Source organism: Monodelphis domestica, chromosome 6 (assembly GCF_027887165.1).
Source record: "Monodelphis domestica isolate mMonDom1 chromosome 6, mMonDom1.pri, whole genome shotgun sequence".
Lineage (NCBI taxonomy): Eukaryota > Metazoa > Chordata > Mammalia > Didelphimorphia > Didelphidae > Monodelphis > Monodelphis domestica.
Window position 1 is genome coordinate 284,679,910 of NC_077232.1, and position 144,179 is coordinate 284,824,088.

General features: G+C 34.9%; 1 protein-coding gene, 1 long non-coding RNA gene and 2 pseudogenes across 2 annotated transcripts; 1 reads left to right on the plus strand and 3 right to left on the minus strand.

Annotated features, from left to right (window-relative positions):
- Positions 1–9,521: 9,521 nt before the first annotated feature.
- On the minus strand, positions 9,522–17,303 carry LOC130455242 (heat shock cognate 71 kDa protein-like). The gene is made up of 2 exons (XM_056803828.1): positions 17,233–17,303; positions 9,522–9,996 (listed from the first exon to the last, which is right to left on the minus strand). The coding sequence occupies exons 1-2, from the start codon at positions 17,301–17,303 to the stop codon at positions 9,537–9,539; spliced, it is 531 nt and encodes a 176-aa protein (XP_056659806.1). The 3' UTR covers positions 9,522–9,536.
- A 6,167-nt stretch (positions 17,304–23,470) lies between these two features.
- LOC103097257 (uncharacterized) lies at positions 23,471–87,759 on the minus strand. The gene is made up of 3 exons (XR_008913031.1): positions 87,346–87,759; positions 87,143–87,245; positions 23,471–23,571 (listed from the first exon to the last, which is right to left on the minus strand). It is a non-coding gene; the product is annotated as an uncharacterized LOC103097257 (long non-coding RNA).
- Positions 87,760–115,658: 27,899 nt separating this feature from the next.
- Positions 115,659–116,508, minus strand: LOC107649221 (beta-galactosidase-like; annotated as a pseudogene).
- A 14-nt stretch (positions 116,509–116,522) lies between these two features.
- On the plus strand, positions 116,523–121,703 carry LOC130455243 (beta-galactosidase-like; annotated as a pseudogene).
- Positions 121,704–144,179: the final 22,476 nt, after the last annotated feature.

Here is a 144,179-nt window from a genome sequence, read left to right on the forward strand (position 1 = left end):
AGGATCTTTTTAAAGATTTTTTTGGGGGAAGCTCATTTATTCAGTTTATTATGTTACTTTTCCCGTCATATTTAAGTTGGACTCTCTTCCTACTTTGGAGAAGAAATCACTGTCCCAAGCTTTTTCTTGTGGGGTTTGGGTTTTGCTTATGACTTTCAGGAGCCTCAGAGTGTAACTTCTTGGCTTGAACTGGAGGGGTGCCTCACTGCAGGCTTGTATAGTTTACTGTAGAGAGCCTTCATACCCTTGTTGTATGACAGTCACAGAGCAGCCTTCTCTGAGGCACCCACTCAGCTCCCTCTGTGTGACTTCCCCCACTAACTACCCTTACTAATGGAATTGTTATGATTATTTTTCTCTCACCAATATAGGAGAACTAATATAAGAGCAAATACTTACAGGGTTAATACACATATGTCCCACTTCAATCCCCCAGTTTATTTAAACTAACCCTAAAAAGATTACATTCACAGAATTTAAACCTAGAGATCGTTACCCATTACCCCCTCCTTTCTCTCTTAGCAGAGGCACATACAGAGACCCCACACCCATCTGTTGATCAAACACATAGGCAAATCAATCACTCCTCTGAAGCACAAGCTACTGACATACTTCATTGGTTCGGTATGTTTATGATAACCAGGCAACATTGCTAAGGTGCTTTGATGGAATGCAAGAAAAATATAACATGGAAATTGAGGAAATTCCTGATTTCAGTCTGTCTTAAATTGCCCTCTAACCCTGTACCTAGCTGCGAAATGTTTTGTTACTCATCTCCTAAGTAATTGTGGTTGATTGTGAAAGCTGATCAAAAGCAAAAATGATTCTCCTAGCTGGTCATGTCACAGGTCAGGGGAAATTAACCTCCAGATCTCCCTATCTATATGAATCATTTCCATCATGAATATTTCTATTGTAGCAACATGGTAAATGATCACAGAATGTTGATTAAGTGATTTGTTAATGTGTAGCACATACAATTATCTGTAGAAGATCATGCATGTTGAAAAATGATTGTGTGCCAGAAAGGCATGTATTCACTGAAGCTATATAATAAACACAAATTCTGTGCCAAGGCAGAACAACCATGTGATGCCTAAGCATAGGTCTGAGCACTCAATTGCCTTTTACCTCTTCATTGTTTGCCTGGCCACTGCACCTAGACAGAGGGACCCTCGGCTTTGAGAGATCACAGGCTCAACTCTCAAAAGTTTATTTAGTGTGGGGCCTCATATGCTGGTTTGCAGAATAAAGGACCTTATTATTTGCTTGCAAGATGAGGGACCTTGCTTCTGGCTTGCCCTAAAAGTCGTACTTCGCTGATGTCCTCCCCTAAGGGTAGGACCTCTCTACTGGATTTCCCTGGAAGTTTTGGACTCACTGACAGGTTGTGCAAGGTAAAAAGCCTGCTACTATGGGGCTGGGGGCTTCCTGTTGACTTCCCTTGGAGGTGTGATTCTCCTGGTAGTCTGTGTAGGATTCAGAGGCCTTGGGTCTTCCCCAATTTGGATCCTATTTACCTTAGTTCAGGCTGCTCATGCCTGAGCTTCACTCCCACACCACAGAAGCAAGTCTTCTACTGATTCTCTGAGCTGTTCTGGGTAGGAGAACTACCTCACTATCCAAAATTCAGCAAATTTTATTTTAAAATGGTTGGAAGGGGTATTTCAGAGAGATCAAGGAAGTTACTTCCTCACTCTGTAATCTAGAGCAACATTTTTCTCCACTCTCTTTCAAAATCTGTTCAAATTCATGTATGTTGTTTCTATGATATTAATCATCTCATCCTCTGCCATCCTTTTCTTTTGATTTCCATCATTCCCAACAGTGGGGTCTTTTCCAGTGAGTCATGACTTTTCATTATGTGCCCAAAGTACTTAAGCCATAATTTCAGTATTTGACCTTCCAATGATGAATCTGAATTAATTTAAGTATTCACTGAGACAATGTGAGAATGAAACTTTTAAAAAGATAATGGATAATATGTTTTCTTGTGTTTGGAGGAAATGGTAGAAAAGGACTTTTAATCAGTTGATCAACAAGTAATTTCTTAAGTATCCATTTAAGTATAAAAATACAAAGAAAAAAATTCCTACACTCAAAAAATGTTCTAATGACTGAGATGGTAACTTTGTATAAAAATATATACACTAAATATAAAGTTAATAAATGCGAAGACATACAAAAGACTTCAATACAAGTTGTCTAAGGACATTTGAGATGAAAGTTTAAAAGGAAGAGGAAGTTTTGAGAACAAAGATTTCATGTTCATGAAGAAAGTGATACGTGAAATTCATCTTAAAAAGATTTACACTCTGAAGTTGAAATTGGGAGTTGAAAGTTGAAGTTGAAGTTGAAAGAGGAAGTATACAGCAGTTATAAGGGAGAGTCAATGAAAAGATTTCGAATATACAGTGTCATGGGTCAGAAAAAGAAAGAAGGTAAGCTTAACCGAATCATAAAATGAGGTAGTGGGAGCAATAACTAATGAGACTTAAACATTTGGGTCTAGGCTGCATAGAACTTTCAAAACTAATTAGTTAATATTTGATCCTATAGGCAATCAGAATCCACTTGATTTGATTGAGAAGGGGAGATATATGATCTATTCTATCAGATCTATTCTTAGGGAAACTACTTAGAAAGGACTGGAATGGTGAGATATGAAACTAAGACACCAAATAAAAATTTTTACAAAGGATTTGGATAGAAGTAATAAAGGACTGTAGAGAAGTAATCATATATGAGAGATTTTGTGATGATACATCAAGAAACAGCAAGATTTGGCAATTATTTGGGTCTAGAGAGAATGAGTCCAGAATAATGCTGAACTTACAGATTTGAGACACTTGAAGAATGATGATACTTTCTAAAGATGATTTTAAGTAAAATGTGAATTGTAATTATAAAATTTATAAATAAAAACAATTCCTCTTTCAATAACATACAGCTTTACTAATTTAAATTCACCATGCCTCAGTTTCCTTGGTTGTAAAATTAAGGAGTCAGACTAGATGGAAAATTTCAGTTATAATTTCTATGAATTAGATTTGTTTTGGTGGTATTCCAAATAGGAAATATTCTGATTATACCTTCCAAAAGTTAATTGGGATCACATAGAAGTATTCAATCCAATAGAACCATTTTTTCACCAATAAATTGACAGTCTTAACTAAAGATAATTATGAATAAATAGCAAAATTAAGTGGTTTAAATGAGATTCTTTATAACTTTATGCTTTCTAATAAAAATATACACAATGGCCAGGACAAAGAAAAGTAGAAGCCAGAGACATGGATAAGTCAAACTGGATCTTGTTTTTGGGGGGGGGGGTTTGGTTGTTGACTGTATATTATTTTGATGAACAGTTTTATTTCTACAATTTTTGATAGTACCTTGAGTGTTTTATCAGTTTATTACATAAAATGTATAGTTGGGTAGATATTCTCATATATCATTGGAAATTGCCACTATCCATTTATATTGAATCCATACTAGTGATTTTAATTAACTGAAATCATCTATCTGATATTAGTTTCTCAGCTTAACTCTCATTTCAATCTCCATAAATTATTTCTCAGTTATATATGGAAATGGCTCCTGTGCCAGCTTTCTGGAACCCCAGTAGCCAGAAGACTATAAAGGTATTCAGCAAACCAACTTTACCTAACTCAAAAGATTGATCAAGTTTGGTTTTTTATGTTAATTTAATCTGAAAAATGAATGAAATTTTCAACTACACTGAGTCAACTAATTTCAGTGGGTATCACTTTCAAAGGAAATTATATTTTTTCTGCATGAAATATATTTGTAAGTGATATTTAATTATTTTCAGAAAAGTGAAATTTATATAATTCTATTTAAGATTTTTAAGATATTGAGACTATGTCCATATTTTTCCAGATAAAGAACTAATATATTATTATTTATAATAAAACGTTTCTTAATGTAACTCCCCTTATACATATGCATGCATGTGGGTGTGTGTATACATGGTGTCCAAAAAGCCTTAGTATAATTTTAAGTTTCCATGGCTTAAAACTACACTGAGACTTTGGGGACACATATGTATATGTTTACACATTTGTGGATATATATATATATATATATATATATATGTACACTTAGAAATTATACATGTGTACATATATGTACTCAAATATATATTTCTATATATGCCTATGTACATACATATACATATATAGTGATTTTCACCAAATTTATTGGATACATTTTTCTCTGACTAAAACTTTCTACAGAACAAACTTTAAAATAGTATCTTAGGATTCCAGACTAGAATCATAGGATTATAATCATAAGATTCCAAGAGTAGGTAGAATCATTCCATTATATTAACATATTCTATTAAGTTAGAATTAAGTTAATCCTATGATTGAGTATTTATTGTTGCAGCCAGAAATTAACCTTTTAGATATTAGTAAAAATTTAAATGCAAACAATATCCCTTCTCCAAGAAATTCCTGTCCCTCCAAAAACCTACAATAATTACAACTAATGCTATATAGTACTTTTAAGATTTGCAAAGCACTTTATATATATTGCTTTGTATGATACTTATAACCACCCTGTGAAAAAGATGCTTTAATTATCTCTATTTTACAGATGAAAAAAAAGAATTCTGAGAAAGTTAACGCTTTGACCAGGATCACCCATCTGATAAGTACATGGCAGAATTAGACCTCATATCTTCTTGATTCCTTTGTTCTATCCAAAGTGCTGCCTAGCCACATCAAAAGAAGGGGGTAAAGCAAATAATTGTTTATTAAAATTTGGTAATTTAGTATATGTAATCATCAATTTTTGAAATGCTGCTTTACCAACAGATTAAAAAAAAAAAGTCTGTTATTGTCTATCTTCAAAGGTTGATTTAATCCAGTTAGGGAGAGAATTCTTACTAGTCCTTGCCGGAAACATTACAGTAATTGACCTGATTTTCATTTGCCTTTTTTTAACATTAAGGTCACCTACCCTTCATGTGAATCTCCTATGTTCCAGACAATACGTGGTCAACACATGCTAGTTGCCTGCTTGACTTTAGCTATTATATTTGTAATATTTACATTTTTTACATTTTACATTACATTACATGTAAGATTTACATTTCTTATCTTGAGCTGTTTATCTGACAAGCTGAAAGAATACACTGAGCTAATTTACAGCACATGGGTGAGCACTGAAATTATTTAATACAACCTAATGTTCTTTCCAAATGGTTCAGTATTTCCCTGAAGTGCACCTGTTTCCTTGGTCAGCAATATTTAAAATACTATTTGGGAATAAAGCGCTCATTCATGTGATGAAAATTAACTCCTTAAGAACACCAGGGAACTAATGGTAAATTGTTTCTTCTCTAGTACTAATGCTTAGCAAATTACTAATTAATGATTTCTTAGGGAACACTGCACAACAAAGCTGTATTTTTGTAAATTCCATGAGAAGGCATTGAATGTTCTATCTATATCTATCTATCTATCTATCTATCTATCTATCCATCTATCCATCTATCTACCTATCCATCTATCTCTATCTACCTATCCATCCATCCATCCATCCATCCATCAATCTATCTATCTATCTATCTATCTATCTATCTATCTATCTATCTCCCTTCAAGCTTGTCATTAGTCTTTATGGATGTCAGAATCTTCTTTCCACTCTTACCCTCTTTTCCATCCTTGTCGATTTCTAAAATTCTGGGAAAGACTTCTAGGACCCTATAATAACTCCAGATGATTGTGAATGATGATGATGGATGGAATATATCATATGAAAGATAATAAGATTCTAATTATGGAGCTTGACACCCTAGAACTCTTCAAGCCAATCAAAACTTCTTATTTTTTTAGATTAGATATACTGAGGGCCAAGGGTGGTTGGTTCAGTGTTTTTTCCAAAGTCACATAGGTAGAAGTGATTAGATGCAACATTTGAACCCAGGTAAGCTGACATTCAAGCCAAAACTCAAAACTCTTCCCCCTATGCTGCATGGGCATTTTTCACCCTAGCCTCAGAAGCCACATATTCACATTTTTTAATATTCCATTTAATAATTATGTTAATTAGTCAGATGTTTATAAAGGAATGAAGATCATTTTTTTAAGGCTACTAAGATAATACTATTTAATCTTATTGGTTTAAGACAGATAATACCTTTTTAAACTCTTTATTACTACTAAGATTTTAGGAATTTAGCAAAAGATTTGTTCTACAATGTTTATTTGAATACATAAATATTTCTAAAGAATTACACTTATTTTGCAATGCCTGTGACACTATTTGTTAGGCAATAAAAGTAAATGAGGAGTAGAGAAAGAAAAGAGAGGAAGAGAATATAGGAAGGAAAGAGATAGGAGGGAAGGGAAAAAAGAGAAAAATATTAATAGTGATATTAATAGGCCTATAACTGCTACTTATCAAAAAAGAATACTATTTTATTCAATTAGTATTTATAAAACCACATGTATTAACATAATATTTATGTATATGACCATTTATAGATTAGGACTTAAAGTTTAAAATTAGGTAAAATTTTATCAGTAACATAATTACTTGATATTGATAAGAAAACCCATATTTCCACAAAGTAAACAAAAGTACTCTGATTACATAACTATTTTAAATAAAAATTTAGAGACTACAAAATGAAAATATTATTTTTCCAATAATTATCAAAGAACAATGAGCACTAGAACAAATGGAATATTTGTGTAATTTGCCATGTTGCTTTCATTTAGATAAATAGATGGGCAATCTTGAAGTTTTTATTTTGTGATATGTGATATAAATGTTTTAATGGGTGTTCATTTGAGGACAACCATATTCACTTTATCAAAAAAATAGAATGAACATTTTGCTTAGAATTTTTTAAAAACTATAACCTCAATTTATAATTTAACTGAACTCATTTTTTGATGCTCCTGGCTATTTGAAATTCTATGATAATTTAAAGAGAATTTACATGAGCTTTTGAGAGCTGAAAAGCAATAATAATTTTAATCTACTATGGAATGTCTATAATATATAGTAGGCATTTATTGTGAAATGAGATTATTAAGGCATTTTGCCTAATTGAGAGAGTAATGAAGGTATTAAGAGAGGATAACTCCTCTCTCTCTCTCTCTGTCACTCACTCTCTCTCTCTTCTCATCCCTTTCTCTCTCCCTCTCACTCTCTTATCACTCACCAATACATTTTCGTTTTTCTGAGGTGGTGACTGACCTGTTTTTGAAAGGACAAAGTTAGAAAATGAGGTTCCTTTTTGGGGGTTTATCTTGAAATTGGTTTGTTCATCTCAGTGTGATACCTGCTCAGCTTTGACAATCAACAACTATCTTAGGAAAGCATCTTAGAAGAGAACATTGCCTTCTCTGGTTGTCTTACTTATTATCTGACAGTAGTCTCACAGAATCTCTTTTTTAAAGAGTTCCTTAAACTATAATAAGAATAAAAGGCAAGAGTAGGAAACAACTTCCCTAATGTTTTGGTAATAAAATTCTTATGTTGCAAAGAAAGATCTCTTCTATTAGGTCACAAATGATATACAGATAACCCTGATAGCATTTGAAGCACTGACTAAAACCTTTTCTGCAGGATTAGATTTGAATCATTGTTGCATATTATTATCTAAAGATTCTTCCCATCTCTGTCACCAATACCTGCATTTTTCTTCTTTAGATTCAAATAATTCCTTTGCTCAGGAAATATCAATTTAATAGGTCCCATTAAACACAAGCAATTTTTGTATAAAATCTGTTTTTCATTAAATAAATTGTATGTATACTTGTCTTGATAGACCATGTGATGTGGTGGGTAAGATCACAAACACAAGTTAAGAATGCTTGAGTTCAAGTCCAGCCTTTGAACCCCTGCACTGTCATAAGCTGCTAAGTGTCCCAGTGAACTAAAGAATAGATTACTATTTTAAGTCAAAGAACTAGCATTAATCTGTATTTATAGAGATGATTCTTATACCAGTGAAATAAAGAAAAGAGGGGAATTTTATCCTCTCAGTGCCACAAGAGTCCTTAAATTGATCCCTACATCGAGGGAGGGGACTATACTTTTTTATGTATACATTTTATATTTAGCATAATTATCTGTACAAAAGCTGTTCAACTTATTTCATTTTGCCAAACATTGAACTAGATGTTATGGCTACAAAGAAAAAAAATGCACATGAATCCTTGCCCTCAAGAGGTTTGCATTCTTCTGGGAGGATACACAGTATATGAAAGTAAGTTTATTAGAAATATGTTACAATAAGACAAGAGATTATTGAATGAATTATGAAAGTGACTAAATTATGTTTGTCACTATTTTATGAACCTCAAATATGTTTTTATGACTGAACTGATTACAAGATTCTTACTATAAAGGTGTTATATTGTTAAAGGTATTGATAGGACAAAAATAAGAAAAAATGAAAAGAAAATCATTTATTCTTCAGTCTCAGAAGTTTGCCTTTCTCTCTCATTTAGTCTTTTTCTAACCTGTTACCTTTAGCAAGTTCATTCACTCTCTTGAAATCCTTTACCTTCCTTGATGCCTTATTCTATACATTCCCAATATGGCAGTCAGAAAATAGTACTACAACTCTATTCTGATGCAGTACAATGATCATCTTCCTAATCATGGACACAAAGGCTAATATTGCATTAGTATTTGTTTGGGTTCTTTCATTTCTTTTGCATTTAAAAATAATTTAATGAACATTTCTTAAGCAGCTATTTGGTCTTGGGGCTGAGTCTTTATGTAAACTAGAGATTCTATGAGGGTTAGGTAAGAATGAACTGAAAAGAGAGTAGATTGTGCCAAACCACTGATATAAAGTTGAAATATTAAATTGGAATATAGAAAACATAGAAAAGGGTAATGTGAGGTGAATCAAGAAAATCATCTGCTAGTAATAATTTACACTAGAAGTCATAGGAAATTATTATAGATTACTGAGCATCAGAATGACATAATTTAGAAATATTATGTAATGGAATGGGGACAAAGAGATAAAGAAGAGGACTAGCAAGATGCTGTGGAGATTGTTATGGAGACTTAGGAGAGGCGAAGTCAGGATGGTTGAGTAGAGGCACAGAAAGTTCAAAGGTCTCTGAGAATCCTCTTAACCGATCTTAAAATAATACTTTAAAACAAATTCTGTACCCCAAAGAGATAGTAAGTGAAAAGACTTGTACAAAAATATTTTAGCTGTGCTTTTTGTGGTAGCAAAAAAAAAATTGGAAAATGAGGGGATGCCGTTCAATTGGGGAATGGCTGAACAAATTGTGGTATATGTTGGTGATGGAATACTATAGTGCTCAAAGGAATAATAAAGTGGAGGAATTCCATGGAGACTGGAACAACCTCCAGGAAGTGATGCAGAGTGAAAGGAGCAGAACCAGGAGAACATTGTATACAGAGACTGATATACTGTGGTACAATCAAACATAATGAGCTTCTCTACAAATTTGAGTCCTTCAATTTTTGGAAATCTGGGTGGAATGCTTTTTCTTCTGGCACATTTAGTCAACCTCTTCAATGGTAGGTCCAGAAGAGGTACCTCCAGATGGGGTTGCTCCACCTCCTGGGAACCCACCAGGCATGCCCCCTGTCATGCCTCCTGCACTTGGGTACAGCTTGGTGATGATGGGGTTGCAGACTTTTTCCAATTCTTTCTGCTGATGCTCAAATTCCTCCTTTTCAGCACTCTGGTTCTTATCCAGCCAGTTGAATATTTCCTTGCATTTGTCAAGGATCTTCTGTTTGTCATCATCACCAATTTTGCCTTGCAGTTTCTCATCCTCAACAGTTGCCTTCATGTTGAAAGCATAAGACTCAAGAGAATTCTTGGAAGACACCTTATCTCTCTGCTTCTCATCTTCAGCCTTGTACTTTTCAGCCTCCTGGACCATGCGCTCAATGTCTTCTTTGCTCAGATGACCTTTGTCATTGGTGATGGTGATCTTGTTCAATTCAGAGGAACTTGTGAGAAAGAATGCTGTCCACATCAAGAGAAAGAACCATGGAAATGGAAATGCATTAGAAAAATATATGTATAAATCATGTAATGTGATAGGGGTATGATTGGGATTTTGATGTTAAAGGATCAAGCCAATGTAGCTATGAAAAACACGGAAACATGTTTTGAACAATGAGATATGTATAATCCAGTGGAATTGCTTATCAGCTCTGGGAAGGGGAAAGGAAGAGGGGAGGGGGGAAATCATGAATCATGGAACCATGGAAAAATATTTTTAAAAAAAGGGAAAAATAAAATAAAATAAATGCTGGAGTGACAGAAGCATCAGGGGATGTGGTAAAGTAATTTTGTTTGCAGAAAATAGTTGGAAAGGTAGGCAGAAAGAACCTGTTTCACTCAACTGAGAGAAGTGCAGTCAGCAGCAAGGCTTCATCAATGAGCCAACAAGACTCCAAATCTCACTAATACCACTCAAGGTTGTGAAGGTAGGTCCAAGTCATCATTGGGACCCCAAGATCATTCCTAGGCCAGTACCAGAGCACCCCAATACCCACACCTTGAAGTTACAAGTACAAGCATAAGTCCATAGTGAGATCCACAAGCCCCAGGGAAGGGTAGCCCACAACATTGTATCTGGCTGACAGAAGTCAAGGGGAAGGCCAGAGCCCCTGTCCAAAGCTGCAGTGAGATCCCAAGTCCCAGCACAGGGAAGTCCACAGTGTACTTGGCTTTTATAACCCCAGAGTTAGGCCTAGAGGCCCTGCTCAAGCATGAGGTGAACACTTAAGCCCTAGTACAATGCAGTTCACAGTGCTGAATCCTGCAAGCCATCAGCAGGCAGGGGGAGAGACAATCAGCAGTGAGAGGTGCTTATTCATCTCTAAAAAGGATGATTTGAATCTTATAATTTTAGATTTGTATGTTGAAAAATGTTAATTAAATGTAATTAGGAAAATAAAATAATTTTTAAAATAAATAAATGAAAAGAGAATTGCCAATTGAATTAATAGTAGCTGAAAAAGAGGGAAGAGCCAGATTTCATACTGAGGATGCAAAGAGGGATAACTGAAAGAAATGTAACACCTTCACTGAAAATAAAGTCATGAAAAATAAAGAATTGTAGATTAATTTAGGCTTAGAAAGAGAATTATTTCCATTTCAGACATGTTGATTTCAAAATGAGAACAGACTCATCAGATAGAAATATTTAGTAAGAGATACCCTAGATAAGCATAGAATGGAGATGTTTATTCCAAACTCTGTACACCCCTAGAAGAAAGAAATTCGTGATTGAGAAGTCCCAGACTACAGGATTTACTGAAAAAAAAAAAACTATGGTGCATAAATGGAATTAAACATTAATGTTCAACAAGAGGAGAATTTTAGGAATGAGTAGAAAATTAGAAAGATGTGCATGTACTGTTACAGAATAAGTTGAAAACAATGCAGCAATATACAAAACTGCTATATCACTTTAAGTAAAAAAAATCTCTTAAAGAAAGTCAAATAACAAGCAATGGGAAAATAAAAGTTGGAATTTTAGAAGACATTAGGAAACATACCTCTATCCTCACAGCAGAGATATGGAAAAATACTCAGATAAAAAACTGTATTGTATACATTATCAAGAAAGTCTCTGTGTTTTTCTATATTGTGACAGTTAAAAGAGTGGTTGCCATAAACTGTGACCATGAAAATATGGTTTCAAGACAGTGTCGTGAGTTAAATCAAAAATAAGTGGTCGCCATGGGAAAATTTCCAAATATGAAATAATCCAAGTCAGTTGGGTTTTATGGAGATTTTAATTAATATAAATGAAGGAATTAAAGAAAGGGAGAGAGAGAGAGGCAGAATAAATAGTAGGAAAGGGCCTAGGCCTTAGCTTTAAGAGAGACTAGTCAGTCCTTAATCACTCACCACAAGATTTTGTCCCAGGAAAAAATTCTAGTGTTCAGAGAGACCCTCCAGTTCAGCTCCTGAGCTCAACTAAGTTCAGCCACCGAGAGACTCCAATTCAGATTCCTAAGCTGAACTATTCTGAACTCTTTTGAACTGGTTCAGACAGCTCCTTTTTAAAGAGAATTTTCTCCTATGTCACCTGCCCTAAATTTTCACATCTACCAATCACAGTAGATGTTTTCCAAAGGACTGACCATTCTTAATTCACATCTTGTTATCACCTTCTTAATTCACATCTTGTTATCACCTTCTCTGGGTAGACTAAAACTTCTGAGTATTTCACACCTCTTTACTAAGGTTGTCCCTTGCAAGTTGCCTGACCTTTTAGTGATTAATTTGACCTTCATAGGTACTTAACACCCTTTTGTATTATGTCTAAAAATAGACCTAGTTTAAGGGCTTTTGGCCTCACTAAAAGTATGAGTTAAGTACCTTCATTGTTCACTAAGGAGGTTTACAACTTTATCTTCCCCTAAAGTATGCCTAAGTATGGGTGGAGTAATTTTAAAGTTCCCAATATATTCCTGATCAAGTACCTCCACTGTTTAAATGGGAATAGCCTTAACCAAATGTTTTAAGGTAGAGTTTGAGCAGTTTTAAGATTCACAATATGAAATGCAAGGATTCCATATGAAAGGCAGAGCATGTGTGAGAAATGGAGTTGATGTAAAGAGAAAATGAACAAACAGAATTTATTTTTAAAAAGAGATCAAAGAAGTGAGTGGCAGATGAAGAGGAAACAAGTGTGGGATAACTCTAAGTGTTTGAATGTAAAAGGGAGAAAATACAGCTTAATGGAAAGTGAGGAATATGTTGAGATTGTTGCTTGTTTTTGTTGCCATTGTTGTTTTCCTATTTTAAAAGTGTTAGAGGCATGGTACCATTAGTATAAGTTCCAAAGAAAGATCCAGTTTGTGAGAAGAATAAAAATTAGGACAAAGAAGGAAATGATTAAGTTTTGAAAACTCCTGTAAGGGATGGAAGTGTGTGGGAAGGAGAAGAGGATAAGATATGCTATAATAAAGGAATTGTCCAAAGCAAAATAGAGTGTAAGATATTGATCTAAACCTCATTTTTGCCATACTGTTTTTTTAAATTTTTCCAGGAGATTTTGTCAAATATAAAGCTGTGATCTTTGAGTTTATCAAAAACTATATTGTTGAAGTATTTTATTTTACTTCTTTGAGCTCTTCCAAGAACTTTATTCAGGCATTTGACCAATTCACATTTTCTTTGAGACTTTAGATATTTTAGTTTTGACTGTTGTCTTCTAATGAGTTTGTATTTTGATCCTCCCTGTCACCACAATAACTTTAGATAGTCATGTTCTTTTTCTATTGTATTATTTGCTCATGTTTCTAGTCTATTTCTTGATTTTTATCTTCATGTTAAAGTTTGGATCTTTTTCAGGTTAGATGGAACATTGTCCCATGCTTCTTTTGTTTTTAATGCAGCTTTTTTCAGAGTTAGGGATCCATAAATTTTCAGTTGTTTCATGGTAGTATGATCTAAGGAAAGGCATATTTACAACTCTCCTGGCCCAGGTTCTGACATATGAGCTAACAGAAGCTCTCAGGAACTGTGACCAAGATCCCTGCTCCTCTTAAGCCACAACCTCTTTTGTACTTGTGCTATTTCTCACTCTGGAACTGCAGTCCAGGATTGAAACCCAGAACAATGTATGGCCAAAACAAAAGAGTCCTGTACCCAGTGGTGCAATGGGACCCCTATAATCTCCTTCTGCCTTCTGACCAGTTATTCCAATCTCTTAACATATATAGTATAAGAACACAAGGAACCTCTGTGTATGATTCAGTTGTGCTCAGAGCTTGCTTCTGTCTCTCTGAGGAGCAGTCCGCTACTTACTTGCCAGTGTATGCTCCACTCTCTTCTTGGTAGGATGAACTTTCTAGGTTGCATTAGACAGGATACTTGTTTCACCTCAACATTTTCTGTCTTCTGCTATTCCAGAATTCATTTAGAAGCATTATTTTACTATTGTTTGAAGGGAAATGTGAAAGATCTCAAGCAAGATTCTGTCTCTTCTCCCCCATTTTGGTTCCACCAACCAGAAGTTGCAGTTCTCTAAAGAAAGTTACTTCCTTGAAAGAAAGCATTGTTTCATTTTTGTATTTTTATTATTTCATTTTATCACTGAACCCAACTCTGGCACTGAATAGCCCATGACAAAAAATTTAATATTTTTTGATAATTGTTTGGTCATAAAAGTCTTCCTGTATATATATGAATTTCTAAACCATCATTTCTAATGGCACATCATTATCTCTAATTGATGAATAACTATTTCTTTCCAAATATTTCTTTTTTTGGTTTCATGTAGGTTGCATTCATTTGTGTGTGTTTTGTGTGTGTGTGTGTGTGTGTGTGTGTGTGTGTGTGTGTATGCATGAGGGAGAGAATGAAAGAGAGAAAGAGAGTCTATAACTACTTTGTTTATAAAATATTTTGAGATATCTGGGAATTTCCTTTTTGCCATTCATATCCTAGGAACAGTAAAATTATTGGATCAAATAGTTATAGATTAAAAATATACTAAGACTTCAGGGACACCCTGCATAATATTGCAGTGAAATCTATACCAAAATTCAAAATCATTATTCAGAAGGATTTGGGAAATTCACAACTCTATCACCAATTAATTTATAAGCCTGCTTTTTCATAGCCTTTCCAACATTACTCTTGACTTTTGATAATTTGTGCTCAGATGAAACCTCAGAATTGTCTCCTTTTGTGTTTCCTTACTAGTAGTGATTTGAAGGGTTTTTTTTTTCTTTCATATTTTTATAGTTTGCCATGCTTCTTGCATGGCATTACTATCAAGGAAATGCACATAATAAAAAGAGTCCTAAATCCATAATGGGAAAACTTGGGTTCTAATCCTTCCCCAGAAGCTTAGTACCTGTTTCAGACTGAGCAAGTCCTTCATCTGTAAAATGAGTGGGCTAGACTATCTGATATAGGAGATCCTTTCTAGTTCTATGAAATATTCCTGAGACTTTAGCTGTTGGGGCCCTGTTGTTTTGATTGGTGATTGACTCAGTCTCCTAGTACATCCATGCTTCACTCAACCACCATTCATTTTCTCACTAAGCTCCATGATGTTGCATCTCCATCACCACCCCCTTTTCCAAGTTTAGAGCTATCAGAGTTATTTTTATTTGCATTTTTCATTAATAATGATTTGGAACATTTTTATATGATTAAAGATAGTTTTAATTTCTTCATCTGAGAATTGCCTGTTCATGTTGTTCGACCATTTGCCAAATGGGGAATGGTTTGTATTCTTATAAATTTGGCTCAGAAGGGCAGTGAATTCTAACAAAAAGAGATGCTGAAAAATATTTTCTATCAGAAAGGAATAAGATAAGTAGTTAAATATTCTCTTGTCTTTATTACATAATCTTTTATTAAAGACAATTAATATATTTATATATATTTCTCTTCCTTTTTCTTACGTGGATATATTGATAAATATCTTATAGAAGTTGTCTTGTAAATATAATTTTGAAATACCTATGAAACAATCTTAATATGGAATATGGTTCAGCATCTAAATGTTTCAACAGTGGGAAATTATGTGTGGTTCCTATATGAGTCAATGTACTCACCACCATTCCTTCTGTGGTCACTGAGAGGAATATTGTAATCAAGGATGTTTTGAGTGCACATCACCCATTTCAAGGAGGACATTACGTGTCTAGATTTGAATTGAAGATCTCCTCCATTGCCTTTCCCAAATGTGACTGCTACTATAAAGCAGCAGCAGTATTTCAAACTACATATGACTTCAAATCTCAAAGAGGTTTGCCATTATTCCTGCAAAAGTGATTTTTAGGTACTATGGGATAGAAAGGCATATATGAATACAAGAAACTATTTCACCTCAATGTCTAAACACCTCAGAAAACAGAGCTGCTTTTATTTAATATAGATATTTTAATTTATTCTATAAACTCCTTGTTTGTATAATTTGCTCCTTCATGTGTTAACAAATGGCGAGTCATTATTCTGTGCATGATTCATATATATGACTTGCATTTTACATACAAACCAAGTATAATTACAATTGTCCATGAATATAAAATACAGGCAAAAAAAATCCTCTTTGGAACAAATTTTTTTTTGCTCTAACCTTCTTCATTTACCAAATTGAGCTAGATAATTTCCCAAAACTCTATTTCATATTATAGGCATGGCCTTAAGGATATAATTTTTGTAGGAAGATTCGTTACCAAAATTATGATGTATTATTTTAGAGAAGTACAAATCAATATTTTGTTTTATATCTAAAATATTTACTTAATATTAATGTGAGTTTACTAAAGATAACTCAAATTTCCTTGTTTTATATACTGTTATCAATCTCCCCAAAGTAATTTGCTAAATTTACAAAGCATTGAAACTAGGTGAAGTTGTGCAAAGAATATAATTTTATTAGTTTGCTCTCAAGAAAAATGGGTAAATTTCTATTAACAAATATCTTCCCAAACACTTAAAAAAACATATATTTAAGAATTTATAGGGCCAGATATAAAACCAAATTGATGTTTTTGAAGAAATAAAAGAAATCACTGTATTAATCATTGGACAATACAATCAAGTTTATATTTCATTCTAGTTTATCATGTTTTCATGTTTTATATCAGTATGAAGGTCAGGGTATATGTGGGGTCTGACTGAGAATATTGGGTGTGGGGCAGTTATAAATATGCTTTTTAAAAGGAATTATTCTATAATTATTTTGTGGATTATAAAATAGGAAAAGGGCTAGGCAAAAGAAAAGTCCTAAATGTATTATAAAGGAAATGATACAAAAAGGAGACACCTATACTATAGTAGAAATCAGAGTTAATAGAGGAAAACTATGAGTGTTTCACTGGTACCCACACAATGTTGAAATATATAATGGATGAGTACGGTTGTGAAGGGTTCTCCTTATGAACAATGTTGACAGAAACCTTTCAGGGTAAGATTATTGGCAGAGATGGATTATAATCAAGATAATTAAAAGGTTAGGTTACTGATGGGAAAATGGAAAGTCTAATAATCTATGGAACCTAAATATTCAAGGCTTTTCTTCAGAAAATAAGAGTTAGGAGGGTAAGAAGGTAGTGTAACAAATGCCTTTTAGTTTTCAAAGAAGATCAATGACATCATGACGTCTTCCATGGTGTGTATTAGATTTTAGTGAGGTGATTTGAATTTAAGTGAGGCAGCATGACAAAAAGTCATCAGACTCACTCTCTTTTTATACTCACTGAAGTCCAGTGTCCAGCAAAAAACGAAGTTGATCAGATTTGGTCTGGAATGCAGTAGATGCTCTTGGCATCCATCTTCAACCTCTCTCCAAGCTCCAAGCATTCCACAGCACTTGGTCATCCACCTTCATGGCCTAAAAATAAAGGTTTGTATCTTCTCTTTCTACTGTGGGAAGTGTTCACATGTTTGAGGGTGACATCCCCCCAATTCATTGCTTGGGTTGAGGCCAATCAGTTATCTTCAAACTGGTTTAGACCATCTGCCAATGGTTTTATTTTGGCATGGCTGTTGTAAATGGTAGATGTAAATGGAGGCACATGTGAGAATTGAGTGACAGAAACCAGAGATTAATGAGCATCCCTGAAAAGTCTTCATCAGGCCCTCACGATAGAGGTTGTTGCCCTCCTTGACTACCCAATAACCCCCCAAAGTTGAAGGTGAGGTTCTTCTCTGTCACTCTTCATCTCAAAGTATTGCCACCACAAGAACGTTCATGGGGCATGCTCTCCTGGTTCACTTTCTTAGGTCTAAAGTGACTTGATATTATATAGATAATCTGTAGAGTGTGACCAGATTTCCTCAGCCAACTCACTTTTTTCTACACTTAGTCAAATGTCTTGGATTAATGGATGGAGACATATTCTAACCATGGCATTATATCTCTTACTTTAAATTGGATAGAGTAATTGATCTAACAGTTCTTTGCCCTGCTCTCAATCTCCTACACACACACACACACACACACACACACACACACACACACATTTGTACTAGGTAACTAGTTAGTACAATATTAAAATACTTCATCTGAAGTGTAAATCTTGAAATCTCTCAGACTTGTGAATGTTAAAAATTTCCCCATCAGGGAATTATTAATTGGAACAAATTCCCTACTGAAAAACATTCCCCATTTTGATGTGAGAACTTGCCAGGATCAGAAATGGGAGGACCTCTACTCCAACCTTACTTAAGACTGCTTTAGGGAAAAAAAAAACTCCTTGCTAAACAAAGAAAGTACTTGGATCCATGCTTATGGTGAGGCAAGGAGTTCTTTGAGCCAGGCCTTTTTTTAGAATTGATACAATGGGATGCTAGGTACCTAAAAGGGTCAGGCAAGTTTTCTCTTGATGAGATTAGTTGACTCAGCTGTGTTTTCTCTCCTTCAGACTTACTGAGGATCTTGGTCGACACAGCAGCATTTTCACTGATTCAGACTTACTGAGGAGATTGGTCGACTTAGCAGGAATTCAGATGGGCAGTCCTTTGGAAAGCGTCTACAGTGATTGGTAGATGTAGGGACTTAGGGGAGGTGACATGGTAGAAAAACCCCTGTATAAGAAAAAGCAGAATCTCTTGAGGATATATCCTTTTGGAGGAATTCCTTTTGGAGGATCTCTGATAAGGACTGCTTGGGAAGAATCTCTTGAGAGAGGCTCTGGAGAAGGGAAGCTCTTGGAGGACAATCTCTAAGGAGGTCTCCCTGGAGCTCCTCTAAGGGGACTCTGTCCCTCTGGAGGCTCTGGAGAGAGGCCCTTTGGAACAGTCTCTGGCTGGAAGGCTCTCTGGTGAAGTCAGCTGAGATGGAGCTGGCCTGGTGTCACTAGAATCCTTGTTTAGTCAGAGCTTGTGGTGAGTGTTAAAAAAAACTGACTGATTTCTCTCTCTCTCTTTTTTTTTTAACCCTTACCTTCCCTCTTGGAGTCAATACTGTGTATTGGCTCCAAGGCAGAAGAGTGGTAAGGGCTAGGCAATGGGGGTCAAGTGACGTGCCCAGGGTCACACAACTGGGAAGTGTCTGAGGTCAGATTTGAACCTAGGACCTCCCGTCTCTAGGCCTAGCTCTCAACACACTGAGCTACCCAGCTGCCCCCTGATTTCTCTCTTAAGACTCAGGTCTAGGCCATATTGGCTTGAGGCCCTTCATACTTATTCCTTTCTTACTCTCTCTCTCTCTTTCTTTGATTACTCATTGTATTGTTAATTAAAATCTCTATAAAACCCAATTGACTTGGGTATTTGAATAATTGGGAATATTTCCCTGGCGACCACCTTATATTTGATTTAAAAACCAAGACACTGTAGTGAAACATATTTCTGCGGTCAAATTTACTCACCCTCTCTTATATCTATCACAATTTATATCTTCCACTATTTTAATCACTACAGTTTAAGACCTCAACCATTTTAAATCTCACAAAAGTCAGGCAGACTTCAGTTCAAATCTTGCCTCACACATATATTAGTTGTGGGATCCTGGGAATATAATTTATAATTTAACTTCTGTCTACCTCGGGTTCCTCATCTATAAAATGGGAATAATACTGGCATCTACTTCCCAGGGTTGTTGTGAGTTTCTAGTGAAATATTTTAATGCTTTGTAAAACTTAAATTACTATATAAATGTGAGCAACTTGCAACTTGTAAAGCACTGAATAGCCCAATATTTTGATGTTTAAAAACAAGTTTCTCAATATTCAAAACACGAGTGATTGCCATCAGAGTAATTTACTCAAGACTAGAAGAATAATGTCATAGTGGAATCTGTGTGAAAGCACAGGTCCTCCAGTGAGTGATATTTCCAGAGGACTAAATAGGATGGTGGGGAAGTAAAAAAGAGATCATTGTAAATGCACCATGACTTCTCTCAGGGCAAAGCTCCAAGGAAACTATGCATCTTTTGACAAGAGGAGGCTTCCTAAGAATCTCTATACTCAGAGATAGGGAGTAATGATGAATAAAGGCTAAAACTCAGACTGAAACTTACTAACATACTTTTTTTTGAGAACTATGAGCCTGAAACCATGGTAACTTCCTTGGGAACACTCTACATTCCATATAAAATTGTTCACTTTGAGAGCACAATGATAAAGTGGGGAATGACATGTCCCAGTTGTGTTTCCTCATTATTACAACTCCAAAAGTTCAGTAATAAGAAATATATTCTGATGACACATGGAATTCCTTGTTGGTTATTAAAAAAGTCACAGCCAAAATTAGAAACCAACAATTTATAAATTCTTTTTGTGTTTATATTTTCATTCTCAAAAGCAAAGTATTAAGTGTGACTTAGATATATGAAATGAACATTGTTATTCACCAATCAACCAAGTATTTTTCCATTAATGATGATGATGATAGTATTTGTCTAGCATTTTAAAAGCTCACAAGGCATTTTATAAATATTTTAATTCTAGCCTAACAGCAACCCTGGGAAGTAGGTGCAATTATTTCCATTTTACGTTTGGCATAATTACAAATGACAGATTAAACAGTTTACCTAGAATCACAAATATAATAAATATCTAAGACAGCATTTGAATTCAAGTCTTTCTAAGAGTCCATCACATTTATTTAAATGAATAATAGTTTTACAATAATTATAACTATAAAATCAGAAATATATTCCTATGGAAAACAATTGGATTCTGCACTTTTTGAACAATATTTGTAACTTCACTACTACTGAAAAATCCCTAATGAGGATATTCCTTCTACTAGTGTCTCACCACATGTGCTCAGAAACTTAAAGTTTCGTGGAGTTACAAGGGCTAAGTGACTTGCTCATGATTATATGACTTGTATGTAATAGAGGTGGAACTTGAATCCAAGTGTTTCTGCTTCCAACACTGCCTTTCTAATACTATATCACACTATCTCTCTGTAAATAAATTATACTTTAAAATTCAAGAATTTTTTTAAAAAAACCCAATATTTTTAAAGCAACATTCCAGGCATATTGCCTGTTTTTGTAACAGCTTTAGTTTATAAATGAGAAGCAAAGCCAGCACTATCTCTCAAAATGTAAGGGTAGTTATCATCAGTCCTATGTACAAAGTCCTCACTCTTCTCACTTAGAAATATCAACATCCATTCATTGTTTGAAGTGGATCACTTATATCTTCCCTCAGAGCTGGGAGCTCTACATTCCCAGAAATAGACCAATATCATATGGTTATATTCAAACCCTCTCACAGGTACTTTCATTGATTGGAAGTAAATTCCCCTACTTCACTGCCCTAGTTTTTCATTGCCTATCCCAATGCTTTTTTCTTTTTTTTTTCTCTTTATGCAACTAACTACTCACAAAGTAATCCATCTGTAAAATATATGATATTTATACAGCTAGTCACTCCTAAGAATAGCATTTTAAGTTATTAGATATAGTCATTTGCTTAACAAAAAAAGACAAAAGAAAAAATCATAGATGATGATATATTATTATTAAAGCCCATGAATAGTTATCTATCACAATCTACATATAAACCTGGATCACACTGTCCTTCAGTATCTATTGTGAAGAATGGCTAAATACTTATAGGAACCTTGAAAGAAAGCCTCAGAGAGTAAATCCATATGTACCAATGAAACTACTTCTCTGCCCAATGCTTGGCTCTTGATCTTTTAAGCTAAGCAGATCCTCTTCTCTTTTCCATTGAACATAAAATTACAACCACATTCAAATCCAGTTTCCTAATCAGCAAAAAGGGCATGATAATACCTACTTCATAATGTTCTTATGAGGACAAAATTAATTAATGTAATTAAAAATGTTCAAACCTTAAAGCTCCTTATTGCTTACAATTATTATTTCCAATTCTATTATATTTGTAAATGTTGGTTTGAAACTATTTCATCCTGTTTTATCAGATACCTCAATGTGCTTCAACAAACCAAAGATTTTAGATTAAGCATAAAAAGTCTTAGAAAGTCAGTGAATGAACTGAAATGACAGCAAACGTAAAAAATCTATTCCATTAGGATGAATCTGGTCAAGCCTTGGAGGATATTTATTAATTATCAATTTAGTTAAGAAGGAAAAGGAATTCCAGGAAGTGGTGTCAGTTGCTTTCTATGACACCTCTGAGGAACAGAGTTGAAGTTAGTTGTAGCAGAGAAGGGATATTTTCAGCACATCTATTGACAAATCAGAGCAAAAGCATTAGTCTAGAAGAAACCTAAAGAAAAGGTAGATTCATTCCCTGACTTCCTTTTTTCAGTATCTGTCTATCCACAAATATCTAGGATTTCATTACCCAAATATTTTTGTGAACTGTTTATTTTTTCTTCAACTATAAAAAGGTAGTTGAACAGAGTCAAATCTTTGGCAAAATTTAAGAATTTTCCTAATTGGGTGCACAGTACAACTTTGAATGAACTCAAAATTTTTCATCTAAAATAAATCCCCTACAACTGTAGAGGAGAAAACCACATGTACCTTATATGTCATCCCACTGACTTTCAAGGCTTAAAATAGAAAAGGAGTGTACAAGGTATCATGTATTTATTCCACAGTACAAATTCCATCTAAAATCTATTACTTCAGACATCTTATAGAAGTAGTACATTTCAAAACAGAATTATTTTCCTACAATTTTTATGGATCAAAATATTTTTCTATTTCTTGGTCAATATCATATGTAATTTGACATTTAACAATATAAGTATCAATTTATATAATAATATTTTTCCACCCTTATAATCACTAAATTTCTTCCAATGAAAAGAGACAGTATGCTTTACACCATGGAAAAAAGTCAGTATAAAAAAAAATTGAAGCTGAAGCTTATCAAATAGTCAATGGTAAGATACATGGTTGACATGAGAAGCTGCAACCCATCACAAAGAGGAATTATGAAGGTGAAGTAGTGTCTTGGATGTCATCAGAGAAATAAATGACCAGGAAAAATAGTTAGGCTAGGAATATAGTGAGAGATAACTGATGAACAGCTCATATATTTCACTGATATTCAGTTGACATCTTAAGGTTGATATATGTGTGAGTATAGATAAGAATTACTCAGGAAAGGAATGTATGACTGGGTTGTGGTTTGAAATGCTGGAGGTAGTATAAAAATAGATGAAATTAAAGAATAATGAAGAATATTATAGCATTGGAGAGAAACAATGAATCTGATTTTTTAAATAGTTACAAAATTTCTAGAGATAGTGTCCTATAAAAGATTAATGAAGCCAAGATGCTATTTGATTCTGTTTTAAGATTCTATCTGATTAAACTTTATTTTTAATTTTTGAATTCATTTGGTTATTTCTCTGTTTGCTTTTTTGTTTGATTATTTTAGTACAGCAGGCAACCCAGCTATTGGATTGACATGAACATGGTAAACATTGGATGAGGAGCAACCAGAACCTCTAAATTATCAAACTGGAAAGACATATCATACATTATCTCTGTGATCCTAAAATATAGAATGCAATTAAATGAATTCTTTACTCACCTGCCTCTATACACATATACCATCTCTCAATCCTAGAATACATTGATCTCCATTTCTGCCATGTGTAGGTCTTCTCTTTCTTCAAAATTCATCAGGTGTTATCTGTGTGTCACCATAAAGAGACTTACTTCCCAAATGTTTTCCCTCCTTATTACTTGTAGAAACCTATCTATACTGACCTAAAGTAGTAAAACCTTAGAACACAAATATCAACAGTGATAATTCATTATCTTGCTAAACAGTCTTTTATTCCTTGAATATTAATCATTAGCTAAAGGTTTTTAACAATTATTAACTGTGATATTTCACAAAAAAAGAATCTCATGACTGGATGTGACAAGAATTTCCTCTAAAAGTATTCATGGCAAGCATTTGTTAAGGCTCTACCCAAAGATCACCTGTGATTGTGAACTTTCCAGGTAATCCATTCTAATTTTAGATACATTTATGTGGTATATTTCAGTAAAATAAGACTTGAGTGACAAAAATTAATTTTACTTGACAAGATGAAGAAGCCAATGGACTATAAAATCTATAGCCTTGCATTTGTAAACATTATTTTTAGATTAAAATGATTTCAAGTTGAAATTAAGGGAATTAAATTAAATTCAATTATTGATGGCAACTTTACTCTGGCTCAAAGTCCATTATTATTTGTGGGGAAATGAAACTAGTTTTATACACTATATCTTATCTTGGTCCCTATTACTTAAAATGAAGTTTCACTTTTTTATTCTAGTTCTCGAGAAACTAATTTAATAAATTAATAATATCCTTTAAGTAAAATAGTATAGTAAAGCTGGATAAGGTTTCAATTCTTAAGACAAGGATTTGTCGAAATTTTCTCTTTGTTCAGCATTGTTAGGTGATATGGAGATAGAATAATTTTATATTTAAATGCTTTACAAAATAAAATCTAACAGGTACTTTCCTTTTCTTCAAGAATATTCACAGAGACTTCCAGTCAAGATGGCGGCTTAGAGAAAGCTAAAGTTCAGACCTCCAGAAACCCTTCCTTACCGATCTCAAATTGAATGCTCCTAGGGCACCAAAATTCAAAACAAACAACAGAATAGACCACGGGAAACCTCCTCCTCATGGACCTGGACCTGGATCAAAAGGTACGGCCCCCCAAAAGCCAGAACCTGAGATCACTCGGATCTAAGGTGTAGGAAGAAGGAAGGTCCCAGGACCTATCCCCCCCAACCCAGAGCCCTGAATCTGAGGCAGCAGCAGGAACCTCAGAGCAGGCAAAAGGGCCCCAGGGCCGGCTATTCTGAAGGCCTCACCCTGAAAACAACCTGACCCAGACGTGGGGGCACCCAACACAGACAGCAGGGAAAGAGAGAGAGATGGGAGGGAGCCTGTAGCCCCCTGGCTGGATACTTTCATCTGAGTCTCAAGGAAGGTCCTTGCCTCAGGGCAGAATCACTCCAACCCAGGTGAAGTTAATCCAATCACCAGCCCTCTGAGCTCCAGGAAGTCACGGCCCCTCCCCCTCAGAGTGCAACCTGGGCTGACCAATAAAAGCAGTGAAACACCTTGTGGAGAGTGCCAAGTCAGGCTCAGAGTGTAGAAGTAAGGCAACAGAGAAGCATCTGGAGGGAACTGAGGAGAGCATTAACACCAAAACACCTAAACACCAGCAATTCCTGGCTTCCTGGGGAAGACAGACAATTTGCCTGGGGCTAAAGCCACTGAACACCAGACAGATCAAAGAGGAGCCAGCCCCCCTCAATCAGATAAAGATGGCAAACAGCACAGAAAAGCCTCAAAACAACAAGAAAAACAGGAAGAAGGACACATTTTATGGAGCAAAAATAAAAAATACAGAGATAGAAGAGGAAACACAAGCAAATGCTCCAAAACCTTCCAAAGGAAACGGAAACTCTCCACAAAATCAGGAAGAATTTGAATCAGGAATGATCAAAAAGATGGAAGCCTTGTGGCAGGAAAAGTGGAAATTAATGCAAAAGAATTTCACTCAACTACAAAACTGGTTTGACCAAACTGAAAAGGAAAACCAGGCTTTAAAGTTCAGAATTAGGCAACTGGAAGACAATGAGCAAGAATCAATAAAGCAAAGCCAAAAGATGAAAAAATTAGAAGATAACTTAAAATATCTCACTGACAAGGTGACAGACTTGGAAAATAGAGGAAGAAGAGATAATTTAAGGATAATTGGACTTCCAGAAAAGCCAGAAATAAACAGCAAACTCGACATCATAATACAAGGTATAATCAAAGAAAATTGCCCAGAGAGTCTAGAACAAGGGGGCAATACAGCCACTGACAGAGCTCACAGAACACACTCTACACTAAATCCCCAAAAGACAACTCCCAGGAATGTAATTACCAAATTCCAAAGCTTTCAAACAAAAGAAAAAAAATCCTACAAGAAGCCAGAAAAAGACAATTTAGATATAAAGGAATGAGAATCAGGGACACACAAGACCTTGCAAGTTCCACTCTGAATGATCGTAAGGCATGGAACATGAAGTTCAGAAAGGCAAGAGAGTTGTGTCTTCAAACAAGAATCAGCTATCCAGCAAAACTGACTATATACTTCTAAGGGAAAGTATGGGCATTCAACAAAATAGAAGATTTCCAAATTTTGCAAAGAAAAGACCAGAGCTCTGTGCAAAGTTCGATATCTAAAAACAAAGAGCATGGAATACCTGAAAAGGTAAATATGAAGGAAAGGGAAAAGGAGAAAATTGTTATCTTTTCTTTTATTCAAACTCTCATCTACAAGGACTACATTTATATCAATCTATATATATTAACATATAGAAAATGTAATATGTAAATAGGGGGAAAAGAAAAATCAAATAGAATAACCATTCTCAAAAAAAGATTCACACGGGAAGGGGAGGGGAAGAAAATTCCTATAAGAAGGAGAGGAAGAGAGTTTTTAATTAAACCTTACCCTCAGGGAAATCATCTCTGAGAGGGAAATTTCCATTGGGATCCATTGGGATCTTGAATTCTATCTTACCCAACAAGGGCAGGGAGAAGAGAAAACCAAGGGGGGTAGGAGGGGGAGGGAACACAAAAAGGGTGGGAAGGAGAGGAGGGAGGGGGGAATCTAAAAAGGAGGGCCTAGAAAGGGAAACATATCAAGGGAGGGGACAAGGGGGACTGATTTAAAGTAAACTACTGGATTAAAAGGTTAGAGCTAAAGAAGAAAGGTTAGAATTAGGGAAGGATATCAAAATGCCAAGTGACAATTATAACTTTGAAAGTGACTGGGATGAACTCACCCATAAAAAGTAGACGAATAGCAGAATGGGTTAGAATCTAAAACCCTATCATATGTTGTCTTCAAGAAACACACATGAGGTGGGTAGACAACCACAAGGTCAGAATTTAAAGGATGGAGTAAGACCTTCTGGGCCTCAACCGATAGAAAGAAGGCAGGAGTTGCAATCATGATATCTGATAAAGCCAAAGCAAAAATAGACCTGATTAAAAGGGATAGGAGAGGTAATTATATTTTGTTAAAAGGGACTTTAGATAATGAGGAAATATCACTAATCAACATGTATGCACCAAATAATATAGCACCCAAATTTCTAATGGAGAAACTAGGAGAATTGAAGGAAGAAATAGACAATAAAACCATACTAGTGGGAGACTTGAACCAACCATTATCAAATTTAGATAAATCAAATCAAAAAATAAATAAGAAAGAGGTAAAAGAAGTGAATGAAATCTTGGAAAAATTAGAGTTAATAGACATATGGAGAAAAATAAATAGGGACAAAAAGGAATACACCTTCTTCTCAGCACCACATGGCACATTCACAAAGATTGACCATACACTAGGTCACAGAAATATGGCATACAAATGCAGAAAAGCAGAAATAATGAATGCAGCCTTCTCAGATTACAAGGCAATAAAAATTATGATCAGTAACAGTACGTGGAAAACCAAATCAAAAATTAATTGGAAATTAAATAATATGATACTCCAAAATCGTTTAGTTAGAGAAGAAATCACAGAAACAATTAACAATTTCATCGAGGAAAAGGAAAATGGTGAGACATCCTTTCAAACTTTTTGGGATGCAGCCAAAGTAGTAATCATATGCCTTAGGGCATATATTAACAAATTAGGGAGGACAGAGATCAATGAATTGGAAATGCAACTAAAAAAACTCGAAAGTGAACAAATTAAAAACCCTAACAGAAAACCAAACTAGAGATCCTAAAAATTAAGGGAGAAATCAATAAAATAGAATGTGATAGAACTATTGATTTAATAAATAAGACTAGAAGCTGATACTTTGAAAAAACAAACAAAATAGACAAAGTCCTGGTCAATCTAATTAAAAAATGGAAAGAAGAAAAGCAAATTAACAGCATCAAAGACAAAAAGGGGGACATCACCTCTGAGGAACAGGAAATTAAGGCAATCATTAAAAATTACTTTGCCCAATTATATGGCAATAAATACACCAATTTAGGAGAAATGGATGAATATATACAAAAATACAAACTGCCTAGACTAACAGAAGAGGAAATAGAATTCTTAAATAATCCCATATCAGAAATTGAAATCCAACAAGCCATCAACGAACTTCCTAAGAAAAAATCCCCAGGGCCTAATGGATTCACCTGTGAATTCTATCAAACATTCAGAGAACAGTTAACCCCAATACTATACAAACTATTTGACATAATAAGCAAAGAGGGAGTTCTACCAAACTCCTTTTACGACACAAACATGGTACTGATTCCAAAACCAGGCAGGTCAAAAACAGAGAAAGAAAACTATAGACCAATCTCCCTAATGAATATAGATGCAAAAATCTTAAATAGGATACTAGCAAAAAGACTCCAGCAAGTGATCAGAAGGGTCATCCACGATGATCCAGTAGGATTTATACCAGGGATGCAGGGCTGGTTCAATATTAGGAAAACCATTCACATAATCGACCATATCAACAAGCAAACCAACAAAAATCAAATGATTATTTCAATAGACCCAGAAAAAGCCTTTGATAAAATACAACATCCATTCCTATTGAAAACACTAGAAAGCATAGGAATAGGATGGTTGTTTCTAAAAATAATAAACAGTATATATTTAAAACCATCAGCTAATATCATTTGCATTGGGGATAAACTAGATGCATTCCCAATAAGATCAGGAGTGAAACAAGGATGCTCATTATCACCTCTATTATTTGACATTGTACTAGAAACACTAACAGTAGCAATTAGAGAAGAAAAAGAAATTGAAGGCATCAAAATAGGCAAGGAGGAGACTAAGCTATCGCTCTTTGCAGATGACATGATGGTCTACTTAAAGAATCCTAGAGATTCAACCAAAAAGCTATTTGAAATAATCAACAACTTTAGCAAAGTTGCAGGATACAAAATAAACCCGCATAAGTCATCAGCATTTCTATACATCTCCAACCCAGCTCAGCAGCAAAAACTAGAAAGAGAAATCTCATTCAGAATCACCTTAGACAAAATAAAATACCTAGGAATCTATCTGTCGAGACAAACACAGGAACTATATGAACACAACTACAAAACACTCTCCACACAACTAAAACTAGACTTGAGCAATTGGAAAAACATTAACTGCTCATGGGTTGGACGAGCCAATATAGTAAAAATGACCATCCTACCCAAACTTATCTATCTATTTAGTGCCATACCCATGGAACTCCCAAAAAAATTTATTTACTGATTTAGAAAAAACCATAACAAAGTTCATTTGGAATAACAAAGGATCAAGGATTTCCAGGGAAATAATGAAAAAAAAAACACAAATGAGGGGGGGCTTGCAGTCCCTGACCTCAAACTATATTACAAAGCAGCAGTCATCAAAACAATTTGGTACTGGCTAAGAGACAGAAAGGAGGATCAGTGGAATAGACTGGGGGAAAGCGACCTCAGCAAGACAGTTTACGATAAACCCAAGGATCCCAGCTTTTGAGACAAAAATCCACTTTTCGATAAAAACTCCTGGGAAAATTGGAAGACAGTGTGGGAGAGACTAGGAATTGATCAACACCTCACACCCTACACCAAGATAAATTCAAAATGGGTGAATGACTTAAACATAAAGAAGGAAACCATAAGTAAATTGGGTAAACACAGAATAGTATACATGTCAGACCTTTGGGAGGGGAAAGACTTTAAAACCAAGCAAAACAGAAAGAATCACAAAATGTAAAATAAATAATTTCGACTACATCGAATTAAAAAGCTTTTGTACAAACAAAACCAGTGTAACTAAAATCAGAAGGGAAGCAAGAAATTGGGAAATAATTTTCATAGAAACCTCTGACAAAGGTTTAATTAATCAAATCTATAACGAGCTAAATCAATTGTTCAAAAAATCAAGCCATTCTCCAATTGATAAATGGGCAAAGGACATGGATAGGCAGTTTTTAGATAAAGAAATCAAAACTATTAATAAGCACATGAAGAAGTGTTCTAAATCTCTTATAATCAGAGAGAAGCAAATCAAAACAACTCTGAGGTATCACCTCACACCTAGCAGATTGGCTAACACGACAGCAGAGGAAAGCAGTGAATGCTGGAGGGGATGTGGCAAAATAGGGACATTAATTCATTGCTGGTGGAGTTGTGAATTGATCCAGCCATTCTGGAGGGCAATTTGGAACTCTGCCCAAAGGGTGATAAAAGACTGTCTGCCCTTTGATCCAGCCATAGCACTGCTGGGTTTATACCCCAAAGTGATAATGGGGAAAAAGACTTGTACAAGAATATTCATAGCTGCGCTCTTTGTGGTGGCTAAAAATTGGAAAACAAGGGGATGCCCATCAATTGGGGAATGGCTGAACACATTGTGGTATATGTTGGTGATGGAATACTATTGTGCTAAAAGGAATAATAAAGTGGAGGAATTCCAGGGAGACTGGAACGACCTCCAGGAATTGATGCAGAGTGAGAGGAGCAGAACCAGGAGAACATTGTACACAGAGACTAATACACTATGGTATAATCAAACGTAATGGACTTCTCCATTAGTGGCAGTGTAATGTCCCTGAACAATCTGCAGGGATCCAGGAGAAAAACACTATCCATAAACAGTGCACAAACTGTGGGAGTAGAAACACTGAGGAAAAGGAACTGCCTGACTACAGCTGTTGAAGGGACATGACAGAGGAGAGACTCTAATTGAACACTCTAATTCAAATACTAACAACATGGCAATGGGTTCGAATCAAGAACACATGTGATACCCAGTAGAATCACGTGTCGGCTATGGGCGGAGGGGGGAGGAAAAGAAAATGATCTTTGTCTCTAATGAATAATGCTTGGAAATGATCTAATAAAATATTATTTAAAAAAAGAATATTCACACTTCAGCATTGCACTGCTTCTACTTTTTATTTTTTATTTTATTTAATTTTTCATTTAGAATAATTTTCCAGTTACATGATTCATGATTCCCACCACACACCCACCCATACTCCTTCCTCCTGATTTTGACAAGCAGTTCCACTGGGTTATACATATCATTGTTCAAAACCTATTTTCATATTATTCATATCTGTAGTTGGTTGTTTGGTAGTAGTCTCTCGGTAACCAAGGATGACAATTGTCTTTGTGCGTTTTCGTCTATGGTATATAGGTGAGCGTGCACAAAGACACTTGTGCGTGAAGGAGATTTAAATGGAAAAGTCGATGCACAGAGACAGTCCCACTCTCTCGGCGTTGGAAGCCTGGGTCCAGTGGCATGAAAAGTCGTTACACCCGGAGACTTCCTCAGCTGCATTGGATGTCCGTGTTGTCCTTTGTGCTCCAACACGCCCTAAGCACTCCACAGTGCCTTGCTGCGGCGCCCTCTCAGCCGTTGAACCTTCTTATTGGTTTCTTCCGTCTGCTCAGCCGAAGCAGCCTTCACATGCTGGGTGAGCAAAGCCCTGGTTCATCGGGGGTCGACAACGACCCGATGGCTACCCTCACAACGTTTAGCCGGCCTGTCAAAGCCGTTTCCCAGGGTGTGGCCGCTGCCACATGCTAGCAGCTACTGGGAGCCACAAGTGAGAGCTGGGTGTCCGGTGGGGGTCAGAGGCTGGAGAGCTGCCCTAAGAGGGTACGACAAGCCCTCCATACCAGAGATACTACCCCTCCCTGACCACCCCATACACCCCATCTGTAGTAGTGTGATCCTTTAATATTAAAACCCCAGTCATATCCCTATCACATTATGTGTTTGATCACATATTTTTCTAATGCATTTCTAATTCCACAGTTCTTTCTCTGGATTTAGATAGTGTTCTTTCTCACAAGTTCCTCTGAATTGTCCTGGGTCATTTTGCAATGCTGCTAATAGAGAAGTCCATTACATTCAATTGTGCCATAATGTATTAGTTTTTGTGTACAAGGTTATCCTGGTTCTGCTCCTTTCACTCTGCACCAATTCCACGATGTCTTTCCAGCTCATTTGGAATTCCTCCATTTCATCATTCCTTTCAGCACAATAGTATTCCATCACCAACAGATACCACAATTTTTTCAGCCATTTCCTAATTGAAGGGTATCCCCTCATTTTCCAATTTTTTGCTACCACAGTATGGCTATGAATATTTTCTTACAGGTATTTTTCCTTACTATCTCTTTGGGGTACAAACTCAGCAATGGTATGGCTGGGTCAAAAGGTAGGCATTGTTTTAAAGCCCTTTGTGCATAGTTCCAAACTGGGCTCCAGAACAGTTAGACCAATTTGAACTCCACCATCAGTATCTGTCCCAATTTTGCCATGTCCTCTCCAACATTTATCAATTTCTTTTGCTGCCATATTGACCAGTCTGCTAGGTATAAGGTAGTAACTCAGAGTTCTTTTAGTTTGCATTTTTCTAATCAGGAGAGATTTATAACAGTTTTTCATATGTTTATTGATAGTTTTGACTTCATTGTGTGAAAACTGTCTATTCATGACCATTTGCCAATTGAGGAATGGCTTGATTTTTTGTAAATTTCACTTAGTTCCTCATATATTTTGAAAGTTAAACATTTTTTCAGAGTTGTTATAAAAATGTTCTCCTAGTTTGTTGCTTTCCTTCTAATTTTGGTAACATTAGTTTTGTTTATACAAAATCTTTTTAATTTTATATAGACAAAAACACTCATTTTACATTTTGTAATGTTCTATATCTCCTGCTTGGTCTTAAATTCTTTTCTTTCCCACAGATCTGACAGGTATACTATTCTATGTTCACCTAATTTATTTATGATTTCATTCTTTATATTTTCATATACCCATTTTGAATTTATCTTGGTATAGGACATAAGATGCTGCTCTAAACCTAATTTTTCCCATATTGTTTTCCAATTTCCCCAGCAGTTTTTTTTTCAAATAGTGAGTTCTTGTCCCAAAAGCTGGGGTCTTTGGTTTTATTGAACACTAGCTTACTGAGGCTATTTACTTTAATAGAATCAATAGAATAACAACTTATTCTATTGATCCACCTTTCTGTCTCTTAGCCAGTGCCATATTGTTTTGATGACCACTGCTTTATACTATAGCTTGAGATCTGGTGCTGCTAGGCCCCCATCCTTCACATTTTTTTCAGTGTTTCCCTTGATGTTCTTGATCTTTTGTTCTTCCAGATGAACTTTGTTATTTTTTTTCTAATTCTATAAAAAAGACTTTTGGCAGTTTGATATGTATAGCTCTGAATAAGTAGATTAATTTGGGTAGGATTATAATTTTTATGATATTAACTCATCCTACCCATGAGCAATTAATGTTCTTTCCAATTGTTTAGATCTAGTTTTAATTGTGTGAAAAGTGTTTTGTAGTTCTGTTCATATAATTCCCATGTTTGTCTTGGCAGATAGATTCCTAAATATTTTATATTGTCTACAGTGATTTTATTTTATTTTATTTTATTTTATTTTATTTTATTTTATTTTATTTTATTTTTAAACCCTTACCTTCCATCTTAGAATCAATACTGGTTATTGGTTCTAAGGCAGAAGAGTGGTAAGGGCTAGGCAATGGAGGTTAAGTGACTTGCCCAGGGTAACAGCTAGAGTATCTAAGGCCAGAATTAAACTCAGAACCTCCCATCTCTGGGCCTGACTCTCAATCCACTGAGCTACCCAGCTTTCCCCCACAGTGATTTTAAAAGGATTTTCTCTTTCTAACTACTGCTGCTAAGTGGTGTGGAAATACATAAAAATACTGATGATTTATGTGAGTTTTTCTTGTACCTGCTGATGTTAATTAATTCTATTGATCCTATAGTGAATTTTCTGGGTTTTTTTTTAACTATACCTTCATATCACCTGCAAGAAGAAATAGCTTAGTTTCCTCATTGCCTATTTTAATCCCTTCAATTTCTTTTTCTTCTCTAATTGCTATCATTAGAGTTTCTAGAACAATATTAAATAATAGAGGTGATAATGGGCATCCTTACATCATTCCTGATCTCATTGGTAAGTCATCTAACTAGTGCCCATTGTAGATGATATTTGCTGATGGTTTTAAATATATGCTATTCATTATTTTGAGGAATTGCCCTTCCATTCCTATACTTTCTAGTGTTTTCAATAGTAATAGATGTATTTTATCAAAGGCTTTTACTGCATCTATTGAGATAATCATGTGATTTCCATTGGTTTTGTTTTTGATATGGTCAATTATATGGATGGTTTTCCTAATGTTAAATCATCCTTCCATTCCTGGTTTAAATCCCACCTGGTTATAATGAGTAATCCTCATGATCACTTGCTGGAGCCTTTTTGCTAGTAATCTATTTAAGATTTTAGCATCTTTGTTCATTAAGGAGATTGGTTTGTAGTTTTCTTTCTCTGTTTTTGGTCTGCCTGGCTTTCAAATCAATGCTATATTTGGGTCACAAAAGGAGTTTGGTAAAACTTTTTTTACTTATTTGTCAAATAGTTTGTATAATATTGGGATTAGTTGTTCTTTAAATGTTTGATATAATTAAATTTTTATAAATATTCATCCATTTCACCTAGATTGTCATATTTATTACCATATAATTGAGCAAAGCAGTTCTTAATAATTTAATTTTCTCTTCATTAGACTTGAGATCACCCTATTCATCACTGATACTGTTAATTTGATCCTATTCTTTCTTTTTTATTATATTAACTTGTACTTTGTCAATTTTATTTGTTTTTTTTTTCAAAGTACTAAAGTCTTTTTTATTAGTTCAATAGTTCTTTACTTTCAATTTGATTAATTTTTTCCTTAATTTTTTAGAATTTCCAATTTAGTTTTAATCTGGGGATTTTTAATTTGTTCTTTTTTTAAAAAAATTTTAAGTCGCAAGCCCAAGCCCATTTCATTGATCTCTTCCCTCTAGATTTTAATGGCATTGGCACTCAGTGATATAAATTTTCCCATGTATTGATTTGGATGTATCCCATAGGTTTTGGTATTGATGTATCCTCATTGTCATTCTCTTTAATGAAATATATAATTGAAGGATTAGATTATTTAGTTCCCAATTAACTTTACATTTGACTTTCCATGGACCCTTGTTAATGATAATTTTTGTCACATTTTGATCTCAAAAAGTATCACTTATTATTTCTGCTTTTCTGCATGTTTGTCATATTTCTATGCCTTAGTACATGGTCAATCTTTGTATATGTACCATGTACTGTTGAGAAGAAGGTATATTCCTTTTTATCTCTGTTAAATTCTCTCCAGATATCTATTAACTCTAATTTTTATTACATTTAATTTACTTCCCTTACTTTTTTTCTTATTTATTTTTGGTTCAATTTATCTAATTCTGAAAGGGGAAAGATGAAATCCCCAACTAGTATGGTCTTAATATATATTTCCTCCTTGAGTTCCTTCGGTTTTTCCTTTAGAAATCTAGATGCCATACGATTGGGTGCATAAATGTTAAGTATTGATATTATATCATTGTTTATAGTACTTTTTAACGTAATGTTTCTTCCTTATCTCTGTTAATCAGATCAATTTCTACTTTGGTTTTGTCTGATATAATGATTGCTATTACTGATTTTTTTTTTTACTTTAGATAATGCGTAATAAATTCTGCTCCAGTCTTTAACCTTGAATCAGTGTATGTTACCCTGCCTTAAATGTGTTTCTTTTAAACAAAATATAGTAGGGTTTTGGTTTTTAATCCATTTTGCTGTTCACTTCTGTTTAATGGGTATTCATTGCATTTACTTTTAGTGTTATGATTATTAATTGTGTCTTTTCATCCATAGTGTTATCCTCTTTAGATCTTGCTCTATTCCATTTCACTCTTTTTCTCCTCATCAGTATTTTGTTGGGTTTTTTTTATCCCTCCAATTCCCCTTCCTTTCACTTACCCCACCTTCCCTTGTCTTCTTCCCCTTCTTCTTCTTTGTAGGATGATAGAATTCTATACCCCATTGAGTACACTTTTTTCCCCTCTCTGAGACAATTACAATGAAAGTTTAAGCATTGCCCATCACCACCCTTACCCTTCCCTCTCTGTATTGATTTTTCTTGCCTCTTTATGTTATATAATTTACCTCATTCTATATTTCCCTTCCCTTTTCTCTCAGTGCAACCCTTTCTTTCAACCCTTGATTAATTTTTTACATGTCATTCACAAGCATACATATGTAACCATGAAAATGTGTTTTGCCAAGACTGAATTGCCCAAACTGTAAAGGTTTCAGCCAAACTGTAAAGATAAATTTTAGTGTCTTGATTTAAAATCTAAAATTAAGTGGTCACCATGGGAAAATTCCCAAATATGAAAATACCTAAGTCAGATGGGTTTTATGGAGATTTTAATTAATACAAATGAAGGAATTAAGGGAATGAGAGAGAGAGAGAGAGAGAGAGAGAGAGAGAGAGAGAGAGAGAGAGAGACAGAGAGAGAGAGAGAGAGAGAGAGAGAGAGAGAGAGAGAGAGAGAGAGAGAGAGAGAGAGAGAGAGAGAGAAAGAGAGAATAGTAGAAAGGGCCTAGGCCAAATGGCCTAGGCCTGAGCCTAAGGGAGAGAGAGTCAGTCTTTATCACTCACCACAAGATCATCTCAAGCAAGCTCTAGTCCTCCACTGAACTGAACTCCAACTAGTCTGACTCCAACTAGACTCAATTTTGAACTCCCCTTCCTTTTAAAGAAATTTTCTCTTGTGTCACCTCCCTAAATTTTCACATCTACCAATCACAGTAGACACTTTTCCCCAGGATTGCCCATTCTTCGTTCACATCTTCTTATATTCTCACCTTCTCTGGTTAGATAAAATCTACCGAGTACTTCACACCTCTGTTGTTAAGCTTGACTTTTGTAAGTTGCTTGACCTTTTAATGATTAATTTAACCTTTATAGGTACTGAGCATCTTTTTGATTTAGATCAAAAAATAAACCTAGCTTAAGGTTTTAGCTTCACTATAAGTATGAGTTAGGGAATTTTCATTGTTCAATCAGGAGTTTTCAACTTTATCTTCCCCTAAGGCACTGTCTCAGTAGTGTGGAGTAATTTTAAAAGTACTCAATACATTCCTGACCAAGTACCTCCATTGTTAAAAATGAGGAATAGCTTAATCAAATCTTCCAAAGTAGAGTCTGAGCAGTTTTAAGATTCATACATATCATATCTTACATAAATATCTTTCCATATTATCACATTTACATATACATCATAGTATCATATATCTTCATATACATTGTATTATCATAATCAGTTTGCTTCTCCACCCTCTGAGTAAATTCCTTGTATCTTATCTGTTACTAAGAGTAATTTTTGAATATTACAGATATCCTCTTTCCATTTAAGCATATAAACATTTTTATTATAATGAGTTATTTAAATTTTCTCTTTCTTATTTGCCTTTCTGGGATTCTCTTGTGTCTCATGGTTGGACTTCAAATTTTATGTTTAGATCTGGCTTATTCCTCAGGAATCCTTGGAAATCTTCTATCTCATTGAATGACCATTCTTCTCCCTGAAAGAATATTCTCAGTTTTACTGGGTTGTAAACCCAAATCTTTCGTCTTCCTGAATATCATATTCCATGCCTTATGATCCTTTAATGTAGAGGCCATGCTGGGTGATGCCTATTGTTGCTTCATGGTATTTGAATGGTTTCTTTCTGGTGTTTGAAGTATTTTTTCCTGGACTTTATGGCTCTTGAATTTAGCTATTACATTCCTCAAAATTGTCAGTTGAGGATTTCTTTCTGGAGGAGATCTGTGAAATCTTTTGATTTTAATTTTATTTTCTTGTTCAAGGATCTCTGGGCAGTTGTTTTTGAAGACTTCTTGTAATATGATATCCAAGGTTTTTTCATCATACTGGCTTTCAGGTAGTCCAATAATTCTTTAATTATATCTCCTGGATCTATTTTTGAGGTCAGTTGTTTTTTCAATAATATATTTCATGTTTTCCTTTGTTTTATTATTCCTTGATTTATCATGAAATCTTTAGCTTCTAGATGATCAATTCTGATTTTTAAGGTCTGGTTTTCCTCAGGAAATTTATTATTCTCCTATTTTAATTGGCCCATTTCTTCTTGTATTACTTTAATTTCTTCTTGTATTACTTTCTTTTCTTCTTGCATCACTTTCATTTCTCATCCCCACTTTTCCTCTACCTCTCTTAGTTGGTTGTTTGAAGTCTTTTTTGAGCTCTTCTAGACTCTCTGTTCATTTCATATTTTTCTTTTCGACTTTTCCTGTGTTTCCTTTGCTTTCACTGTCCACTTGTGTGTCTGTACCTTGTTCTTTGTCTCCATAATAAGTCTTTAGCGTTAGATGCTTTTTTGGTTGTTTGCTCATTTTTCCTTCTTAATTACAAGTAGCCTCTGTTTTCTGGGAAGTTGGAGTACCCTCTTAAATTCCAGTCCTTTCTTGATGCTATTTCTGGTTTATTTTCAGGATTTTTTCTAGTTTACCAGATGGTCTGAGGGCTGAGAGCTCTGATAGTCCCCTCCCAGTGCTCATTCAATTGACTCTTGAGCTGCTAATAGCTTAAAAAACCAAGCTTGGGTTTAAGCTTTTGAATATCACTCTGCACTTGATCAGATCAGGTGCTGATCAAATTCTAGCCCTAGGCTTAGGATGATTTTTTTTTACTTCAAGGTATTCTTTTTTTTAACATTATTTTATTTGACCTCAAGGTATTCTTGATTTAATCAGTCACACTCATACTTACCCTGCCATGGAGTTCTGCCTTTAATTTTGGGTAAAGAGACCTTGGGGAAGCTCCACCTGAGAACTGTGTCCTCACTCCAAACTATGAATTATGTCCTCATCCCAAACCCAGACTGACATTCCTGCCTTTGCTCTGGGCCCACATGGTTCAGCCCCCTTCAGCCAAAATTGCCCTGGTCTTGGACTCTGTACTCATTCAAACAACAGGTTTGAAATTTCAAGAGGTATGAATTGACTTGAGTCACTACTTTCCCTGAAGAGAATCTCAGAGTCTGCCTGCTAGGCAGGGCTTAAGCTTGGAACCAGTGAGAGCAGATGCATGGGGTTGGGGAATATGGTTTGCTCTTCACTTGCTTCTATGCCTCCTGCTATGTTTTCTCTTATCTCACCCCAGTTCCCCAGATGGTCTCTGCCTACATTTTGGGTATCTCATCTTTGGAGGGTTATTTCACTCTGTCTCTCTTTTGATTCCTTCACTTCTGTATTTATTCTGTGACGATATTTTACTCTTGGTCAGGGAGGATTTGGGTGGTGAAACTGTGCTGCTCTCTAGTTATTTCTCCATCTTGGCTTCACTCCTGGAAGTCTCTCCTTCTACTTTTTGATAGAACTTTTCTCAGACGAAAAAAGTTTCTCTATATAGCTCAACCTCTAGAGAAATTCTCATTATATTAAATGCAACCTCATTGGTGGCAGTCTGCTGCTTTATGGCGTAACTAAATTTAGTTAAAGCATAGCAATGCAATCTCCTTCGTCTACCTTGGCATCCCAGTTTGTTGCTGCCTTCATAGTGAACACAAACTATATTCTTTGGCTAATGGAAAACATTATTCTGTCAGGATACATGATAGCTTGGTAATTTTCTTTATAGGAGCACCCAACCAATACTTAAAATATGACATAAGTGATTTAAGGTATGTTGAGTCAGATTTTCCAAGCACATGTATGGAAATCAGATTCCTTTAGAAAAAAAGTGACTTAAGTGCAAGAAGCAAGATAGCTTTCATTTCCATCTACTTTAAAAACAGGGAATCTGCTCAGGTACTTTGGGATTACTAATTCAGCATTTCATTTGGGTGATGAAAGCTCAAGTTGTAGTAAGAAAATGAGTTAACCATAGATCACTGATGTTGCAGTTAGACAACCACCAGGATCACTAGGCAAATACTTAATTTTAGAGAAGACTAGTAAGAGCTAATGACTCCAAAGGTAGAAATATTACATAACCACTGAGATCCTTTCATGCATGTAAGTGTAGAAAATGATCACAATGAAACTCAAAGCATTAACAGAACACTTTACAGATTCAAGGGGGTTAATACAGCAAAGATTTACTTTTTGGAACAGAGCTACATGGTGGGACCCAGATAATGTAAAGAGAAGAAAATAAGCAAGATTAATAGTATACAATGTCAAGTAATTAGAATCATAGTAATTTAGTTGGATCTATCTTAGGCAGAACATGAGTTTCTCCCTGTACAAACACCACAGATTTCTTGTATTTATTCCTAGGGCCCTTTGTGGGATTATTTCCCTTTTTATTAGTGGGCTTAGTTCATAGAAGATACTTAATAGTGTCTTTTAAGAATAATTTGAGAGATTGTGTTTCTTATACTATTGCTCTAGGATCCCCTACTCTTTTTCCTTTTAATAATCTACCAGACTAAGTTAACTAACTTTTAGTCAAGTTCATGAAGTTTTGAAAACTTTTCCCCAAACTAAAGTGCCTTGCAATTCAGTGTCTAAAGAGTGAGTTCCAACTGAAAATACAATGGTAAGGAACATATATAACAAAGGTGCTCCTTATAAGCCATAATGGTCAAAATCCTTTTCTCTGTCTGTGCAGATAACTTTAAGTGTAGTTCTCTTTTGAGTGCCAAGAATCAATGCCTGTCTTCAGTCCATATCAAAGTATGCTCTCATTTTGTTCTTTAAGCTGCTCCCACACCCCATATATTTTTGTATCTCTGGCCCTGTATTTGTCCACATTCATCCTCAGTGTGTGTCTCTCTGCTCTTGGTTGAATGTGATATCTTCTACCATGCTAGACTAATGTAGTTGAATGGCTCAGACCTATAGTATTCCCTCTGAGGTACCTCTGCTTTCTGTCTTCTGGTACAGCCCAAAAGGTCTGCCAATTTAGGAGACTCATTGGTCTCAAATCATCCACCACTTCTCATATAGTTTAAATGATCTTTTTAATACATAACTGAAGAGATATCAGATGACCTTAACCCATTGCAAGATTTTTTCTTTTATCCAGTAGACAAAAGTTTTGTGATCTTTTCAAATCAGTTTAGATTATATTTTGTGGTGAAGTTATGAAAAAATTTTATTAATTAATTTGCTTCATCTATGGATTAATCAGTTGAGGTTGGGGGAGAATGCTACTTATACAAATAAAAGAGAAAGCTATTATCATTCGAAAGCAGAATGAGATTTTTGGAGAAACTAAAGTCAAAATATTTTCATATGATTTAACAGGATTCCTAGACTGTTTCCTATATTGTGACATCAATATAATCACTCAGTTGAATGAAAGCTATAAGAAACTGTAAAAGAGGCTTTTATTTTGTTGAGTGAAATATCATCTTGAAGGTTTTCCTTAACCAAGTTGTATCCCATTAAGGCATCAATATCATATAGTAGTAGTAGTCTCTCGGTAACCGAGGGTGACAATTGTCTTTGTGCATTTTCATCTATGGCGTATAGATGAGTGTGCAGAAAGACACTTGTGCGTGAAGGAGATTTAAGTGGAAAAGTCGATGCACAGAGACAGTCCCACTCTCTCGGTGTTGGAAGCCTGGGTCCAGTGGCACGAAAAATTGTTACTCCTGGAGACGTCCTCAGCTGCATTGGATGGCCATGTTGTCTTTTGTGCTCCAACATGCCCTAAGCACTCCACAGTGCTTTGCTGCGTTGCCATCTCAGCCGTTGAACCTTCTTATTGGTTTCTTCTGTCTGTTCCGCAGAAGCAGTCTTCACATGCTGGGTGAGCAAAGCCCTGGTTCACCAGGGGTCCATGATGACCCGATGGCTACTCTCACAAGGTTTAGCCGGCCTGTCGAAGCCGTTGCCCGGGGTGTGGCCACTGCTGCATGCTAGCAGCTACTAGGAGCCACAAGTGAGAGCTGGGTGTCAGGTGGGGGTCAGAGGCTGGAGAGCTGCCCCAGAAGGGCATAACAAGCCCTCCATACCAGAGATATTACCCCTCCCTGAACACCCAATACACCTCAATATCATATAGGATCCCTTGAAAGATACAAAAAAGGCAATTTAATCCAAATGACCTTCTGACCAGTGACCCTGATAACTATAAATATCAAAGGACAAATAAAATATAAAAATGTATTTTCATCAAAAATGTTTGCCACCAAGATATGGGAGATTAATCTCAACACTGAAATTAAAGAAAATTTCCTCAAAACTTAAAGGTCATCTGAATTCTCCTTTTTCAGTGATGATGCTTGCATTAAGTAACAGACAATCGTATATCCTCTAAAATGAGCTTATAATAACAAAACAATTCTAACTATACACATACACAAAGTAGTTGAATTACTCTAATTACTTAAATCATTCTGCTTAATAAATTATGTAGATCTCCAATTTCTATACAAAGAATGGTAGACAAAAATTAATATTCCAGGAATGGAAAAGAAGAATGAAGCCTCAATGAATTTTGAAAAAAAGTCCACAGTACTTTTAATAATCCCAAATTTTTTCAAGAAAAAAGGATCCATCTTTTGCCCCAACTTTGAGCATTGTTTACTTTGTTTTGATATGGATTTTGGCACTTTCATATCTCTCTCCCTCTTTTCCCTCCCTAATCCATTTTGAAGGCAAACAAGATGATAAAAAAATATGCATGTTAAATCATAAAAAAACACATTTCCATATAGCCATATTGCTAACAAAGTAAGCAAATAAAGCTAGAAAATTATATTTCTATTGTCTCTTAAGGGTTTATCAATTTTCTCTGTGGAGATGAATAGCATTTCTTAATCATGAATTCTTTGGAATTGTCTTGGATAAAAATAATGATCAAAATGGTCTAGTCTTTCATCATTGATTATCAGTAAAATTTTATTTTATCTGTACACAGTGATCTTGTTTTTCTTATTTAATTTTGTATCATTTTTAGGCCCTGCTTTTATTTGTTGTTGTTATTTTCTTCTGAAACCACACCCCTTATCATTTCATATAGCGCAATAATATTCAAATGGCAGCCATTCTCCAACTGAAGAGCATCTTCTCATTATCTAATTTTTTTGCCATTGCAAAAATAGCTACTGTAAATATTTTTTTATATATGGGTCCTTTTGCTTTTTATTTTACCTCTTTAGGGTACAAACCCACTAATAGCATTTCTGGGCCCAAAGGTATACACAGTTCTTATAGGTGCTATAAAATACCAAATTGTAATCCAAAATGGTTGGATCAGTTCACATCTTCATTAACAGTTTATTAGTGCACACATTTTCCCAGCCAATATTTGTCATTTTTGATAGCTGTAAGGTGGTACTGCAAAATTGTTTTAATTTGAAATTTATTTTCAATACCAATTTAGAACATTTTTTTCAATCAATATAGATAGGTTTGATTTTTTTCTTCTGAGATCAAAAGATGCCTTTTGAAATCCCTTGACATCCTTTATCAATTGGTGAATTGCTCTTATTTTAATGAACTTGACTTAATTCCCTATATAAAATGAGAAATGAGATCTTTATCAGGGAAACTCTTTTACAGTAATATATTATCTTTGATAGCTTTTCTTTTTTTAGAATATTTCTTCATGGTTACATGATTCATGATTTTTCCCACTCCCATTCCCTCCCTCCTCTCAGAGTTAGCAAGCAATTTCACTGGGTTATACATGTATCAAAACCCATTTCCATGTCATTCATATTTTCAGTAGAGTGATAACTTTCAGCAAATGTTTTTTTTTTGTTCTTTATTACATCTTTTAAGTTCATTTTTGCTTTTACTTTGAGATCATAATTGTTACCCTGTCTCTTTTACTTCCACTGAAGAATAATAGAATCTGCTCTAAGCTTTTTTTTGAACTCTGAATGTGTATTTCTGCTTCAAATGTATTTCTTATAAACAATATAGTATTCTGCTTTTTAATGCACTTCCTAATTCATCTGATTCTCATTTAAGTTACATACTGAACTTCCCTCCATCCTATTTTCTTCTCTTTATCCTTCTTTCTCTCTCTTAATCTTAAATTTTTAAATCTTAATCGCAAAAGTCCATTTTTTCCTCTGAGCACTGCCTCCCTTAATTTGCACCTCTCTTTATTATCCCCCCAGCCCGTATTCCTTTCTCCTCCTGTGTCAATACTGGTATTTCTATGGCTGCATGTGTATGTGTGTGTATTTTTCCCTCTTTGAACAAATTCTGATGAGAATGAATTTCAAACATTGTCTACCATGCTCCCCCCAAAACATTGCCCCTTCCACTTATAAAAACTCTTCCTTCTGTGCTTCTTTTATTTTAGGAAAATTTCTGTAGCAAACATCTCCCTTTCCTATTCTCCCAGTACATACCTCTTTCTCACTCAATTTTTTCTCACCCTTTCATTTTTTTTAGATCATCTCAACATAATTGACTTATACTCATTTCCTCTAAGTAGATACCTTCTAACTACCCTAATAATATTAAAGTTCTCAGAAGTTAAAAGTCAAACCTTCCTATATAGAGAAATGTAAATAGTTTAACTTTATTGAATCTCTTATAATCACTCTTTCATGTATATTTTTAAAGCTTCTTTTGTGTTTTGTGCTGGAATATTTCATTTTCTAGCCAGCTTTGTTCTTTTCATCAGGAATGACTGGAAGTCTCTTTCATTTAATCTCTATATTTCCCCTACATTTCCTACTCATTTTTGCTGGGTAAATTATTCACGTTTGTAATCCCAGCTTCTTTGCCTTCTGGAATATTATATTCCAAGCCCTCTGACCCTTTAATTTGGAGTCTGCTAAATCTTGAATGATCTTGAATATGGACCCATGATATTTGAAATGTTTCTTATTTTTTTCTAATATAATATTCATGAATATTTAAATGTGGAGATTTGTTTCAGGAAATTATTGTTTGATTCTTTCAATTTCTATTTTACTCTCTGAATCTAAGATATTGGGACAGTTTTCCATACAATTACTTGAAATATGATGTCCAGTTGTTGTTGTTGTTTAATCATGGCTTTCAAATAAAACAATAATTCTTAATCACTCCTCATCCTATTTTTTAGATCAGGTGTTTTTCAAAGAAATATCTGATATTTTCTTCTTTTTTTCATTCTTTTGACTTTATTTTCTTAATTATTGATTTCTCAGGGAAGCATTATCTTCTTTATATACCTTTTGATTTTTAAGGACTTATTTTCTAAGTGAAGTTTTGTACCTCACTGTACATTTGACTAATTGTGACTTTCAAGAAATCCTTTTCTTCAGTGTATTTCATACTTCCTTAGCCATTTGATATATTCTGTTTTTTAAGATATTCTTTTCTTCAGTACACTTTTGTATATCTTTTACCATTTAAGCCAATTATATTTTAAATTTTTTTCTTTCAATATTTTATGCCTCTCTTATAAAGCTTTGTATTCTCTTTTCATAATATTTATGCACCACTTATTTATTTTCCTAATTATCCTCCATCATTCTTGTTTCCTTTTTTAACTCTTGTAGGAATTATTGGTCTTTGACTGTAGCTATTTTCCCATTATCATCTTCCAAATTTATTATTTTAATCTTCTCTGCAACCATAGATGCTTTTTATGATCATACTTGGTTGTTGTTTTTGCTCACTTTCCCAAGCTATTTCCTGACTTTGAATTTTATGTTAAGTAGAGCTCTGCTTATCTAAGAGTGGGGAGGTATTGTCCCAAGCTTTAGACTTTCTCATGCTGCTGTTTTCACACCTATTTCTGTTTTTTCTTTTCCATTTGTTGGTGTTTCCTGGGTGCTGTAATTCTAGGAGAGTTGTAGTCTCTGTTTTCCCTTGTCTGATCTGATCTATCATCCAGTTTTAGCCATATGTGCTAGTGGTCCTCTTGACCTTAAAAATGTGACACATCCCCTACTCCCCTGTGATAAGTCACAATCCCTCTTATCTACTCTGCAATGGTGACTGAAAATAAATTTTTCCTTCATCACCAGCTTTATCCAGTTCCAACAATGGATTCCCTGTAATATCTCTCTGACTAGTTTTTAGACCTCTTTATTGTCCTATCTAGGCTTCATATTTCAGTATTGTTACAGTGATTTTGTACATATCTAGAAGTCATAAAATGCCAACATTTCTCAAAAATTTAAAGTTCTCCAAAGGTGAATGGAAAGGTGCTGAGAAGTGAGAAGATAAATAAGCTATATTGTACTAGAGAAGTGACGTGAACTATGTCAATAGAGTCAGACATGATTTGAAAATGAGAGTTACTTCATGATTCTCTAATTATTGTAAATATATCTAAAGGGAATGCCTAGCATAGACTATGGAAAGCATTTTTAGTAAGAGACAAAAGATATATTAGAAGAAATGGCACAAATAGCTGATGATCTGTAGCACTGAGCCCATTGTCATTTCAAGGAGCTCACAGATCTCTATATAAATAACTTGAAAATCTGAATTGATAAGCTGGAAATGCAATCAAGATAGTGTATCATAGTTTAAGAAAATAATTTACAAAAGTATTTCATTATCACTTTATGGAAAATGGGAAGAAATATGGGCTATATTACAACAAAAGGCCCTAAATTCTAAGATAGTTGAAAAATTATTAGATATCAATTTGTTTGATAGGTTTCTAGTGACACATGACAGGATTCTGTCCTGGTCTCCTTAGTTTGGATATATACAGAGAAGAGATGAATAACTAAATTAGAGATAACAAAAAATGTAATAGCTGCTGAAATAATATATTGGTTATTAAAAAAGTCTGATTCAGCAAAACTCTTGATAGGATTAAATTAAGTTCAAGCCAATCTTACACCATAATGAAGAAATTCCTTTTATAAAATACCTGATAGGTAATAATTTAGTCTCTTCCTAAAATCTGCCATTTTTATGAAATAATTTCATTCTTCATATAATACTTCATTTTTTATTTCAAGAACTATTTTCCCAACCCTACCCCTCACCCCTTATTGCTAGTGTCTTCCTTTGCATGGTAGAAGTGTTTCTTGATTCAAATGCATCCTCTACTTAACTGCCAAAGGCATTTTGCTAAGTTATACCTCTTATCATTTCATCACATACTCTTAACAATTAAAAAAATAACTTCATTGGTTTCTTATTATGTCCAGGATTAAATATGAATTATTTTATTTGACATATAAAACTCTCACTAAAGAGAAAGTCTGCTTATATTACCTTCTTATTCAATAAAATTCAGTGCTCCCTATCATCTCCATAATCAAATATTTTAAAAACATTTTGTTTTCATTAAGCATTTCCCAATTACATATAAAAATTTAACATTTCTTTTATTATAAAATCTTCAGTTCCAAATTCTCTCACTGTCTTCTGCCCTGAACCCATCCTTGAAATGGCAATTGAATTTATTCAGATTATATATGTGAAGCTATGCAAAATTTGTTTCCAGATAAGCTTTGTTGCTAAAGAAAACAAAGCCAAAAAAGAAACATAAAAAGCATATGATCTTTATATATATAGTTCATCAGTTCTCTTTCTGGAGGTGGACAGAGCATTTTTCATTATGGAACTTTTGCAATTGTCTTGAGTCATTATCTTTATCATAGTAGCTAGATATTTCACAACTAATCATGATTATAATATTGCTCTTACTCTGTTCAGTGTTCTGGTTGTGTTCATTTCACTTTGTTGCAGTTCCTATAAATCTTCTCAGTTATCTCTGAAACCATCTTGTTTGTCATTTCTTATAGCCTAATACTCAATTTATTACAATTATATAAACTTATTCAGCCATTACAAACTGATAGATGTGCCCGCAATTTCCAATTTTTTATTACTTCAAAAAGAGCTGCTATAAACATTTTTGTACAAACAGGTCTTTTTTTCCTTTTTCTTTAATCTTTTTCAGAAATAGACCTATTAGTGGTATTGATGGGTCAAAGAGTATATGCAGTTGTCTAATCTTTGGGCCATAGTTCTAAATTGTTCAGCAGAATGGCCCACTAGTTCACAACTTTCCCAACAATGCATCAGTGTCCTAATTTTTCCATATCCTATTCAGAATTTGTCATTTTCTTTTTCTGTCAGGTTAGCCAATTTGATAGTTATGAGGTGGTAACTCAGGGTTGTTTGTCTATGCATTTTTCCAATCAACAGTGATTTTAGGTATTTTTTCATGAGATTAATGATAGCTTAGATTTATTCTTCTGAAATCTGCTTCTCATGTTCTTTGACCATTAATCAATTGAGCAATTGCTCGTATTTTTATAAACTGCGTTTCACCCTCTGTATGTTTGACAAATGAGGCATTTATTAGAGAAATTTGCTAAAGTTTTTTCACAGTTTCCTGTGAAACTATCATTTTTTTATGATATCACCATATAAAAATCATTAGTCACTTTTGTATTCATCTTCATATATGTTGTAAGATTTTGATCCATTTTTTTCAAATTGTTTTCTAATTATCATTGAAATTTTTGTCAAATGATTTATATTTATATCAAAAGCTTTTATCTTTGAGTTTGTCATTTATTGTTGTATATTATCTACCTAATCTATTCCACAGATCCAACATTCTAGTTCTTAGCAAATACCAAATTATTTTAATGAATACTTCTTTGTAATATAGTTTGAAATCTTTTACTTCAATTCTGCTTTCCTTTATAATTTTCTTTACTAGTCCCTTTATGTTCTTGAAATTTTGTCCTTCCAGAATGTTATTATTTATTTCTAGATCTATAAAATAATTATTTGGTAGTTTGGTAAGTATAGCGCTGAATAAGTAAATAAATCTGCATAGGATTTTCATTTTAATTATTTTGGGTTGGTCTACCCATGAATAATTAATATTTCTCCTTTTTTTTTAGAGATGGCTTTATTTGCATGAAAAGTATTTTATAATTGCTTCCATATCATCCTTGGCTTTTTCTTCACAGGTAGACTAGTAAGTATTTTATATTGTCTGCTGTTATTTTAAATTCACTTTAACTTTTTATACCCTCATATTGGGTTATGTCATTAGTATATGTAAATGCTGATGATTTATGTGAGATTATTTTGTATCTTGCAATTTTGCTCAATTTGTTGTTTCAACTAATTTGTTTAGTTGACTCACTAATATTTTTATTATATTATAACATATGCAAAGAATGATATCGTTTTCCTCGTTGCCTATTTTTATTTTCTCAGTTTCTTTTTCTTGGCTAATGCTATAGTTCACATTTCTACTATAATATTTAATAGTATTGATAATGAATAACTTCGTTTCCCCTCTTAATTTTATTGTGAAGTCCTTAAATTGATCCCCAATATAATTAATGTTTGCTTTTAATTTTAGATATCTATTACTTATTATTTTAAGAAAAGCTCATTTAACTTTGCCTCAGTTTCCTCATCTGGAAAATGGAAATAATAAAAACAACTATTCAGTATTATAAAGCCAAAATAAGATAGCATTTGTTAAGTGCCTTTCATACATCTCCAACAATGTCCAGTAGACATATTAAAACCTGACAGGTCCAAAATTGAACTCATTACCTCTTCCCCATAAATTCTCCACCTGTTGCATCTATAACTTCTCTATTAATATGAAGGCCACACCATCCTCCCAGTCCTTAGGCTCACAAACTTTAATCCCATATATATCCAATTCATTGCCAAAACTTTTTGATTTCAATTTCGTTACATCTTTAAATATATCACTTTCCCTCTTTTTTAAAGTTTATAAAGTTTTTTTTTTTTACTTAGTAACCACCACCACCATCACCAGGAACAACAAAAATATATTATACAAAAATATACTATACAAATTCACAAAAATATTATTGAAAATCCACAAACTCTGCATTGTTTATATTTTTGTTAAAATATGTAAATTATATATTTGTGCTCATGTATACTTCCTCTGCTTTTGAGTTCCCTTTGGATTTGTTTTACTCACACTATTTTCTCTTGATTTTTTTGGCCATTTTAAAAAATGTAAACATAGTATGCACTATTCTTATTATCTTTTCATCTCTTCATATATTTCCCTTTCTTTATATTTCCAGCGTTTGTCATTTCTAATAATATAATTCATTACATTAAAATATCACAATCTATTCAGCAATTTCTCATTGCTTTTGTTTTATTTCCAGTTATTTTGTCATTATAAAGAAAGCTTCCATGAATATTTCCATACTCTCAATAATGCCCTAAGAAACAAATCCTAAAAATAGGATCCCTAGGTCAGTGAGTCCAACTCCTTTAAAAAATCAGAGTTTCTGTAGCAGTATCTTCCCTCTTTACCTACATTTTCAAATAGTTTGTGTAGTATTAGTCTCAATCGTTCCTTAAATGTTTGGTAGAATTCATTTGTAAATCTATTTGATATTGGGGATTGTTTTGGTAAGGAGCTCATTGAGGTCTTGCTCAATTTTTTTTTTCCATAAAGTAGTCTTATTTACATTTTCTATTTCCTCTTCTATTAGTTTGGAAAGTTTACAGCTTTGTAAATATTTATCTATTTCATTTAAATAGTCATTTTATTGGCATATATTTGGGTGAAGTAAATTCTAATAATCATTTGAATTTCATCTTTGTTGGTGCATTCACACTTTTCATTTGTGAAAATAGTAATATGATTTTCTTCTTTCTCTTTTTAAATAAAATCAAATGGTTTGCCTATTTTGCTGTTTTTACCCAACTTCCTCATTTTATTTATTAATTTACTGGTTATTTTTTTAATATTCAATTTTCTTCATCTGTCCTTTGATTTTCAGGAATTCCATTTAGTATTTTTGTTGGGATTTCTAATCCACTCTTTTTCTTGTTTTTCTTTTTATTTCACCATTCAATTTATTCATCTACTCTTTCTCTCATTTACTGATGTATACATTTATTTTTAAATTAGTTTATTTATTTATAAAAATAGTTTATTATTTATTAGTTTACATGATTCATGATAATTCCCCTCTTCCATCCCCCATCCCATAGCTGACAAGCAATTCCACTGGTTTATACATGTATCATTGTTCAAAATCTATTTTGGAATTATTCATATTTGCAATAGAGTGATCTTATAAAGTCCAAGCTCCAATCATATTCCCATAAAACCATGTGATCAATAACATACTTTTATTCTGTGTTTCTATGTTCACAGTTCTTTCTCTGGATGTGGATAGCATTCTTTCTTGTAAGTCCCTTGGAATTGTCCTGGTTCATTGCTTTGCTACTAGTAGAAAAATCTGTTACATTTAATTTTGCCACAGTGTTTCAGATTCTGTGTAGAATGTTCTCCTGGTTCTGCTCCTTTTGCTCTGCATCAATTTCTGGAGCTTTTTTTCATTTCACATGGAACTCTTCCATTCCCAATACTTTCTCAATTTTTCTGAAGATAATATGCACAGATGAACAAAAAATACACTCTTTTATATTCCTATTCAGTTTTCTGCAGAGGTCTATCACATATCATATTTCAAAGATTCAGGTTATCTCCTTAACTATTGTTTCATTTATTTTATGGTTAGATTTATCTAACTCTGATAGGGGAAAGTTGAAGTCCCCAACTAGTCCAATTTTACTGTCTATTGCCACCTGTGATTCATTTGACTTTTTCCTATAAGAATGTTGGATGTTAAACTATTTGGTGTACATTTATGTGTTAGTATTGCCATTATTTCATTTTCAATATTTCCTTTTAGCAAGATGTAGTTTCTATGTTTATCCTTTTTTTTTAATAGAACTATTTTTTTTTTTGTCTGAGATCATGTTTGCAATACCTGCCTTGTTAACTCTGGTGAAAGCGTAATATTTTCTTCTCCTGCCCTCTTTTTAGACTGTGTTTTTCTTTCTTTTTCAATGAGTTTCCTATAAACAACAAATTGTTAAATTTTAGTTTCTAATTCATTCTGCTATCTGCTTCTACTTTACAGCCAAGATGAATTGATTCTTATTTATAATTATTATTACTAACTACATTTTGCTTCAACTTGTCTATAATTTCTTTGTCTTTCTTTTTTTGGGTAAATGGTAGTTTTCAGATTGTCTTATATTAAACTGTTAATACCTTTGGAACAGAGGTATTAACTTTTCTTTGTATACCCAGTACTTTGTTTAGTGCATGGTACATAGTCAGAGCCTAAATGCTTCTTGACTGACTGACTGATAAATTAACCAAAACCTTGAAAGTAAGCAGAAATTAAATGAAAGGGAAGAGATTAAAAGGAGCTCAAGAAAAAAATATTGTGACCATATAATCACAATTTCTTTAATATATTACATTTTTAGGACCTCTACAAAATTAAACTTATAATATAATATATATTATATTATATATATATATATATATATATATATATAAAATAATATAAATAACAAGCAATGGCTTGTACTATTATAAGTTTAATTTTGTAGAGGCCCTATAAAACATTCCCTAAGTTCATACCTTTTAACAGGAAGTTTTTAGAATAAGAAATCAAAGAAATCTGTAATCATGTGAAAAAATGCTCCAAAATATTAGTGATTAGAGAAATTGCAAATTAAAAAAAGTTTGAAGTACCACCTCACACTTACCAGGTTACCCAATGTGATAGAAAAGGGAAATGATAAATCTTGAGGTGAATGTGGTAAAACTGGGACATTAATGCACTATTAGAAGAGTTATGAAATAGGGCAACTATTCTGGAGAGCAATTTGGAGCTATGCCTAACAGATTAGAAAACTGTTCATAACCTTTGATCTAGTTACTGTGTTTTGGCCATTAGCTGTATGTGCTGTTACATTGTCTTTATTTGTACTTTCCCCTATGACTAGACTGGAGAACATACCATTGTAAAAGCCCACAGTAGCATAGAAATTTGTGCTTTCCTGGGTCCTCCTGCCACATTTTGGAATGATGGCAGTAAGAGACTTTTTAAAAAATATCCCAGCCAAGGTTAAGAGACTGGCTAGATCTGCCTTTTAGCAGGATTTAATTACCTTCTGTAAGGGCCCAAATGGAAGGGGGTTTATATAAAATGTTGGACTAGATTATTTAAGAGTAGGATCACCAGGAATTTAGTCAATCCCCAAATTATTTTTTTTAGAAATTTATTTATAAAATATAGAAAGAATGAAAGTAATAAGGTAAGATATCTTACCCAACACACTAAGTATTTTGCTCTGATCCCTGGCTCAACCCAGGCAGAAATAATTAGTCCTTAGCCTGAGGGGCCTCAGCCTTGAACCAAGGACGTGGGGATGCAGGAAGCCTCTCTCAAGAGCTTGGGACTCTCCTGAGGCTAGTCTCGTTAGAAAAAACAGGAAAGGATTCAGTCTTTTTCACTTACCCCAAGTGGTAGTTCTAAGGGAAAAGTGAAGCTGGATCTTCTTCAAGATCAAGATCAAGTTGAAAGATGTCTTCACAGAATGTTCTTGGCACTTTTAAAAAAAAACATTCCCTTGCATCACTTCCTGTCACTTCCTTCCATTTTACATGTACCAAATTATGGCAAAAGCTTTGCTTAGGACTGCCTAAGGGGCAGTCAGTCAATTGTGATTCATCACCTACTATTGCACACTTGGGTCACAGACCTCCCCATACTTAAGGATAAGTGGGGTGTGTACACTTCAGGTGATTAAATCTAAAAATGGGCAGTGGGGAGTTAATCCCATCTTCACATTTCCTTATCTTTTTAATTAGATCTGGAGAACTTATGGCAAGTATCCATGAGCTTCAAAAGGTTTTTTTGTTTTGTTTTGTTTTGTTTTGTTTTGTTTTTAAATGTCACACAGCAACTCATGTGAATCCTAAATGATAGTGGGTTTGTTGCTATTGTCATTAAATGGACTCTTGTGATTTGGGGAATTTGGTACTTCTTTGAATGTTATACTACTTTTACATTACCTGTTATACTACTATTTTATAAAGCTGTTACTTGGTGAAATTCATTTACAATCGCACTGTGGATCATGGTCAAGTTAAAAAAGGAAATGAATCTCATTTTTAGGTTAGAAACTTTTCTATTCTGCATCTGCTTGTATGACACAGTGTGTCACTGATTGTGAACTATATATTTTTATTTTTTAAATTATCATTGTATTCCCTTGTATGTGTAATACAGAATTTAAGTTTTCTTTTTTCTCATTTTTTTCTCATTTTTTGTACTTGAAGCACATGTTGCCAATATTAATTTTTTTAAGTTTGCACTAGGATAAATTTAAAATGTTCATTAGCCCTCATGTCAATGCATACCCAAAATCTTTAGACTATGGAAATCTACCTTTGATTGTTAAATATTATGGGATTTTTATTAATGATTCTGTCTGATTCCAGGAGAAGAGATAACAAAGAACCACTGTACAGTGCCAAGGAGGACAAAATTAATCTGTACAGTGCCAACAAGCACAAGGTCAAAGCAACCAACCAATCCTAGTGGAATTGATGAGATTCTGCACCAAAATAGGGGACTTGAATTTCTTTGGGGGTTTGAGGAAGCAGCTGTTTGCAAAGGCAAATGCAGAATTCCACTGTGACAGATTCACACTTCTATCAAGTACCTCACTTTTGTGGCCATTCTGGCTCCCCTATCCCTGAGAACAAAGGTAAAATCAGACCAGGGAATGCTATTTCCTATATCCTTCAAAAACTAGTCCCTCTTCTTTCTTTCATAGTGTGGCAATTTTTCTATAGTCCTGGTTGCTGATTGGGTAAGGGCATAATTTCTACTATAGTATTGTGGAACATAAATCACTTTAATAAGGCCTTGATTCAAGGACCTCTTAGAGGTTTATTTTTCCTTACTTAGAATGTTTACACATAAGATTTTAATATTTTATATTATATCCAGAAGTTATTTTTATTTGAATTTTTGATGTTTTTTATTGCTTTTGACAATTGATTCCTATACCTCATAACTCAGCCATGTGTCCCTGGGTAATCCATGTGTTTGTCCACACCCTCCTAAGAAGGGATTATTTTATTATCCTATTATGGAAAATTTAAATTCTTTTGAGAATAATTTTAGGATAAGAAACTAACTACTTTCCAGAATCTAGAATGTGAACTGTTTGGAAAAGGAGCCATGGAGATGCCTGCAGAAACCTCACACTGCACCAAGGAATCCAGAATGAACTTTGGGGTATAGTGGTGATTGGAAGTGTGGGAGAGTTGAACTCATTTATTTTGAATGTAAACTCATATGCCAAAGGGGATTGCCCCCTAATTGGCTTTTTGTCAATCACCTAACATTGGTTTTGTTCTTTTTCTCTTTTATTTCCCTCTTATTACCAAATTATTGCAATTTCTCCTTAAAGACTACAATATCGAACCTTTAGTTATAGATCTTTTAGAGATATAAGTTGGTTATGTGTACTTATTCCATGGGTAAACTAGGCATATAAATCTGGGAGATTTATACATGCTTGTTTTCAATTGGAATAATAGGGGAGATTGTGTAATTAGAATTTTATACCCTAGGACTTCATTTCCTAGAATCCCACTTTCGCCCTCATATTATGTTTTGGAGATAAAGTTTCTGTAACCCTGCCTGCTCTGGCTTTTCTACGGTTCATGGCAAGTTCATCCCTTTCACATTCACAGTTATGATTACTGTCTGTATTTCCCAATATTTTGACTTCCTCCTTAGATTCTGCTTTTTCTCTTATCCCTCTTGCCCTCCCCTTCAACTTTTCACTTTTAGTCAGTCTCTTCCCTTTCCCCTTCCTAATGTTATTCCTCTTCCAATCCTTCCCCTATTATTCATTTCCTTCTTACTATAGTGCCTTTTAAATGATACCCCAATCTCTCCCTCCCTTGCTTGAATTGCTCCTTTCTCTACCAGCCCCTTTATGACCCTTCAACTTCTCAATATAATTCTCTGCCACAATGTATCTAATTATTCTTCTCCCTCTGAGTCAATTTCAATATGCATAAGATTTAAGTATTACCTGTTGCCAACCTTTTCCCCCCTTCCATTGTATTGATCTTCTTCCCTCTTCCCCTATGCCCTTCTTTATGAAATATATATTTATCCCTTTTTATCTCTTTTCCATTTCTCTATGAATTTTTCTCTTTTTTACCTGTAGTTTTTAATACATATTTTGGTATATCATCTTAGCCAGGTTGTCACTGTACCCTCTAAGTATACTTCTTCTAGCTACCCTGTTGATAATAACATTTTTAAGAGTTACCAATATCATCTTTTCTTATAGGAATATAAAGCAATTAAACTTATTGGGTCCCTTAATATTTTTTTCCCATTTCTTTTGGTGATTCTCTTGAGTTCTGTGTTTGGGCACCAAATTTTATGTTTAATTCAGGTCTTTTCTTTAAGAATGTTTTGAAGAAAGATCAAGAATATGACAAAAACTGCTGGGAAAATTGGAAAACAGTATGGGAGAGATTAGGTTGAGATCAACATCTTATACCTTATACCAAGAAAAATTCAGAATGGGTGAATGGATTTAATATAAAGAAGGAAATTATAAGTAAATTATGTGAACATAGAAGAGTATACCTGTCATATCTATAGAAAAGAAAATATTTTAAGACCAAGAAAGAGTTAGAAATCATTACAAAATGTAAAATAAATAATTTTGATTACATTAAATTAAAAAGGTTTTGTAAAACAAAGTCAATGCAACCAAATTTAGAAGGGAAGCAATAGATTGGGAAAAAATCTTTATAACAAAAACCTCTGACAAAGGCATAATTACTCAATTTTATAAGAAGCTAAATCAATTGTTCAAAAAAGCAAGCCATTCCCCAATTAATAAATGGAAAAGGGACATAAATAGACAATTTTCAGATAAAGAAATCAAAAATATCAGTAAACACATGAAAAAGTATTCTAAATCTCTTATAATTAGAGAAATGCAAATCATCAAATCTGAGGTACCACCTCACACCTAGAAGATTGGCTAACATGACAGCAAAGGAAAGTAATAAATTTTGGAGGGGATGTGTCATAATTGGGACATTAATGCATTACTGGTGGAGTTGTAAATTGATCTAACCCTTTTGGAAGGCAATTTGGAACTATACCAAAATGGCTTTAAAAGATTGCCTATCCATTGATACAGCCATACCACTGTTGTATTTATACCCCCAAAGAATCAATGAGGAAAAACTCTTGTACAAAAATATTTATAGCTGTGCTCTTTGTGGTGGCAAAAAAAAATGGAAAATGATGGGCTGCCCTTTAATTGGGGAATGGCTGAACAAAATGTGGCATCTGTTGTTGATGGGATACTATCATACTGAAGGAAATGATGAACTGGAGGAATTCCATATGAATTGGAAAGACCTCAGGTAATTGATTCAGAGTGAAAGGAGCAGAAGCAGGAGAACCTCATACACAGAGACAGATACACTGTGGTACAATCAAATGTAATGGACTTTTTTACTAGCAGCAGTGCAATGATCCAAGACAATTCTGAGGGACTCATGATAAAGAACACTATTCACATCTGATGAAAGAACTATGGGAGTAGAAACAGAAGAAAATCAACTGCTTGATCACATGGATAGATAGGTATATAATCAGGGTTGTAGACTCTAAATGATCAACGTTATGCAAATATTAATAATATGGAAATAGGTCTTGATCAATGACACACAAAAAACCCATTGAAATTGTGCATTGGCTATGGGAGGGTGGCTGTGAGGAAGGGAGGGAAAGAACATTAATCATGTAACCATGGAAAAATATTTTAAATTAATTCATTAAATAAAAAAATAAATCTAAAGAAAAATAGAAGAAATGGTCAGAAGTGTTCTATTTTATATATGACCTTTTAGTCAATTTTGCTGGGTAGTTGATTTTGGTTATAAACCAAGTTCCCTTACTTTCCAGAATATCATCTTCCATGCCTTCTGATCCTTCAGTGTGGATGTAGTCCTGTGTTATCCTGACTCTGAATCATATCTGAATTGTTTCCTTTCATCAGTTTGTAATATCTTTTACTTGATCAGGGAGTTCTTGATCTTGGCTATAACATTTATGGGTGTTACCAATTGGGGATTTAATACCGGAGGTGATCTGTGAATTCTTTCAATCTTTCAATTCTTTCATTCTACTTTACCCTCTTGTTCAAGAATATTAGGGTAGTTTTCTTGGACAATTTCCTGTAAAATTATGTCTAGGCTTTTTCTTTTGTCATGATTTTCCAGTAGTCTGATAATTCTTAAATTGTTTTTCCTGGATCTATTTTCTAGGTCTGTTATATTATCAATGGTGTGTTTCATATTTTCCTCAATTTTTTTTCATTGTTTTGATTTTATTTTATAGACTCTTCCTGCCTTGTGAAGTCATTTGCTTCTAGTTGTTCAATTCTAATTTTTAAAGACTGAATTTTATCCCTGGCTTTTTTATAATTTTTCTCCTTTTGGACTGATTTTCTTAGTAGGTCATCTTTCACTTTCTTTGCCTTTTCAAGGTGATCAATTCTGGATTTCAAGGCAGCTGGAGGAGTGGAGAAGAGGGAAGAAGAGCTTAGTTGAGCAGCCACTCCTCCATCTTGGACTTCTGCCTCTGGAGGCTTTGACCTCAGGGCACATTTAGCTCCTGCAGACCAGTCTTAATCCAATCTAGCCATAATGTAGATAAGAAGCCTTCGGAGGACAGGAAAGCCTAATCTCTAACACCCTTCATGATGTAAGAATCCAGTTAACTAGGATCAGGGCAAAGTAGGACCAGAAAGTCAGGGCTCTGACCAGGTAGCTGTCAAGGAGGTGACTGGCAAAAATGAAGAGAGAAACAGGAAGGTAACTACCTTTTGGCCTCCACACCTTCACCTTCACCTTCATCTTCAGTTTCTGTTGGCAACTAAGGAAGATCTGGCCTCAAGGTTCATTAATATAGCAGGTCAGGTGCTAACCTAATCCAGTTAGTCAGATGAACTGAGAAGAACCCCCTTCAGAACAGAATAGCCCAAACCCACAGACCTAGCAAATAAACAGAGGAGCAAGAATACAGCCCTGTGTGGCTGTGGCAGCAAAGAATTCCCTCTGGACTGGAACCCTTGCCCTGAGACCCCAGCAACAGCCTGAGCCTTAACACAATAGGAGGGGTCCTAGGATCTCCTTTCTTTTCCTTAAACCTGTGAATTTAACCTTCTCTGAGTACCTTAAAGTTGAATCGAGCAGGAAGGTCCCACATCTCTGTCCTGTTGTTGAATTTGTTTTTGTTCCCTCCCCCGCCCCCAAAGTGCTTTGTTTTTGATTGGTGTGGAGGATTTTTGCTTCTAAGCTGCCATCTTGCCTCCAGGAAGTCCCCAGATTTATATTCCTCATTGTCAAAATACTTATGTCAATTAATCAAAAATAAAGTTCTTACTATTTATCAGGCATTTAGCTAAATTCTGGGGATAGAAAGACAAAAGGAAAAGAATATCAAGTCTCAAGATATTTGCAATATGTCAGTAGAGACAACTTCCTGTCTAGGTGTATGTAAAGGTAATGTTCAAAGTGGACATGAGATAATTCTGAATGAGAAGGAATTAACAGCTGAGGATGTACCAGGAATGGTTTCCTCTAGGAAGAGAAACATGTGCTAAGTCTTCAAGAAAGCAAGGGACACTAAGAGGAGGAATTAAGAAAAAGAGTCTTCTGGTACATGGGAAAAAGAATGAAGTTGAACAAATTTAAAAAAGTATTAGGCAAGAACTTATAGATATGTTGGGCACATGGTAGATATATATATATATGTATATATTATTTTTTGTTATTACTATAACAATGATTGTGGTGTGGTGATGATGATGATGAAAACTGTGATGTCAAATGAAATGCCTCTTGTGAAAAATTTTATCATTCACTGCATGTTCTAGAAATGAATCCAGTTGAAAAGGCATTTTTTAGAGTGCAGGGTGAAAAGAAATACTATTCTACATCATTATTAACTATTTCTTCTTGTTTGCAGATTATTAGAGAGAACCCTCTGGCACTCTCTTACTTTGGTTACTTGACATGTTCTGTAAAGTCATAATAATGTAGGCAATAAAACAACTTTTAGTTTCAGCAGAGGAGTGCAAGTACTCCTTTTATATAGTGTCCAGGAATTCTCTCAACATCTTGGGATAGGCATACTTGTCAGCAGGGGTTCTGATGACTGTGGGTTAAAGATAGGCAGGCAAATGGAAAGTAAAAAGATTTATTACCCTTCTAGGGAATCTGCTCTCACTGATAGCAAATTCCATCTCCTGGAAAAAAAAAAGATTTGGTTTTTATAACCCATCAGGCTTGCTTAGTGTACAACACCAATCAGCAGCATTCTGTAGAAACTTAGGATATCAAAGTAAAAGATTTCACAGTAGAAAGAATGGTAGAGGCAGAGGGGGATCAGCCAAGGGAAAGGGGGAAGTATTTGTAGTGAAAGTTGAAGGATTTATTATCAGAACAAAAAATATCCCCTGTTCAAAAGCAGGAGACAAAAGGAAAAGAACAAATACTCTTACAAATTTGAAAAAGAGTTCTTTTCATCCAAAGTGTAGGTTTTCTTACCCAAGGACAGCAAACAGTTCTTAAAGCAATAAATTGAGATCATCTGCTCTACCATGTTCTTGTATAGAGGTTGGGGACTTTCTAATATTATATCACTAGGATCTTGGGGGATTTTTACATTACTAGTTCGCCAAGATAGTGCAAAATAATAGTAGTTCCTATTTTTTCCCCTACAAAAGTTACAAAGTGTATACTCTGGTATAAATAAGTCAGATACTATTTTATTTAAAAATTTTTCAAGAATTCAGCATTTCTTAAACATTTTTGTGTCATGGATCTCTTTGTGATTTTGGTAAAACCTATGAAGTGTCTTGAAAAGATATTTTTCAAATGCACATTATAAAATATATAATAATAAAAATTATATTGATATACAGTGGCCAAAGTATATTTCTAGAAAAGATCAAGTTATGCTCTTATGCTATATAGACATTTACTTCTCCTGGTTTTGTCTGTAAGACTTTAGTAAGGTTGTTTTCCATTAAGGCAACAGGAAGCAGTATAAAAGCCTTGGGTCTGTAATCATTAACTGCGGGCCCAAATCCCTCTTCTGCTTCTTTTTTTTTTGTATGTGATCTTTGGCAGATTACTTAACCTCTTAGGGTTCCAAGTTCCTCATTTGTAAAATAAAGGGATTTGACTAAATGACCTCTAAGAAAACTTACATTATTAAATTTGAAACCTTCTGATACTATAGTGTGTTAAGGTAATATAATACTAGAGAAAAGACTAGATGTAATATTTAAAGGGCTACCATCACCATCACCCTTTTCTAGTTGTTATGATCTTTGGAAAGTCTTTTTAATATCTTTGAACTTCTTAAATCCTTCAGCTTTATAATAAAAACAATAATATGTGTCCTATCTACCTCAGAAAATTCTTGTGAAGACTTCTGGGTAAATATGGTGGCAGTCTAGATGAGGACTCTTCCTCTCCTCACCACCTATTGATATAGATTACCTCAAAAAGCCAAAAAAAAAAAAAAACCCAAACTCATATGAATGAAGGGACTCTACAGTACGGCGCAGCATTGAAGGTACATGTGATTTGGGCATATCCACACCATAAGGGGGTGAAAAATTTTCCACCAAAACGAGAGCTGATCCACTCTCCCACACTCCACCTATGGAGCCAGAGTCAGAGCCAGTGCACTCTAAAATCAATGAGTGAGTGAGGGGCACCTCTAGAGTGAGTAAGGGCCACCTCTACGTCTTTATCTGCTGACTAAGACCACCAAAGACCTACCCCTGAGAGCAACTAAACCTGAAATCCCAGCAAGCTGAAGAGTGCAGATCATGGGCGCCCATGGGGAGATAGCACAGGGAAGGGAAACAAACAGCAGAAGTTGCAGAGACTCAAAAGCTGGCCTCAGGCAAAATCCTTGCTCCTTACTTAGCTCCATACACAGAGAGCCTACCCTCCTGACTCAGACTTCTGACTGGAAAGGGAAGGAAAAACAACCATAGTAATAGCAAACAATGCCCAGGAAAAACAACTTCCCAATACCAAGAAAAATGAGAAGGCATTGACCCTGGATAATTTTTATGGAGGAAAAATTCAGACTACAGAAGAAATAGCAGAAGAGGACATACAAATAAATAAGCCCAAACCTTACCAAAAAATGGAAATTGACCACAAGCTCCCTAAGAATTTAAATCAGAGCTTAAAAAAAAAGATGGAAACCTTCTGGCAAGTGTATTAATAAGCAATTTGTGTTACTATTTGTTGTTGAACTAACTGGAATGTACTCTGCATTGACTGTGACTGGAGAACTGCTACTAGTTATAGAGATACTGAGAGACACAGAGAGATGTTGAGAGAGATGCTGGTACAGGGGAATGCTCTGGGGTGTGCCTATAATCTCTATTTGAAGGCTAATGGATCAATCTATTTCCTACCCTCTTCCTCCTTTAACCACCCACTTCTGGAAGCCTTTTGGCTCCTCCCTCCCCCCCCTGAGGGGACTATAAAGATACTATTTTTCCTTTCTCAGGTAAGGGGTTTATTGGAAACAAACAGGATGGGGATTGAGGAAAGAGGGATGAGGATTTCCCTAATCTGTAATAAGAATTTGAGGGTTTGGGAAAGTAGTCCACTCACAACTGTGACGCTAAGACAGAGGGACAATCAGAAAGATGGATGGAGGGCAACTGTTTAAAATCTCTGTCTTCTTCACAAAGCCACAATGGTCTCTCAACCTAATTTCGGAAGCCCCCCTCAAGGGTCCTTCAGCCTGGGACAGAAACTAAATACTAGTTCTCAGCTTCTTCCCCATCAACCAGCCACCAGAAAAAGTCTCTCCTTCAGCCTGGCTTTCCTCCAACTTTTGGTCATTAAAATCTCAGAGAGAGCAGAGGTTATTCCTTTGGTCAGAGAGCCCAAAGCCAAGGCCAACCCTACAAGGGTCCTTCACCCATGGACAGAAGCTAACAGCGATCAGTTCTCAGCTTCTTCCCACTTCAGTCATGCTCAACTGGGTCTCCTCCTGGGAACATTCCTTTTGGAACCTTCTCCTTGATTTTGCAGATCAGGTCCCCAGCTTATTTCTTGCATCTTGGCTTGTCCTGCAAAACCTCTCTCTCTTCAAGTTTCTACCACACAAGAAAAGTGGGAAATAGTTCAAAAAGAAAATAATAATTTAAAGGACAGAAACTGCAAATTGGAGAAATAGCTGGAAGCCATGAAAAGCAGGATAGACCAAACTGAAAAGGAAAATCAAAATATTATAGCAGAAAATAAAAAAGATTAAAGCAAAAAATAAAAAGATTATAGCAGAAAACCAGGCCTTAAAGATCGGAATTGGGTAATTGAAAACCAATGATCTTGCAAAACAGCAAGAATTAATAAAACAAAGTCAAAAGACTACCAAAATAGAAGAAAACAAAAAATATCTCACTGACAAGATGATGGATCAGGAAAACAGATCACAAAGAGAAAATTTGAGAATCATTGGTCTACCTGAAAACCGAGAAATAAACAGAAATCTTGACATCACACTACAAGAAATTATCCAAAACTGCCCTGATGTTCTTGAATAAGGGGGCAAAATCGACATTGAAAGAATTCATAAAACACTCTCTACACTAAATCCTCAAACAACAACTCACAAGAATGTAATTGACAAATTCAAGAACTTCCAAGCTAAGGAGAAAATTTTACAAGAAGCCAAAAAGAGACAATTCAGATATCAAGGAGCACCAATCAGGATTACACAAGATCTGGCAGCTTCCACATGAAAGGACCTTAAGGCCTGGAATATGATCTTCAGAAAGGCAAGAGAATTAGGTCTTCAATCAAGGATCACCTCTCCATCAAAACTGACTATATGCTTCCAGGGGAAACTATGGGCATTCAACAAAATAGAAGATTTCCAAGTATTTGTAAAGAAAAGACCAGAACTAAGTGGAAAGTTTGATATCCAAAGACAAAGGTCAAGAGAAACATGAAAAGATGAATAAGAAATAAAGGGAAAAGGGGTAAGATTTATTTTTTATTCAAACTATCCTCTTTAAGGGCTTCAATAAGATCAAATTATATTAGTATATGGGGAAAATGTTATTTGTAATTCTTAAAAATTATATTCACCTATTATAGTAATTAGAGGAATCATTCACAGGAAGATATTGGGGTAATAAGTGCTATATGATGATATGGAAAAAAAAGGGAAAAAAAAGGAGGGAGGAATCAAAGATGTAACCAAGAAATACTTGAAGAAATAAAATAAATCAGAGATCCTAAAAATTAAAGGAGAAATTAATAAAATTGAAAGTAAAAGAATTATTGAATTAATAAATAAGACTAGAAGCTGGTATTTTGAAAAAAAAAAAACAAAATAGACAAAGTGCTGGTCAAGCAAATAAAAAAAGGAAAGACAAAAACCAAATTAACAGTATCATAGCTGAAAAGGGAGACATCACCTGTAATGAAGAGGAAATTAAGGCAATCATTAACAGCTATTTTGCCAACAAATATATTAATCTAGGTGATATGGATGAATATTTACAAAAATATAAATTGCCTAGATTAACATAAGAAGAAATAGTATTCTTAAATAATACCATATCAGAAAAATAAATGGAACAAGCCATCAAAAAACTCTGTAAGAAAAAATCCCCAGCACCTGATGGATTCACAAGTGAATTATATCAAACATTCAAAGAACAGTTAATCCCAATACTATATAAACTATTTAACAGAAAAGAAAAGAGGGAGTTCTACCAAATCCCTTTTATGACACAAATATGGTACAGATTCCAAAGCTTGGCAGGTCAAAAACTGAGAAAGAAAATTATAGACCAATCTCCTTAAGGAACATAGATGCAAAAATCTTAAATAGAATACTAGCAAAAAGACTCTAGCAAGTGATCAGGAGGGTTATTCACTATGATCAGGTGGGATTCATACCAGGAATACAAGGATGGTTCAATATTAAGAAAACCATCCACATAATTGACCATATCAACAATCAAACCAACAAAAATCACTTGTTTATCTCCATAGATGCAGAAAAAGTCTGACAAATTACAACATTCATTCCTATTGAAAACACTAGAAATCATAGGAATAGAAGGGTCTTTCCTAAAAAATAATAAACTGTATATATCTAAAATCATCAGCAAACATCATCTGCAATGGGGTAAACTAGATGCATTCCCAATAAGATCAGGATTGAAACAAGGATGTCCATTTTCACCTCTATTATTTAACATTGTACTACAAACACTAGCTATAGCAATTAGAGAAGAAATAGAAATTGAAGGTATTAAAATTTGCAATGAGTAAGCCAAGTTATCCCTCTTTGCAGATAATATGATGGTCTACTTAAAGAAACCTAGAGAACCAACCAAAAAGGTAGTTTAAATAATCAAACAACTTTAGCAAAGTTGCAGGATACAAAATAAATTCACATAAGTCATCAGGATTTCTATATATCTCCAACACATTTCAGCAGCAAGAATTGGAAAGAGAAATTCTATTTAAAATCACCCTAGACAACATAAAATACTTAGTATCTATCTGCCAAGACAAACACAGGAACTATATGAACACAACTACAAAACACTTTCCACACAATTAAAACTATATCTAAACAACTGGAAAAAGATCAACTGCTCATGGGTAGGACGAGTTAACATAATAAAAATGACTATCCCACCCAAACTTATTTACTTATTATTATGCTATACCCATCTAACTACCAAAACCTTTTTTTACTGAATTAGAAAAAAACTTAACAAAGTTCATTTGGAAGAACAAAAATATTAAGGATATCCAGGGAAATCATGAAAAAAATGGGAAGGATGGGGGCCTTACATTCCCAGGTCTCAAACTATCCTATATAGCAGTGGTCATCAAAACAATATGGTACTGGCTAAGAAACCGAAAGGAGGATCAGTGGAATAGACTTGGGGTAAGTGACCTCAGTAAGACAGTCTATGATAAGCCCAAAGATCTGAGCTTTTAGGACCAATATCCACTATTTGATAAAAATTGTTGGGAAAATTGGAAGGTAGTATGGGACAGATTGGGGTTGGATCTACATTTCACACCCTATACCAAGACAAACTCAGAATGGCTGAATGACCTGAATATAAAGAAGGAAACTATAAGTAAATTGGGTGAACATATAATAGTATACATGTCAGATCTTTGGGAAAGGAAAGATTTTAAGATCAAGAAAGAGTTAGAAAAAAAATCACAAAATGTAAAAATAAATAATTTTGATTACATTAAATTAAAAATTTTTGTACCGACAAAACCAATGCAACCAAAATTAGAAGGGAAGCAACAAATTGGGAAACAATCTTCAAAACAAAAACCCATGACATAAGTCTAATTACACAAATTTATAAAGAGCTAGATACATTGAACAAAAAATCAAGCCATTCTCCAATTGATAAATGGGCAAGGGACATGAATAGGCAATTTTCAGTTAAAGAAATCAAAAATATTAGTAAGCACATGAAAAAGTGTTCTAAATCTCTCATAATCAGAGAGATGCAAATCAAAACAACTCTGAGTTATCACCTCACACCTAGCAGATTGGCTAACATGACAGCAAAGGAAAGTAATGAATGCTGGGGGGGCTGTGGTAAAGTTGGGAATTTAATGCACTCCTGGTGAAGTTGTGAATTAATCTAATCATTCTGGACGGCAATTTGGAATTATGATAAAAGGATATGGACTATGCTAAAAGACTGTCTGCCCTTTAATCCAGCCATACCACTGCTGGATTTATAACCCAAAGAGATAATAATGAAAAAGACATGTACAAAAATATTCATAGCTGTGCTCTTTGTGGTGGCAAAAAATTGGAAAATGAGGGGATGCCCTTCAATTGGGGAATGGGTGAACAAATTGTGGCATATATTGGTGATGGAATACTATTGTGCTCAAAGGAATGATAAACTGGAGGAATTCCATGAGAACTAGAACAACCTCCAGGAATTGATGCAGAGTGAGAGGAGCAGAACCAGGAGAACAATGTACACAGCAACTGATACACTGTGGTACAATTGAATGTAATGGACTTCTCCTTTAGTGGCAATGCTGTAATCCTTAACAACTTGGAGGGATCTAGGAGAAATAACACTATCCACATGTAGGAGTAGAAACACCAAAAAAAAAAAAAACTGCTTGATTAAATGGGTGAAGAGGGATATGATTGGGAAAATAGACTCTAAATGATCATCCTAGTGCAAACATCAACAATATGGAAATAGGTTCTGATCAAGGACACATGTAATACCCACTGGAATTGTGCGTCAGCTATGGGAAGTGTGGGTGGAGAGGAGAGAGGGAAAGCATATTATTCGTGTAACCAAAGAATAATGTTCTAAATTGGCAAAATTAAATTAAAAATTAAAAAAGAAAATCATTGTGAAGTTCATGTGATATCTGAAAGTTTTTGTTAAATAGAAAGAATTATAATAAACATCATAATATTTTATTATTTAGTACTAAGAAGAAAATTAGGCTTCTTCAGTTATGTTTCCATCTAAAATAATCTTTTCCAAAGTCTTCATTTTTATAAGCTGTTAATATTAGATCTTGACTATGTGACTTCAGAGAATTTATAAAAAGTCCAAGTTTACATTAAATTCTTTACTTTTTGTTTTTAGGAAAAGGGGTAGCCATGTGATTGTCTGATGACTACACTCCGTTTTTGATGCGGGATCATAAAATCATAAAATGTCTTATAGGTAGTAATATTTTTGTTCTCATGTTTATAAGAGGCCCATGGGTTTCTTCTTTTCAGGATCAAGTGAATTTACTTTTTATGTACTTATAATACATGAACAGAGGATTTAATTAGTTCTTTTCTGCAGTATTCAAATACACATTTATTATGGCAGCCTATTCTTAGAACATTTTACTGCGTAGCTGTTTTTCAAAAATAATACCAGAAAACCAATTAAAAGTACATATATACACACTACAGGAAAACAAAGAAGCTTGTAATTTAAGGCTATGTACTTTATTTACAATATTTTGCATTTGTTGAGTTACTAACAATCCCACTGTTTATAAGTTAGCTAGATTCCATATTTCATACAACAAAGTAATAAAATGATATTCCACGCATTTAAAAGTGGAAAGAATTATGAATATTTAAAGGTTTTATTCAGTACAATACTGGTATATGAAACATTTAGGAAGATTTGCATATCCTTTATAATACCATTTTAAGTAATAGTTTTATGATTTGTCTTTCAAAATCTAATTGAATAACTTTTTTGTTTTGAATTTGAAATTGAATTACATTTTTTATATCACCAATATTTTCCAATATATTTTTCCTTTAATTTGAACATGCCTTTTGACAATAAATGAAATTGAATGTAAAAATTAATAAAATAAAAAGTACAGGAAAACCAATTAATATATCAGTTGATTATGATATATTCTATATTTCATGCCTATATTTTCTTGTTTTTGTTAAGAAGAGAGTGCATTCTCATATCTCTTCTATGGAATCAAGTTTCATCACTGTGCTTTCATTGAAGCCATTTGGATTATTTTGTTTATGTTGTCTTCATTCTTTTTGCATTACTGTACTTGATAGAAGATACTGAATTTGGGATCAGAAAGACCTGAGATTAAATTCTGCCTTAGGCTTTTATCACCTCTGTGTCACTGGGCTAGTCATTTGAACTCTTTCTGTCTCAGTTTCCTCATCTGTAAAGTAGGGGTAATTATAAATTATAAAAAGTTATAATTATATATAATAATCAAAGTAAAACACTTGGCAAAAATTAACATGTGATATTAGTGCTAGATATTATTTGTTTAAATTTAGTATAAAAGTGTACTTCCTTTTTTCAGCAGACACCTCATTAGGTAGGACGTCATTGAGTCATGCGACTAACTTGCTGCGTGGCAACCTCAGGTCCTGACTCAGAAATCCCTGGGGGTGACATATTTGAAATTTAGGAGTGGGTATGTGGACTGGTCATTTTTGCTATCTGAGGAGCAGAGTGATAAGTACATCCTTAACTATTTAATACCAGAATATTAGATGGTGTCATCAGTTTTTATCCATGGGAAACAAATGAAACTGAAAAAAATATAAAATGGTCTGCAGTTCTAAATAGTGCCCATCAGTCCTAAAGTGGTAATGGAAGAATATTTGAGAATCTTATGGTTTTAAAATAAACCCTCACAGCCAAAAGGAAGTCCTTTTTAGTTCTCTCATCATCATGACATTCCCCAAATCCTAGATCGGATGTTGTTTTTCACATACAAACTCCTAGAAAAGAATCCATTCCTGCTTCATTATTGTTTTCTTTCAGTTTTCAACAACTTATGTTCTATCAATCCTATCAGTGAACTGAAAGAGTTCTGTTCAAGGTTATTAATGATCTCTTACTTGATAAATCCAATGCCCTTTCTTAGTTTTAATCTTTCTTGATGTCTTTATAGGATTCTCTTATTAACCACTTTTTCCTAAGTAAGGTACTATTTCCTTCATGAGATTTTATGTAATATTTCTCTTAGTTTTTCTCTTATTCTGTTCCTTTTCAGCCTCCTTTTTCTGTACCTTCATCCATTACCTGCCATTTAACTTAGTCCCTCCCCTCCATAGGCACAAATTTGGCTCAAAAAGCGAGAAGGGTTCCCTACTGTGATGGTAATAAATACAACCTTCTCTCTATGAAATTTAAGATTCTTCCCTTCTCTCTATGAAATTTAAGATTCTTCTCAATCTGGTTCCAACCTAACTTTGTAGACATTTTACACATTCTTTCCTTCAAAACTCTACAGCTCCTTCAGATTGTAATAACTACAGTTTTTCATACAACAAATGAATTTGGGAAAAAAATTGGTTTATACTCTTTTAGGAAAGAAATCTAGAAATAAATCTTACACTATATTCTTCTAGTGAATTATGATTGGATGAAAGACATTAATGGTTTTTTAAAAAGAAACTAAAGGGAAGCTATGAGACTTTGTGGATTGAGAGCCAGGCCTAGAGATAGGAGGTTCTAGACACATTGTACTTACTACCGTGGAACCAATAAACAGTACATGAAGGGGAGGCAAAGATAGAAGAGAGCAAAGTATAAGAAGACTGGTACTTTCTAATGAAATTTATGTACTATAAAAATGTGAAGGGCTTTGTAAGTCAAATACGGGGTTTTATACTTAATCCTAGAGAAAACAGGGAAACAATGGAGTTTTTGATGAAGGGAATCATGGTCATACCAGGGTCATATCTTTATTTTAAGAAGATCATCTTGGCAGATAAGTCAAGGATGAATTGGAGTGGAAGAGATTAGTGACAGGGAGATCAACCAGCAGGTTATCTCAATAGTTCAGGTGTAAGATGATGGGAGCCTGCACTAGGGTGGCAGTTACAAGAAAGAGATACATTTGAGAGACAAAAGGAGAAATAAGATGAGGTGGGGCTTATGAGAAGAATAGATCAAGAAAGATTCCAGAGCAATGAATTCTATGATGCACATATTCAATTTTTTTAAACCCTTACCTTCCATTTTAGAATCAATACTTGGTATTTGTTCCAAGGCAAAAGAGTGGTAAGGGCTAGGCAATGGGGGTTAAGTGACTTGCCCAGGGTCACACACCTGAGGTCAGAATTGAACCCTGGACCTCCCTGCTCTGGACTTGGCTCTCGATTCACTGAGCCACCCATCTCCTCTCTACATATACATATGGGATGGGTGCGATTACATCTGTATAGGTGAATGTATAATATTCATTTTGAAATATCCAAAAGACAATTGGTGAGAGAGATGAAAACTGGAGAAAAACAGATTCCAAAATCATGTGTACAGACATGATAATTAAATCAATTGGAGCTAAAAAGGTTACCAAGCCAAATAGAATCAAGGACAAGGCACTATAATATTATTGTGAGTGACCTGGATGAAGATGCAGCAAAAGAAGCTGAAAAATGGAATTTTAACTCAGTTTCCCAAGTACAAAAATGTTATATGCCCCAAGCTCCAAACTTTTCAGATACTACTCTGGCCCAGAAAACCTTTATTTCTTGACTTCCTGTCATAGCAAAGGGCTGGGAACACACTTGATTCTTATTAATACTAGCTCACATTTATATAATGGTTCAGAGTTTAACAAGCACTTTCTTCTCAATAATACTTGTACAAATAATTTAATTAATTATATGATTGATTAAAATACTAAAGTCCCTAGAGGTTGTAACTTAGTAGTCATGAAATTTTGAAATATCAGAGCACTTCATCCATTTCTACACTTTTTTATGAAACCATGCCTGACTCTTCCAATCTAGATCACAAACTACCTTATATTTATCTACTTTGTCTTTATTAACCATAGTGAACATAGTTATGTGAGTATATATACGTATGTATGTATGTACTCTCTTTCATTAGAATGTTTCTTATAAGTAGATATTTTTTTTCTTTTTCCTATTTTCAGCACCTATTACAGTGCCTAGAATATAGCAGAGGCTTAGTATATACTAGGTAATTGATAGATATATGCATTTTAATTGTGTAAAATGCTTCTCTAAATTTTTAGTGCTTGAAAGAATGGAGGCTGCAGACAATCCCCCTCTTAGAGGAGGTAGGGATTATTCTTTTCTATGTGATTTTTTCCCCCAAATCCTTTTCTTGGAAAGTTTCTCATTTCATATTTTTTTAGCTCAAATAGATCTGTACCTCCTCTACCCACTCCCTGTATTCAGACTCCTCAGTCTCTACGACTATTCTTTTTTTAATGGGCATATATCAGTTTCCTTTTAACTTTATTCCTCCAAGTGAATTAACTAACTTCTAATTAGGCAGACTTCTTTAGCCTATCCTGTGCAGGTGAGTCTTATAATTGGCAATAGAGACTTAATAGAAACGTCTTTGCAGATATATTCTGTAATAGGGATTACCCCTATTGTACAGCAAAGCCTACTCAACATTTATATTAATGCCATAAATAATTAAGGAGATGGCTTTTACAAATTCTCACTTTTATCAAAGCTACAGCTTTAGAACACCACATTTTTCTCCCAGCAAGAGAGTATAAGTGTCCCTGCAGTGTTCCTTTTTTTCCTGTGTAATTATTAAAAATGTAGCTTAGGAATTGAAAATGTGTCTAAATAGTTTAGTAACCTCTACTAACATTTTCTCCACTTTTCTTGTTACTAGAGGCAAAATATCAATTAGTCTTTTTTTTTTCTTCCAGAATTATCAGGGGCTTTAATGCAATCAGTAGACTAGTACTTTGTGCTGTGCCTTTTTGTTAGACTTTCACATTGACTAGAACATGTTAATGATGCTCAAGTTGAATGTGAGTCTAGGTAATTAGGTTATGTTGGAATGGCATAAAAAAGCATTTACTAAGGTGTTACTATATGCCAAGGACTGTGCCAAATACTGGAATAGATATTAAAAAAAAAACTAGACAGTGGGGGCAGCTGGGTAGCTCATGGATTGAGAGCCAAGCCTGGAGATGGGAGGTCCTAGGTTAAATCTGGCCTCAGACACTTGATCTCACATTCTAATTTGGGGAGACAACATATGCAGGAAATTTTAGCTGCAAGAAAAGACTTGATGCTCTTTGTAAGGACTGTAAATAAGGGGAAAAACTGATGAGATTTTAATGGGAGTGTTTGAGTGTACATGTATATGTACAGTATGATCATGAAAAACTATTGCCATAGTTCCTGAACAGAAGGGCATAGTGATCTACTGTCATATGGATTTATTTAGAATCCATGCACTTTGCTCCGAGTCCTATTTTCCATTCCATAATATAAAACCACATCTTCCTTATCATTGGTGCATCTCTATCAAGACCTTTACCAATTTCTATCTCATGTCTTTCATATCATTTTCTTTCATTGTTGCTATGGAAATTAAATTCCTATCAGAAGGTTAGCCACCTGAGCAATGAATATTTCTTTACTCATGATCAATGACACCATGACCAAAGAGGGTAAATGTCATGCTTCTTCCAACTCATTGTCACTTCCAGACTCTCGCCTAAAACTGTTGCTTGGTTTCACTCAGCAAGTTCTTAACTGAGTTTTATTCAGTGAAGGCATATAACACTATTTAGATGTTTTTAGCTGTAATTTACTGTCTCTGTCTCCTCCATTCCTTACCACTTCTCCAAGTCATTCTTTTCCCCTTCTTAAGAAACTCAGTTCAATGTGTGTGTGTATGGGGGGGGGGGTCTCAGAATTTGAATGAAAAGGACTGCTTTGTAGGACCATAGATTTCCTCCATTTAACAGCAGAGGCTTGAACAATCACTTGTCAGTTCTCTAATAAGACGAATGTCTTCTGACATGAGTTAGCCTAGATGGTACCTGAGGACCCCTTCCTTTCTAAAATTGTGTTGTAATTCATTAATTCTTCATCTCCTTGTTGTGAATTTATTCTATTATTCTGCCATTCTGGATGGCAATTTGGAACTATGCCCAAAGGGCGATAAAAGACTGTCTGCCCTTTGATCCAGCTATAGCACTGCTGGGTTTGTACCCCAAAGAGATAATAATGAAAAAGACTTGTACAAGAGTATTCATAGCTGCACTCTTTGTGGTGGCCAAAAATTGGAAAAGGAGGGGATGCCCTTCAATTGGGGAATGGCTGAACAAATTGTGGTATATGTTGATGATGGAATACTATTGTGCTCAAAGGAATAATGAACTGGAGGAATTCCATGTGAATTGGAAAGACCTCCAGGAAGTGATACAGAGTGAGAGGAACAGAACCAGGAGAACATTGTACACAGAAACTGCCATACTGTGATACAATTGATTGTAATGGACTTCTTTACTAGCAGCAATGCAATGATCCAGGACAATTCTGAGGGACTGATTAGAAAGAATGCTATCTACATTCAGAGAAAGAACTGTAGGAGTAGAAACACAGAAGAAAAACACCTGCTTGATCACATAGTTTGATGGGGATATGATTGGGGATGTAGACTCTAAACAATCACTCAAGTGCAATTATCAATAATAAGGAAATAGGTCTTGATCAATGATACATGTAAAACCCAATGGAATTGCATGATGTCTAAGGGGGTGAGGGAGATGGGAGGGAAAGACCATGAATCATATAACTGTGGAAAAAAATTCTAAATTAATTAATTATATAAAATTTTCAATTTAAAAAAGAGGGAAGGGGTGGGTAACTAGGATAGAATGCTTTATGTATTGTCAGATATAGTTACTGTATCAGTTGTTTTTGATTAACTAGTTTGTCTGTTATGTGGGAGGATTCAATTCTGCAGGTGGTATAGTACATAGAAAGTGCACAGATAGAAAAGGCTGATAGAAAAACAACCATGAATCAAACATTTTATAAAAATTAAAAATGAATAAAAATCAGAAGTATCAAAAAATAAATCTTCATCTCCTTGACAGTTACCCTACCTGAAACTTAAAGATTCGAGTCATACCTTGATATTCTAACAAGAATTTTATAACCACAATTCATCAGTGAAATTTTTTTGTGAGACTATAACGTCCAGTTCTCCATTCTTTTCCTGTGTCTTTTTTATTATAAAATTTTGCTCCATGTTCACTACAGCTTACAGTCTTTTTGTTCATCAGTCTTTGGATATCCAGGTCTAATGTTCTGATCTTAAAATCTTGATCCTATGCTTAACCAGTTAAACTTAATACCATTCTTCATCCATACCCTCCATTTCTCTTCCCCCCCCCCCAACAATGAATCACTCCCACCATTATACACGCATGTTACTAAACACTGTTTGAGGAAGTCTCAGATTCTGAAAGTTCTACATGAATTTGTGGTTAGTGTTCTCTATGGATGCCTTTCAATCCTTTTATTCTTTCCTGATTCTCTCAATTATACTATCCTCAGTATCCATTCCAAACCCTTTCTCAATTTAAGCTTCCAACCTTACTTCCAGCTGACCAGAAAAAGGACCTTTTCTACAAAGATTTAAGCTATCCGCAATGATCTCATTTTTTTCCCAGGTCTACACAGGAAATTACCTTAACATCACCAATTTTATTCTCTAGTGTCCTAGTCTTAGAAGATGCATCTTCTCCTTGTAAAAGCTAACCCATCAATGTCCTTCATCCCCTTCCCTTTTAGAACTTGCCTTTTAAATCACTCTCCCTTCTTACCTAAATTTAAATCTCTCTATCCACTGGAAACTACAGATACTTATAAAGATGCCTAGAACTTTATCTTTAAAAAAAAGTAAAGCTTACACTATGCTGCCAAACTTTCATCCTATATTTTTTTTACTTTCACAGCCATTCTTCTTGAGAAATCAATTTATACTCATTTTTCTGTATTTTATCTCTTCTCATTCACTTTTCAAATCATTATAATCTTGTTTATGATCTCAGCACAACTTATCTGAAACTCATCTCCCCAAGATTATTGTTGCTCTAAAATAAGTTTTTTTTTAATTTACATTTTCCATAAAAATACTACTATATCCCTCCTGATTAGAGAAATTCAAATCAAAAACAACTAATACCTAGTAGATTGGTCAATAAGACAGTAAAGGAAAATAATAAATGTTGGAAGGGATGTGGCAAAATTCGAACACTAATGCCTTGTTGGTGGAATTATGAATTGATCTAACCATTTTGGAAGGCAATTTGGAATTTTTTCCAAAGGTCTTTAAAAGAATGCATGCCCTTTGATCCAGCAATACCTCTACTAGATTTGTACCCCAAAGAGAGAATAAAAAATCTGCTTTGTAAGAAGGTAAAAATGAACAATCCATTATAAGTCACCCAAAAGATAAAATTATTTACTTATTATATGAAAAAATGTCATCTATAACCTTTAAAAATGACACCATTATCGGAGTACTTTGAAAGAGCTTGTTTAAATAGGAGACTTGAGGTTAAGGTGAATATAATTGATTGACCTAAAATAATTAAAAAATAGAGCAGGAATATGTAAAATGGAATGATGATCTCATGTAAAATAGGAATCTTTCTTACCCAGATATTCCCTATTCAATTCTATAACTTATTTTCAACCTTTCTTTGTCTATTGACTCATTCTCTACTGCCTAAAAAAAGCATATGTCCTAAATCTTAGAATTAATAGGTATTGAGAAAAACTTCCTATAAAGGTAGAATTTTAGGTAAGATCTTAAAATGTCTAGGGTAGTGATGATGAACCTTTTGATACTCTGTGCCATGAGGGAGAAAGTGCTCCCATTGGGCTGCTGAGCACAGGGGTGGATGAAGTGAGGAATGTCCACAGCACAAGTGTAGATAGGGATGGGTGTGGCCTGAGTGCTCTGCTCCCCTCTAGCTCTGCCACCTATGAGCAGCCCACCTTACCTCCTGTGCATTCCCATTGGGTTGCTGGGCAGAGGGGCAGATAACATGAAAAAAATGTCATCAGGCACAATGGAGAAAAGGAGGGGAGATGCTCCATCCAAGTCCATGTTCCATCTTTTGCATGCATGCCATAGGTTTACCCTCAATAATCTAGGGAAACTAGGTAGTAGAGATGAGAAGGCATGGGATTCTAGGTATTGTAAACAACCAGTGAAAATACATGGAGTTATATAATATGAAGTATCTTGAACAAGGAAAATGAAAGAGGTGGGTGACAACTAGCTGTTATTTTTTCTGGATTACAAAATTATGTCTTTTGTCTTTTATTCCTCCCAGAATTTATATAGCACCTAGAATATTGTAGGTACTTAATAAATGCTTGACTTCCTTACTGCCTATGTTTGTGTACCCTTTCAAAGTGTCAAATACCCTCATTCTGTCTGATTCAACACAGTCCAATAACTATTTTAAGAGTCTATTATGCTTAAGGCAGTGGGATAGGTGCTTGGAATGAAAATGCAAATCAATCCATTCTTCAAGAAGCTCATAATTTAATAGGACATGGAAATATGTGTTGTCTGTTTTGGTGAAGGAAGGTCAACAAATATTCACATAATTAAATGATATACCTGACAAACTGAGCTGCTTTTTTTTTTCAAATATATGCAATTGCAATTACCTATTCTGTCAAAATACTTCTCCACTCCCCTTTCTCCCACACCTGTGGAATTTGTAACCTTTTTCAAAACTTGGGTCAAGTGGCAACTCTTTTTAAAAGCTGGTCCTAGTCTCCCAAGTTGCTAATATGGCTCAGGCATTATTATGGATGTAATTTTTCATTTAATTTATTTCCCATGTGCTTTTTGTTTTGGAGACAATTTTAGTTTTTGTCTCTAGGTCCTAGCAACAATCCCTGCCACCTAATATATATTTAATAAATGTTTATTATAGAGAAAGAAAGAACAAATAAATATTCCTTCATGACTGGAAGAATAAATATAAAATACTGGAACAACAGTTAACTCAGTAATGTGAAGGATGACAAATGTCCCCTATTATTAACTACATGTTATTAACTACATACTCATAGGATCAGCTACCAGCTATGTGATGTATTAGATGAAGGACTTGGCCTGGAGTCAAGAATACATGACTTTAAATCCAGTCTCAAAGTGATCCTGGCCAAATAATTTAATCCTGCTTGCCTCAGTTCTTTCATCTGTAAAATGAGCTGATGAAGAAAATGGCAAACCACATCAATATCTTTGCCAAGAAAAACCTTAAATGGGGTCACTAAGAGTCATACATGACTGAAACAACTAAAACAAAACAACAAATTAACTCAAAATTTCAGTCCAGGGTGGACTTTTGATATTTGATCTAATTGTTTAATTCTATAGATAAGTAAACTAAAATCCAGAATGGATAAAAGAGACAAAACTACATAATATGTTAGAGCCAGAACTAGAATTCATGGCTCAGTTATTTGGAACTATGTCAGGCACAAAAGTAGATAACTGAGAAACAAGGTGGTCCTTGAAGCTTATTGGTTGATATATCTTTGTATCCTCTTTGTGTGGACCTTCAGTGTCTGCATATTATCAAAATAAAAACTCTAATGGAAGTTGAAAAATTGAAACTAACATGCTATGATGTAATAGGACTTTTGAAATAGTGGAGTGGTGGGGAACTATCCAATTTAGAAAATAATTTATCATGGAAATCAGCATCTTTTAGTTGACATAGATAAGATCAAAGAGTCATTGAAATACTCAAAGAGAAAATTATTTACATGTCAGCTTTCAATGGAGAGATAACACCGTGAATAGTTCTAGGTCTGGAGCCAGGAAGACCTGAATTCAAATCCAACCTCAGATTCTTACTAGCTATATGACACTGGGTAAGTCACTTTACCTCTGTCTAAGTCAATTTCCTCATTTATTAAAATGGGATAATAATACCACTTATTTTCCAGGGTTATGTGAGATGAGATAATAAGATAATATCTCTAAATTGCTTTATAAATCCTAAAACACTGATTATAGTATGTACATGTTGAACCCTGAATCACTTGAAGAATCTATATAACAATATACTATATAAATATTTGAGACACTAATAAAATGGCAACTGCTCAGACCTTTGATGGTATTTAGATAGTATCAAGTAAAAAATTTTTTTTTAATTAAAGATGATTTTTCATGGGTCAGAGACAAAAACATTTGGCAAACCAATGTTTTCAAAGGCATTAATCTTGATAATATGTGGAAAATTTAGTTTCTCCCATGATATGGTATTAGGGGCTTTACCTCCATCATCAAATTTTGGATTTCCTCTTCTTAGACATCACAGTTGTTTAGAAAGTGACTTAGAATATATCTTTAGCCCAGTGGTCCACTTCTCTTCTCCATATGTCAGCTTTATAATGAAGCTGTCAGAGTGATTTAGTTTGTATCACATGGTCCTTTAAAAATTTCTTTCTTGGATAATTAAATGTCACTCAATCAGGGAAGCCCTTACTTCTTGCATTAGGATGTCGGAGGATGTACAGGCAATCAAGAGACCGATTGCCACATAGGGTTATATCCCATACATTCCTGGAGGGGCACTGCATGGCTGCTTCTAGTCTATGTAAGAATTGTGTAATCACCCCAACTGCAATTTTCTTTTTCCCTTTCTTCTTTTTGAAAATTATATCAGGCAAATTATGAAATGCAGCTCCAATATCATGTAAAATATTATATATATATATATTAAATATATATATATATTAAATATATATATATAATATATATATATGTGTGTGTGTGTGTGTGTGTGTGTGTGTGTGTGTGTGTGTGTGTGTTTGCTCTGGAGGTCTTTGGCTCTCCTGGGCCAGAAAGCTCCTTTTAAGTAAATAGTCCACTTTTTTTCTAGGATGTTGACTAACCAACTTTCTGTTTTGTTGAAAGACAAATGAAGTAGAGAGAAAATAAGAAAGAGGTAAAGGGATTGGGGATCAAATTCTTCTCTTCTTGTTTTTACCCACAAGATAGGTTGATTCAGCTAAAGTCTCTAACCTTCAGTTTTATCATTTGTAAAATTAATATTTGAAATCTGTTCCTAATGTCTGATCCCAGCACATTTTGTATTTTTCCAAGCATTTCAAAAGACATTTCAAAATACCTTTTATAGTAATCAAGGCTCATTTCCCACACCTGCTTGACACATTGGCAGAGGGTGACAACTCCTCAGGGCTTTGGGGATAACTGACCCTAACCATGTCTAGCCTTCCAATATTGTAGGTTCTGAGCCTCCACAAATACATTTCTCATTAATAGACAGTCAATAGACTCAATTTGTTGTTAGAAAACTAAAACATCATTGGAGGAAAAATAGCTGCCCAAAGGTATTTTCCCTGACATTCTCCCAAAAGCTTACAGGATGCTTTGAGGATAATTATCAAAAAATTAAAATAAAATGGTATAAATATGCATACATAAGGAACATTTCTGTCCAAGACCACTTGCAACTCTGGAAAAATAGAGTTGAAATGTCCATTCTTTCTCTGTAGAGTCCTCATTAAGTTTACAACTGAGCAGGGCACTGGTTCTCATTATGGACTGGCTTCTTCTCCTGTAGGTATACAGGGCTCTTAACTGGGCAATATGACTCCGCTGAATGGGTGGTTCAAAATAACCTGCTCCTTTTAGGGTATGATATATTGACTGGAAGGGTAAATTTCTGGCTAGGTTTGGTCAAATAGTTTTTCTTAGCTACACTGATCTAGGACAGGCAAGTTATTCTGTGGCCAGATGAATTCAGCCAGTCAGATCTAGACAGGTCACCCAGATACTAGATGAAGATGATTTGCTCATTCCCTAAGCAGCTATTGCTGAACTTTTCCAGATAGTTCACTCAGCTTCTGGGTTGTTGCTGTAAGTCAGTCAACTGGTGGACTGAGTTCCATGTCTCTACTGGACATTTCCTAAAATTTCCTCTTTGATGGACTGCTATAATATCAACTGCCTCCAGTCTTTGTTTCAATTGGGTGTTATGATGCAATTTTTAGCCAAAGTAGTATAGCACTCTTTAGCTCCAAAGTTTGTCATGTTCAGGCAGGAAATAAGAAAGATCTAGAAAGATCATACTATAGCATGACAATTCTTCATAGTCCAGTAAGTGCCATACCCTTATATATGGTGATCAGTTTGATATATCTCCCAGATTTCCACTGGACACTTGTGCATGAATGCCTTTGGGGAAAAGGTTGCCTTTTTTGGTGCTCACCTGAGAAATTAGAACGTCAGATCCTTTCTAAGGTCTTCAATTCTAAAGTCTTCAATGTTTACTTCAGAAAAGCTTTCATCCTTCATATTTCAATGATCCTATCATTTTCTCTTCAGCATTTCAGCTTTGTAAGTCTAATGGTGTCACATGCTTTCATTCAAATATAAATTTAATTTAAAAAGCTAAGACATCCAAGTCTTTTAAGAAAACTTGACCTTTCCAAGTCAAGCTATATGGTACCTCAAAACCCAAAGTTACTCTCACTTATGGAATGCATGACCTTAGGCAATTCATATGGAAAGGATTTAATTTATTTTTAGACAAAAGTTTACAAATAATATAGCAAGCAGCAAAGTAATTAAGCTTTTTTAAAAAATTACTCGTGGTGTTACATAATACACTGTTCATATGCTATCAAAATCTGCAATTGTGGAATCCTTTAGTTTGCCAAATATTCAAGTTAACTTTTTCCCCCTAGTGGAACAAATTTGGTATGCAAGTTCTAGGTATTCATTAGTGTCTTCCTGCTGTTCCTATTTTATTAATGAAATAACTCATCACCCCCCAACAAGCAAGCATTGAATTCCTTCCCAAAATAAATGTTTTTTCACAATACTTTGAAACCAGAATTTTTTTAAAATTTTAATTAATTTATTTAGTCAATTTATAACATTATTTCCTGGTTACAAGAATCATATCTTTTCCCTCACTCCCCTTCTCCCACTCTTCCCTTAGCTGGTGCACAATTTCACTGGATATTATATACGTCCTTGATCAAAACCTATTTCCATGTTGTTGGTGTTTGCATTAGGATATTCATTTAGAGTCTAGATCACCAATCATATCCCCTCAACCCATGGATTCAAGCAATTGTTTTTCTTCTGTGAGTCTGCTCCCACAGTTTTTCCTCTGAATGTGGATAGTGTTTTTTTCTCTTAGATCACTCCATATTGTTCAAGCTCACTGCATTGCCACTAATGGCATTACAATCAATTACAAATTACAATTACAAATTACATTACAAATTACATTACAATCGATTGTAGCACAGTGTATCAGTTTCTGAGTACAATGTTCTCCTGGCTGTGGTCCTTTCACTCTGCATCAATTCCTGGAGGTTGTTCCAGTTCACATGGAATTCCTCCAGTTTATTATTCCTTTGACCACAATAGTATTCCATCACAAACATGTACCACAATTTGTTCAGTCATTCCCCATTTAAAGGGCATCCCCTCATTTTCCAATTTTTTGCCACCACAAAGAGTGCAGCTATGAATATTATTGTACAAGTCTTTTTCCTTGTTATCTCTTTGGGGTACAAACCCAACAGTGCTATAGTTGGATCAAAGGGCACAGTCTCTTAGTGTCCTTTGGGCATAATTCCAAATTGCCCTCCAGAATGGTTGGATCAGTTCACAACTCCACCAGCAATGAATTAACCAGCATTCATTACTTTCCATAGCTGTTATGTTAGCCAATCTGCTAGGTGTGAGGTGATAACTCAGAGTTGTTTTGATTTGCATCTCTCTGATTATAAGAGATTTAGAACACTTTTTCATGTGCTTACTAATATTTTTGATTTCTTTAACTGAAAATTGCCTATTCATGTCCCTTGCCCATTTATCAATTGGAGAATGGCTTGATTGTTTGTACAATTTATTTATCTCTTTATAAATTTGAGTAGACATATGTCAAAGGTTTTTGTTTTGAAGATTGTTTCCCAATTTGTTGCTTCCATTCTAATTTTGGTTGCATTGCTTTTGTTTGTAAATAAACTTTTTAATTTGATGTAATCAAAATTATTGATTGCACATTTTGTGATTTTTTTCTACCTCTTGCTTGGTTTTAAAGTCTTTCCTTTCCCAAAGATCTGACAAGTATACTATTCTGTGTTCACCTAATTTGCTTATAGTTTCCTTCTTTATATGATCCAAACCTAATCTCTCCCATATTGTCTTCCAATTTTTCCAGCAGTTTTATCAAATAGTGGATTTTGGTCCCAATAGCTGGGATCTTTGGGTTTATTATAGACTGTCTTGATGAGGTCACTTTCCCCAAGTCTATTCCATTGATCCTCTTTTCTGTCTCTTAGCCAGAACCAAATTGATTTGATGACCACTGCTTTATAGGATAGTTTGAGATATGGAACTGTAAGTCCTCCTTCCTTTGCATTTTTTTTTCATGACTTCCCTAGGTAACCTTGATCTTTTGTTCTTCCAAATGAACTTCATGTGTTTCTTTTTTTTTCTAATTCAGTAAAAAAGTGTTTTGGTACTTCAATGGGCATGGCACTAAATAAGTAAATTATTTTGGGTAAGATTGTCATTTCTATTATGTTAGTTCATCCTACCCATGAGCAATCAATGTTCCTCCAATTGTTTAGATCTAGTTTTAATTGTGTGGAGACTGTTTTGTAGTTGCATTCATATATTTCCTGTGTTTGTCTCGGCAAATAGATTCCTAAGAATTTTATGTTGTCTAGGGTGATTTTAAATGGAATTTCTCTTTCTAATTCTTGCTGCTGAGATGGATTGGAGATATATAGAAATGCTGATGACATGTGGGTTTATTTTGTATCCAGCAACTTTGCTAAAGTCATTCATAATTTCGACTAGCTTTTTGGTTCATTCTCTAGGATTCTTTAAGTAGACCATCATATCATCCACAAAGAGTGATAGCTTGGCCTCCTCATTGCCTATTTTAATACTTTTAATTTTTTTTCTTCTCTAATTGCTACTTCTAGTGTTTCTAGTACAATGTTAAATACTACAGGTGATAATGAGCATCCTTGTTTCACTCCTGATCTTATTGGAAGCTTTTTGTCCCCATTGTAGATAATGTTTGCTGATGGTTTTAGATATATATTGTTTATTGTTTTTAGGAAAGGCCCTTCCATTCCTATAATTTCTTGTGTTTTCAATAGGAATGAGTGTTGTATTTTGTCAAAGGCTTTTTCTGCATCTATGGAAATAATCACGTGATTTTTGTCAGTTTGCTTGTTAAGATGGTCAATTATGTGGATGGTTTTCCTAATACTGAACCATCCTTGCGATCCTGGTATGAATCCTACCTGGTCATAGTGGATGACCCTTCTGATCACTTGCTGGAGTCTTTTTGCTAGTATTCTATTTAAGATTTTTGCATCTATATTCATTAAGGATATTGGTCTGCAGTTTTCTTTCTCTGTTTTTGACCTGTCTGGCTTTGGAATCAGTACCATATATGTGTTGTGAAAGGAATTTGGTAGCACTCCTTCTTTGCTTATTCTGTCAAATAGTTTGTATAATATTGGGATTAGTTGTTCTTTGAATGTTTGATAGAATACATTTGTGAATCCATCTCGTCCTGGGGATTTTTTCTTAGGGAGTTGTTTGATGGCTTGTTCAATTTCTTTTTCTGATATGGCATTAGTTAGGTATTCTATTTCTTCCTCTGTTAGTCTAGGCAATTTATATTTTTGTAAATATTCAACCATATCGCCTAGATTGCCATATGTATTGCCATATAGTTGGGCATAATACTTTTTAATTGTTGCCTTAATTTCCTCTTCATTAGAGGCAAGGTTGACATTTTCATTTTGGATACTGTCAATTTGATTTTCTTCTTTCCTTTTCCAATTAGATTGACCAGTACTTTCTATATTTAATTTTTTTTCTCTTGAGTTCTGTGCTTGGGCATCAAATTTTCTGTTCATGTCTGGTCTTTTCTTTACATATGCTTGGAATTCTTCTATTTTGTTAAATGTCCATACTTTCCCCAGTAAGAATATGGTCAGTTTTGTTGAGTAATTGATTCTTGTTTATATACCTAGTTCCCTTGCTTTCTGGAATATCATATTCCATGTCTTTCGGTCTTTCAGTGTAGATGCAGTCAGATCCTGTGTTATCCTCACTGTGGTTCCATGGTATCTAGATGACTTCTTAGCAGCTTGGTCTGATAGTTATTGAATTTGGCTATAACATTCCTGGCTGTTTTTTCTTGGGGGTTAAGTACAGGAGGTAGTCTTTGGATTCTTTCAATCTCCACTTTTCCCTCTTGTTCTAGAATATTGGGGCAATTTTCTTGTATAATTTCCTGTAGTATGTTGTCCAGGAATTTTCTTTTGTCATGGTTTTCAGGTAGACCAATGATTCTTAAGTTGTCTCTCCTGGGAAGAATTTTCTAAATATTCTGTTTTGTGAATGAGGTGCTTCATAGTTTCCTCATTTTTTTATTCTTTTGCTTTAGTTTTATAGTGTCCTGCTGCCTTGTAAATCACTTGCTTCTAGTTTTTGTATTTGGATATTAAAGATTGGATTTCTTTCCCTGGTTTTTTGATCATCCTTCTTCTGGTCTGATTTTCTTTGAAGTTCATCTTTCATATTCTCTGCCTCATCTTTCATTTTCTTTGCCCCATCTTTCCTCTCTTTTGCTTCATCTTTCATCTTCTCTGCCTCATATTTCATTTTCTTTGTCTCATCTTTCATCTTCTTTGCCTCATTTTTTGTCTCCTTTGCCTCATTTTCAAGCTGATTAACTTTGGCTTTCAAGACACTGTTTTCTGTTTCCAGATGACTTATCTTACTTTTTAAGTTCTTTTCCCAGTTTTCTTCAGCCTTTCTTAATTGTGTTTTGAATTGTAATTTGAGTTCTTCCGAAGCCTGTATCCAGTTCGCAGGAGTTTCTGTGTTTTTGCTTGATGTTCCTTCATCTTTCTCTGTTCTGTTTGGTCTTTGTTCATTGCCTGTATAGAAGCTGTCAATTGTATTTTTTTTTTCTTTTTCTGTTTTTTGCTCATGTACTCTCTGCAGTTGCCTGAGCTTTTGCTCCTCTAATTTTTTTTTTTTTGTTGGTTTGGACTTTTCTGTCAGCCTTTACCATTGGAATTTTGTCAGCAAATCTGTCAGTGCAGTCTATGGGGGAGGGGTGTTGGAGCTTGAGCTTCCCTGTGCTCTGGAGGCCTTGATGGGATTAAGTCCAGCTGTATTGCAGAGCTGAATATGTCCTGAGGCCAAAACCTCATGGAGGTGCAATATGGAGTGTCTCTACTGCTTCAACTAGGCTGCCCTCTCTGTGGTTCTTCTCTAACTGCTTTCCTACTACCTGTTTGATGCTCTGAGCCTAGCACAGCTTTGCCCATAAGGTACTCCCTCAAGACCAGCTACCCTGGCCCACTCAGAGACTTAGCGCTCTATGTGGGGGAGGGGTCCTGGGAACTTTCTTCTTCCTTCCAAGTGTTCTCGAATTCTGGCTTTTGGGGGCATACCTTTTGAGTCCAGCAGGAGGGTTACTTGGCTCTGTCTAGTTGTTTGGTTTGATATTCAGTCCCCTAGGAGCATTTAGTTTGTAATTGGTAAGGAAGGGTTTTTAGAGGTCTGAACTTTCACTGCCTCTATGCTGCCATCTTGACTCAGCCCCCAGAATTTTTTTGAAGTCAATTATTTTTCAAATTTAGTTTTTTAAAAATATTTAAAGATTCTTTTAAAATATCACTTAATTATCATTGCATATGTGATTTCTGGAGAAGGGGTTAGGCAGTCTATATCTTGTATGAAATTAATTTATTCTTCCAGAACTTTAGAATACTAATTGTAATACTTGCTTAGTTATCACTGTTTTACCTGTGTTAATATCAACTAAACAATCTAATTTCTTCACAGTAATGTCATATATAGAAGGCAAATTTTTGAGATACATTATTATTCACAGAAGTAATTATTTTGAATTGTTTACATTCCATATTGAAATTATTGGTATTTCACAAGGTACTATCTATTAAATAGTGGAAGTGAAGGACAGAAGGTATAGAAATAGATGTTTAAATAGATTTGGAAGGCAGAGCCTTGACAATGGATCCATAAATTGTTTTACTTAACAACTCAAAGTCCATAGATGGGAAAGGTAGGGCTGGGAGTGGTACTTGCTCCCAGGTAGTTCTTGGCTGTGGGAAAGAAAAATTCAGCTAGATGGCCACCATCCAGGACATGCTTATTATCAGCTGCTGCATTCCACAATCCTTAGAACTATTTTGTGACATAGTTGCTATTATTTTCCCCATTTTATTAGAAAGGAAACAAGTAGAGAAAAGCAAATTGATTTGTTTAGGGTCCCTAAGAGAAAATTTGAAATTTTGTTTTCCTAAATCCAAGTTCATCACTCTATCCACTATATCACTCACTTTATTTATGTACTGAAATTTTGTATATCATACAACTCTTAAATAACTACTTTGGATAATTGGAAGTAGTTTCAGTGGCATATTTTGGATACGTATTTTAAACATCATTATTTTGGTTCTAAAGACTTAAAAACAGTATTTTAAATATTTGCAGAATCATGACACATTGTCATAATGAGTTTTTACTATATATATATATATATATATATATATATATATATAACTCCAATTATAATTTTCTTTTACTGTTGTCCAACTATTGAGTTTGTGGAGAAAAAGTAAAATCAGTTTTCCTGATATCTGTCTGGCCTATGGCTGTCAGTCTTAGCTGTGCTTTTGATGAGGGGGATTTGCTACTGCATAAGAGAATTTTCAGTGAAATGGCAGAGAAATGCTCCCCATACATTTCTGCTCTTTATCACTATTCTAAAAATGGTAAGATATGATTCAGAAGAAGAAAAATAACAAGAATTGGAAAAAGATGAAAAAAAAAACTATCCCCATAGTGTAACCTCTATTGAAATACAAATAGTTTTCAACAGGAGATACTCATGCCAAATGTTTTCTCTCCTCACAGTGGGTCCCAGGATCCTGGTAAACTCTCCAGGAAATGCAGATTGAAGGGAATTTCCAATGTAGGGATAATTAGTAGATGCATTTACTAGGCACCAAGTCTTTGTCACAATTAGTGTGGACTTACTATTCATGGCTATCTTGGGTCCCAGACAGAGTGTTTCCTGAGACAAAGGCTCCAGTAGTGAAAGAATGTGGGGCAGACAGTCTCATGAGATCCTTGTTGAACACTGTAATAAATAAAAATGAATCTTGGAGATTTCATATTAATTTATAAGTATTTATTAGTAAAGAGAAAAAGAAAGAAGAAGGTATTACCAACTTACATACCTAAAGCTGTACTGCTGATTCATCCAGTCCTATATTCCCAATCTGCCTGAACCACTTTACAAGTGGCCAGGGGCCCATCCTACATATAATTGGACCAAAGAAATTAAGGCCAGTCAAGGAGAGGACTTGAATTCAGGAAGGCATCAGAGCCTTACCGCCTATGATGTTTCACCTAGTTTGCTTTTGATTGGACAGTCTGGGTCATGTGACCTGACATAATGACACCACAGACATGCAAGGGAGCTTCTGGAAGTCAGAAACTACACTTTTACTCCATGTCCTACCTTAATATGGATGTGCCAACTATGAGTTATATATTTATATTAATTTCATACAACACCAAGATCCTTCATATCTTTTTCCTATATTCTTTTCCCCCATTGAAGGTTCTGTATGGTACTGGTTTCAGTACAATATGGGGGGGGGGGCGATGAATGGAAAGTTATAGCAAATGGAGTCAGATAACCAATAAGGGTCTTCACCAACTGCTCCCAGCAAGCCCTACTGAGAGACAATGATCCAATCACAATCCTCTTTGCTTCCATAAGGGGAAATAAAACTCAATAGTTGGGGATGGAGTCAAGATTACAAAGTGAGAAGTCATAACTATCAAAGTTTATGTCACAGAGGTAGAAACAACAATAATATTGTTATTATTGAAGAACAAAAGGCATTCAATGAATGTCAAGAAAATTAATGAAAAAAAAAAACCATGAAGGAAGGTAGCTTAGTTATTCTGGATCTCATTGTATTGTAAAGCAGCAACCATCAAAATAATCTGGTGGCAACTAGGAAATAGAACAGTGGAGCAATGGAATAGATCAGGGACTCAACACACAGTAAATGACAATAATTGCCTGGTATTTGACAAAATCTAAAATTCAATTTGGGAAAACTGGAAAAGTATATGGCAAAAACAAGGGACAGACTAACATCTTATGCCATATGTCAAGGTGAAGTCGAATTGGATACATGATTTAGAAATACAAGGTGATACCATAAAGAAATTGGAGAATGTGGAATAGTTTACCTGTCAGATCTATGGATGAGAGAATCATTTTTGCCCCAACAGAACACAGAGAAACTTGTAAGATGTGAAATAGATAACTGACCATATTAAGTTAAAATGTTTTTGCACAAACAAAACCAATGTAACCAAGACTTGAGAGGAAATAACAAACTGGGGAAAATTATAATAAATGTCTCTGATAGAGGCTTCATTTCTCAGTTTTATAGAAAAGGAAGTCAAATTTATAAGATTAAAAAACAATTCCCAATTAACAAATAGTCAAAAGCTAGACATTTTTTGATGAAAAATTTAAACTCTATTTAGTCATATAAAAAACCTCCAAATCACTACTAATTAGAGAAGTGCAAATTAAAACAACTTCATATCCATTAGAGTGGCTAATATGGCAGAAAAGGAAAATTGTAAGTGTTTGAGGGAATGTTGAAAACTTGGGATACTAATATACTATCAGTGGAGCTGTGAACTCATTCAACTATTCTGGAACCACATCCAAAGGGCCATCAAATTTCATATACCCTTTGACCTAGCAATATCCCAACTAGTTCTGTATTCCAAAGAGATCCAAATAAAGGAAAAGGACTTACTATACTAGTACAACTATATTTATAGCAGCTCTTTGCTTAGGCAAAGAACTGAAAACTGAAAGCATCTCTGTCAATTGAGCAGTGGTTGAACAAGTTGTGGTATATGATTGCAATGAACTATCATTGTGCCATAAGAAATGATGAACAAAACAATAACAAACAAAAAAGCCTGATGATAAAGGCTATCTGCTGCCATAGAAGGAACTGATAGAATCTGAATGCAGATTGCAACATATCATTTGTTATTATTAAAATTATGTCAATATACTGATTTGGGGATAAGAATATAACTTTATTGATTATTTCATGTTTATTGGTTAGACTAGCATCATAACCAATAAAGTGATGTAGGTATCCATGAATGCCTCTAATAGCCAGTGATGACCTGAGCTGGATAAGACAGTCTGATAAATAGATTTTTTAAGAGCTCATTATTTAAAACCACCTTTGACCATCCCAAGACATTTTTAAATTGATGATAGCTAAATAAGAGGTGATCCATCAGAACCTTAGCCCTTCCCCAAGCTGACAGGTGAGCAGTCAGATCCACAGGAAAAGTACTCCTGTTTCCTTCATTTATTAACCTATTTGTCTTAAAAATGAAGACATTCTTTGGGATTCCCAAGGACAAAGAAAATGCAAAAAATAGCCTATAAAGTGATATCTCTGACCCTAATTCCAGACAAAGGAAAAAACAGAGATTCTCTTGAATATACAAGAATTAAAACTGCATGTGAAAAAATAAATTGTCATGATCCCTCCCTCTGCTTCTTGGGGAAGCTGAGATTCAGTAACTCTAATGAAGCACCCCAAATATGATGACTATACATTGCATGCAAGGCCTAACTATGATATTTGGATGTTATATAACATGATATCAAAAATAATTGATAGACACATTGATAGGGAGCCACTAAGGGAACACTCCCCTTTTGGAATAAAAGTCTTAAAAACAAAATAACAGTGCATGGGAGAGATGTGAAAGGGATGTGTAACCCAACCCTCACTGTCCAGTCTATTATATACAAGGACTCAAAAACTCATGATGCAATAATCTGATTTCTCAAGTCCTCTGCTATTGTCTGTCCATGATGGTCCTCAGAGTGGCTCCTCTGGCAGATCTTCTTTCTATTGGTGCAGGGGGTCACTGATAACCTTTTCCCTATAGATGCTGGAAAAATAGATGTTATACAATTTAAAACTCTCACTAAAATTTTGCATTACCAATAGTTAAGTCAGATGATTGGAGCTAATTCAAACCTTTGAATTCCAATTTCATTAATATAAAGGATTTCCAATTGTGAACCTCTGTGCTAAAGAATTTACATTTCCTATAATTTTTGCTCTTTGTTACTTCTGTCTGAACCAGTTATCTGCTTTGGAAAACCACCAATAATAAAATAAAAGGAACAAAGTCGATATATACCCCAATTTTTCAGTTTGGCATTAGAACATGCTCAATTCCTTAAAAACTATTAGAAATGGATTATATATATACATATGTGTGTGTGTATATATGTATATATATATATTAATGACAAGTTAAGATGTTACTTAGAAATAACAAAAAAACAGATGTTTCTCATGTTGTATTTAGGCCTTTCCCAGGTCCTTCCTTTCTCTCCATGTAGATAAATGATTTGTCCTTCCTTTCCTTTATTTTCCTAAAGTGTATATAAGATCTCAAGTTCTTCAGTTCATTGGAAATCTTCAAAATAGACATTCCCATTCCAGGTGTATTTTTCCAGAGACATTGTTCCCAGAGTACCAGAGTTTGGCTCTGTGTGGTATATGTTTATGATTCTGTGGGATGACCATAAGAACTGTCTCTCTTGTCCTGATTAAAGGTGTGACTATTTTGGTATTTCTTTGCTTTTCCAAGTTGACAAAATATATCACAACTTTTCCAAATATATATGATTTCTTTTAAAAGTGTGGTTCATAATTTTATAATGTCTAAGGTAGAAAACTAATTTTAACATCTTTATAATTGTTTTCCAAATTGCATTTTATCATAGGCAATATTTAAGAATTTAAAATATGAAACAAAATTATCAAATTTTTAAATGGTCAAACAGAATTGTTTTATCACATTTAAAATCCTACATTGAATTATCCAATAGCGTTAACATTCCATTTAAAATAATAATTATATTTCATTAAAGAATTAATAATAATAAACAGTATATTTATCATTATTATTATTCTTTACATTGAGTTCTGATTCAATACAATTATAACCCAATAAGGGAACTCACTTTCAAAACTCAGATTGAAAATTTTAGCTTCCTCTTCTTTCAAAGAGTTAGATCAATTTTTTGTTACCTACATAAAAGTCAATCAATTCTGTTGCCCTTTTAATCAACCCTGAAAAGGTCTCTTATTTATAGTAATCTCAAGTTCACTTCCCCAAGCTGGCATATTTGCAGAGCAGGGCCCAACTAAAATACCTGTCAGGAGGAGAGGAAAGGAGTAGACACCAGGAAATATGCTTTATCCTCCATTCTCACCATGCCTACCAAAAATTAATGTACATCTTAGTTAACCCAGAACTGGCTTTGGGAAAGAGGAGATATCATTGCAAAGTAAGAAGCACATTTCAATTTTACTGGAACTTGAATCTCTAAAGAGACTCAGAAACCCTCCTCTTGTCATTACTTAGCTTCACCTTCAATTCCACCCAACACCTTAATTTAAAATAACAAGTTTGATTTATCCTAAATATATCATTAGGATCACTTCAAACTAAAATAGCTATTAACCAAATCAAATCTAGCTTTTTTATCTGCTTACATAATTTTCACCTCTATGTTGGAATCACTTGCCCAAAATTGTGATATCATAATTTAGAAAATTTTTATTAAACCATATAAGTATCTAAATTTTTAAAAATATATTCCCAGTAATCCAAAGTTATTAGCCACTATCTGGAAATACCAGAGAGGAAGAACAAAACAATTTGTTTATTATATACAAATGGAAATATAAAACAAAGACTTCTATATTTCACAAAGAAACTAATAAAACTTAAAAAAGTAGATATAGACAATACAATAGAAGAAACAAATTTATAAATTTGCAATGATGGTAAATGCCACATTAAAAATATTAAATGTCTTTAGCTTAAATTTTTTTTCAAAAATAAATTAAAAATTGAAACAAAGTTTTAGCTGAAGTTACTACAGAATTATATAACATGACTCAATATCAGGCCTTAAAAAATACAAAAGTAGAATATATTCTGAACTTACTTTAAGATAAAGATTTAAATAGTTTCCTGGACCCAGGTTTTTCAAATTTAAGTTTGCTTGCCTAAATCCAGAGCAAGTTGTTGTTGTTTTTTTAAATCCCAATTGAAGTCTTTTATTCTAGCAAAGTAAGAAACCAGAGCAGAAAAACCCCTCTCTCTTCCTTATCACTCTGGCTCATTTAAACCTGACTTCTTAGTCTTGCCTTCCCTTATCTCACTTCACAAACAGACACAACCACACCCATACCATACCTACACACACCAAAACAAGAAAAACCACAAGTTGCACAAAATTGGCACTAATGTAATTAATTGAAAAGGTCTTCCCCTCTTCTTAGGACATTTCTTGAGAACTAAACCTCATACAAGAGATTCCACATGGCCTTACTCACTCCAACTAGGAGATTCAGGGCATACTGGCTGCATCCATTTTCTGAATGGCATCCCCAATTCTCAAGAACCTATTTTTCTTGGAAAAAAAAAAAAACAAAGACTTACTTGGAGAAGTCAACATAGAATCTCAGTTTAATGCCCATCAAAATACACAATTATTTACTCAAGAAAAACTCCCCATCCATTTCTTTTACTCTAGATTCGTGTTGGCAAACCTGCCTGCTAGAGCATGCTGAAGGGGGCTGTTCCTTTCCCTCTCTCCACATGTGCCTGAGAACATTTCTCACATGACCCACCCCTTTACCCAGCAGCCCAATGGAACACTTCCTCCCTTGCCTGCCTAAGGTAAGGTAGGGGGCTCACATGCAGCATGAGGGTTGCACTCTGGGTACAAGGTCTCTAAAGTCTTTAAAAGGTTTGCCATCACTGCTCTAGGTTAATCCACCCTGAGATTCTCAATGAATGAACTCTGGAGTTCGCAATACTTACAAAATGGTACATTTGACAAATATATACCTAACATATAAGACATATAGATCTTACAAAAATGATACATTTATCATACACAAAAGATATAATTTTTACCCAAAAAGATCTCATCAGGAACAGGATGAATTTTCTCTACCTTTTTTACTCATTGGAAAAGGAATCACTCTGAGGTTGAAAAGCTCCCAGGTGGGCCAAATGTGGAAATGAAACTTTCTCTTGTAACCATAAAGAGGATTCTATAATCCCTTCATGGTTGCCAAAACTATTATGATTAAAATTATCTTGAGACTAATTTTTGAGGTAAGAATATAAGTATTGATCATATCAGGTTTATTGATTAGATCAACTCCATGGTTGTATCTTATGATGAGGGATGGCCTGAGCTAGGTCAAGAAACCTGATAAAAAGATTTTTAGAAGCTTATTATTCAGATCTTCCTGTAACCATCCCAAGACATCTTTAGTTGGTGATAGTCAATTAAGAGGTAATCCCTTAAAACCTCAGCCTTTCCCCAAACTGAGAGGTTGTTAAAAGGAATTCTTTAATTCCTTTAATTGAAGAGGGGACCTGGAGGTCCTCTTACCATAGAGATGTGTAGGGATTAATCATCCCACAGTGACAGGAAGGAAGAACCATAGAGACAGGAAGTGAGGGAGAGAAAATGTATAAAAGGCTGCCAGCATCAGTTGGTTGGTCTGTCAGTTGCTAATAGTTGGGGCTGGCAGTGGAGGGGAAGTTGGCTGCTAGACATGAGTTGGTCATTGGGAATTGGTTGCTGGTGGTGTGGGTTAGTGATTAGCCAGTAGTTGGTATATTATATATATATATATATATTCTGCCTTATGAGCTGAGCTGAAGGGTGATTAGTTGGACTTCCTCTAACAGCAGAGTTATAACCAGTTCTAAATAAACATAGACATTTTTAGGTACTAAATTAAATTGTTAATTGTTAAAAACAATTATTGTTCCCCCCACCACCACCCTCCTTTGGCTTAAAGAGATAATATTAATTTACAACTCTACTATGTTCTCATTAAACTTAAATTATTAAAAGCTGCCCTCTTACTTTGTCAAAACTCCACTTTAACCCTTGCAAAGTGGACAGTTAGATCCACAGGAAAAGAACCTTTGTCTCCTTCATTTATTAACCCAATTCTGTTAAAAAGAAAGATATTCTTTGTGATTCCCCAGGACACAGAAAATGCAAAAAGCAGCAGACTAAATCATATCTCTCATCTAAATCCCAGACAAAAGAATACACAGTGATTCTCCCTAATATATAGGAATTAATACAATATATAAAAAATTAATTCCCACACATTCTTCACTTTATAGTAGTTCTTTTTATTTTGGGCAATAAATGGGGAATTGAGAGGCTGGTTATCAATTGGAAAATAGCTGAACAAGTTGTATATTATTGAGACAATATTATTATGCTGTAAGAAATGCTGACCAGGATGGTTTCTGAAAAACCTTGGGAAAATTTTATGAACTGATGCAAAATGAAATGAGCAGAACTGGGACAATGCTGTACACTATAATAGTAATACTTTATAACGGTCAATTATGAATGACAGCTATTCTCAACAATACAATGATCAGTATAAATTCTGAAGGACTTAAGACAAAAAAGCTATCCATCTTTAGAATAAGATCCAATGGCAACTTTAAAGCTGATTAAAGTATACTTATTGCTCTTTTCTTTCTTTTCTGTGTTTTATTTCTCAAAATGACTAATGTGGAAATATATTTTACATTATTCTGCATGTATCATTTTTATCAAATTGAAACCTTAAGGAGAAGAGGGAAGGAGACAATTTGCAACTAAAATTTTAATAAATGGATTTAAAATTGTTTTTACATGTAATTAAAATTACATAAGTATTTAAAATATAAAATAAAATCTGATATATTACATAGTGAGAATTGACAGAAAAGTTCAGGACCTCACAGACAAATAATCAAAAGATAAAAACAAACAACTTTCAAAGAGAGAACTTCCAAAGCATTTGCAGGTGGAAACTGGGAAAAATTAATTTTTCCCCAAGTTTATATAACTATTAAAAAAAGAGAAGAACCCTGGTTTTATGATTCCATATTTAGTTTGTTTTGTGTTGTTTGTTTATTTGCTGTAGACTTTTTGGTATCTCATTTATCACAATAGCATTTGATTACTATATTTCAAAGTTTAAACATGACCCAAAAAAGCTGGTATTCTAAAAGCCCTTAGAAAACAAAGCCAAAAAGAAAGAAACATAACAGAAAACCCCAAATTGCACACAAAGGAGAAAATGAGACTAATTATATTGTGAGTTTCTTAAGGAAAAGGGCTACTTTCCTCTTTTGCATGCTTTCACAGTGCTTTTTAGAATGCTGAGAGATGCTGACTGAAAGCTGCTTGATGACTCGATAAATGGTGATTTGCAGCCTGACTGTTACAATATTATGTAGACAGTGTCTGATTGCCATTGACAGCCAGGAACTTGATAGCTGAGATTAGGGAAATTTGTTTCAGATCCATCTAAGATGGTCTACTGAAGTTCAGATAGGCATTGTTATGGGGGAAATCAGCAAGAACTGTTTTATGGATTTCAAAGGCTCTACTGAGAAATATCAGTTGTTTATTAAATACTCCATTTCATTTATTATAGAGGTTTATTCATATCTTAAATACATTTATTTGTGTTTGTAGTAAATTTGCCTTATATGACCAGTCCTGGAGTTTTTGACGTGATTTTTTAAACTGAAAATTTGTTTTCTAGATGATATCTGTCAAGATATTATTCACTAATCTATATAGTATTGTGATCATCATGAGTTGGAAAATAATTGAGCAATGGAACTATGATTAATAATAATAAATTTCTTGAAATTTCAATATTTGGTCTTCCGGTCAAGATGGCGGCTTAGAGAAAGCTAAAGTTCAGATCTCCGGAAAACCCTTCCCGACCTATCTCAAACTATAAGCTCCTAAGGTGCCGAAATTCAAGACGATCAACAGCATAGACCCTGGGAACCCTCCTCCTGGACCGGGACCCGGATCAAAAGGTACGGCCCCCCTCAAAAGCCAGAACCCGAGATCACTCGGACCTAAGGGGTAGGAGCGCAGAGTCCAAGGCTCCCGGAAGCCGCAGCCCGGCCCGCCTCAGAGAGCAGGGTCAGCGGAAACAACAGCAACCCTCAGGGCCTTCTATCCGAGTCCAGGTGAAAGTCACTGCCCTCGGAGCTCCCCCCGCAGAGAGCAGGGTCGAAACAACAGCAACCCTCAGGGCTGGCAAGACAGCCTCACGGGCTGGATCCTGCTATCCAAGTCTCAGTGAAAGTCCTGTGGTATATGTTGGTGATGGAATACTATTGTGCTCAAAGGAATAATAAAGTGGAGGAATTCCATGGAGACTGGAACAACCTCCAGGAAGTGATGCAGAGCGAGAGGAGCAGAACCAGGAGAACATTGTACACAGAGACTGATACACTGTGGTATAATCGAACGTAATGGACTTCTCCATTAGTGGCCGTGTAATGTCCCTGAACAACTTGCAGGGATCCAGGAGAAAAAAACCCCATTCATAAGCAAAGGATAAACAATGGAGTGGAAACACTGGAGAGGAAAAGCAACTGCCTGAATACAGAGGTTGAGGGGACATGACAGAGGAGAGACTCTAAATGAACACTCTAATGCAAATACTATCAACAAAGCAATGGGTTCAAATCAAGAAAACATCTAATGCCCAGTGGACTTATGCGTCGGCTATGGGGGGTGGGGGGGAGGAAAAGAAAATGATCTATGTCTTTAACGAATAATGCTTGGAAACGATCAAATAAAATATATTTTAAAAAAAAGAAATTTCCATATTTGAATGAATTACCTCTACGTATGTCTATCAATTCAATTCAGTAAATATTTATTAAACCATTACTATGTACCAGGCATTAGGCTAAGTTTTGGTGGATGCGAGGAGGAAAAAAATGTAGTCCCTGCCTTCAAAGAGTTTCTCATCTAATGTGGGGCACATGTAAATAAATATGTGCAAAACAAACTATATCATTGATAAATAGAAAATGATTAACAGATGAGAGGTAGGAAGTAGAATTTAGAGGGTTTGGTGAAGACTACCAGTAAGAGATGGAATATTAATCATATCTACAAATTATAATCTTACAAATTTAGTTGAACAAATTGAGAGATTAACTATTGTCCAAGGTCTCAAAGTCAATATGTGTCATAAGTAGAACTTTAAGTCTCTTACTCTGAGATCAGACTTTTCACATGACATTATGTTGCTACTATTTGAAAAAAGAATATTAAAATTGGAATTCAAAAACTAAGTAAATCTCAGAATCTTTGTCCTTTAACAACTTTCTGTCAGCCCATAATCCGATAAGTAAGTAATATAACTCAACTGTAATCAAATTTTGTTTTGTTTCTCTTTTCCTAAATTTGACCATTTTATTAAATATTTCATTTTCTAAATAATCTTAGTGAAGTTCTCAATTTACTCTATACAGTATAAACACACTTTATATTATTTTTCTCCCATTTTTATTTGTCCAGCTCTGATAAGCATGTTCATGAGACGCCCAGTCTTCTATCCTACCACTACCTACTCTTTTTGTATACTCATCCCTTGACAAGATACATTTATGGAAAATTGTTTTTCTGTCCTCATTTTATTCCAAAATTTCTCTCTCTCTCTCTCTCTCTCTCTCTCTCTCTCTCTCTCTCTCTCTCTCTCTCTCTCTCTCTCTCTCTCTCTCTCTCTCTCTCTTTGCTCTTTTAATGAACTCATTAAGAGTTTAAATTTCTTTGTTCCTTCTTTGATATTTGGGGATGGGGAATGAATGTATAAAGGTGCAAAATTCTCTTCTCATTTGAAGATGTGGGCTGTTGATTGTCATCTAACTCTTTCAAACTTTTCACTGTTTTTTTTTGTTTTTTTTTCCCATTGTTTCCTAAATTTGATTTAAAATAATTATACCTTACTTTGTTTTCTTAACCAAAAATATATAGATGATATGATGTATCAAATATTTTTCTTTGACCTGAGAGTTTTGGAATTTGGCCATAATATTTTTGGGAATTTTTATTTTAGAATCTTATTTAGGTGGTGATCAGTGGATTCTTTTAATTTTAATTTCACTGTCTAGTTCCTAGTTTCAGGGCATTTCTCCTTGATCATTTCTTGAAATACAGTGTCTGGGCTCTTTCTTCAGTCATGTCTTTCAGATAATCCAATAATTCATGAGTTAGTTCTTGAACTACTATCAAGGTAATTTTTTTACATACGATATTTCATAATTGTTCTATTTCATTATTTTTATTTTTATTTTAATATTTCTTGATGTCTCTCATTATGATTAGCTTTCAGTGGACCTAATTTTTAAGGAATTGTGTTCTTAAGTAAACATTTATACTTCTTTTTTTTTTCCTATTTGACCGATTGTGCTTTTAAATGAATTGTTTTCATCAGTGAATGGTATACTTTTTCTGTTTGGCAAACTATTTTTTTAAGGTGTTACTTATTTTCTTCAGGATTTTATTGTGCTTCTTTTACCAAGCTGTTAAATGATTTTTAAAAATATTTCAATATTTTATTTTTCCCAATTACATGAAAATATTTATATGAAGTAATACAAAGGGAAGTGAGCAGAACCAGGAGAATATTGCAGAGAACCAGCAACAATATACAATGATCAACTGTGAATAATTAAAAAGTCAAAAATCCAGGACAACTCCAAAGAACCCAAGATGAAAAAGGCTATCCACTACCACAGAAGGAACAGGCAGATTCCAAATGCAGATTGAAGCATACCATTCTTCATCTTATTTCCTGTAGCCAACATTTCTAGTACAATATTGAACAAAAATGATGATGGACATCCTTGCTTCACTCTTGATCTCATTACAAATGCTTCAAGCTTATTCCCATAACAAATAATGCTTAATGATTATTTTATATGGATATTATTTATCATGTTAAGTAGAGCTCCATTTATTCCTATGCATTCCAGCATTTTTTTTTAAAACCCTTACCTTCCATCTTGGAATCAATACTGTGTATTGGTTCCAAGGCAGAAGCATGGTAAGGGCTAGGCAATGGGGGTCAAGTGACTTGCCCAGGGTCAAGGTCAGGGAAGTGGCTGAGGCCAGATTTGAGCCTAGGACCTCCCATCTCTAAGTCTGGCTCTCAATCCACTTGTGGGCTCCCTGGCATTTTGATATCCTCCCCTAATTATGACCTTTCTTCTTTAGCTATAACCTTTTAAGCCAGTGATTTACTTTAAATCAGTCCCCTTAGACCTCTCCCTTGATAGGTTTCCCTTTCTAGCCCCTCCTTTTGTTCCCTCCCCCTCCCCCCTCTCCTTCCCTCCCTTTTTATGTTCCCTCCCCCACTACCCCCCTTGGTTATCCCTTCTCCCTACCTCTGTTGGATAAGATAGAATTCAAGATCCCAATGGATCTGGATGTTCTTCCCTCTCAGAATTGATTTCACTGAGAGTAAGGTATAAGTAAAAACTCTCTTCCTCTCCTTCTTATAGGAGTTTTCTTCCCCTCCCCTTCCCATGTGTACCTTTGTGTGAGAAAGATTATTCTATTTAATTTTGTTTTTTTTCTCCCCCTTCCCCCTATTTGTTGGAGTATATCTTAGTACCTTCAAAGATTCCCCTCTCCCTTTTCCTTTCTATCCTCCCTTTCTTCATATCATCTTGATGCCCCATACATTCCCTATGCGTGATTCTTCTTACTACTCTGATGATGCAAATAATTTTTGAGAGTTACACATTACATTTTCCCCACATATTAATATATATAATTTGATATAAATGTAGTCCTTATAGAAGAGAGTTTGAATAAAAGAAAAAAGATGACATTTTTTTCCTTTTCCCTTTCCTTCATATTTACCTTTTCAGGTATTCCATGCTCTTTATTTTTTGATATCAAACTTTCCACAGTGCTCGGGTCTTTTCTTTGCAAAATTTGGAAATCTTCTATTTTGCTGAATGCCCAAACTTTTCCCTGGAAGTATATAGTCAGTTTTGATGGATAGTTGATTCTTGTTTGAAGACCCAGCTCTCTTGCCTTTCTGAAAATCATGTTCCATGCCTTACGGTCATTCAGAGTGGAAATTGCAAGGTCTTATGTGACCCTGATTGGCATTCCTTTATATCTAAATTGTCTTTTTCTGGCTTCTTGTAAGATTTTTTCTTTTGCTTGAAAGCTTTGGAATTTGGCAATTACATTCCTGGGAATTGTCTTTTGGGGATTTAGTGTAGAGGTTGTTCTATGAATTCTTTCAATGCCTGTATTGCCCGCTTGTTCTAAAATCTCTGGGCAGTTTTCTTTTACGATATCTTGTATTATAATGTCTAGATTATTATTTATTTCTTGTTGCTCTGGAAGGCCAATTATTCTCAGATTGTCTCTCCTTCCTCCATTTTCCAAGTCTATCACCTTGTCAGTGAGATATTTTATGTTCTCTTCTAATTTCTTGTCTTTTGGCTTTGCTTTATTAATTCTTGCTTTTCTTGGTGTTAGGAGGTTTTTGTACTTCTGTACTGTTTGCCATCTCTATCTGAGTGAGGAGGACTGGCTCTTCATGTATCTGTCTGATGGTCCGAGGCTTTAGCCCCAGGCAGATTGTTCTTTCTCCGCAGCTGTTCTGTCTTCCCGGGGAGGCCCAGGGTCTGTTCTCCCCTGCCTGCTGGTGTTTCGGGAGTTACTGCTCTCAGTTCCCTCCAGTTGCTTCTCCACTGCCTTACTTCCATGCTCTGGGCCTTGCACAGCACTGTCCATAAGGCATCTCAGTGCCTTTGCCAGTCCTGAGGTTTCTGTTCTTTCAGAAGACCCTGCTCTCTAAGGGGGGATGGGTCATGGCCTCCCTGGGTTCTGAGGGCTCCTGATGGGGTTAAGTTCCTCTGGTGTGGGCCGAATGATCCCCGAACCAAAAAAATCTCCTCCTCTAAAGTTTGTGTTGAATGCCCGGAGACTGGCCCAGGTTACTTTCAAGGTAAGCCATTTGGAGCATCCCCTTTGCCGGCCCTGATTTCCAGTTTCTGTCTTTTCAGAAGCTCTGAGAGCTCCTGATGGGATTGGGTTCTGCTGGTGCCCTAAAGCTGGAACCTCCCTTGAGACTCAGATGGAAGGACCCATCCAGGGGGCTACAGGGTTCCCCCTTATCTCTATGTTTCCCTGCTGTTTGTGTTGGGCACCCCAGAGACTGGCTCAGGTTATTTTCAAAGTGAATCCTTAAGAATAGCCAGCCCTGTGGCCCTTTTGCAGGCCCTGAGGTTCCCGCTGCTGCTGCAGACTCAGCACTCTGGGTTGGGGGGGGGGGCAGGGATGGGTCCTGGGACCTTCCTTCTGCCTACCCCTTAGATCTGAGTGATCTAGGGTTCTGGCTTTGGCAGGGCATACCTTTTGATCCAGGTCCAGGAGGAGGGTTCCCTGAGTCTGTCCTGTTGTTCAGTTTGAATTTCAATGTCCTAGGAGCATTCAGTTTGTGATCGGTAAGGAAGGATTTTCCAAGGTCTGAACTTTCGCTGCCTCTAAGCTGCCATCTTGTGACATTCTCCTGAGTTTGTGTTTTGATCTTCCTTGTCACCATAGTAATTTTTTATGACCAAATTCTTTATATAGTCTTTTTTTTTTGTGAATTTTACCTTTGTCTCAAATTTGGGTTTTGCTTCTGAGCACACTGAGGGAACACTATCCAACCCTTAGACGTTTTTGCCCTGTTATTTTCAGAATAATTTCTGAGAATTTGTAATATTTTGGTGCTTCGAAGGTGAAATGGTCTGGAGAGAGGTGTGGTTACTGCTCTCTTGGTCTGAACTCTGGTCCTTCCTTATACAGGAAGGCCCCCTTATCCTTGGGAATTGTCATCAGTACATACATACAGACAGACCTCAGGGTCTCTTATCACTTGGGACCATAAACCATGTTTTTTCTCAGAATACTTGATCCCTTGAGACTAGAAGTAATACTGCCCCTCAAAGCTTCCTTTACCTCTTGTCTAAAATTTTTCTTCTCTGCCCTTGAAATATCACTCAGTGTAAGTAATTTTTTTTTTTGCTTTTCAACAATTTTCAACAAGGTACTCAATAATCTCTCGTTTACCAGTTGCCAGATGCAATTACCTTTTCTAATTTAAAGTTCTTGAAACTATTTCTGCTTCTTTTATCACCACCTTATCTCACCAATAGTGTTTTTAATCCACATAAGGTCCAGACCAGATTCTTGAAGGTCATGTCACAGATCTAACTTTCTGACCTCCTATATTGTTTTAGGTTGGAAGAATGTCTAAACTTGACTTTTTGGCTGCTTCTACTCCAGAATTCAATTTGAGGCATTATTTTTTAAAGTTATTTCTTTAGGAATATTGTGAAAGTTCAGCTGACTGTTTTCTCTACTTTTCCATCTTGGCTCTACTTCCAATATAATCCATTTAAACATACACTTAAGACATTTATGATTCATAGAGTTATGCAATCTGACTTGAAGGAAACATAGAACTTATGTCTAATTATGTCCTCATTTATAGATGAGGAAATTGAGGCATAGAGTTATGGTTATATAACTGGTTCATGCCTGAAGTAGGGACCAAATTTAGGTCTTCCTGATTCCGAGATACAATCCATTACATTGAAATTATTTTTGAGGCAAAAAATATAGCTAATTACTTTTCCTAGGCTTTAGGATATAATGACACAATACTGGGTGGAAATGGTGAAGGTATTATACTCACATATATGCATGTATAGTAGTAGTAGTTGTCTCTCGGTAACTGAGGATGACTATTGTTTTTTGTGAGTTTTTGTGCACAAAGACACTTGTGCATGAAGATTTAAGTGGAAAAGTCGATGCACAGAGACAGTCCCACTCTCTCGGCGTTGGAAGCCTGGGTCCATTGGCATGAAAAGTCGTTACATCTGGAGACTTCCTCAGCTGCATTGGATGGCTGTGTTGTCTTTTGTGCTCCAACACACCCTAAGCACTCCATAGTGCCTTGCTGTGTTGCCATCTCAGCCGTTGAACCTTATTATTGGTTTCTTCCATCTGTTCCGCCTAAGCAGTCTTCACATGCTGGGTGAGCAAAGCCCTGGTTCACCAGGGGTCTATGACCCGATGGCTACCCTCCCAAGGTTTAGCCGACCTGTTGAATCCGTTGCCTGGGGTGTGGCCCCTGCCACATGCTAGCAGCTACTGGGAGCCACAAGTGAGAGCTGGGTATCAGGTGAGGGTCAGAGGCTGGAGAGCTGACCTAGAAGGGCCCGACAAGCCCTCCATACCAGAGAGACTACCCCTCCCTGAATACCCAATACACCCCTATGCATGTATACATATACACATACACATATATGCACCCATATGCATGTATACATATACACGTACACATATATGTTTACATGTATATAAATATCAAGAGATTAATGAATAAATAAATGCTTAAAGAAATAATGATTTTAAAGACTAACCTATATAATCACATCAATTTTTCTATGAGAAAATATTGTATACAAATAATTCCTATCATTATCCATCAATTGACTTGTTTTTTAAAACTTTAGATTAAAGATAAGATAAAAGAATCTATTGATTTTTTAATCAGTATAGGAGAAAGTAATGTAAACTGTAGCTTACATCAATCATAGCTTGCTTCTAGGTGTATGCCTGTATCAATACCTCTGCTTCTTAGAGAGCTTGGATTCTTACTGCTCACAGATTTTATTTTAAACACTTGCAAAGAAGTCAATATTTTTCTTGAAATAACAGCTGAATGATTTATTCAGCCCCAAACCACAGAAATGTTCTAAGATGCATGTCTTCAGTATTTTCTTAAGTAAAGGAAGAATGATACTAGTTTTCTATTGTATTCCCCTCACCTCTGTTCTAACTTTATCCATGAGATTTTAAACTTTAAAATGAAAACAGCTGTGATGGAGTTTATTGTAACTTCTGCCACTTTCAGAAGTTTTTGAGAATACCAAATCACATTTAATGAAAAATAATGACAGTTAATTGTGTTAGATTAACAAGATTTTAGATCTTCAGAAATATCTCCACCCTCATCAACAATACACTTGCCACTTAAAATGAAAGATTGTTGCTCTATATTTTAGAGAAAAAAAGATTATGTTTCAAAAAATCTAAAATGCTGTTCACCTTTGGATTTACTTTCATTTTATATTTTAGGCCAGATCTATGAAGCTGCTGCTCATATCTCTTCCCCAAATTCTAAATGCAATAAGCTACAGTGGCCTTCCACTCCCTGAGTAAAGCTTATTTCCTTTAGAAATTGTCCTGGGTAGGACATTTGGGAGGGACTTATGAGAAAGAACACTATCCACATCCAGAGAAAGAACTGTGGGAATAGAAACATAGGAGAAAAATGTCTGCTTGATCACATGGTTCAATAGGGATATGATGGGGGATGTGGACTCTAAATGATCACCCTAATGCAATTATCAATAAAAAGGAAATAGGTCTTGATCAATGATACATGTAAAACCCAGTGGAATTTCTCATTGGCTATGGGAGAGGGTGGTTAGAAGGGGAGGAAAATAACATGAGTCATGTAATCATGGGAAAATATTCTAAATTAATTCAATAAATACATTTAAAATTTTTTTAAATTGTTCTGTATACTTGACAGTAAGATTTAAATTAATGTGTAATGTTTCAAGTATTATTTTAAAAAGTTCATTATCTAACAAAATAGAACCACATTACTAAGTTTTTTCTACCTGCTCAAAAGTCCCCCTCTACAAAAGCTTCGACAGGAAGGAAAAAGATCAGAGAGACCTCCACCCAATTTATATCCTGTCTATGTCAGCATGTAATAACAGGAAGTGAGTGGGGTTCTGGAGATTGTAGCTTTGTTGGGAATTGTAGTTTTGCTGGGGATCATAGTTTTTAGGGCAACAGATTCTAATTATACAATTCCCCCTGAGATCCTTTGGAAGACTAGACTCCCCAATAGATCTTGTAAACATAATCAACTTATAAATTACAATACTTTGGTGATAAAAGGGAAAGAGAACAAAACCAATGATTATTAGGCACATTGACAAAAAGCCAATTAGGGGGCAGTCCGCTTCAGCATAACAGTATGCATACAAAATAAATGTGTTATGGTTCTCTTTATTATTATGAACTTTATTTATTATGAACTTTAGTTCATCCAACCATTCTGGAGGGCTATTTGCAACTATGCACAACAGGCTTTAAAAGAATGCCTGCCCTTTGATCCAGTCATGCCATTGCTGGGTTTGTACCCCAAAGAGATGGTGACACTTCATAAAAGATAAAAAAGGCATCAGCAACAGGTGGAAAGAACACTTCAGTCAGGTTCTCAGCCAACCCTCTTCAGTCGACCAAAGTGCCCTTGACCAGATCCCCCAAAACCGCACCATTGAACAACTTGACGTTCCTCCTTCAATAGAAGAAGTCCAAGAAGCCATTAAACAAATGAGTACAGGCAAGGCACCCAATAAAGACGGGATCCCAACCAAGGTGTACAAGGCCTTAAAGGGAAAGGTGCTTCAGGCATTCCACATAGTGCTGACCAGCATATGGGACGAGGAAGACATGCCCCCAGAACTCAGGGATGCCTCCATTATAGCCCTATACAAGAACAAAGGCACACGATCAGCCTGTGACAACTACAGAGGCATCTCACTACTCTCCACTGCCTGAAAGATCCTCACCCATGTTATACTCAACAGACTCCTGTCATCTGTTTCAGAGCAGAACCTGCCTGAATCACAATGTGGCTTCTGACCAGATCGCAGCAACATCGACATGGTCTTCACGGTGAGGCAAATGCAGGAAAAATGCCTTGAGCAGAACCTGAGTCTCTACATAGTCTTCATAGACCTGACGAAGGCGTTCGACACAATGAACAGGGACGCATTGTGGGTGCTCCTTAGCAAGCTCGGTTGCCCAGCAAAATTCATCAAACTGATCCAACTCTTTCATGTCAACATGACAGGGAAAGTCCTATCTGGTGGAGAGACTTCCGATTTTTTCAACATCTCCAATGGTGTGAAACAAGGCTGTGTCCTCGCTCCGGTGCTATTCAACCTATTTTTCACCCAAGTATTATGACATGCTGTGATGGATCTAGACCTGGGCGTCTACATCAAATACCGACTGGATGGCTCACTATTTGACCTTCGCTGCCTGACTGCAAAAACAAAGACAACAGAGAGACTCATCCTGGAAGGTCTCTTCGCAGATGACTGTGCTGCCATGGCCCACCAAGAAAATCATCTCCAAACCATTGTGGACAGGTTCTCCACCACAACAAAACTGTTTGGCCTGACTATCAGCCTCAGCAAAACAGAGGTTTCAACCTGCACCAGGGAGGCCAACAAACCAGCCGTGCATTACAATCAACGGCATGCAGCTTTCTAACGTCAACACTTTCAAGTACCTGGGCAGCACCATCGCCAACGACGGGTCCCTAGACCATGAGATTAATGCCAGGATCCAAAAGGCCAGCCAGGCACTCGGGCGGCTGCGCTGCAAAGTCCTCCAACACAGAGGTGTAAGCACTGTGACGAAGCTCAAAGTGTACAATGCAGTGGTCCTCAGCTCGCTCCTGTACGGTTGCGAGACATGGACACTGTACCGGAAGCACATGAAACAGCTGGAGCAATTCCACCAATGCTCTCTCCGGTCAATCATGAGGATCCGATGGCAGGACCGAATCACCAACCAGGAAGTCCTCGATAGAGCCAACTCCACCAGCATCGAAGTCCTGGTCCTCAAAACCCAGCTACGATGGTCTGGACACGTCATCCGCATGGACCCACAGCGAATACCAAGACAGGTATTCTATGGTGAACTGTCAGCTGGACTCAGGAAACAAGGTCAACCAAAGAGAAGATTCAAGGATCAGCTAAAGTCCAACTTGAAGTGGGCTGGCATCACACCAAAGCAACTAGAACTCGCTGCCTCTGACAGAAGCAGCTGGTGAACCCACATTCACCAGGCCGCCGCCACCTTTGAAGATGAACGACGTCGACGTCTTGCCGCTTCGCATGAACGCCAACACAGGGCCAAAACCACACCTCCTGTAACAACTGGCGTCCCATGCCCCATGTGCTACAAACTGTGCGCCTCAGCCTTTGGACTTCAAAGCCACATGAGGGTACACCGTAGGTGAAACTGCACAAAGACAATTGTCATTCTCGGACACCGAGAGAGATAATAAGGAAACAGAATTGTAAAAAAAATATTTATAGCTGCGATCTTTGAGGTGGCAAAAAAAATTGGAAAACAAGGGGATGCCCATTGATTGGGGAATTGTAGCATTCCAAGCATATTCACATCTATGAAATATAAATGATTTTATGGTTACTGTGTCTCCAAGCATAAGGCTATACCAATGATGTTTGTGAATGTAACCTTGACCTGGCCATGCGGCCCATGCCTAGGACAAAGTCATTAACATGTTCGAAGTCAATTCCCCCGGAAAGCGAGGTTTGTAATCTACACGCCCAGAGGTATTACCTCTACCTTACCGACCAATCTTATTTGTCAATGCTTAATGATGTGATCACTACGTGCTTGGGAGTACAGCCCAGACCAGATGGGAATAAAAGCAAAGGCAACCTTATGATAGATCCTTTTGAACTTCCTCTTGAAATTCCTCCCCCCTTTCTTGGAGCTCCACTCTGCTCCTAATCCTCTCTCCCTCTTTCTCTCTCTCTATCTGAATCTCTTCCTCCCCTGAGTCTCCAGCCCCTGTCGGCTTGCACTCTCCACCCTAATCTCCTTCTCGACCTCGTATTCCATTGATCCTCATGCTTTCCTCCCAAGAAGAAAATCATAGGGGTTTGCCTGCCCTATTCAATCACTAACTTGTCTGTGTCTGTCATTCTTCACCCTGGTTCCACGATTCCCTACCTCTCCTCAGGTCCCTACCACAAAGGACAACCCCCTCTTGTAGACCCTGCTTATCAGGGCTCTACAGGAATGACTGAACAAATTGTAGTATCTGATGGAAATGGAATACTCTTGTGCTTATAGGAAGGATGAACTGGAGGAATTCCATGTCAACTGGAATGATCTTCAGGAATTGATGTAGAGCGAAAGAAACAGAACCAGGAGAACATTGTACACAGAGACTGATACATTATGGCACAATCAAATGTAAGAGACTTTTCTACTAGCAGCAATGCAATGACCCAGGACAATCCAGAGGGACTTATGAGAAAGAACATTAGCCACATCCAGAGAAAGAACTGTGGAAGTAGAAATGCAGAAGAAAAAACATATAGTTCAATATGGATATTATAAGTGTTTTGATGTTAAAGGATCACTCTACTTCAAATATGAATAACATGGAAATAAGTGTTAAACAATGATACATGTATAACCCAGTGGAATTTCTCATTAGCTCTGGGAGAGGGGAAGGAAGAGTGGAATGGGGGTAGTGGGGGTGGGGAATCATTAATCATATAACCATGGAAAATATTCTAAATTAAAAAAGGAAAAAAAATGTTAGGCATGCAATTCTCCACCACCTATAGAGAGCCATTTGTTAAATATCTACACAGAGGTTATATTTGACTTTTCATGTAATTGGTAGCTACTGGAGTTCTTTGAGCTGGGGTGTCATGGATAGATCTAAACATTAGAAGAAATCACCTTTGAAGCTAAAAGGAAAAGAGATTGGAATGGGGATAAAATTGAAACAAAAAGACAAATGAAGTTTCTTTGCATTAGTCTAGGTAAGAGGTGATGAAGGCCTGAACCAAGATTGTGGCTATATGAATAAAGAGAAAGAAATAGATTCAAAAGATGTTTTAAAGGTAGAATTGACAAGATTTTTCAATAGATTGAACATGTGGCATTAGTCATAGTGAAGAATTAAGAATTTTTCTGAAAGCCCAAGCTTAGGTAACTGGGAGGATGATAGAGGACTATTTTAGTGTCCTAGTGCCTCTCCCTATATCATGTCTTCCTCTGCCTGTTTGAAGTACTAACCCTTGAAATCTACATTTGTCCCTGATTATATTACTTTACTCTTCCTATCCTTTTTTTTCCGAGGACAAATTTCCTAATTTCATTCTTACTTTCTAGACTCATTTTCACTAGATTATTCTAGGAAATAGATCTCCTTCTGACTATTGAAGAAAGCTTAGGCCTTTGGAATTTCCTATCCAAATGGAACTCATCCAATCTTGCATCAGCCTATTGTCATTTAACTTGAATTTCAAAACATATAACTTTTTATAATTAGAATAACTTGTTTCACTAAATGCTTAATTACAGGATAGCATACCTAAAATCAGGCAATCTTCCAAAAGACAATGTCAGATAACATCTTATAGACCCTATAGTTTTGAATTGATAAGAAGATATCTTTTAAAAAGCCTCTATATTTTCAAATACCAAGGCTTTTGATTTAATGAAAATTAATATTCTTCATACCAGATGAGCTATGCTATACCTGACAAAATTATTTTTCTGAAAAGCATTAGTCTTGATGGTGTATTTTCATTTCTCAAGTGCTTATTAGTAATGACGATAGATCCATGCAAACCATGTGCACTGTAAAATGGGAAAAAAATGATTCTCTTTTTAGGCTTGATATAATATGAGTTTTAATGATGGGAAAGCCAATACCCATTGACTTAACAAGAAAAACACAGGAGCAACAGCTCAAAACATGGATTCATTATCCTTTCAATCTGTAACTAATTTGGGCTGCATAAAATCATTTAGGTTAAATATGAGCATTGATGATCATCATGGCTGTAGTGTGTGAGATGCATTTAAATTCTTCTTCTAGTGTCTGATCCTAATAAACTGAAAATATATTTCTCTCAAAAATCACAGACCTTTTGATAATTTCACACTAGCAAAAGTGTTAAGGAAGTACATTATTGGAACTGTCAAAATGATGTTTAAATAGATGTCAGAGATTTGGGCAAAATAGCATAGCTTTGGAATGCGGGTCCCAATGTATCTAACTGATAACATGATTCTGGCGGGTAAAGAGTTTTCTTTCTCTTTGTTCTGCCAATATCACATGAAGAATGTTGGCTCTTCAAGGGCAAGAAGTGATTTTTACCTTCTTTGTATCTCTGTCACATAAAACAATGTCGCACAAAAAGTAAAAAAGCTTAATAAATGATTGTTGATAATTGATTTGCTCACTCATTATTTGAGCAATCATTTAGAATGTATTCTATATGCTACAAACTGTTCCAGAAATGATGTATATTGTTTGAGATATTGAATGAAGTTGAAAAATACACTATTGCTGCCCACAAAAGAAAAAATTATCTAATAGAAAAAAATTGGCTAAGTACACAAGTGACTCTGATACAAGGTAGATTATGATGAGAACCATAATGTATTTTGAGGATTTATAGGAAAACAAATAATGTGTTTTCAGGGGGATAGGGGAATATGAGATAATTTTTTAGCTAGACCCTGAAAGATGAGTTATATGTTGTTTTAAAAAAAAACTTTTACAGATGAATATTTACTCAGTCAGTATTTATTAAACACCTACTATATCTCAGGAACTATGCTAAGTATTATGAATACAAAAAGCACAAATGACAAGAAAAGATAATAAGATATTACTAAACAGATCGAAGGCATTAGAATTAAGAAGAATTGAGGTAGGTTTCCCATAAACTTCAGATTTTATTTGGGACTTGAATCCAGAAGATAATTTGTCAAAGTGGAAGAGGAAGTGAGCTCTTGGCATGGTGGAAAGTCAGAGAAAATGCTCAGTGCCAAGAGATGGAGTGCTTTATTAATGTAACAGCCAGGAGGCCAGTGTGACAATCCTGGAAAAAAAAAAACAGGAAAGAGAACTGGAAATGTAAGAGAGAATTTCATTCCTGAAGGGTTCTGAATGCCAAACATTGTGTTTTGTATTTGATCCTGGAGGCAATAGGGAGGCACTGAAATTTGTTGAGTAAGAGGGTGACATGATTAAACCTGCACTTTCAGTAACAATCATTTTAGTGGCAAAATGGAAGGTGAGGCAGGCAGACCTGCCAGCAGGCTATTTCAAATAATACAGGGTTGAGGTGATAAGGGTCAGCACTGCAGTCAGTGGTGGTTGTGTCAGAGGAGAAAAGGGAAGCATGTTCAAGAGATGTTCCAAAAGTGAAAAATCAACAAGCCTTGACAGCAGGCATATATACTGTTTATATTGAGAGAAAGAAGAGAGAGAGAGAGAGAGAGAGAGAGAGAGAGAGAGAGAGAGAGAGAGAGAGAGAGAGAGACAGGGACAGAGACAGACAGAGAGAGACAGAGAGACACAGAGAGACACACACACAGAGAGAGAGAGAGAGAGAGAGAGAGAGAGAGAGAGAGAGAGAGAGAGAGAGAGAGAGAGAGAGGAGAGACAGACAGACAGACAGAGACAGACAGACAGACAGACAGAGAGACAGAGAGACAGAGAGACAGAGAGACAGAGAGAGAGAGAGAGAGAGAGAGAGAGAGAGAGAGAGAGAGAGAGAGAGAGAGAGAGAGAGAATCAGTATAGTAATAAAAGAAGTACAAAAATATTACCCTGATGGAAGAAACAGTTTCTCTTCTATACTCATTTAGTTCCCTAGGGAAAGTGGACTAAAAAGTAAAGTGATGACTACCCTACCAAAAATGTGTACTAATTAGTTCACTTCTGGGTTGAATATAGTCACTTTCTTGCTTACAGGTTACTAAGAGCCCAGATTAAGTCAAAGCTGGGTTAGATCAAGCAGGTAACTTCTTCAGGGATATCCAGTAGATATCTTAAACTCACTATGTCTAAAACAGAACTCTATCCTTCCTCCTAAATCCTCTTCTCCCACCTTTCCTAATACTTTAGAGGTCAATACCACAGTCTCAGTCCCTCAGGCTTATCACCCAAGAGTCATTCTGAATTCCCTCATGTCTCTCATCCTCCATCTCTAAGCTGGTAGAAAGGCCATTGTAATAGCCTCAAATTGGACTATTGGAATAGCCTGTTGGTGGGTCTGTCTGCCTCAAGTCTCTCACCACTCCTAATCTGTCCTCCATTCATCCACTAAAGTGATTTTTCTCCCATATGCAATAAAGTACAGTTGAACCCTATGCTTTCCAGGATCAAATAAAAATGCTGATATTTCAAGCCATTCATAATTTAGCCCCCTCCTATAGCCTACCTGCCTACCTAGCCCTTTGACAGGCCTATAGTTAGAAAGGATGTCCTGGAGCAGTATCTGGCAAAGGAATCTAAGGGAAGAAAAACATTCAGAGAAAGAACTGTGGGAGCAGAAACACAGAAGAAAAACAACAGCTTGATTACATGAGTTTATGGGGATATGATTGGGGATATAGACTCTAAATGATCATCCTAGTGCAAATATTAATAATATATAAATAGGTCTTGATCAATGACACATGTAAAACCTAGTGGAATTGTGTCAGCTATGGGAGGGTGTTTGGGGGAGGGGAGGGAAAGAACATGATTCTTGTAACCATGGAAAAATATTCTAAATTAACTAATTAAATAAAATTTTCAAAAAGAAACAAAAGAAACTGAAGACTAATCATAGTTTATGAGAAGTAAAGAGACATATTAGGAAGGGAGAATGTAGAAGAAAAGGTTGGTCAGACTATCGTCCTTTTGCTTCTCGTTGCTATGACTGAGGTGACTGATGAGATAAGAAGCACAGGAGGAGAAAATATAAGGAAGCCAGTCACAAGAAAGAGATGCTGAGTAAGTGGTATTAAGAATAATATTTGGATTTTCCCATTCCTTCCTCCACTCCAATTTTTGAGCTCTTTTTAGGAATTAAAAAAAAAATCCTAAACTTTGTTCCATGCCCTCATATCTTTGTTTCTTTTAAGAATTTGCTTTCTGTCAGACATTTCCTAGCTGTGTGACCCTGGGTAAATCACCTAACCCCAACTACCTAGCCCTTACTGCTCTCCCGACTTGGAACCAATACTTAATATTGATTTTAAGACAGAAGGTAAGGGTTTTTTTTTTAAGAGTTTGGTTTCTATTCTCCCATTTGTTTTAAAATACACTGGTTTTCCTAAGATATAATTCATTATATTACTGATTTATGCTGTTACCAGGAGATTAAATTAAGCCATACAATTTTTATATGTATATGTTTATAAAGCTATCTCTAGTTCTATTTAGCAATCTATCTAATTGCAAAGACTGATAGATTTCCTCCTCTAGGTCTCAAGCTAATTTTTGTTATTTATAAAAAATGTATATATTACCAAATTTAGAGAAGAACAAGTGAATCTGGATCATCCTAGACACAGTATGAACCTAACAGTTTGGTGGAGAGTGTGTCTAGTTCATAAGGTAGATCCTCTGGTATTTTCCCTCTTTCCCATTGTTCCATCTGTTAGAAGGTTTATTAGGAGGTTCATGCCCCTGAGTCATGGGATTAAGAGTATTGGCTAAAAAGAAAATCATGGCTTTAAATCAGGAAGTGGAAACAAAGGATGTAGACCCAGATGTCCATGTGGTATTGGAGTATATCCAGGCTAGGGAAAAAATGTCATCCCTCCCAATAATACCTTGCCAGAAGTATAACATGACACCATTGTTAGCAACATGTATGGGATGGAGGTCTGCACTCATTTTATTTTTAATTGATAAGAGTTCATGATTACAGAAAAATCATGGAGAGACAACTGCCATAAGCTACAAACAAATTTCCAGTATGGATCAGTCTAAAATGTTTCCACAGTGCACGGTGCTCCTTCCACAGTGACATCACAAATCATGATTGGAATGTCTCTTTTCCTTCCCCCAGGAAAAAAAGAAAAAGAAAAAAAAACAGAAGAAAAATAATGTATCAAAACTGATTTTCCATATGGATCTTTATCCCAACAGCTGCAGTTAAAGAAATATTAGCAAAGTCAAACCCAATGAGATTTCATTATTAAATTAGGAAATGATAAAACTTCAGCTATATGTCAGACTGCCACTAATGATGAATATACTTAATCTGATTTAGATAAACCCATCTATATTTGACTGCTTAGCTAGATCAATGAACATTCTCTACACAGAAGCTAGCTATAATCAAGGCCTTAAACATATCAGTACTATTTTCCCACTTGAATATGGAACATTTACAAATTCTTCCAGCCTTATTCTCCAGTTAATTATAAAAAAATTAAAGAGAACTTTAATCCCTGGTAGTATCTCTAGTTGTTCCAGCATTTCTGTTTTAACCATAAATAGTTTCTTTTGACTAACAGGAGGATTGGAGATGATGAAGACATGCCCCATGTCCTCCAGGACTCCTATGCCCTCTGTCACTGGATGGCTGAGGTATCAATCATTACCAGGTCAACAGCCAGCAATAGTGTAACAACCAATTAATGGAGCTGCTAGTGTCTTGATAGAAGCTGACAATTCAGCCAGTCAGTGACATTGATGGAAAGAGAAAAATCTATTCTCTCTAAAAAAAAAATTCTACATTTTCTGTGCCCCACTTTTCTTGGGTCCCATTAGCCCCAAATTCCTATGTATAAATCATTACAGTTAAAAGAAAATAGAACTCATGAGATTTTATCTAATATTTAAATAAAATTGGGCCAATTATAAAATTATAAAGTGAAAGAGAAAGAAATGAAAAGAAAAGATTTGTGTGTTGTGTGTTTGGGAACAAATCATCGAGGTTCTTTTCTTTATTAAATATATTTATTCCAATTTATTAAGTCTAGAAAGCAAACTTTTTACTCTTATTGTTGACCTTTAAAAAATCTTTTCTCAGAGACTGATTAAGTAACTTTGTTAAGAGTAGCCTACACAGAAAGCCATTTTCATTTTGCTTTTGGGGTTTATCTTCAAATCTCAGCATGGTTTATTAGTACTTCCCATAATTTCAGATCTACAATCATGCCACCAATAAACCACCAATTTACAGCATTCCTGAAGTGGGCCATATTTAAAATTCTTTATTACAATAATGTGTGACATGTGATGTAATTTCTTTTAAGTCAAACCTAATTTCTTCTAGGCCTCAGGCCAGGGAGACCACATTATGAGCTGTAAGGCCATTTGAATGCTTTCCGGCACCATTCACAACACCAGTATATATGTATGTGATTTCCTAATGTGCTGTTACTGGAAGGAGACTACAGTCTTCTAATGTTGATTGGTTGATCCTATAATATGATACTGTTCTTCCGAAATGGGATTCTTGTGCATCTCTTTGCATTTGATGTCATGAATCATCTCAAATACCTGTATAGGGTCAGACATTATCCCCTATTCTTTAAAAACCTTACCTGTAAATATAAGGATAGAGTGAAATCAGTGACCAGAAATGCTTTTACTTAGTAACCAGGATGACTTAGGTTCAGAATGCTCATAACTCTTGGATTTTTCAGGAATTAAATGACATAATAATATCTTCCCATTAAAAAAAAAGCAAAATTCTAATCACAACATAATATATTGATTTCCTACTGCTTTCCCCCCAAAATACAAATATCACCCATAGTATTTGTTTATATAAGTGTGTGTTAATACACAAAAGAGTCTATACATTTCCACATCAATAAGGAATGTTTCTTTCTGTATTTAAATTAGATGGCATTTAGAGTGGTATATATAGGTGTGTTTCTAATAAGTTCTCTCAGAGCAAAGTATTTCTCTGTGAGGTCCCCTGCTTCACTCAATGGGGCATCATAGTCATAGCTGGTAGGCTGTGCTGAGTAAGGTGTTTTGGCTCCATTCCAGAAGTCAAAATTGGTCCCACCGATGAACATATATATACATGTTAACATTAGCACCTTGAGAAAGCATGTCATTGAGAGAAGAGATGATTGCTTTGGTATCAACTGTTTCGTGAGCTTCACCCCAGTGGTCTAACCATCCAGTGTAGAACTCTGAATTGACCAAGGGTTCTTTGGGTTCGGTCTTCCTCTGGGACTGAAAGGCTTCTGTAATGTTACGACTTGTTCCAAAGTCCACCATAGCATAGAGACCCTGCAGAGTCCCACACTTTAAGTAATCCTCACTGGCCCCATCAGTAGTGAAGAGAACCACTTCTTCCCCAAGGTGTTTGTGGAAGAGTTGTTGGAGAAAACGAAGTTAGTTATAATCACAAGTAAAGTAGCTTCCATATTCGTTTTCAACCTGGACTGTTATAATTGGCCCTTCATTTTGATAGAGATAAGGTTTCATCTTGGGCAGAAGGACTCCCAACCACTTCTCAGTCTCGACGAGGTAATCGGGATCAGAAGAACGGAGAACAATTGACTTTTTCGTCAAAAGCCAAGCAGGTAAGCCATCCATGTCCCACTCTGCACAGATGTATGGTCCTGGCCTCAGGATAACTAATAGTCCAATCTCATGAGCAAGCTGGAGGAAATACTCCAAATCGTAATCATCAGAGAACCGATACACCCCGGTAAGGGGCTCATGGAAGTTCCAAGGCACTTATTCCTCTAACAACCCCCAAGTTTGCCTATGGAAAAGTTGCTATGAAGAAGGTAAATACACTGGAAGAGTCTCTTGATGTTTTGCTTTCTGAAGGGCCAATAAATAGCACTTATCCCTTGACATTTATCAAAGTGAAACAGTATTTTGGATTTGTGCTCTACAGAACAACACTTCCTAAAAACTGCAGTGAACCAGTGCCCCTTTCTTCACCCCTCAATGGAATCCATGACCGAGCTTATGTTTCTGTGAATGGGGGCCCCCAAAGAGTTCTTGAGAGAAATAAGGTGATCTCTATAAATATAACTGGAAAAGCTGGTGACATTCTGGATGTGCTTGTAGAAAACCTGGGGAGAATCGACTATGGACAGGACATCAATGACTTTAAGGGTTTGATTTCCAATTTAACCCTTGGGTCAGTTATGCTCAAAGACTGGTCAATGTTCCCATTGAATTTGGATGCTGCAGTGCCGAATAATTTGGGAAGCCATGAAGTTTGGAGCGTTAATAATTCTAGCCTGTCTTTCCCAACTTTTTATGCTGGTCAGTTTTCTATTCCTAGTGGAATTCCGACTTGCCTCAGGACACCTTTATCCAGTTTCCCAAATGGAACAAGCATGTGAAGACTGCTTCGGCTGAACAGACGGAAGAAACCAATAAGAAGGTTCAAAGGCTGAGATGGCGACGCAGCAAAGCACTGTGGAGTGCTCAGGGCATGTTGGAGCACAAAAGACAAACACGGCCATCCAATGCAGCTGAGGAAGTCTCCAGACGTAACGACTTTTCGTGCCACTGGACCCAGGCTTCCAATGCCAAGTGGGACTGTCTCTGTGCATCAACTTTTCCACTTAAAGCTCCTTCACACACAAGTGTCTTTGTGCATACTCATCTATACGCCATAGGTGAAAACGCACAAAGACAAACGTCATCCTTGGTTACCGAGAGACTACTACTACTATATAGATGTGTGTACATATGTATCTTAGCAAAATCAGCAGAGTAAAAGGAAAAATTAAAGGTAAGTTATACTTACAATTAATCCACATAAAAGTAAGAGCCCTAGATCAGAACTAATTGGGAAACTGAGGAAGAGACTATAGAGAATAATTTTTCATCTTAGTTCTTAGTTTTGCCAAAAGGGAAATGAAAAAGGAAAAGATTGTTCTGTTATGTTTCAGTCTGTAATCAATTACTTAAAAATTCATGTTTTAAAGATAAGTTGGAAACTGAAGCTCAGAGGGTTAAAGGCCTTACCTGTGGCTACCTAGGCATGATATGAAATTTGTCAGATGATCTCTGATTCCAAATCCTGGGCTCTTCCCATAGCACCACACTACCATACCCACACAATATTAGACTTGCTCTTCTTATACAGTAAAACATTGCAGAGAAAAGATACAAAACTTATACTTTGGATGCCAATTCAGCCAAGGAGTTGAGATTCTGGTAAGTGGGCTAAACAAATTCATGAAAGTTGGTTCTGCTCTCAGTTGCATTAGTCTTTCTGTCCACTAATTGAAGTCTAATTCTGACTACAACTAACACACAAAACAGCATTTGCACCTCAAAAACTGGGCATCTCAAAAGCAGCATGTTCTTTGATATCCTGGTTTCTCTCTATGGCATTAACCATAGTAATATTCTGCTGCTCCTATATCGCCTCCTATAGCTCTTTTTCCTCCACTGGGTCACAGTACTGCTGCCCCTCTGAAGGGAGGCAAAATGAGGGAAGAAGGACAAAAAAGAGCAAGAGGACTCCTCAATCCCTCAAAATGAAGCTGATTCAGAAGGTGATAATTTCTAAGCTTCTCTTGGGTTTAGCCTAAGGATTTATTGATTGTACTACTCCATATTGAAATTCTTTCAGTTACTTCTAGTTATAGTCATTATTTTTATTATATATTATGAACTCACTCCATTCAATTTAGTAGAGAAGAATAATTTTTTACTTCAATCAACTAATTTCCCAAAATACAGTTAACCTACTGATTAGGTAGAGTTCCTTCTTAGTCTTCCTTAATGCTAGTGCCTTCCTTCTGAGACCACCTAAGATTTATCCTATACACCTTGTTTTTTATACATAGTTGGTTGCACATTATTTCCCTGCATAAACTATTGAGGGCAAAGAATATCTTTTTCTTTCTTTGTATCACCAAAACTTGGAACATAGTAAATGTAAATAAATGCTTATTGATTTTCTTGACATCCTTTTCTGTTGATCTATGTCTTTCTCTTCTTTTTTATGTCCCTTTATTCCCTCCTCCCATCCTTCCTTCCTTTGTCCCTTCCTTTTCTTCCTTCCTACCTTTCTTTCTTTCTTTCTTTCTTTCTTTCTTTCTTTCTTTCTTTCTTTCTTTCTTTCTTTCTTTCTTTCTTTCTTTCTTTCTTTCTCTCTTTCTCTCTTTCTCTCTCTCTTTCTCTCTTTCTCTCTCTCTCTTTCTTTCTTTCTTTCTTTCTTTCTTTCTTTCTTTCTTTCTTTCTTTCTCTCTTTCTTTCTCTCTTTCTCTCTTTCTCTCTCTCTCTTTCTTTCTTTCTTTCTTTCTTTCTTTCTTTCTTTCTTTCTTTCTTTCTTTCTTTCTTTCTTCCTACCTTTCTTCCTTTCTTCCTTTCTTCCTTCCTTCCTTCCTACCTTTCTTCCTTTCTTCCTTCCTTCCTTCCTTCCTTCCTTCCTTTCTTTCTTTCTTTCTTTCTTTCTTTCTTTCTTTCTTTCTTTCTTTCTTTCTTTCTTTCTTTCTTTCTTTCTTTCTTTCTTTCTTTCTTTCTTTCTTTCTTTCTTTCTTTCTTTCTTTCTTTCTTTCTTTCTTTCTTTCTTTCTTTCTTTCTTTCTTTCTTTCTTTCTTTCTTTCTTTCTTTCTTTCTTTCTTTCTTTCTTTCTTTCTTTCTTTCTTTCTTTCTTTCTTTCTTTCTTTCTATCTTTCTTTCTTTCTTTCTTTCTTTCTATCTTTCTTTCTTTCTTTCTTTCTTTCTTTCTTTCTTTCTTTCTTTCTTTCTTTCTTTCTTTCTTTCTTTCTTTTCTTTCTATCTCTCTTTTTCTTTCTTTTTATCTAACTAACTAATCTATAACAATCTATCTATAAATGAGGAAGGGAAAGAAAACAGTTCTCAATGTAAACTGATCCAAACCCATTACAAGATCTGGAATTGATAAAGACATGCATATACATACAAATATTATGCATATATATATATAAGAATATACATATATAAACATATATATTTAACTTATATATATGAGCTCTTAATTCTCATGTAGGGAGGAAAAAGTGTAATTTTGAAAATTCATCTGGGATTTTACTGTATTTCCAGTTTTATGTGGTTGCAGAGGAAAGTGAAGTATTTTATAACAGTATATAAATTCACTAATGGGTTGTTCTGTAATAGATTCTTGAGATTTCTCACTCCCAAGTAATTATTTTAAATAATTTCCTCCAGACTTAAAATTATTATAGGATGTCAGATAGCATTACCTAAGAGAAAAGACAAACAGCAAGAGCAGGGTTACACCATTAATGGATGTGAATATGTAATTTGTCATCTACATTTTCCATTTCATAGGGGAAAGGGGAAGGCATTTTCCCAGTTAAAGGAAATAACTAATTGCTGTTCTTTTAGAAATAAATGGAAGAAAAGGGAATTTTTCACCCTTTCCTTTTAAATTCATAGCAACGGAAGAGAATACATTTCTACAATTGTAGCTTTTACATAATGTTAAATCTGTCATGTTTCCTGTGAGACATTAATACATTTGTACTCGTATTGTTTTTACTTTATAGAATACTATATATTGTGGATTCTTAAAAAAATAAACAAGTCTTTTCTTTTTCCTTAGAGAAGTTGCTTCTTTCATTCATTTAAAGAGTTTAACATTTCCCATGCCCAGATAAAATTATTCCTTGATCTAGAGGCCTGGTCCCATGCAGCTCTAAAAAATTGTCCAAGGCAACATGGTGTCTGTATGTTTTTTTTTTTCTGGATCCTTAATAAAAACACAAAGAAAAACTATTGTCCATGCCATATGATCCTGTTGCAGGCTCTTCTTTCCTCCTCCAAAGGAGGATGAATCTTTCAGTTTTCATAAATTTCCTCTATTATGGTTATCCTCTCTTACCTGATCCCTTTCTGACCAATGACACACATATGTGAAATGGCTGTATATGGTTAAAGCTTTACTGTGGGGCTGGGGAACAGAGTGAAGCTAACTGGTCCCTAGGGAGACAAGAGTACTAAAAGCTAAATGATTCTTGCCAGGCTGGCATGTCTAGCCACACCATCCCTGAAATAGCTCATGTAAAGGGCACAATTTAAAATACCAACTAAATATCCCTCTTCTAGCTATTTCCTGTATGTATTTTGAAGGCTAGAAAGAGTAATCGACCACAGGAGTCCGATTTTCATGTCACCTTGTCAAATCACTGTTGCCTTGAGCTATAAAAACACTTAGATTGGGACAGTGCTTTGCCCATATTTAATTGGCCTCACAAGAAGATCTACTCTAAGAAGAGAAATCCTATGTTAGAGGAGGATTGATGGAAAGAAAATCAATGAAGTATTTTGGGTGACAATGTTTGGTGGGAATTTTTACCTCTAATTTATTCATTTGAAACTCTTCTAATCACTGTTCCCTTCTTAGAAACCTATGGAAATAATATTGTCCTTCTCTAAATTGATTCTTTTTGATCTTACAAATATCAGGTATTATTAAGTTGCCTTATTAAAATGATATCATGGCCTTCTAAATTAATTTGGATTATTTAAAGCAAGGAGATGGTAAATCATTATTAAAATATTAATTGATTTATATTAAAATTTCAAAAATGTTATACAAGCTTCCACAGGTAGACAGAATATGTATGCAGGAAAGAATCCTTTCCGTCTTCATTTATTAACCAAATTCTATTAAAAAAGGAATATTTTTCTTGGGAATTCCAAGGACAAAGAAAACACAAATAGCAGCACACTAGATAGTATATCTGACTCAGATCCCAGACATAAGAATATACAATAATTCTCTCTAATATATAGAACTTAATAAACTTTATGAAAAATAAATTATAATGGGAAAAACCTTTACCCATCAGGTGACAATGATTGCTAGTCTTGGATGTACACTTATTTACAAGTGCTCCATTGGAGTAGAAGCTCTGAGGAAATGGTCACAAAGAGTGTTTATGGTATCAGAGCATCAGTGAACTTTTATATCTTAGCTTTGTCTCTATTTACAGAAAGATATCCATCCTAGAGTCTGAAATGTGATATATGATATAATTGTAGAGAGATATTGATATAAATTGCTCTCTATATATAGTACCATTGTCAAAATTTAAAATTTTCATTTTATATAGACTACCTTATTTGAACTTCACAACAACCAACTTAGTGAATTGGATTATGCAGGAATCATTTTCATTTTAGAAATGATGAAATTGTGACTCAGAGAGATCTTTCCATGGTGAAAGGCAGTACAAGAATTATTTTTATATGTACTTTACCTATAACATCACTCAAATTAAAAAAAAAAAGTTTTCCATCTAGAGAGAAAAGACTAAAGAATTTAGCTGAGAAAACCTAATGGTAAATGATATAATTCATGGTCAAGGTAAGATAAAGAGATAGAGTTAACATAGTTGTCAATAAAAATAGAGATAAATATAGGCTTAGAAATATTGATATAGTTATTTCTATATTGGTATAGATATAGATGCTTAGGGGAAAAGGTAATTTGTCTAGGTAGTGTGAGGATTTGTGATTCTAACTAGTTGAGTTGACTTGGTTCCCTATCCATTAGCTGTCATTACTTGCTTTTGTAATTACAGTATTTCCATAAACACTTATCATTTCAACATGTTTTAAAGTTGGCATGTTCACCAAAATAAGCATATATTCTAGTAAAAAAGTTAAAATACAAAGAATCACTAAGTAAACAATAATAGTTAATACCACAGAGGAAGATGACTTATAATAAATACTTTTGTTGTCATCATAGATTAAGACTTTAAAATCTTTCATTTCAACAAAAGCATCTTTCAGATGAAGAAAATGAGCATGGAAGAGGTATACAAAAACTTATCTATGGTCTAACAGGTTGTATATTGCAAAGCTGGAATCTGAACCCAGGTGTCCTGACTCCAAATCCCCAAATATTTCTGCTATCCAAGGCTGTATATATAGGATGACAATGAGTGGCTGGAACAAAATTTACTATTTTTTAAGTGATTCAAAAAAAGAAAGCATCAGAACAATTCTATCATTCAAAATAAGAGTAAAAATTCACAATGTCAAGAGAGATAAAAAGTGAATTTACATCATACTTTAAGTTAATATAGACAATTTGCCAAGTGTCTGAAAGTCCAATATTCTCCTAGACTCCAGACGTTTCCAAAATATAATCTTGATTAGGAAACAGAAATTAAAAGATATACACAGTTTGAGTCATCCCTTGAGCAGGCAAGGAAGTATAACAATACAGCCTTCATGAGACATACCTATATAGAAACTCTGGAATAAGGTGTGGTAGAAGCCATTGTTTCTAGAATCCCTGTCATATTCTAGGCTAGATTTATTTTTCTCCTAAAGATAGAGGGAAGATATTTATAAAATTTGATTCATCAAGTGCTAAATCAGGGACGAGTCCTAGGGCCAAGCTATTTAAATTAATTCCTGGGCACCAAGTATATTAAAATAAAAATAAAAACACACCTTTCTGATCTAAAACGTCCTTCTAAATGTATTACCCTGTAGCAATGAAAGGGCTTTTCATGCCACTTAGAAAACTTATTTTTTACTAAATTTTGGATGGTCTATGATTATTTAATGTTTTTAAGTCTTGAGTTTGAAACAATGGACTGGCTGAGTCAGATGTTTCTTAAAAACAGAATCTCAGCTCACACAAGATATAAGAACATAAAAATGTGGGATCTAATGAGAAGTAGATTTTAGGATAGATGGTTCTTTTTCTACAGCAAGAGTCTGACTGTTGTCAGGGACCTCTAATTCTATTTGGTTATCATTATAGCATCAGGGAAGGGTGAATAGAATCACTAGCCTACTTCCTCCAAAAATACCATCACTATCTCATATCTCCATATCCTTTACACTCTTATCTTGATCATGCATTAAATCATATAATTTACTATCAGGTTTTCTCAGCTAGATTCTTAAGTTGTTTTTTTTTTTTCCTATAGAAAGAAAACATTTGTAATTTGAGTGATGTTGTATGTAAAGTACATATAAAAAGAATACTTGTACTACCTATCACACTCTAGTGTCACCATGGAAAAATCTGAATCACAACAATATCTTCATTGCTAAAGTGAAAATGATTCCTGTATGACCTAATTTATTTAGGTGATTGTTGTGAGATTCAAATAAATCTATATAAAATGAAAATTTAAAATTTTGCCAACAGTACTATAGTAAGGGACATCAGTCTTATAGAAAGAGTAGAAATTTTGCTATTTTTAGAATGTCATGAAGAAACTTGAGATTTTTTCTCTAAAATTAGAGAAATACATATTCTTACAAAAATAATTTTTAAATTTTATTTCCTCTTTTGCCCACACCAGTCAAGCTTATTAAGCTTTTGTCTTAAATTTTGATGCTCTTTTGAAATAGCCACATAATTTCCTCAAATAGTTAATATAAATTGCTTGGGATGAAGAGAAGTATTTGCAAGGAAAATGGATATTTGGATACAAAATTATATTGATGTTGCAAAATTCTACTATCATTAAAGAATCATTAGAAACTTGGAAATGCTGTTCAAAAACAGGAGTCTAGCTACTTCATACTATTTTGCAGGTGAGAAATTATATGCTTCCCACATTCAGCCTTATCTATGTTCATTCTACAAGTTCATAAGGCAGTTAAGAGGTAACAAGTAAGTAATTGTAAAGAGTCCTTGAAATAGTCAAGGTTTAATTATTCTGCTATCTTATGTAATTACTTTAAAGACTATTTTTTACCATGAGATTTTTCTTACAATAAAAATTTTCCATTATGTTTTAGCAGTTTAGCAATATGCCCTTGAATCTTGAGTCTTAACTTTTCAAAGACCAGGCACTTTGCTACATCTGGATCCATGCTAACTATGCAATTGAGTTGTTTCTCCACTTAGCTGTCTGTCTTGAATGATTTTTTAAAACAGATGCATCATTGGTAAGCACATATTTTAATTTTTTCCTTAATACTTAGAAATGCCACTTGCTGATTGCCAAATCTCATATTTGGGCAACAAATTTGATTGCTCGTTTACTGGACTTGTATTGTAAAATGTGTAAGTGATTACAGTGTCTAAAATAGTACTCTTTAAAGAACAAGGACTGTGAATACATTATTTCCATCAAGAATGAGAAACAAATCTAAAAATCTTAGCTTTTATTTAAGCCTAGGATATCATCAATATTTAAATGGATTGAGAATGATTCTTCCTTCACCTAGAAGGGAATGGTGACAAGAACAATTTAACATTCACAGGTGCTTGCATCTCAAAGGGCAATTGATGTCCTCAACTAATATTTTTAGGTCCATTTGATAGGTTCACTCACACACACATTACACTAATGATACCCTAAAAAATCCATCCTGAAGACAAAAAATCAAATAAAATAAACAAAAAGAGGCCAATATTTCAAAGAGAATGTAAGAGAATAGAGTAGAAGAAACATTTACTCTGGATTGAGAGGACCTCAACTCCCTAGGCTCCAATTTCATCATCTGTAAAAACAGATTATATTTACAACTATAGATCTATGAACCATTGTTGGAGTGGACAAGGCTTTCAGCATCAACACAATTCTTTCTTCTATCTGGTTGTTATTCACCCAGAAAAGTACATAGGAACTGAGAGGTCATATGTGACCAAACTTAGAAACTATTTCTACAGTGGGGACTTCTAGGCCAGAGACAAGAAACCTAGTTGCAAAAAACAAACAAACAAATATATTTTTAAAAAAAACCTCTTTATTCTAATGGCAATGTAAAAATGAGCTCATATAAAGACAGCTCCCATAGTCATATGAATGTTTGAATTTCAGTGGATTAACCTGATAGGGTATCACCCCCATCATAGTTATAGTCAACAGTCGTATATATTCTCAACTGGAGAATGGATCTTTGCAGTACAGAAAAAGAGAAGTGTTTCATCATACTAATGTGTGCATCACGAATTCAGGTCACAGCACAGAAACTCAGGAAGGTGATGCATAATTTTGCAAGATCAAACTGTATATAACACATATTCTATATTTTAAGATTTCTGATTCCTCTCTATTATTTAATTTCTTCTAAAACAATGGAACACATGCTGCTTGTTCTATTTTCTACTGTTTGTTTTCCCAAGTTGAGAGAAATGCTACCTCCTCCTCATAAAATAAAATCTATTCATAGTGTTCCAATTACCTTAGGCTGTGGGCTAATGTACAATGTAAAATCAACAAATCAACTAGAATAGAATTCTGGTATTAGAAGAGACATCAGCTATCATTTAGTTTAATTTCCTTTCCTAATGAGGAAATAGACCAAAAAACATTTATTACCGTGCACTGGACATCAAGGATACAAAGACAAAAGTAAAACATCTTTACGGTCAAGAAGGTTGTATAATATTGAGGAATGCACACACACATATTCTTATAGATATAGATAATATAAAGTAAAAACAAGGTAATTTCATTAGGGACAAATAGTAAGAACTTGAGGAAAATCAGGAAAGTCTTTATGTAGGAGGTCATGCTCAAGAAAATTTTTCAAAGGAGGTCAGGATTCTAATATGAAGAAAATTAATTTTGAACTGTATTACTTATTAGTAATATCATGGTGTGATATAATTTTCTCCTTAACTTCTAAGGTCAGTTTAAAAAAGTCTACTTCCCAGCCTCTCAAGATATCAAATTGGGCTGTAGTCTTATATTTTTATAAGACCTTAAATGAATTAAAGACAGGACTGATCAGCCAAGATAAACTTTGACTCATTTAATTGTATAGTGGGCCAGGTGATCCTTGTTTAGGGAAAGATGCACCTGTCCTGTGATGAAGCAATGATGGAGGATTTGAGGTCCCCAAGTTCATTTTCTTATCAGCTATTTGCCAATTAGAGATGTCTTGAGATGTGCAAATTCCCAAAGTTGTTTTTATAGAGTGAAGAAACATCCTGGTCTCTGATTATTGATAGAATCATTGACCTATTAACTTATTGGTTAGAGGCTAGCCTAATCAGTAAATTGTTATCCTTTCCCCCAAACCAGTCCCTGGATTATTTTTTAACAAGAAATGGGTATTGATTCTAGGTATGGGTTACCCACACAAGCACACAGAGATGGGCGAAAATAAGTTAAGGAATAGCAAAGGCAATATGACTAGATTATACAATAACACAATAGAATACAATAATAAGGATAATGTGTAATGGATTTTAAAAGGTAGTTTGGACCCAAGTTGCTAAGGGTTTTAAATGCCAAACAGGAATTTGTATGTCATTCAAAGCTCCATTAACCCCACTGGAGACAGCAATATGCTTTCTTGTTCCCATGCTTTAGAAAAAATTATTCTGGCAGCTATGTGAAGAATTAATCAGAAAGGGGGAAAAGATTTGAAGCCGTTAGGAAGCTATTGCAATGTACAGGGAAGAAGTATTGTGGACCTGTGGTTATAAGAGTGAAGAAAAGGGGATAGACAGAATATATTGTGGCAATGTAATCAACAATCTTAACACCTGGTTTTATATGAGCGTGATCAAGAGAAAGTGGATGGAAATGACACTCAGGTTCTTGAACCAGAGTGACTGGAAGACTGGTGCCCAGAATAGGAAGTAGGAAAGTTTGGAAGTGGGGTGGGTTTTGGGGGGAAAAGAAAAATGTTAGTGTATTTCACAGGAACATCAAAGATATGAACAGAAAGATATTGAATGCAATATATTACACAAAGGCATATATCTTGACTTTTGATTTGATGGATTTAGGGAACTATATCCATTTCCTTTGGAGGAAACACCCTCTACCAATGCAGATCAATAACTATTCTTCAACTTACAACTTTAAATTGTTAACTAGGAAATGCAAGACATAAAGTTAATTAATCTGTCCCTTATTTGTTTTAGCTTAAGAACCTCTTTAGTTTGTTTGATATCTTGGAGCTGTGTGTAATGACCAGAGTCTGTGTATGTATCCAGAATAAAAATGTAGTCTCAGGATGAAAACGGGGTTATAATTTCAAATATACGACGTTCTAGTGATTTTATTTTATTTTTTGGAAATTTTATTTGATTAGTCAATTTATAATATTTTTCCTTGGTTACAAGAATCATGTTCATTCCCCCCCATTTCCTAAACCCCTCCCATAGGCAACAAACAATTCCAATGGGTTTTACATGTGTCCTTGATCAAAACCTATTTCCATATTATTATTGTTTATACTAGGGTGATCATTTAGAGTCTACCTCCCCAATCATATCCCCATTGACCCATGTGATCAAGCAGTTGTTTTTCTTCTGTGTTTCTACTTCCAGTTTTTCCTCTGAATGTAGATAGAGTTCTTTCACATAAATCCCTTTGAAATGTTATGAATCACTGCAAAGAGAAGTCCATTACATTTGATTGTCCCACAGTGTGTCAGTCTCTGTGTATAATGTTCTCCTGGTTCTGCTCCTCTCACTCTGCAACAATTCCTGGGGGTCATTCCAGTTCACATGGAATTCTTCCAGTTCATTATTCCTTTGAGCATAATAATGTTCCATCACCACCATATACCAGAACATGCTCAGCCATTCCCCAATTAAAGGGCATTCCCTCATTTTCCAATATTTTGCCACTACAAAGAATACAGCTGTGAATATTCTTGTACAAGACCTTTTCCCTTATTATCTCTTTGGGTTATAAACCCAGGAATGCTATGGCTGGATCAAAGGGCAGAGAGTTTTTTGGCACCCTTTGGACATAGTTCCAAATTGCCCTCCAGAATGGTTAGACCAATTCACAACTCAACCATCAAGGCATTAATGTCCCAATTTTGCCACATCCCCTCCAGCATTCATTACTTTCCTTTGCTATCATGTTAGCCGAACTGCTAGGTGTTACCTCAGAGTTGCACTTTTCCAATAACAAGAGATTTAGAAAAAAATTTTCAGGTGCTTATTGATAGTTTTGATTTTTTTATCTGAAAATTGCCTATTCATGTCCCTTGCCTATTTATCAATTGGAGAATGACTTGATTTTTTGTACAATTGATTTAGCTTCTTATAAATTTGAGAAATTAGATGATTGTTGGAGGTTTTTGTTATAAAGATTTTTCCCCAATTTGTTACTTCCCTTCTAATTTTGATTGCATTCCTTTTGTTTGTTCAAAACCTTTTTAATTTAATGTAATCAAAATTATTTATTTTAAAATTTGTAATTTTTTCTAACTCTTGTTTGTTCTTAAAATCTTTCCTTTCCTAAAGATCTGACTAGTATACTATTCTGTGTTCACCTAATTTACTTATATTTTCCTTCTTTCTATTCAAATCATTCGCTCATTCAGAGTTTATCTTGGTGTAGGGTATAAGATGTTGATCTGAACCTAATCTCTCAGACACTGTCTTCCATTTTTTTTTTCCAGCAGTTTTTGTCAAATAGTGGATTTTTGTCAAAAAGTTGGGATCTTTGAGTTTGTCATAGATTGTCTTGCTGAGGACATTTATCCCAAGACTATTCTACTGATCCTCCTTTCTGTCACTTAGTCAGTACCATATTGTTTTGATGACCACTGCTTTATAGGATACTTAGAGATCTGGTACTGCTATGCCACCTTCCTTTGCATTTTTTGTCATTATTTCCCTTGATGTCCTTGATCTTTTGTTCTTCCAAATGAACTTTGTTATTTTTTTTCTAATTCAGTAAAAATGTTTCTTGGTAGTTCAAAGGGTATAGCAGTAAACAAGTAAATTAGTTTGGGTAGGATTGTCATTTTTATTATGTTAGCTCTTCCAACCTATGAGCAATTAATGTTTTCCCAATTATTTAGATATAGTTTTAATTGTGTGGAGAGTGTTTTATAGTTATGTTCATATAGTTCCTGTGTTTGTCTTGGTAGATATATTCCTAAGTATTTTATATTGTCTAGGTTGATTTTAAATGGACTTTCTCTTTCTAATTCTTGCTGCTGAGATGTGTTGGAAATATATAGAAATGCTGATGACTTATGTGAGTTTATTTTGTATCCTGCATCTTTCCTAAAGTTGTTGATTATTTCCACTATCTTTTCAGTTGATTCTCTAGAATTCTTTAAGGAGACCATTGTATCTTCTGCAAAGAGTGATAGCTTGGTCTCCTCATTGACTCATTGACTATTTTAATACCTTGAATTTCTTTTTCTTCTCTAATTACTACTGCTAGTATTTCTAGTACAATGTTAAATAATAGAGATGATAATGAGCATCCCCATTTCACCCTGATGTTATTGGAAATGCATCTAGTTTATCCACATTGCAGATGATGTCTGCTGATGGTTTTAAATATATACTATTTATTATTTTTAGGAGTGGTCCTTCTATTCCTATACCTTCTAGTGTTTTCAAAAAGAATGAGTGTTGTATTTTTGTCAAAGGCTTTTGCTGCATCTATTGAGACAATCATGTGATTTTTGTTAGTTTGCTTGTTGATATGATCAGTTATGTAGATGTAGTCCTAATATTGAACCATCCTTGCATTCCTGGTATAAATCCCACCTGATCATTATGAATAACCCTTGTGATCACTTACTGGAGTCTTTTTCCTAGTATTTTATTTATGATGTTTGCATCTATGTTCATTAAGGAGATGGGTCTGTAGTTTTCTTTCTCCATTTTTGGACCTGCCTGGCTTTGGAATCAGTACTATATTTATGTCACAAAAGGAATTTAATAGAATTCCTTCTTTGCTTATCCTGTCAAATAGTTTGTATAATATTGGGATGGATAAATTGTTATTTGAATGTTTGATAGATTACATTTGTGAATCCATCTTGTCCTGGGGATTTTTTCTTAGGGAGTTGTTTGATGGCTTGTTCATTTTCTTTTTCTCATATGGCATTATTTAGGTATTCTATTTCTTCTTCTGTTAATCTTGGTAATTCATTTTTTTGTAAATATTCATCCATATCACCTAGATTGCCATATTCTTTGCCATTTAATAGGGAATAATAGTTTTTAATCATTTCCTTAATTTACTCTTCATTAGAGGTGAGGTCTGCCTTTTCATCTTCAATACAGTTAATTTGGTTTTCTTCTTTCCTTTTTTAAATTCAATTAACCAGTAGTTTGTCTATTTTATTTGTTTTTTCAAAGTACCCATTTCTAGTTTTATTTATTAATTCAATAGTTCTTTTACTTTTCATTTTAATAATTTCTCTTTTAATTTTTAGAATCACTAATTTTGTTTTCATTTGAGGATTTTTAACTTGTTCACTTTCTATTTTTTAAATTTGCATGCCCAATTCATTGACCTCTGCTCTCCTTAATTTGTTAATATATGAACTCAAGGATATAAATTTCCCACTGAGTACTACTGTGGCTACATCCCATAGATTTTGAAAAGATGTTTCATCATTGTCATTTTCTTCAATAAAATTATTGATTGTTTCTATGATTTGTTCTTTGACTAACTGATTTTGAAGAATCATATTATTTAATATCCAATGAATTTTTGGTTCGCCTCTCCCTTATTAATTATTATTTTTATTGCATTGTGATCTGAGAAGGTTGCATTTATTAGTTCTGCTCTTTTGCACTTGTTTGCAATGTTTTTATGCACTACTACATGATCAGTCTTTGTGAATGTACTATGTGCTGGTGAAAAGAAGGTGTATTCTGTTTTGTCCATATTTATTTTTCTCCATATATCGACTAACTAATTTTTCTAAGACTTCATTCACGTCTCTTACCTCATTCTTAATTATTTTTTGGTTTGATTGCCTCAATCTCCCACTAGTATAATTTTACTATTTCATCCTTGAGCTTCACTAGTTTCTCCTTTAGAAATGTGGGTGCTATGCCATTTGATGTATACATGTTGAGTACTGATATTTCCTCATTGTCTATACTGCCTTTTATCAGGATATAATTACCTTCCTTATCTCTTTTAACTAGGTCTATTTTTACTTTGGTTTTGTCAGATATTGTGTTTATGACTCCTGCCTTCTTTTTCTCAGTTGATGCCCAATAGATTTTGCTCCATCCACTTAACTTTACCCTGTGTCTACCTGCCTCATGTGTGTTTCCTGTAGACAACATATGGTAGGATTTTGGTTTTTAATACACTCTGCTCTTTGCTTCCATTTTATGGGTGAGTTAATTCCATTCACATTTAGAGTTATGATTACCAGCTGTGTATTTCCCAAAATTTTGATATCTTCACCTAGTCCTGCCCTTTCTTCTTTAACGATTTCCTTCTACACCACTGTTTTTTTAATCAGTCCCCCTATATCCCACTCTTATTTTGCTACCCTTCACCTCCCCTCCCTTTTTGTTCCCCTTTTATTTTTCTTTAGGTCCTTTTGACTACTTTTAACCCCACACTCTCCCTCCCTTGTATTACTTTCCTCCCCTCCCCTCAGTTTGTTACTCTTCTACTTCTTTGTACGGCATGAATCAATTCTCTGCCTCAAATGGATCTGGATGTTCTTCCCTCTTTGAGTCAATTTCAATGCCTGTAAGAATTAAATATTTCCTGTCTCCAACCTCTTTACCCTTCCAGTGTATTGGTGTTCTCCCCCATTCTTACCATGTGCTTCTTTATGACACATAAATTTACCCCATTTTGTCTCTCTTCTCATTTCTTAGTATTAATCTCTTTACCACTTTTTACCTCTAGTTTATATATATATATATATATATATATATATGTAATTATTATGCTTTTTTAGTAGTCCAATAATTCTTAAATTCTCTCTCCTGTTATTTTGTGATTGAGGTGTTTCATATTTTCCTCAATTTTTTCATCCTTTTGATTTTCTTTTATAGCTTCCTGCTGCCTTGTGAATTTATTTGCTTCTAGTTGTTGAATTCTAGTTTTTAAAGACTAAATTTCACCCACGGCCTTTTGGTTATCCTTCTCCTTCTGATCTTATTTTCTTTGTAGGTCATCTTTCATCTCCTTTGTCTCATTTTATAACTGGTTAATTTTGGCTTTCGAGACATTATTTTCTATTCCCAGATGACTTTTTTTTCCTTTTTAAGTTCTTTTCCCAGTTGTCTTCAGCCTCTCCTACTTGTTTTTTTTAATTATATTTTGAGTTCTTCCAAAACTTGTGTCCAATTTGCTGGAGTTTCTGTGTTTTTGCTTGATATTCCTTGTTCCTTCTCTGTTCCATTTGCTCTTTGTTCATTACATGGATAAAAGCTGTCAATTGTAATTTCTTTTTGTTTTTGTTGTTGTTTTTTACTCATATTTTTCCCCTTCTTTTCACCCTGTAATTGCCTGTAGTCTTGCTCCTCTCATTATATGCTGGATCTGTGGGTTTGGGTTGTTCTAGCCTGAAGAGGCTTCTTCTATGCTCTGCTGATTAGGTTAGGTTAGACTGATGGTATTGATGAGCCCTGAGGTCAGTTCTTCCCCAGTGGGCATCAGAAGCTAAAAAGGAGCTGGGCTTCCCACTCTGTTATCAAAGTTGCAGCCTATAGTGGTTGTAACTCTTGCCCTTGGAGTTCAGTCAGCAAAACTCTCAGAGCAGTCTGTGGGAGAGGGGTGTTGGAGTTTGTGCTTCCTTGCCCTCTGAAGGCTTCTTATCTATCTTATTGATAATATTAATCAGGGAGGAGTTGATCTGCAGAACTGGATCTGCCCTGAGGCCAAAACTTTGAGAAGAGGGGTGTCGAGATGGAGTGTTTTGGCTGCTGTGACTAGGCTGCCTTCTCTGAACTTCTCCTCCAGTTGCCTCCCCACCACCTGTGTTCAGCACCCTGACCCTGGCACAGCTGTGCCAGCAAGGTACTCCCCCAGGAATAGCCCAGAGATTCTAGCCACTGCTGGAAACTCAGCATTGCTTATGGGAGAAGGGTCCTAGGACCTCTGTTCTTCCTTCCCCTTAAACATGAGTGTTCAAGAATTGAGGCTTTTTGGGGGGGGAGGGCATGCCTTTCATGTCGAGTCCAGTAGGAGGGTTTCCTAGCTCTGTCCTGTTATTAGATTTGATTTTCTGTCCCCTCAATGCATTGTGTTTTTGATTGGTAAGGAATAGTATTCAGAGAGGTCTGGACTTTTGCTGAGTCTAAGCCACTATCTTGACTCTGCCTACATGTTTGAGTCATTTTAAATGGTTATCTAAAAATTAAAATTTGGGATCAGAAGGTCACCCAAAAGTCATAGAGGACAAGAGCCCTTAGAAGTCTGGTGGAGGGGTCAGATATTCTATGTCAGAATGACCTGTAAAGCAGCCCAGGGCAAAAGTATTATGACCTAACCATGACCTATAAGTCACTATTACTGATGTTAAGAGTGAACCATATAAGTCTTTGATCCCCATTCTGTAAGTTCCTTTTTTTGCCTCTAAAAACCTGTGAATGTCAATGGTTAGGGTCTGAAGTCCTGAATTGCATAGAAATCTGCAGACCTCTAGTCATGTTATTTCTTTCACAATGAAACCATATCTTTACCCAGAAGGGTCTCCTAATTATATACTTATCCTAAGATAAGCATTCATATTTTAAAAGGGGGAGGAGTCTTAAAACAAGATGACTGGCAGGGCACTTAGCATCAATACACTAGAAAACTTCCCCATGTTTGAACAGTTTATTGCTGACTAGAGGGAAAGCAATCCGAATACAGCAACAGAGGAAGAAGAAAGGAAAAGGAAACTTTTGGAGATTTGGATACAATACCACATTTTTTCACTGGAGTGGTTTGAAAAAAACCATGGAGATATTTAGAACCTGCTAAATGAGAAATGAGAACTCTACATGATTTGCCAGCAGCACCGTTTATTCCTCTTTAAGAAGGTAGCACTTAACTCCATCAAAAGTGAAGCACAAGCTGAGCTTAGAGAGAGAGATGATTTTTGGCTTAGTAAGAAGGCAGATGAAATTTACTTTTACTCCAACATTAACAATACAAACCATTTCTATGATTCTGTTTATGCTAAAAGTCTCTGGTGCATTTCAACTATCCAACACTGACAGAGCCACACTGATTAATAATAAGGTTATGGTCCTAGAGAATCAGGCTGAACCCTTTCATGGTGTTTTCAGCAGAATACCATTAACCAATGATGAAGTTATTGACTGTATGTCTCATGTTGAAGCTTATCTCTTTCTAGTCAAATTTCCAACTGAATAAGAGGTAATATTCCAGTAGTTTTACAAGGCAGGATCTTGTCTGCTTCTACAGAAAGTGACTGAAATCATTCAGGGTATATGGCAAGAGGAGGTTATCCCCCAGAAATCAAGGGTTCATCCACTGTCCATCTCTATTAAGAAAAAGGAAATATGTTGTCCTATGAAAATCAGGGGTTCTCTCAGTCATTGCTGGCAATATTCTTGCCAGAGTTCTCTAATTGGCTGATCATTCACCAGGAAGATGGTCCTTTGAGATCCTTCCAGCAGTCTCTCTGAAGGTCCATACTTACTCTGACTAGATGTAATGATCCAGTTGAGTAATGGATATGAGAGATGCTGTGTGCTCAGGCCCATGTACATAGGCATAACACAGTGTTCTCTCACAGCACAGAGGCTCATTTATTATATAGGTTTGTGATTACACTTCCTTGGCACACAAGCAAATTTTTACATATATGTTTCCATGGAATTAAACAACAGGACATGTACCCTAAGGAGATAGTCAATGAAACATTGTAGCTATAGATGAATGACATAAACAGGGTGAGCTAGAGGTTAGTTCTCCCTGACCTAGGAGAATCATTGTTACTTTTGGTCAGCTTTCACAATCAATCACAATTACTTAGGAAATGGATAACAAAACGTTTTGTAGTTAGGTAAATGGTTAGAAGGTAATTTAATAACAGACCAGATTTGGGGTTTCCCTCAATTTCCAAGTCACATTTTTCTTGTGTTTCACTCAGGTACTTGGAGATGTTGCTCTGGCTACTGTAACATAACAAACCAGTGAAGTGTGTCCTTTTGATCTGGGCTTGAAGGTGATTGATGTTCTTGGCTTGCCTAGCTTGTAATGGGAGTGAATGTAACTCTGTGAAGAGGGAAAGGAGGGAGGTAATGGGTATTGATCTTTAGGTTTTAATTCTGTGAATGTAATCTTTTTTGGGTAATAATCTGGGGGATTAAGGTGGGATATATATTTATTCTATAAGTCTTTGCTCTTATATTATTTCTTTTGTATTGGAGAGAGAACAATAATCATCCATTAGTGAGGGAAGTTAAAGAGAGAGAAGTCACAGAGGGGGATCAGTGGGAGCCTCATTCCCTGCCTCATTCTCTGGGGGCTTGCAGCCCCCATTTCCCAAACTGTGACCTTGTCAGCCAGTGGAGATATGATGACCTCCAGAAATGGTCTTCTAACTTGGAGCCACCGTGGCTTCAGAAAAGGACAGGTGTTTATGTCCCAACAACATTCAATGAGAAATACCAGGAGCAGAATTACAATCTATAAACTACTTTGTTGATCTGACTAAAGCCTTTGGTACTGTCAACCCATGAAATGAAATGTGATTGCCTAGAAAAGTTTTTCAGTAATGAATCCCAGTTTCATAATGGCATGGTTGCATGGGTTCCGGGTGAAGGATGATGCTTTCTCACTTTCCCAGCCACCAATGGAGTATATCAGGAATTTGTGCTTTCTCTAATGCTTTTTAGCAAGATGTTTTGAATATATGGTCAAATGTCTTCAATGAGGATGAAAATGGAACTAATGTCAGCTATCACACTATTGATAAACTAATTGAAAAAAATCACAAGCTAATACCTAAGTGTAGGGATAGTTCAAGTGGAAATTTTATTTATAGATGATTATGCATTCAATAGGACAGATTTGCCACTTGTGCTAGTTTTGGTCTGACAAACAAAGATTATTCACCAGCCATCACCTCTAACTATATATTGCTTACAGTAAATGGAGAAAATTTGAATATTATACATATGTTCATTTACCTCAGCAGTATGTGGATGTCCACATAGATTATAAGGTTCATATACATATTGCCAGAGCTAATTCGGAATTTGGAAGGCTGTAAAAGAAAGTATAGGAAAGAAGTTTTAGGCTGTATACCAAACTGAAGGTCTGCAGAGTCACTTTGCTGACTTCATAGTTATCGGACTGTGAAACTTAAATATTGTTCCAATGCCATGTCAGAAAACATTGAAATGCTTCTATCTGAATTTTCACAGGAAGATTTTTAAGATTACCTGGCAAGATAAAATACCAAACACCAAGATCCTCAAGCTGAATTGCTGAGCATTCAAACTCTACTGTAGAAAGTACAACTCTGATGACCATAAGGCCTGAATGTAAAATACATTTTTATCCAAAAAACTGTTTTATAGAGAATTTGCACAAAGTAAGCACTTACACATAAGTCAGAATAAGTAGAAGAAGGACATTCTAGGTGTCTCAGAAAAAAAACTTTATCATCAATTCTGAGACACAGAAGATGATGGCGAAAGACCTTTCCTTCCAAGCATGACAGTCCTGCATCAAAGAAGACTATAAGCAGGGCAAAATCACAGTAGAACAAAAGAAAAATGAGAGGCAAAATATGGAGACATCTCTTTACCAAATCTTATTATAGGATACTTGTGCCTGAGATGGGGTAGAACCTTCTGAACTAATTTTGAACTAATCAGTCACAATTGGATACACTGTACGCTGACCTCAACATTTTGGTGGCATTCCTCAAAAAATGGATGAAAACCTTATTATAAAATGGTTCTTTCCCAACATTTAAAATGGCAAACAGATACTTGACCAGTAGAAATATTGGAAAATTTTCTGATAAGGTTCTTTCTATATTTTCTCTTTTATTTCTTATTTTCATTCATAATTTTTTTCTTTAGTATCACCCTTTCTGATTTCTTTACTACATTAAAAATCCAGATCACTTTCCTTTCTAAGTTTCTTATATTACCAAAGATCTATTATTTGCCTTTTCTCAATACTCATCCTTCTTGACCCTTCTGCAAGCCTTTGACACTGATGAGCAATTTTTATTTCTTGATATGCTCTTCTTATCAAGTTTTTGTGAAATCTCCTAGTTCTACTAGCTGTCTTGTCATTTTCAGTCTTCTTTTCTTGATCTTCACCCAAGTCAAGCCTGCTAATCATTGATGTTCTTCAGGACTTCTTCTTAGACTCTCTTTCTATATATACTCTGTTAATTGATAACCTAATAAGTTCCAATAGTTTTGTTAATCATCTCTGTGAAGATCAATCTCACAAGTGTTTTGTCCAGCTCTAATCTCTCTTTGTTTCCCATGTGTAGCCAGTTATTAGTTTCTGTAAATTCTTCCATTGTAATATGTCACAGGTGTAATACATCATTCTTTACTTTGATAATCAGACCAGTATAATTGAGATTCTCATTTCTTTGCACCTAGACTATTTCTAACATGTGATAAATATTTTCTATTTTTTGGTGGTACAATGAATAGTGTCAGGACTGTAGTATAGGAAATCTGAGTTCATATCCAACCTCAGATCCTACCTGGCTGTGGGATCCTGGGAAAATCACTTAATGCTTTTTGCCTCAGTTTCTTCATCTGTAAAATGAGCTTGAGAAGGAAATGGCAACATTTTCCAGTATCTTTCCTAAGGAAATCCCCCACCCAAAAATGGAGAGACAAAGAGTTCAATACAACTGAAAAGAGTGAACAACAAACATTTTCTTTGATTCATGTTTTTCTACTTTCCCATTCATACTTTAACTTTTAAATTGATCTTCTAAGACACAGGTCTGACTATATTCCATATTACCCTTCTAAAAAAAAAAAAACCTTCTTTCCCCTTTAAATCAACCCCCAGTATATGACATTTTCTTTCTCATTTTCTCTGCTTTCTGACTTTTCTGGCTTCCTTAGAGCCTCAGATAAATTTCACCTTAATCAAGATGCCTTTTTTAAAAAAAATATTTAGAATATTTTTCCATGGTAACATCATTCATAATTTTTCCCACCCCTCTTCACTTCCACCTCCTGGAACTGACAAGCAGTTTCACTGGGTTATACCTGTATCATTGTTCAAAACCAATTTCCATGTTACTCATATTTGCCATAGAATAATCTTTTAATATCAAAAGCATAATCATATTCCTATCAAAACAGTGATTGATCTTATGTTTTTCTTTTGCATTTTTCCTCCAATAGTTCTTTCTCTGGATATGGATAGAGTTCTTTCTCTTAAGGTCCTCTGGATTGTCCTGGATCATTGCATTGCTGCTGGTAGAGAAGTCCATTACTTTTGATTGTGCCACAGTGTATGTCTGTGTACAACATTCTCTTGTTTCTGCTCCTTTTGCTCTTCATCAATTCATGGAGGTCTTTCCAGTTCACATGCAATCCCTCCTGTTCATTATTCCTTTCAGTAAAATAATGTTCCATTACTATCAAATATTACTATTTATTTAGCCATTTTCCAATCAATGGATATCTCCTCATTTTCCAATTTTTTTGCCACCACATTCTGTACAAGTATTTTTCCTTATTATATCTTTGAAGTACAGACTTAGTAGTAGTATGGCTGAATCAAAGGGCAATCATTCTTTTAAAGTCCATTGCACATAATTCCTAATTGTCCTCCAGAATGGTTGGATTAATTCACAATTCCATCAGCAGTGTATTAGTGTCCCAAGTTTACCATTTCCTCCAACATTTACCACTTTCCTTTGCTGCCATATGATCCATCTGATAGCTAAGTAGTACCACAATGTTGATTTAATTTGCATTTCTTAAATCAGAAGCGAATTAGAAAACTTTTTTTTCAAGATTTTATTGATGGTTTTGATTTCTTCATGTGAAAAACTCTCATTCATGTCCCTTGACCATTTGTTGATAAAGGAATGGCTTATTTTTTTTTGTTTATTTGACTTAGTTACTTACCTATTTGGGAAATTAAATCTTTGTCAGAGAATTTTGTTTAAAAAAATTTCCCCCGGTTTGTTGCTTTCCTTCTAATTTTGGTTGCATTGGTTTTATTTATACAATTTTTTTTAATTTTATTTAATCAAAATCATTCATTTTACATTTTGGAATGTTCTTTATCTCTTGCTTGGTCTTACATTCCTTCCTTTCCCACAGATCTTACAGGCATACTATTCTATGTTCACCTAACTTATTTATGATTTCACTCTTTATATTTAAGTCATTTGCCCATTTTGAATTTATCTTGGCATAGAGTATAAGATGTTGATCTAAACCTAATCTCTCTCATACTGTTTTCCAACTTTCCCAGCAGTTTTTGTCAACAAGTGAGTTCTTGTCCAAAAAGCCAGAATCTTTGGATTTATTGAAAACTAGCTTGCTGAGGTCATTTATCCCAAATATATTCCATTGGTCCACCTTTCTGTCTCTTAGCCAGTAATATATTGTTTTGATGACCACTGCTTTATAGAATAGTTTAAGATCTGGTACTACTAGTCCCCCATCCTTCACATTTTTGTTTCATTATTTCTCTTGATATTCTTGATCTTTTGTTCTTCCAGTTGAACTTCTTTATATTTTTTCTAATTCTTTAAAAAAAAGTTCATTTTGGTAATTTGATAGGTAAGTAGACTAATTTGGGTAGGATTGTCATTTTTATTATATTAGCTTGTCCTACTGTGAAAGACAATTATTTACTGTCTATCCTTGAGTTAACACTAATTTAATTACCTCACTAGAGTGTGAAGACAGGATTAACTCTCCTTTGTCTACTTTTGATTGAATCAACACAAGGTTGAACTAGGTGGAGGAGCTTGAAAACCACTTAGTGAATTGACACCCTACCTAGTGCTAGGTGAGAAGCCAGCAAATTACATGGAGAGGTTCATCCTTTTTTTCTAACTCAGTCAGAAACTTGTGAATTCTTTTAAGAGTTCACACTCAGAAACTGTGAACCCTTTTGATGAGTATTTACCCCTCTAGAAGGTGAAAACTGGTTCCCACAAACATTGTCCACTGAGCAGTGACAGACAATTTGGAAACTGATTGGCCCCTGTGAAGAGGGAAGGAGATAAAAAGCCACTATAAAAGACTCTGAATTTTTGAGGCTAGGAGGGTGAACTTCAAGAAGAGAGATGACTCCAAGAAGGAAGTTGGCTTCAGGAGAAAGGTTGGGTCAAAGAAAAAGTTGGCTTCAGGAGTTAGCTTCAACTCCAGTTATTGTCTTGACTTGTCTCTTGGAGGGAAATTTGGTAAGTGGATAACTGGCTTTCCCTTCCTGTCTTCTGAAGAGGGTTTAATTACAGTTGAAGGTTAACAAGTCCTGACTGAGCCAAGTATTGAAACAATATTTAGTTAGACAGATTGTCTTCTCTACCCTCTTTGTATTTCTCTACTTTCACTCTTTCCACCTCTTTTGTAAATAAAAGATTTATATCTTATGTTTAGCCAAACCTTTGACACTTACACTACCCATGAGTAATTAATGATTTTTTCCAATTATTTAGATGTAGTTTTAATTGTGTTAAAAGTGTTTTGTAGTTGTGTTCATAAAATTCCTGTGTTTGTCTTGGCACATAGATTGCTAAATATTTTATGTTATGTAGAGTGATTTTAAACAGTTTCCCTTTCTAACTCCTACTGTTGAATTTTCTTGCAAACATATAGAAATGCTGATGATTTATGTGGGTTTATCTTATATCCTGCAACTTTGCTAAAGTTGTTGATTATTTCCACTAGCCTTTTAGTTGATTTTCTAGGATTTTTTAAGTATATCATAGTATCATCTGCAAAGACTGATAGTTTAATTTCTTCATTGTCTACTTTAATCCCTTCAATTTCTTTTTCTTCTCTAATTGCTATTGATAGCATTTCTAGCACAATATTAAATAATAGAGATGATCCTAGGCATCCTTGCTTCACTCCTGATCTTATTGGAAAGGCTTCTAACTTTTCTCCATTGCAGATGATATTCTCATATTATTATATTATAATTTTAGTATTAACTATATACTCTTTATCATTTTTATGAATGGCCCTTCTATTTTTATAATTTCTAGTGTTTTCAATAGGAATGCATGTTGTATTTTCTCAAAGGCTTTTTCTGCATCTATTGAGATAATCATGTGATTTTTATTGGTTTGATTATTGATATGGTCAGTTATGTGGATGGTTTTCCTAATATTAAACAATTCTTATATTTCTGGCATAAATCCCAAGCATAACAAAAAAATCCTTGTGATAATTTGCTGTGTTCTTTTTGCTAGTATTTTATTTAATATTTTTGCATCTATGTTCATTAAGGAGATTGATTTATAGTTTTCTTTCTGTTTTTGGTCTGCTTGGCTTTGGAATCAATATGATATTTGTGTCTTTGCTTATTGTGTCAAATATTCTGTATAGTATTGGGATCAATTTTTCTTTAAATGTTTGAGAGAATTCACTTGTGAATCCATCTGGCCCTAAGGATTTTTTCTTGGGGAGATACTTGATGACTTGTTCAAATTATTTTTCTGAGATGGAATTATTTAAGTATTCTATTTCCTCTTTTGTTAATCTAGGCAATTTATATTTTTATAAATGTTTACACATTTCACCTAGATTGCCATACTTATTGCCATATAATTGGACAAAATAGTTTTTAATAGTTATCTTAATTTCCTCTTCATTAGAGGTGATATCATTCTTTTCATTTATGATACTGTTAATATGATTCTCTTCTTTCTTTTTTATTAGATTAACCAGTACTTAATATATTTAATTTGTTCTCTCAAAGTACTAGCTCTTAGTCTTATTTATTAGTTTAATAGTTCTTTTACTTTCATTTTGATTAACTTCTCCTTTAATTTTTATGATTTCCAATTTTATTTTAATTTGGAGATTTTTAATTTGTTCTTTTGTTAATTTTTTTTTGTTTCCAGCCCAATTCATTGATTTCCTCCCTTTTGATTTTGTTGCTATACGTACTCAGAGATAGATATAATAAATTTCCCCTGAGTACTGCTTTGACTGTATCCCATAGGTTTCCATATGTTGCCTCCTCATTGTCATTCTTTTTAATAAAGCCTGTAATTGTTTCTATGATTTCTTCTTTGACCCACCTGTTTTGAAGAATTAGATTATTTAGTTTCCAATTAACTTTAAATTTGCCTTTCCATAGACCCTTGTTAATGATAAGTTTTACCACCTTATGATCTGAAAAAGTGTCATTTACTTCTCCTGCTTTTCTGCATTTGTTTGCAATATTTATTTGCCCTACTACATGGTGAATTTTTTTGTACATGTAATATGTACTGCTGAGAAGAAGGTATATCCATTTTTATCAGTTTAATTTTCTCCAGATATCTATTAGCTCTAATTTTTTTAACATTTCATTCACTTTCCTTACTTTTTCTCATGTATTTTTTCATCTGGTTCTGAAAGGGGAAATTTGAGATCTTCCTACCTATTTCCTCTTTGAGCTCCTTTGATTTTTCCTTTAAAAATTAGATTCTATGTCATTTGGTGAATAAATGTTTATTAATGATATTACCTCATTGTTTATAATACCCTTTAGAAACATATATTTTCCTTCCTCATATTTTTTAATCAGATCAATTTCTACATTGACTTTTTTCTGGTATCCTGATTCCTAATCTTGCTTTTTTTTTTTAATCTTACTATTTTTTTAACTTTAGAAGGTGCATAATGAATTCTGCTCCAGCCTTTTACCTTGAATCTGTGTGTGTTATCCTGCCTTAAATGTGTTTCTTGTAAACATCAAGTAGTAGGATTCTGGTTTTTAATCCACTCTGCTATCTACTTCCATTTTATGGATAAGTTTATTCCATTTACATTCAGTGTTATTACATAGTTATTATTACTAACTCTGTATTACCTTCCATCATATGATCCCCTTTAGATCCTACTCTATTCTCTTTCACTCTATTCCTCCTTACAAATATTTTGCTTTTTTATCAGCCCCTACTTATCCCTACCTTAAATTTCCTCCCCCTTCCATTGTCTTATTCCCCTTTTACTTTGCTGCAGGGTGATGGAATTCTATACCCCCACTGAGAATGCTTGTTTTACCCATTCTGAGCCAGTTACAATGACAATAAAGTTTAAGCATTGCCCATCACCATCCTTATCCTCTGTTCTCTATAATAATTTTTCATGCCTTTTTATATTATATAATTTACCCCATTCTATCTCCCCCTTTCCTTTTCTCTCAGAGCAAGCCTTTTTCACAACCTGATTTTTTTACATATTCATATGCATACATATCATATCATACCTATATACATATTGTCCATATCATCACATTTATACACACATAATATCATCATATATCATCATATCATCATAAGCAGTTTACTTCTCCACCTTCTTTCTGAGTAAATTCCTTTTATATTCTCTACTACTATGAGTAATTTTTGAGAATTACAGATATCCTCTTTCTGAGTAGACACATAAAATTTTTTACCTTAATGAGTCCCTTAATTTTTTTCTTTCTCATTTACCTTTTGAGGCTTCTCTTGTGTCTCATGCTTGAACTTCAAATTTTTTGTTTAGGTCTGGTTTTTTTCTCAGGAATGCTTGTAAATCTTCTAGCTTTTTCAATGACCATTCCCCCCCCCTGAAA

Excerpts from the sequence above, each read along its gene's own strand:
- LOC130455242 (XM_056803828.1), bottom strand. The coding sequence starts at position 17,303 with ATGCCAAGAGCATCTACTGCATTCCAGACCAAATCTGATCAACTTCGT. Across the intron at positions 9,997-17,232 it reads TTGCTGGACACTGGACTTCA|TTCCTCTGAATTGAACAAGA; the intron begins GTGAGTATAAAA and ends CTTTCTCACAAG.